Source organism: Coloeus monedula (assembly GCF_965178545.1).
Source record: "Coloeus monedula genome assembly, chromosome: 15".
Taxonomy (NCBI): Eukaryota; Metazoa; Chordata; class Aves; order Passeriformes; family Corvidae; genus Coloeus; species Coloeus monedula.
In genome coordinates, this window is record NC_138795.1 from 5549436 (window position 1) to 5693614 (window position 144179).

Here is a 144179-nt window from a genome sequence, read left to right on the forward strand (position 1 = left end):
GGAAAATCCGAGGCATTTAAGTGGCTCCCGAATCCGCCCGGGAACCGTGATTGAGAGAAGTCAAATAAAATTTGTCATCTTTAAAATGCAGGAGGACGTTAATGGTGTGTTAGCCCGGATGATTAATACAAGCGCCTGCAAACAACCCTCCAACGTTTCCACCCTCCGCTGCAAGATGAATCGCTGGAAAGCGCCGTTAATCGCTAACATACCTTGGGCCCAAAGCCCCTTCCTGCCCCGCCGCGCTGTGATCACCACTGCCGTGCCCAGCCTGTCCTCACTGGGAGTCACTGCAGCAAGAGCAGGGGTCGGCCCCAGTGCCACCAGGCAGGGCTGGGGGTGAAGCCCGAGCTCTGGGACGCATCCTCCTGGGGATCTGTCTCCCATGGGTGCAGAGAAGAGCAGGACGTGCTGTCCTCTTTAGGGCCCCACCCTGGGCTTGAGTTTGGGGCTGCAGTGAAGTACAAGATCCCGACCTCAGCGGGTCCCCCCAGCCCTTCCGTGGCCAGGCTGGGACAGGGAAACACAGGGCAGGTCCCCACCTCCTGCTGTAAATTGGTCAGTGTGCATGGACAATATCATTTTTATATATCTATGCATCTATGCAGTGTCTGTGCACGGGTGAGCAGCACACAGACGTGTGTTTATAAGCCACGTGTGTGATAGGTGTGCGTGTGCCATACGTGTGTGTGTAACATACTTATGTGTGTGTAGCACATCCGTGCTGCTGGTGTATGTAACACATATGGGTGCATGTGTGTGATGCGTTTGTGGAGTGTGTGGTGTGTGCAGCATCTTTGTGGTGCATGTGGGCAACGTGTCCAGTGTATTGGTGTGAGCAGCAGTGCGTGGTGTAACCAACACAAGTGCAGCGTGGATTTGTGCAGCGTGCATTGCACAGCGTGGCCGTGTGCTGTACGGGCATGCAGTGCATATCCCTGTGCAGTTGTGCAACGCACGGAGCAGGCGTGGGCCAGGAACCCCATGCACAGGGAGGGAGCCCCCCCAACCCCAGGGGTGCCCAGCCCGGCCTCACTTCGCCCCCTTGTCTCCCCATCCCCCGGCTCCGGGTGCGGCCCCGAGCACCCCGCGCTGCCCACCCGGCACCGCCACCTCCCCGCGCTCCGCTCCCGCGAGGTCGGGCCTGTCCCGCGTGGGGACTCGGTGCGTAGGAAGCAGACTGTCCCCGGGTCGCTGCGGCCCCGGAGCACGCACACGGTCCGCTCCGGCCCGGCCCGGCCGGGGCTCCCCCGCGCCGCTGCCGCCTCTCGTCCCCGGGCCGGGCGCGGCGGCTCTCGGGGGGCTCGGACACCCCCGCCCCGGCAGCGGGGATCGAAGCGCTCCGGGACAGGGGCTGGGGTGGCCCTCTGGTCTTCCTCACCCCCTTCTCCCTGAAAGCAAGGAGCAGGCGGGACCGAGGGCAAGCGGCGGAGGTGTGAGCCCAAACCCCCGAGCCCGGAGCGCGGCGCACGCCCCCTCCGCCGCCCCGCTCCCCCCGGGGCCCCCGCGCATCCTCCCCTGCCCATTGGCTCCACGGCGGGGGGGCCGCGGCCCTATATAAAGGCCGGGTCGGGAGGCTCCAGAAGGGGTTAAAAAAACCCCAAACAACAAATCCAAAACCCCAAACCCCGACCGCCCCACCCCAAACCCCACAGCCGCCTCCGTCACCGCAGCCCCGCGCCGGAGCCGCGCTCCCCGCAGCCCGCCGCGCCCGCCCGGCGGGGAGCGCCTCCCGCCCGGCCATGGAGCGCTGCTGAGCGGCCCCCGGGGCCAGCGGAGCGGATCATGAACCTGGTGGGGGGCTACCAGCATCACCACCACCACCACCATCACCACCACATGCTGCACGACCCTTTCCTCTTCGGGCCGGCGGCTCGGTGCCACCAGGAGCGCGCCTACTTCCCCGGCTGGGTGCTCAACCCGGCCGAGGGGACCCCCGAGCTCGCCGGGCAGAGCCCTAACTACGGCCCCGCCGAGTACGGCCCGGCCGGCCCGGGGCGGCTGGAGGCTCTCAGCGGCCGCCTGGGACGGCGAAAAGGTGTCGGGGGACCCAAGAAGGAGCGGCGGAGGACGGAGAGCATCAACAGCGCCTTCGCCGAGCTCCGCGAGTGCATCCCCAACGTGCCCGCCGACACCAAGCTCTCCAAGATCAAGACCCTGCGCCTGGCCACCAGCTACATCGCCTACCTGATGGAGGTGCTGGCCAAGGACAGCCAGCCCGGGGACACCGAGGGCTTCAAAGCAGAACTCAAGAAGACGGACGGCAGGGAGAACAAGAGGAAAAGGGAGACGGTAAGAGGCGGATCGGGACCCGCGTCCCTGCTCTCCGTGGGCCAGGAGCGGGAGGGAAAAACCGCCGGGCTTGGGGGGAAAAAAACCTCTAATCTCTCCCGGCCTCGCGGGAGCCTTTTCCCCCAGCGTAATAATAATAATAATAATAATGATAATAAATCGTTGGAGGGTAACTCGTCGGAGAATAGCCCGCCCGACGGGCCGGGTGGGCTTCCGAGCACTTTCAGCGAGGGATCAGCCCCCGGGGCCGGGACTGGCCGCGGCGCAGCCTCCCCCGGTCTGTCCTTTACCTCTCCCGGGAGCTCTCCCAGGACGAGCGGGCGCAGGAGCGATTCGGAGCAAGGGCGGCCGCTTCTCCCCGTGCTGCAGCGGGCGGGTGGCGGGGTGGGGACCCCTAAAGCCCCTCTTTGTCCTCGGGCTGGCAAAGCCGCTCGCTTGCAGCCCTGCGGCAGGCGCAAGGGGCGGGCGGGCGGCCCGGGACCCCGCTCCGTTCCTGACCGCTCCTTTCTCCCTCCTCTCCCCGTCTCCTCTCCCGCAGCAGCCCGAGGTCTATTCGCAGCCTCTGGGTCACGGCGAGAAGAAGCTGAAGGGCCGGACTGGTTGGCCCCAGCAGGTCTGGGCTCTGGAACTGAATCCCTGAGAGCTGCCCCGCCGCCCTGACGGCGCTCCCCGCCCGCCCCTCCATGTGCAATGACGGAGAGAGCCCAGCCCGGCCCCGGAGCCCATCCAGGCTCAGGACACGGGGAGCCGGCCCGGCTGCCCCCCGCCCGGACGGATGCTCCGCGGGAGAGAGGCGAGAGCGCTTTGCGGGCTCGGGTCCTGCCCGCTCCGTCGGCAGCGGGGACCAGCCGGGCCCTTTCCCCGTGTCCCCTTCCCGCATTTGCAGTAATCGTTGCTCCTTCCCGCTGCCAGCAGCGATCGGCGGCTCCTGCCGTGCCGGGCCGGACTGGAACGGTTCGATTCGTTTGCTATTGTAAATACGAGCCCCCGATCCCCTCTCCCCGTCCGCTGCCTGACCGACGTGTGGCTGCGGTGAAACTACCTAGAGGTGCATTTGGGAACACTCCTGTGCCGGGTTTTCTACCTCAGATCTGCATGACCACTTCCCGAGGGACCGAGCGCGCCACACCACGTATTTAAAACTGAATAGCTAAAAAAAAAAAAAAAACTTTTAATAAAATAAAATTTAAACTTTATGCAAACGGCCTCGGGTCCAAGCCCTCTGCTTTCCCCTGCTCCGGCAATCGCGCTGCTCTGGCCAGGTCCCCTGCGCTGCCCACAGAGATGCTGCGGGATTAAGGACATCCCTGAAGTCAGTACCCTGCTGTGGGGCCGATCCATGTGAGGGAATTCCTCCTTGGAGAGCTCGGGATCCTTTGAGACTTGTTTATGCCATGCTTGCTCACCTCAGGAGCTGGTGGAGCTCTGCAAACGTGTACCCACAGCCTCCCCCAGGGCACGAACTCTGCCCCTGCCCTACATGTAACCCCTTCCCTCCCTACCCAGGAGACCTTCTAGAGGGACTGGACTCGTATTTGGCTTGAGGAAGGATGGCAGGATCAGGCCTTTAGAGCGTCTGGATGGTACCGTAGAGCTGTGGAGCCCCGGGTTTTATTGCTGCCACGCAGAGAGCCAGGGCTCGGCTCCTGTGTCCTGCCGGGGCAGCTCGCCTGGCTCTGGCACCGGCAGCACTTTCTCACAGGGATCCTCTGTTAGGCGCTGCCTCGGCCACATTTCGAAGGAGCAGCGTCCCCTCCTCGCCATCTGAACACGATGGATGTCACCAGCCTCAGACACAGCAACGCTCATGCAGCCCAAATTCACCTCTGTCACCACTCAGGCATAAATCCTTAATAATCCTTAATAATTAAAGCCAAATCCTCATTCCTTCACACTGTGCAGACACGGTGCTCTTACCAAAGAGTTCCAAGACATGCGTGCATGGGTTCAGAGGCTTCCCAGCCTGGCCACGCTGTCGTTCCCAGCGACACCGGGATAAACCCGGACACTCGGGCGGCTGCTTGGGGCAAAGAAAAACAGCACAGGTAAATCTGGACATTATTCTAGGGCTAATCTGAGGCGCACAGCAGGAACGTTTACATTTTGTGTTTGAAACCAAGCTTTTGATTGCGACTAAAGGAATAGAAATAATGATGCTACATCTGTAAAATACCGACACATCGATCAATCTGTGCTTGTGCGGCCGCACACACCAAGAATACCCCAGCTCAGCCGTGGGGAAGCAGCTTGGGTTTTATAATCACTTTGTGCATGTGTGCAAATACAGACGGAGGGACACACAAACACTGGGGGGTACAGCCAGAGTAATTAACTTCCATGGAGAAGGATCCGGCTGCTTGAATCAGCCTTCCCTCACCCCGGAGCAACTGCACGGCTGCCTTCTCTGCCCCGATCCATTTTCTGATCTCTTTGAGGGAGGCTGAGATGAAAATGGACTGCCTGAGAAGAGCAGTGCCCGCCCGCAGTGGTACTTTTTTTGTTTTAGCTATAACAAGTTTAGCATGCTACCACTTCCATGAGTGAAGTAGAGTAGGGCATTCCCAAACCCAAACACATTCAAGGGAGAAAAAAACAAAACAAACCAAAAAACCAACAACAACAACAAAAAACCCGTACAGAAAGTCAGTTCCAAGGATCCAATTTTATGTGCAAGTTTCAGTCTCCTAAAGGGCTGAGTTCTTATGGGAAAGCTCCCAAGCTGTCACTGAAACTATAATCCAGCGCCCCATAAATGTGTCCAGCCCCCGTCCTGTTTATATGTGCCAGCCGGTATCCCTGTATCCATACAGGACAAATCGGTGCTGCCCTTCGGCAGCAGATGATGGAAAGGGTTAAACGGGGACTTGGGACTTGCTCTGCTGTGAGGCAAAGGTGACTCTGCACGGGAACCGTGTCCTCGGTGCCGTCACACCAGGCTCTATCTGGTACATCGCTCGCAGCCTGCGGACCTTTCACCGCACCTAAAACCTCCGCTGGTTTTTACCTTACGTGTTTCCAATTTTGCTTCTGGGAAGGGGCACCCTGCACAGCCAGGGCGATGTTCTGCCTGCATCCGCAGGATTTTTGCTTTTCTTACCACAAGTTTCTGGTTGTGGTACCTGCTGGCTGCAAACTTCTGGGGAAGGTGTCCTCTGTGCCAGCATCCGCTGTTCCTTCGGGATTTTGCAAGTGAAAGCGCTCTCCGTTTCCACGGCTGCAGAGGATTTCCCTGCCCAGTAAGGGGGTTTCCCTTTGAGAGAGCGGCTCAGCATTTGGGGGGAGAGTGGGGAAAAAAAAGGCACTAAACATTTCCTGTAGTCTCGGGCTTTCCCGCTCCCCACAACGCTTTGGAAGGGCTGCATTTGCAAGCAGCGAGCTCTGTCCCCAGCTCGGCACCGCTCAGGCGGCTCCGCCACTCCGGGGCCGAGAAGGGGAGTCGAGGGTCCAGCTCAGCGCCTGTGCCAGCCTAGGATGGGGTCACCCCTTTCACCCCCAAAGGAAGAGGAGCTTCAGGGGAATGGGAGCCCTGCACAGGGACAGTGTCCCCTCCTCCAGCAGCGAACCACGGCTGGGAGCGGCGTCCCGGCAGCCTCCGGCAGGCAGCGGCAGAGCTCCCGGTGCTGCCGGCACCGGAACTGTCTGCAAGAACGGTTTGGCCACCAGCTTTCAGTTTTTGGCTACCGAAGGGCCTAGCTCATCGGTCAGGGGAGAGGGCCCTGCACATACCTTCGGCTCGACCCTGCCGTGAACTTGTTGCCGTTGGGAAGCAGCTGGCTCGGGGCACGCAGGCTGCGGCCGGCAGTTGCCCGGGCAGAGGAACACGCACGCAGGGATCGCTTGGCCCCGGGGCAGCACCTTACGTGCCAGGCTCCCTGCCGCTGGAATCCAGCCACGAGGGACACTGCAGGGGACCCTGCTGCCAGCCCTGCTTGGCCCCTGGCTGCCTGTCTGACCAAGGGGGCGAGTGCTGTGGGCAAGGAGGCTGTCGGGCGCTTCCCACCCCTCGCTCTGCACCCCCGCTTTGGCGTGCAAAGGAATGGCTCTTTTTTTGCCTTTTTTTCCCCCCCTCCTTTCCTGCCAAGCCGAGACTCTGTTTCTTGTTGTTGTAGGTATTTATGGGCCTGTTTATCTGATCTCGGGGGAGCCTATTCTTATCTCAGAAGCAGCAAGGGAAGGGTTACACTGGACAGCTCGGTAGACAGGATGGAGCCAAATAAAATACCAATCTGACAAAAAAAAAAAGGGGGGGGGGGGCGTGGGGGCGCAAAGAAACACCCAGACCCGATCACCCATGAGCACTGTCCAGGCTGCAGGCTGGATTTGCCAGCTCCCAAAACAGCTGCTGGGTTCAGGCAGAGAGCACAACCCTGGGCAAGGAATGCCCAGGGACGGAGCAGAGAAGAGGGTGGTGTAATGACATGGAAAGATGGGAAGAAAAAGAAATTTTAGAAGTTTCAGGTCGGTTGTTACGGCAGTTCAGCCGTGATGCTGCTGTTCCGTGTTTCTCGGGGTGAACATGGAAATGTCCCAGTTTGGAATGAGAGGCACAGCCAGTCCCCAGCCCTGGCAGGGACTCACTCGAGGTCGTCCCGAAGGTCACGGCCAGGGCCAGGGCTGCTGCCTCCCGTCACGGGGCCCCTCTGGGTTGGCCCCAGCCGGTGACACAGGGCTGGGGGAGGCAGGGGGCAGGGCAGCCCCCAGCCCGGACACCGCGGTGGCAGCGAGCCCCACCTCAGCTTGGCCTCTGCGGAGCCCAAGGGGGCAGCAGGGCTGGGCCAGTGAGTAGGACGGGATGGAATGGGATAGGATGGGAAGGGCTGGATGGGATGTCCCCTCCTGCCATGGCAAACAGGGGAGCAAGGGCAGCCTCATGCCAGGGGTACCCCCAGTCCTTGCCCCCTCCCCATCCCACGCCCCACTAATTACCGCTCTTAAGGAAGCGCCTGGTAGTTGTGGCCATTTAAGGTAGCCCCAGCCCCTCTGAGTAAGGGTAATTGGGCCATAATTTGTTTTCAGTGTCAAGATGGCGTCAAAGATAAGACAAAAATCTCCAGGTTTGGGGGCTAAAGAGACAGGAGAAATCCTGACCCGGGGCCGACCTCGGAGGAATGGCCACAAGCCCCAGTGAGTCACATGGCAGGTAAAAGATTTACTGCCAGGGGAGCTTTTTGATCCTCTCCCAACACTTGGAGCCTCTCTGCCCAGTTGCTGGCTCCTGAGTCAGACCGTCTCCTGGGAGCACTGCTCAGGTGGGAAGGTTTTTTGCCCAACCGAGGCCCCGCCCAGGCGCAAAGTTCATGACATGCGATAGTTCTTCCTCAAATCTCCATGCTCCTGGCGTCACGTGATTCTGAGACCCATTTAAAGAGAAGATGCATTTCTAATCCATAGCTGTAGAAATGATGTCCAAGCACGGGAAGACTCTGCAGCTACAAGGTAGATGCAGACTGACTTTTTTTACTTTCTTGCTTCTATTTTATTTTCTAAACCAAATCCGAAGTCTCTGGGTTTTCACCCTTATGGCAGTCCCTGCTTAGGTCTGCTGGCACTGAGCTCTACCCAGGGTATATTCCTCCATGCAGCTGCCTGTATTGGGAATAGACCAAGAACCCTGCACCTTGGGCCAGCCTTCCCAAGACTATCCTTCAAAAAAATGGACAAACTCATCATCCATCCCACATCCTTACCTCTCCAAAGCCAACCTGCATTGCTCCTTTATTCCATGAAGGCTTTCTGCAGTGCAGAGGACTGGGAGAACCACAGCTTTCTGCAGAATGACCTGTTCTTGTCCTGCTCAGTGGTGGAGCAATGCCCATAGCAAACACCTTCGCTGGCAGTGCTAACACTTTGCTGCCAATTTCCCACTGATCTCCCACAACATCTCAGCATAGCCCTCAGCTGAGGGTGGGTGGTGTGGGGTGGCTTATCAGCCCACTTGTGTCTCATACAGCAGCTGGATTTAAGGCCCAGCATGGAAGGACTGGTGGAGGACCAGTCTGTACAGCTCAGGGCAGGGGGTGAAGCCAGCTGGGCACTTTGCTCAGCAGCACTAAGTGCCATCCCCACAGCTCTGTGATGCTGGATGAGCTCTGTCTCTCCTGGTTACTCCAAACCTGGAGATGTTGCAGCTCCAGGAGCCTGCAGATCAGAGGGGCCAAGGAGCCAGATGTGGGAAGTGCAGGCTAGGAGGAGGGTGTGCACTGGTGAGAGGGGAGTGAGAGGCAGTTACCTAAGAGCAGAGGGATTGCAGAGCAGGAGCACACACTTGGAGCCTCACCGTGACAGATCCCCAAGGCAGGGAAGGCCCTTTTTGCTGTTTCCTTTCCCCCTGCTTCTTTTGTGTGAGGAATTCAGGTCCTGACCACCCTGACTGACTTTACAGTAACCAGAGAAGTAGGGGAATTTATGGCATCACCAGCAGCTGAAAGCTGAGGAATTGAGAGGAAAAGGGTTTTTTTTTCCTCAAACTGCAGCTACCTTGACAAAATTCTCATGGCCTGTGAGTGACCTGCAGGAGCAGCAGAGGGGAAAGCAGGGGCCAGAGCAGGCTGGTTTAATTGCCTTGGCCAGGAGCTCCTGGCGTGGGAAGGAGTTACGAGTTTGAATTAGTGCACAAAGCTTGCAGGAACCCTGGAACACCCTCCTCTGCTCACCTGGGCTTCCTCTCAGGCCATGGCTGCTGGGCTGGGTGCAGGAGCTGCTGAGAACCCAGACACCAAAGTGAGGTGCAAATGAGCTGGATACAACAGGCTTTGCCCCTGCAGGTGTCAAGGACTGTGCTCTGGTCCCTGGCAGTCCATATCTGCGGTAGGAGAAGCAGCAGAGCCACCTCAGCTACCTGACAGTTCCCTCTTCCCCACAGCACCATGGTATTCCTGCTGAAGGTGCTGGGCTGATCATGGAGTACTTCCTGCAACATAGAAAGGGAAGAGATCCTGGAGAAAGCTCCAAAAGCCATTAACTAAAAGCACACTGGGGGGTTTTCAGGTTCTTAGGGAAGAACCTAGCACTACCTGCAAGGATAAAAGATGTGAAATAGACTCCAGCTCCTGGCAAAGTGAGACTGAGTGCTGGTGGAACTGTGTAGTTATCCCTTGTTGGATAGAGGAGAAATTAAAAAAAAAAAAAAGGAAAGGAAAGAAAGCAAACCCTGAGTCTCACCCCCACACTCCTCCTGCACAGCCACCTCTCTAAGACACAAAACCATTAAATCCACATTCACATTTTTCCCTGGTCCTCTGTGCTGCCCTTTCTGCTGGGGAGCGGGGAAGCAACGCCTGGTTTCCATCAAGGCTGCAAGGACGGCTCACGCAGAGGATCGGACGTGTTCAATTTCACTGTCCAACCACGAAAAAAAACCCTCAAAACCCAAACAAACCGTTTTTATGATCTCCACATCCCAGCACAGCATAATCCTGCTTCCGGTCTCTGACAAGCACAGCCAGCTCCTGCCAAGGAAGCATCTCCGGGATGGGGACACGGCCCCGGTGCCCCCGGCAGCTGCCCTGGGCTCGGAGGGGCAGCGATCCCCCCCTCCGGGTTCCCGAGCTAACACTGCCCTCGCACGGCAGCCGGGAGTGCAGAGAGGGACGTGCAGTTCTCAGCCCTCAGATCAATCTGCTGTTTCTCAGTGTAAGTTAAAAAGACTAAGCAGATTCCACCTCGGTTTCGAGTTTGAAATCTTCTGTGGGTTTCTTGGCAGGGAGCAAACATGAGATTAAGTAGCGTTATTCATTACTATAGAGTAATGAATAACAGATTAACTGGCAGGGTGTATTCTATCAGAAGTTTCCATTATACCCTCTCATACTAAAGTTAACACCTGCACAACAGGTTGCTGCTTACAGCTGTCCTCCTTTAGCCCTCCTCTCCTTCTCACTGTGCTGGCAGAAGCGGCCCCCACTCATCAATTTGGGAATGCAAATGACAAGAGTTTTCCCCTTCCACTGGGGTATGCTGCCCTTGTCCTCACCTGAAGACTTTCTCCTGACACCTCCTAAAACCCCTCGACAGCACACAGGTTGTGAGACATGATGCACTCTTGCTCCTTGTTCCACAGTGCCCACCTGTGTCACTCTGGTCTTGCCTTTCTCAGCTGAAAGCTCCCTGAGGCAGGGACCTCATGTGGCATGGCAGCAGATTCCAAAATTATCCTGGTTCATCAAGGCCTCCAGACACATCCACAAAGGCAGGCACTAGGGACACTGGGCTCTGTTTTGGGTGTAAAGCTTTCAACATCTGATCATCCTCCCCTGTGAGAATCCAAGTGTGTGAAAAGCTACACTACAACCTCTTTCCAGGCAAAAAAATCAAGGCTAAAAGCATGACTCAACCAGTGCCAGCAGAGCCTTTGGAAACACCATGACAGAGTTCAGATGAATAAGTACTCAAGTCCCAGCTTTTTTCACTTGCTTCCTCAGTGCTGCAAAAAAGCAAGACACCTTTACCTGTAAGACTGATGGTCAGGAGGAAGAGGAATATCAGGAAAAAAAAAAACTGAACTGAATTAAATTTCACTTAATGGGAAAGAATCTTAAATGTTGGGATGCTCCATGTCAGCATTGCTCTGGAGCAGCGCCCACCTCGTCAGCTGGGCATGCAGGTTTGACTCTGGACAACAGGAGCTGTAAATCATGCATGAAATGAAGCCAAGGATGTTCTCGAGAAGGGAGCAGAAGCACAGGGTTGAACTAGACATAAAGAAGATTCATTAGGAAACATAAATCAAATGAGAAGCTGCACTTGATAGACTGTTCATGATACAGGAGGGGAGGAATTCCCATCACAGACAAGCCCAATACTCCCCAAAATGCAAGGGCACGTAGCTCTTCAACAACTTCCATCGTTCTTGTGAGTTGTCTTTTTGTTGCATTCAAAAGACTCCATGAATTGCACCTGTGCAACCCACATGGGTTTGTCACAAAACATCCCATCACCTGAGATTTTACTCCAGGCTTGGCATTCCCACTCAGCAGCGCCATTCTCTGCTCCATGTCTGCAGTGTTTTCAGCCCTGGGGAGGTGGCCGGGAAAAGACAGTCAATCTCAGAAGCCTGGCACGAAACATTCACACAAAGCAGAACTCCACTGGCTCTGGAACCATCCGTGCTGAGGGCAGGAAGGCAAACAAGGGAATGTGGGCCTAGTTGCTAGATAGATCATTTATTAAAGTGAAATTCAGAATTTATCTTTGTCAGACAGTACAGAGTTAAAGTCTCATACACAGTGGAAGCAGGACATTTCCTACACCTCAGAGAAATGAGTTCTACAGTTTTTGCTATAAGTTACTAAGTTGCTTTAACAATACACAGCTATATTACACAGTTAAAAATACAAGGTGTCCAAAACATTTGGCATAAGATCAGCACAACACATGGAGGCCAGAAACAGAAGAGGGAACACAGTTTTCTCTCCCAGTAAGCCTGCCAAAAGACTCCAAACCATTCTGCAAGTTACCTGCTACCCACCTCCCCTGCAGTAGCTGTGGAGCAGAGGTGTGGGTAGGACAGGAGTAAACCCAGCCCTGGTAAGGCTCAGGTAAGCCAGAGGCTCCTGGAGCCTGCTGATGTAGAGGATGGCCTGCAGAGCTGCTTGCAAGGGAAGTTCAGGTTTAAGGCAGGAGCCTCCCCCTCTCCCCACACTTTCTTCAAGCATTTAGTTCATCCCAAACAGATGTGTTCACAAGCAAGTCCAAAACGCAAGACCAGGGATAGCTGTGAAAAGTGCAAGGAGTATCTTACATCCTAACAGTTCATTTGCACTTCAAAAGTGGAAAATGAGAACTCCCTAACTTGGTAAGCTAGAGGTGGTTAAAGGGCATCAGTGACACGAGGAGTGAGGCATCAAATAACATTCCTTCACCTTTAGGACTCTTCAGTCCTTACTCTGGGCAGCACAAGGACTCCTTTTGGAAGGGAGGCCACCTTGTATTACCCACGTTTCTAAACTGTAGAGACAAAGTGACTCTAGTGCTCCAGGGAAGTTCAGAGATCTGCGAACTTAAACAAACAGTCCCTCAGCAGACCCCTCCTCACCACTCCAAATGCAGTTCCTGCTGAAGATCTCCCATTGGTATTTACATTTGGCTCAACCAAAAGATGTAAAGTGCACAGCTTGCCCTCCTCCCCCTCTCATAAAACATCCATCACAAGAGCTGATGCAGAACAAATCTCCCTCCATGCTGCTGCTGCTGCTGTGGAAGCGAGTTTTGTTCAGTCTCTCTGTGGGCCATGTCCTGCTTCATCCTCCCTGTGCCATCATGACCCACATGAAAACTCCCATTTACTGCAGATTATTTAGGCTCTTGTGTTCAAAGCCTCTCTGAACCTAGCTTGCACTTTAGACTAACTTGAAATGCCAGGCTTGACATGTTCTGGTTAAGCCTTGCACACAGGGGTATATAGTGGTTTACAGCCACATTTCTAAGGAAAACTGGGACACCAGAATACTGGAGGAAAGTGGTACAAACCTCTGCTTTTCTCAGGCTGAGCATCTAAAGTGCCTGGCAAAAGAAACATTACTTTTAAATGCAACTGTTTACTTCAGGTTGATATATAATAATCTTTCAGATTCAGAAATTTTGAAAACTGCATTCTAACAGAGCCTCCTTGGATGTATTTGCACTTTTCAGCCATCAGGTTGCTACCGACTCGAGTCTTTGCATGCTTCCAACTCCCCTGAGTTGAGCTCAAGCCAGTAACTACCAGCAATGATTTCTTCTTCTTCCCTTGAAGTGAGCAGAGGGTCAGCATACAGGATGAAATTAACCCCAGAAGAGATGTTTCTGCATTATTTGGATTGCATACTAATGGCTTTGGATCTATTCAAAACCCTAATTAAGTTAATGGAAGTCTGCAATGAGAATTGAGCTAGGCTATGGAATTGCATTAGGCTATATAATGGCCGGAGACGTTCAGAGACGATTCCTCTGCCCCAGGGTGAATGTCACCTATGCAGGCTTGTAAGAAATAAGCTTCCACTATTATAAATAGAATATGACATCTGGTCATCCTCCATGCCCCCAAGGCTTGTGCTCCATGGTTCAAAGCTAGACAGAATTTAAGGCCCATCTGTGAAAAGCAAAATGCAAAAAAAAAAATCTCTTATCATACCAGCCAAAGCAATCTGGGTCTTACACCTTTCCAACAAGTCCCATCTAAAAGTGCTGAGAAAATGTCCCACCTCATGGCTTCACAAGTGTGAGGTTCAAACACATTTACTTTGACGTTTAAAATAAAAAGTTGGAAAGTCTTCCTTTTGTTTTTTCACTTGGCATGCAGCATAAGGAATCGAACACACAGCACGGTATCGTACACAACGACAATTGCATTGTTGCGTTTTCTGGTTATTAGACACTAAATGCTTTTCAAGAATCACAGGCACCCTGAACATGGATATTGCTACTGAATTGACGTGTGGTTTCAGTTCACAGCACGGGAGCCAGCAAGTGGCTGACCCTCCCAACAAGACCATCAGCTTTCTGTTGCTCAAGGTGTTTTGCTTTAGCTAAGTTGAGAACAAGGTAATAAGGCATTTGCAAGGGGTTTATAAGGCCATGGGGTCTGACAGCCAAAGATTCTTCCGTTTCTTTGGTGTCTTGCCTCCAAGCTTTCCACCTTATAAACAACTGCTAATGGCTGGTAAACATCTCTTCATCATCACACTTCACTAAGAATTTTTTTCAAAAAAGTGTAATTGCTTTAGAAGTGAAACCAACAAGGATCACATTTAACATCAATTGACTATTTCAGGAAAAAAAGAAAAGTTTCCTGGATACCACCTCGGCACAAAAGCATTCCAGTGAATACACCTGAACAGATGGAACCTGCCACCGTATTTCCTTGAAAAGAATAAGTTTGCTGCTGGCTACTAAAACACCCCAACAGATTTATTTACTCTTAAAAATAAAGCAAAATAAAATACAACCACAAAGAAAGTAAATCCCAAACAAACTACGTTTTTACAGTTTTGGTCTAGAATCACAGAATCACAGAATCAATTAGGTTGGAAAAGACCTCTGAGATCATCGAGTCCAACCTATGACCAAACACCACCGTGTCAATTAGACCATGGCACCAAGTGCCACATCCAGTCTTTTCTTGAACACCTCCAGGGACAGTGACTCCACCACCTCCCTGGGAAGCCCATTCCCATCTTCAATCACCCCTTCTGTGAAGAAATTCCTCCAAATGTCCAACCTAAACCTTCCTGGTGCAGCTTGAGGCCATTTCCCCTTGTCCTGTTGCTGGTTGCCTGGGAGAAGAGGCCAACCCCCACCTGGCTCCACCCTCCTCTCAAAGGAGCTACAGAGAGTGAGAAGGTGCCCCTGAACCTCCTCTTCTCTAGCCTGAACAACCCCAGCTCCCTCCGCCATTCCTCCCAGGACCTGTGCTCCAGATCCTTCACCAGCTTTGTTTCCCTCCTCTGGAGCTGCTGGTCCTTCCTGAATTGAGGGGACCAGAACTGAACACAGCACTCGAGGTGTGGCCTCACCACTGCCCAGTACAGGGGAAGAATCACTATGAGGCATAACCTTCTCAACTCAGAAACTCATTTTCCCTTGGTAACATCTTCTGACTACATGAGCACTTTGGAGATTAACATGCAGTCAGAGAACATACCCTTCTAACCATCTGTCCTGAATGAGAGAAGCCAGATCATGTTGACTGATGTGGGAGTTACTCCACCCTTTCAATAAGGAAAGGACCAGCACAATTAGGAAATTTTTAAACATTCGTGAAATACCGACACAAGACATCCTCTCCTCATTCCTTGCTCTCTCTGGTCTGATGTTCTAAAAATCCATCAAACAAGGAACAGAACAAGGAATGCTGAAACAATCACACTCCCCAGACGTCACAAATGGGACGTGTACCATAATGGAGTATTTCTGCCTATGACACAGGACTTAAGACATGTTGAAGTTTGTTGAACATGTTTTTGGAGTATTAGCAAACAATTCAGAGTGATGTGAACAACTTGCTTTAAATTGTGACTTGAATTTTAAAGAGACCCTGGGAGAGCTTCAACAAGAGCTTCACTAAGTGAACCCTTCATGCCTTACAAAACACGATGCAGTACTAAGCTGGGACCATGACCAGTGTGTTTAGCTCTTCAACAAATCTTCATCCAGTTTTGAAATAATAAAACCTGCCATTTACAAAATGCTAGCCAAAGTTTTCTACTGTTCATTTCGTTGCTTAAGGCTTGTTGAGAATATCCTCTCTATGTGGAGTCTTGGCATCTTGTAGCAGAATGGAGACACTGGTCAGGACAGTGAAGAAACAGAGCAGTGCTTTACATCATGAGATCCCCTGAAGAGAATTTGAGGTCACTGGAGAACAGTCAGTCACAACCAACACTTTTATAAGCTCCTTTTGCCAAAAAAACCACTGTATTATCTGTAAGGACACCTTGGCTTTAAATAAAATCAGGGTGATCTCCTCCTACAGTGCCCAAGTAGGGAGCAACCAGTGTGCCACCCTCACTCACACAGCTCTCATGAAAGCACATGTAATGTTCACGAAAGGCAAATGCTTTGATGCTTCTTGCCCATTGCAAAGGGAGATGAAGTGTATCATGAAATGCTCCAGTCAGATCACTGCCCTGGTTATGGTGTCTCACCCATAAATCTGCTTTATACTAAACAGAGCCCCTGAATGCACACAGCAGTTTTGTGACATCTGCTAAAGCTTCAGCGTAAAATTCGCATCACTTGTGACCGATACTGACCTGACACAGAAATTAAGAGACTGATGTCTCAAGCCATTGTTTCACCTGCCATCACTGAAATATACATAAATCTATTAAATAAGCACTTCTACCAACATGATCAGACCCAGCAAATAGGTTGTGTTGGCCTTAATACCACATTCAGAGAAATGCAGAAGTTTTTAAATGCTTACATAAAATTTAATTAGTGAGTTCTTAAATAAAAGAGATTAGAAAAAGAGACTGCAGAGAGTTGGTTGGCATCTGTGTTGGATGGGGTCAGGAGGTAAAAATGGCAAAAAAAATACATCAATTTCATATTGGTCAAGTAGCGTTCACTGGAGTAGATCTGGTGAGCTGGAGCATTTGTAGAAGTTTGGGACTTGAAGCACTGACTCAAGGCAAGACAGAGCATGTGTAGGTGAGCAGCAAGCTTCAGACAAACTTCTGACCCATGCACCTCGATAATGAATTTTATCTCTGCTGCTCTTCCGGTCCTGTACCAAGACAAACTGCATGGTGGTTTGTGATGCAGCCTGAACTCAGTGAAAAAAATTCCATCTGGGATCTGAATTGCACTGAGATGTAGATTTCCAGAAATGGTTTAAAACACCAAGTTGACAAACTCCACAGTTCTACAGGTTTATTTGGTTTCCCCATTATCCTCATTTCTTTATTCCAATATGACTTTGAAATGAGGGGAAGAAGTCTTCGGAAACATGCTGGGCACATGTTTTCAAATACTCCTCATAAGAATGTCTATATTTTTTTATGTCATCCAGACACTGCATTTAAAAAAAAAATTTACAATATACTTTAACAGTTTTTATATACCTAAAATGCACAATACCACATGTTCTTTCAAGATCCCTCTTATTCCAAGCCTTGTTAATCTTCAATCTAGTTGCTTGCTGCCTTCTGATTTCTGGTCCAGCCTGCTCTTGTTGTTCTTCACCATGTAGATGAAATATGCAAGTGTCTCCTTCTCATTCACTGGAATATTCCTGAAATGACGACTGACAGTCTAGAAGAACAAAAAGTAAAGAGACAGAAATGCTGGAATTAAAAACTATAAATAATCAGAACAGGGTTTCTCTTCACTTTCCAAAAGCAATTTTATGGCCACTGAGCGCATTATCCTTTGAGTGAAACATGCACCAATTCCAACTGTCAGTCCTCATTTACCTCCCTCTCTCTTTACAGCTGGAATGTGTGTATGAACATAGCAGAGCCTTGCTATGTCAGCAGGATTTGCAGCCAACCTACAAGAGGAATTTGGAAGCCAGAGTGTCCTCCTGCCAAAGCAGCACAGCTTCTCCTCAGCGACATTTTGTGCTGAGATTATTTGGCAAGCAAGTTTTCCCTGCACCTCTGTGTTTTAAAGGACAGTGTCAGAAACACTGCAGCACTTTGCTGTGTGAACCAGGTGTAGCCAAGTTTTATCCAGAATGATTTCCTTTAGACTCTTAAGTTTTCACTGAGAGGAACGTCAGGTAATTTGAAATGGGAGGGTTAGGGTTTGGATAGGGCTATCCCTCTCTGACAATAGCATAAGGCCTGAAACATTAGCTACTTTTTCCTCAGGAAATGAATACAGAAAACATGTTGGAGCTGGACAAGATCTGCTTCTCACATGGAAGAAGCTCTTTTTTGATACCCAACACAGATCCAGAATGGGATTTTGATGCAGGTTGAGCAATAAGTAACTCCAAGGAGATTTATGGATGCTTGAGTTTTCCTTATAGTGGGATAGTATGAGGAGTGTAAGAGCCTCAGCCAGCAGTGATCCAAGCATGGGAGCTGGATGAGGATCCAGCATAGAGTCAAAGCTGCTAAGGCTTCACAGGAAATCTGGGAAGCGTGTGACAACTTTAAATTAGGCTCCCTTTATTTTCCACCTGCACAGTAATTGATCTTTTCTTTCCTCTTGGGTACCTTCATGGTAAATTCCTTAAGCAGGCAGTCCTTCATGGCAGGAGGCAGCTGACAGACTACGAACTGATTAGTTAGAATATGACAAATCACGACTGCTAATGAGGAACAACCCCATCCTGCTTTGTTTAACTTATTCCTACATGCCCTACACTGCACACTCTCTATATTCTGTACATTCATTCCTTGGTTGACTTTGAAAGAAAGACAGACAGTGTCTTGCTGACTTTTTTGGTCTGTTAGGTTTTTGTTCTTTAAAGCAAAAGTAAAAGCAAACCAGGCAGTTTTAGGCAGACAGTTGTGAAAGCCACAACTTAAAAACTCAACCTCACTACTAATCAGTAACTACTACAGTTTTTTCAAGTTTAGAGAAGATTTTTCCCACAGTATGCCTTTCAGATCAAGTCAGGAAAGAGAGCAGAGCAAAAGCACAGCAAGCACAACTCGCCCAAATAACAGAGAGATACGGAGAATTCTTTCTGAACAAGGAGCCCATATGGTCAGAAAGCAGCAGAGGCCCTTACGAAAAAATCCTTTTAAAATACAGAATCATCAGGACAAGGGAGGGAAATAAAGAATCTGAATCGATGGACAGTGATGCTGCCTTTAATAATAAGCAATTCCAATGAGTTCAAGTGCCTGTTAGAAAGAAGAACTAACAGGAGCACTTAAAGAGACTATTTGTGGGTTAAGTCTGAGTTTCAGCTGAGCAGCCACCCCCAGATAACCTCCAGGCCACAGAAAACTGGGTCCTGTTTCTGCTCCCTAAAGGGCACCGATTTTGACTACGAAAAGGGTGGGAAAGGAAGGAGAGACAAACAAGTTACTAAAACAGGCTTTCAAGAGCCAGTGTCCATGCCTTCCAAGCCTGTCCCAGGTGAAAGCAAGCAGGCAGCTTTCTGCTGGCATCATTCCCTGAAACCTTTCAGAGAGCACTTGGTCTGTACCAGTGAGTCACACAGGTGTGAGTATCCACAAAACGTGCACTTGAACAGGGGAGATAAGAAGTTTTCTCGTAACAGAGGTAACACCCACCGCTGTCGTCACTTACTTCTGCAAGCTGAGCCTTGTTGAGTCCAGGCCTAGTCTGCAACTTATAATGTCTCTTGTAACGTCGCAGGGTGTTCACCTGGAGCTGGAACAAGTCAACCTGGAAGTGAGCAAGAGAAGAGGGCATGAGCACTACCTTTAGCTTCTATGAGTAGTTATTTTATCTAAAAATATCTAAAAATAACTACTTCTTCCTCAACAGGACTTCTCCTTGCTTGCATTCAGAACCACACCGGCTTGTCTTACTGACAAACCTAAGTATATTTTGTATTTGTTAATGCTAAAGGACCAAAATAGCCTCAGGGAAATAGAAAATTTTGTTCTGGTTCACATGCTGTCAACAGAATTGCTGGCCAATTTCTGTTCTCAATTACACCTCTGCAACCGCCAAGCAAAGGGGAACCTTTTGTTCCCACAAGGTTTAAAAAGCTCACACATGAAATAACAATTTAGCAGGCACTGAACAAATGGCTTGTGACATAAAACAGAGTAGAGAGATGAAATGAAATTCAAATACTTAAATAGGAAGTGCACAGTTTAAAAGCAAAGGGGGTGGTGGCAAGGTTACAGCAGGGAAGATGAAGATCACGTGGGAAATGCCAAGTTTCAAAGACAAAAGGAATCTCTGCTGAAAAGAGAGAGGAAAGTGACATTAAAACTGACACCGTGCAGAGTTCCCTGTTCAGCTGGGTGACGTGCATCCCTCAGATTTCAGCCACCAAATATTCTGTGTGCTCTACAGCACCAACATTTTTAGATGCCAACTGGGTCTTCAGCAATCACCCTGGCAACTACTGCAAAGCTTCAACAGGAAAGTTTTGAGGAAGAGCCTTGTAGAAGGGAAACATGAACAGTGATAACAAAAGGTCAGGTTATCTTAAAAAAAACTCAATACCAAAAACTTGCTACTCTTTCAACACCTCCACACAGGAGGTGTGTGCACAAGCTTTGCACCAAGGCACAGCTTTGCTGGCAAATGACTCGTGGTGGCTTTTTTTTTTTTCCTTTCAGAAATTAAAGGCTTTTTGCCAATAGGGTTGGCATTTCCAGCAGAGGGCTCTGCTGACGTGGCCATGCTCTGCTTCTCCCAACACCACCTCTGCACAACTTTTGCCATGTCAACACTACCAGAAACATCACTAAAGCAAGTGCAGCCCGCAACCGCACAGAGAAAGGATTATTCTAGAGTTCTCTATCACAGAAAACTTCCCCCAGGCCTATCTCCTGAAAATAAAAATGTGTTACAAACTATTTAAAGGTAGTTTTAAATAGTGCTAAAAAATACCATATATGCAAATATCTGGAGCAGCTCAATATCCCTGGATATCAAACACCCAATCAAAGAGAGTGACCTATTGAATTCTGTAGTGTATCTGCAAAATGATGCATGTTAGGTAACAAAGAATTATGATGGGGCATCAGACACCACCAAAAATAACTTATTTTTGTCCTTAAAAAAATTAGTATCAAACACAGTTTTAACTGTACATACACAAAGCTGTGCAGTTACCTTATCACACCTCTTTTTATAGAAAACTTTACAGGGGCAAACAACTCATACAGGAATGAGGAGGAAAATCAGGACACCACACGTTAGAAAAAACTCTTCCTGGAAAGTGAAAGTAACTCCACAGCAGCTTCGGTGGCCTTGCAATTTAAGATATAAATATTTTCTGATATATGAGAGCATCCAAGTAAAACTTCAACATGCTAAGAACTGGCAAAGCAGCCCACAAACCTCCGGAACATCCGTGTCGTGCTCGGGAGAGTCACCTCCATCATCGCTCGTCTTCCTCTTCCTTTTGTTCCGAACACTTTGAATGAAGTTCTTGTGAAAATCACAAATATACAGATGTCTCACCTAAGAACCAGAAGTGGTGAAAAAAGCAATCAAAAAAAGATACTGTGAGACAGCAACCACTTAGACACCAGTGTCAAGTGCATCCCTCAAGACTGGTGTGACTGACTGACATCGAGGAATTTCTAATCTTAAACCCCAGGTCTGGTATCACTCTCTTTATTTAGAAATAACTTATCTTACAAAGACTAAAGGCAAAGAAAACAATGAACTCAAGCTCCAGCTGAACTTGAACCTCTGCAGATAATATATTTCTTTTTTATGGCTGTAATCATATGTCAGGAAAAAAATGTGTGCTTGTCTGGAGGAAATGCATTTATTTCAGGACTTACTAGCAGGTAACTACCAAAAAAAAAATTATTCTATTCCACTATTGTGAATTTTCTGGCTTGAATAGCACGGAGGATTACTAATGCAAGTGTTTCAAAACCTTGACCAAATAAAAGTTGGGCTGCTCACCTCAATTAAAACAAATAAACCAAACGCAGAATAGCCTCTTTCCTATTTGCTTGCTCAGCCACGGAACCTCCCTTTTAACAAATATTATCTCACTAGAATTAGCAAAACAAAGGACCTCAAAAGATCAAAATTATTTGGTATCTGTAAGGCAAAAATATCTTCAGAGAACACAGGCACCCTACATCCAAAATCACTCCATGCAGCCGGCTTTACACTTTCCCTTTGTTCTGACTTCATTAGTCTGATCTCCCCTTTTTGTTTCTAAAGCCTGGCATCTGTCAACAAAGACTCATTTCTAAAATGCAAGAAATTACTACGCCACTAGACAAATCTGCTGAGGACTACAACCGGGAGAAATACTCTATTTTTTAAGAATATGTTTCAAATTGAGTCACTCTCTTCCCGTGACACGATGCATTTCGGCTGTGCAAAAGGGACCCAACCAACTGGGGGAGCTGCCAAACAGACTGACTCAAAACTTCACCTTTTTTTTTTTTTTTTTTGCTTTGTTTTTAGTGATTCTGATCTTTAAAGATCAGGTAAGAAAAGCGTGCAGAGCTGAATTCCGTTAACTGAATCACTTCTGAGAAATTCCTTCTGTGATCTTGACGGTCTGCTCTGCTCTGCCTATTTCTCTGCTGGGCAAATAACCCGTTTCTATCTCGAGCTGACAGCTGTCACTTAATGTCATTAAGCAGCAAACCGGGCTGTTCTGTGTGCGAATAAGCCCCGCTGAAGATGCAGCACATCTCACTACCAGTTCGGCTTTTAACCTGCTTCACTACAACACCAATTCCTACCAATTAAAGAAGTAACGTCAGAGCCGCCTGACTGAAGCAGCAACCACAGCGCTGTTTTCACCTGACAGCACCAGCCTTTCCAACCCGAAACCGCAATGGGAACAGCACTCCTGCCTCGGAAGCACTGACAGCTCGCTCCTTTGCTTCCCTGCACACCACCTGCCTCCCAAACACGGGGTTTAGTGCTTTAGCTTCGTTACGCCCCAGCACACGGTCAGTGCCATAGGGAAAAGCCGGCTACGCACCCGGGGAACAGCCGCGTCCACCCAGGCACGTCCTTCCCTTGCCGAGAGCTGTAACGCTGGGGCTGGGGAAAGGCGGTCCGGAGGCACCGTGTGTGCCGCACACAGCCCCGCAGCCCGCACGGCCAACGCCAACCCCCCCGGCCGCCCGGGAGCTCAACTCGCCGGGCGGATCCGCGTCTCCCCGGAGGCACCGCAGTGCGGTGGCGGCTGGGGCCGGCCCGGCCGCCCCTCCGGAGGGCTCGGCAGCGCCCGGCAGCCCAGGCCGAGGCCGCACTCACACTTTTGTCGATGTCCAGCTTCAGCTTCTTCTGCGAGATGCTCTTCTGGATCCTCTTGCTGAAGGACGCGTTGCCGGCGGGGCGCACGCAACGGTCCCCGTCGTCGATGAGGCAGCAGCTCTGGCCGTAAAAGGGGGCGGCGGGAGGCCCATCCCGGCTGTCCTCCTCGGTGCTGAACCCATTCATCGCCCACCTGCCCGCCCCTCACCCCGCGCGGGGAGCCGACAACCGGGGGACCAACCGGGGGACGAGCCGCCGTCACTACCGCGCCCTCGGGGGGACCCCGCCGCCCCCGCGGGGGCCCCCCACTACGGCAGGAGAGGGGACCCCCCCTCCGCCGCCGCCGCTCAGCGCTGCCCGCGGGGTCGGGCCGGGCCGGGCCCCCCAAGCGCCGCCGCCCGCGGGGAGCCGGGACCGCGCAGCGCTCGCACACACAAAACCGCCTCCCCGGCCGCGGAAGTCCCGCCCCCCGGCCCGAATACGCGGCTCTGATTGGGCCGCGCGGCTGAAGGGGCGGGGCGCCCCACGCCGCTCCGAGCGCCGATTGGCCGGAGGAGCTGCCCGTCCGCCGCCGCCGCCCGGCCCCCGCAGCCGGAAGGTCGCCGTGAGGGGCGCGCGGAGGGAGCGGCGGCTCGGCCCCCCCGTCCGCCCGGACCCTGAGGGCACCCGGCCTCTCCCTGCGCTGCTCTGCTGGTGCTGGGCTGGTATCTCCCGGAGGAAGCGAGTCCCTGCCCCGCCGGCCTTCGGGCTACCTCTGCTCCCGAGACGCGCACGGGACACCCGCATGCAGCCGCGGGACCGCGGGTTCCTCCAGCCGCCCGCAGCCGCACCGGCACCGCTCCTGTGACAGACCTGAACCCGTAACAGACCTGAAGCTGCGGCTCCCACCCGGCCCTCGTACAAAACTCGGGTCGGCACAGCCACAAATGCCTGTTCTTGGGTCGTCACCTAGGCAGGAGTTCTGGCTGAAATGTAATTGTTTTTATGGTCTAAGAAATAACAAGATTTCCTTTTGATTATTTTTTTCCTCCCCCTCTAATCACAAGGCACGGATAGTGAAAAGATGGGACCTGGAGAACTGTTTCTCAAAGCAATGAGAGTTTAAGCTTCGCATTTCTTTCATCTTCAGGGAAAAAATAAAACTCCAAAGGAACCCCCCAAAACAACAAAAAAACCCCAACCCCAACCCCCAAACCTCCCCAAAAAATAAAAAAGGGGGAGAAAAAAGGAGGAGGCAAAGTAGGGGGTGGGGTAAGAATGAAATTCCTACTGATCTGTGAAGAAAAGATGTAACTTCTGGAAATGCTGTGACTTCTGTACTACCAGATAGCAAATGCTGTTGTGAGAGGTCCCTGAGCAGCTCTAAAAGGAAAAGGATTTCATCTTCCTGAAAAAAAGACTTTCTGCACAGAGAAGAAAGGTTCTATAGACTAAAATGACTTCAAAGCCTGAAATCCTGCACATGGAACAATGTGCGTGAGCAATGGGTGAACTGTGCTGAATCACACGAAATACCTTCGCAAGAAAGAGACTCCTTAAAGCCCTTGGTCATCAGCTCAGGCTGCTCCACAGTAACACTGACAACCAATTCTGCCTGGTCTGCACAAGACGACTGAGAAAAGCAAAAATCTGTATTTTCCAAGCATTCCTTACAATACCAAACAAGCCTCAGAATAAATCTGCAGGGCAGAGACTTAATACTCCTCAACAGTTCTGCCTCTTGTCTTGGCTTTTACTGCGGGTGCCCTCAGGCAATTAGTAATTTCTGTTTGTGCATGTGACCGGCGGAGAGCCACAGTGCACCCTCCTGGGGACACGCTCCCTGGAGCCGGCCGTTCTCACGGGAAGCTGGTGGAAACAAACGACTTTACCCACAGACCAAACAAGCAGTGAGCAAAGAGCAAAGAGATTTAAAAAAAGCAAAACACTACGAGTTATAAAAGCCCCAGGCCAAACTGATTGGGATCTGCCTGCCTGAAGTAATACCCTCCTGGCAAAGCCATACAGATATTCCCTTGTTTTGGGGAAAGGGAAAACACCAAGAGGCTGACAGAGATCTCAAAGCTGCTGATAGCAAGCTTTCTGGCTTTATCTTAACATTACCAATAAAAATCAAATGGCTGGCTGAGGAAATCTTGCAGAAGGATTATCTTGACACTCAGGAAGCCAAAACCACAGACTGTAGGGACAAATGATAATAACAGCAAGCAAGGAGATAAAAGGGAACATGACCCTAACAAGCAGAACTTCTTCCTGTCCCCTTGAGGAGGTGATTGTGCAGGTGCTCCCTGACTATATTTTGGGAAGAAACAGGCACCGTAAGTGCCCAAACAGGTTGGTACTGACCATCAGACTGTATTTCATCTTGGGCTGCGACCTCTCATCCCTGCAGATAAAAACGTTTTAAGTCCTTCTGCAAAGCTCACTAGAAGGAAAAACCCAGCTTTTGTCACTGTCTATTTGCTAATTCAATGTTAATTACCTCCTGCTCAGGCTAACATGATGACACCTTTTTTTCAGTCTTTCTAAGTAAAAAAAAAAGTGCATGGAGGTGTTTTTATAATTGCAGTTTATTTCAGCATATTTATCCTCATGGGAACCTCCAGATTTCACAGTCTGCTAGCCGGGAACAAGCTTGCTGCAAAATAAACTGCCTCATAGAGACATTCTTTATTAGGTATCTATCACTAACGTGATCCAATAATTCTTTGTGGGAGCTGCAATGAAGTGAGAAACAATGTTTCATAAACCCATCAGTAGCCAGGCAGCTTTAGTGCCTCTGAAGCAGTAATAGCCTGGCCATCCCAGTCAGCCTCTAATCAAATTAGGGGAACCTGTGCAGGCCTGTAAATCTCACCCACAACAACTACCCTCTAAAGGTAAGTCTGTGGTGTAGCTGTCATCTGGAACTTACTGTTTTAATGGAGCCATTCGGGGGGCTTGGGCCAGAAATACTTCTCTCCCAATGGTCTGTGCTGCTGGAGATGTCCTGGGAAGAAGGTTTTTTTACACTTTTCATAATCAGAAATCAGACCATTTCTTTTCTCAGTACCTTTGGGGGGGCCAATGAAAACACAGCTCTGGCACCTTCCCCCAGACTCCCACTCTCCTCAGCACTTTTCTAGGGTGGCACACATTGAACCTGCTAAAATGCTTAAACTGTCACAACTTTTGGCACATACTTACCCTGGGCAATGTTCCTGTGGCCAAGAATCACAGCACAGTCTTCCCTGGGGATCATGCCTTGCTTGTCCCCCAGAAAGGCTTGTTTTCCCACACACAGGTTTTCACACATTTCATTGTTTGTCTCCCATCCATTTTTTTTCCCCACTGCTTTTCACCCAGTGGAGCTAAGTAAAAAGGAGTATTGAGAAGGCCACTGAAGAAATGAAGTGGTGACAGCAGGAAGCACTGAGGGTCCTAGTGGGAACATGAGCAATGCTGATACACTTCTGTTGTCTTGGGCTGAGCCTGCTCTCCCCACATGGAGATCAGAACACAAACAAGGCCATGAGCTGTTGAAGCCCTCCCATGCAAACCAAGGTGTGGGATGCATCTCCCAGCAGCTGCTTCCAAGGCAAGTAGAGAAAGAAGAATCACAGCTGGGTTTTCTCTGTTCCTCTGTGCTTCCCAGTGTGGCCTACCAAGGACAGTCCATGGCTGCTGTCCCCCAGGGATGTCCTACCTGGGCACAAATCGTCCACTACAGCTGTGGTTCTTTCAGGATTGCACCACTGGGCATGGAGTGACAGGAAACCTGTGCTGGGGAAACACTACACCAGGGCAGGGGAGCTTATTCTCATAAGTAGAAGAGAAATCAATCACGGGAGCAAAACAGGTAGGGACAGTCATGTCTGCGTACACAGTTTTCAGAAAACACATTAAAAATTTATTTTAAATATATTATAAAAGGAAGTCCATTCAACTTTAAAAACACTAGGCATTCTATCAATGATTCCCAATTTATGAAAGCTACTACATTAAAGTGCTACAAGTCCTTTACCACCCCCAGATATTAGGCTGTTGGTCCTAATACGCACAAAATAAATACACACTGATTCAAGAGGCACCATCCAGTTTTACAGAGAAAATGCATGCAGTACAAGGTACAGACAAACTTAGACCTAATCACCGAGATCCTAGAGAATGCATTTTGAAACCAATTCCCTTCTCCACCCTAGAGGCTAAAGCTATTTGTTGCTGTTATCATAAGGGCTAAGGTTTCACACTGTTAGCTCGATCAGTTTTTATCTTGTTTTGTGGTTGAAGTTCACATTTGTTTGCTCACTACCTGGGATTAAGACTTTTTTCCTCGAGTTGAACTAGTATATTTAAGACCACATAGATCCAGTGGCTTTATATAAAGCTCCCAAATCACTCACAACTGCTGGAACCACTGAAGCCTTTTGGGTCATACAGAAGCATCAAGAAAGCTCAAATGCACTCAATTAAGCAGTATACTCAGCTAGCAGAGGCAGAGTCAAAAACGGACACAGGCTTTTTATTAGGGTTTCCATGACCTATCATTGCCTAGTTCCATACAGATTCTCCAAGGTAAAGCATGGCACTACAAAGTAGCAATCAGAGCAGGAGGTGAGCCTATTTTGGTTACACTTCAAATTTATAATGTGAATAAATCAATCTGACTGGTTAATGAGGAATATGAAATGAATTGACAAGTCTGTGTTGAATGCTGATGGCAATTTCAGATCTCATTTCCCATTCTCCACCCACTGCATCTCTCTCCACTCGAACCAGGTGAGGATTTGCAGCTTGTTTTAAAATCTGGACTCAACACTCACCAGGTCAGAAAATAAAGCACTTAAAGGTAAATCCTACACAAGCTGGGAAATTGCAGCACACAGACTTTCCTTGCTTAAGGTCAAGTAACAGGCCATGGTAGCCTGGGAGCAGGACCCAGAGCTCCTGACTCACAAGCCAGCTGCCCTTTGCTGTGTATCCATGAGCCCCAGCTGCTGGGAGTGGATGTGGGATGCAAGGTACTCGTGCATCACTTGGGCTGTTTCACACGTGGCTTTACCAGGGCTCTTTCGACTGCAAGTGTGACAGGCTGACTGCCAGAGGCTGGCTGTTCTCTCCAATCAATTCAACTCCCTGTCTGTATCTTGAAAGACAATTTAAAATAAAAACCTTCTCCCTTTTCACCTGGCAGTTCCATGACTGCCCAATATGACTATTAGGAGATCTCTCCCATGGGTGATGCGAGGAAGCAGAGCTGCTGTCACAGCCCTGCAGCAGCCCCAGAGCACTGTGCTCCTGAAATGCTGGTGGTGCCTGTTTGACTCTCAGGTCACTGATCTCAGTGCAGCAGGGAAAAGGAAAGTTTGCTGAGTGGAACACTCCAGTAAAGGAAAGCAAAGCCTTGTGCACAGCCTGCTGTAAAACCAACCACGAGGAAAGTTAGGCTGAGAAATTGCTTTCTTGCTACTTCTGTATTAGAGATATTAACACACTCTTGAAAAGTCCCAGTGATGGAAGGCATCACCTTCTTCTGAAAGACACTTCTGCTAGAGTTTATATGCTTTTGGGACTAATTGTGATTTGCATACTTAGAAAATAAAATGCAGGATCCCGCATGCCAGTGAAATCATGAGCCTTCCCATTAGGTGAAACATCCAGCAGCTAACCAAGACATCCTCCAGCACAGCTTCAGCTGTTACAGTGCACCAGGAGGAAGCTGCCAACCTTTCCAAGTCGTCCTATTAGGAGTGACAAACCTCCGCAGAGTCATTAACGATATCGATTTAACAGAGGTGGAACCCAAGAGCTTCTGAATTACTGTCGTTCACACATATTTTTAAATCAGACATTTAAAAAAAACCCCACACACAAACATTGCAGGAGCCAAGCTTTCTCTTATATCCTTATCCCCCAACCCCAACCCCTTCCCCTCTCCTCTCTTGCCCAGCAAGGCACTAGGAAATGGTTCAAGTTTAAGCATTTGCTGTACATTTACATTTAAAAAGGCACATCTTTATTTTAATGATGCTGTATTCCCCTTTCAGGAAGGCTCATACGTTCTGTTGTGGTTTGAAAAAGAAAGTTAATTTCCTAGGTATGAGAAAAGACACCTTGCACACGAGAGCCCCAAACCTATTTACTGTCTGTAGGCCTTAAAGATTAGCACCAGTATAGATCAACAACAGCTTCAAGAGCAAATCAAAGTATTGTCAGGCAACATAAAACACACCCTGCTGTCTGGGATTCTGATACTTAAAAGCAGCAAAACTTACGCAGCCATGAAGAGAGGGGTGTTTCAATACTTCTGGGGGAAAAATATGAAAACATGTATTTGGCATTAGATAATCACCGGTATTTAATCTGCAGTCTTGACTTGCATGCAGATGTGAAGATTTGATTATGTATTTATGCTTTAGCAATTTTGCTTACAAATAACCAAAAGTAATTGGAATAATTAACCAGATTGCCCAGCAAAGGCTCAGTTAAAGATGCAGATGATGAAATACAGCTTATATTTCTCAATCAGTGGATGGTTTGCTATATTAAGTCTTTGCCTTAGTCAACAAAGCCTCTATACTGAAAAGTATAACTGATGCAAATAATTAATAGCTCAAAGCCCAGTGAGCTACTTGGAAGTGTGCAGAATTTGTGAGGCTCTTAACCACACTCAGATGCCAAACTTTCAGAAAACAGATCAACCACACTGAGATGGATGGACCCGCTACAACCACTTACACTAAAGCTCCAGTTTCTGTGTACTGGTGGTGGGTTGTCAAACAGGAATTGCCTCAACTATTGCCTAATCTTTTGGTGCAAGCTGGTAAGAGCTGACCTTTCTCTCCAAATTAAGATCACCAAGTGGTAAAAGACCTGTTCATTACTGCAGCTCTCTCTGAAGCAAGAATCCAGCCAGCCAAGCAAGGGCTCCCTTCACAAGGTGAGCCCAAGTACAAAGCAAGCCATGCATTTTAGAAACAGAAGCTAATCCTCTCATTAGAAAACTAAGACACACAAAGCTGCAACCTGCAAGCAGAACAACCTACAGTCCATTTATAGAATATGCTGATTGTGTCCCAGTTATAAAAAACTAGCATTGTTCATGAACAAACAGCTTCTTGTTCCACAGGCATTAAAACATTCATAAAGACATCTAGTCAGGCCATCTAGTGGCTCCACAGTCAGCACTACTCGGCTAATGAGAGCATTAATAACTTAAGGAAAGCAGCAGTCACACACAAAGCACTGGAAGGTGACTCTGTCTCCCACAGAAATGAGGAGGGATCCTAATGACAGACTATTGTAGTAACTGAGAACATAAGATGTCAACTCTGCTTGATGCTGGTCTCATTCCATTCAATACTGCTGCAGAACTGTCACAAGGGAAGTTTAGGGCTTTTTTTTCTTTCTTCACTCCCAAAATATTAGACACCAACATATTTTGGAAACCTGGTCCCAGCTGCAATGCAGTGTCCATGTTTCCTGTTCTCCATGACTGCATGGACCAGCTAAGTTGGCAGAAAAGGTAAGACATGGACTCAGCTGTGTGGACGAGAGAGGTGGATTCTGAGCCTCCTACTCAATACATCAGACTGGAGAGTTTGAGGGGCAGACAGCTGTGTTCTTGTTTGCTCCCAGCTACAGCTCTGCATGGCCTTGAACACATCTGAAACATGGGACACGACCCTACAACTGGCAACAAAAGGGGTTCTTGCTTCTGGAGGTCTGCAGAGGGAGCCATCCTGCTTGTTTTGGGACACCAGGGAAGCATCTCCTTGCCTTCACGTGAAAGACATCCCAGAGCAGAGCTTCCCTGCCCCTCTGAGGTGGGGCAGTCTACTAACCATGCTCATCAAGCATCCCAGAGGGGTCCTATCCCCTTCACCCCAGAGCTGGCTGCATGCTACTCTTGCAACACCCCTCCACAGGCAGTCAGACAAACCAAGGAGCTGGGCAATTCCTGGCAAAGGAATCCTGTTTACTCATGTACACAGCATCTGTGCACGAGATTTCACTGCATCATCATTCACAGCTTTTACCAGAAAATGCCACTGCTCCCGTCAGTACAAGACTAAGTCAGGGGAACTAGTAAATCTGTTTTTGCAATAACTTCGTTTTAAACCAGATTTTAAAAAAAATACTTGCTTCAGACAGACTTGAAACAATGGTCCTCCATTCATTCTTTAGTGTTAGTACATTCCAGCTCCTGGGATGAGACAAGCCCGGTTCACTGTCTGGCAGATCTGACTGCCAAACCAGAAGGGTAACACCTTGCACTGCTTACTGACTGCACAAGGGAGAGGGTACCAGTAAAATGGGTCCATCAGTCCCACATCTCTGCTAAAGCAAACAGATTTCCAGTCACAGTAAACTGTACAGTGCTGTGGGTGCTGGGAAATGAGGAGAGATTAACAGCACATTTCCACAAGGCTAGAACACTACTGACCACAGGACTCAAGAAACTACAGACTGATGAACAAATGGATAAAGACCAGTCGCTAATCTCAGCCCTGACTTAATTATCCTGAATTAATCTGCTCACACCAACTGTAAATTAACTTAGCCATCAAACCTCTAAAGAAAGAATGGAAATTGTCTTCACGCAGTAGATTTAACAGGAGAAATCCTGGAGGTGTCTGTGCTAAAAAGGTTATAAGAGGCAAATTTGGAAACTGATATCCAAAGGCTCTTAGCATAAAGTCTTCACCAGTAAGAACTGTGATAATTTAACAAACCCTCTGCTAATCTTTCACCTTGAAGATTCAACAGTGAGTGACAAAGTGACTGCAAAGTGAACGGACCAGAAACTCAGATTCCTCATGGCTAATAACAACAGCCATATTCCCAACACTTGGCTGCACTTCCACTAGAGCTCATTCCTTCATCAGAGCTATGATTTGGAAAGTAATAATATTCAACCTGTTTGAAATATATTTGATTCAGGGCAAAAAAAATACGCATTTCATTTTACAATAATGGGCTTTTTTTTTTTTTTTTTGATTGGAAGCTTAAATCTTGCCTTCAAGATTTTACTTATATGGAGTTTGGAAGATAAAGCACCTATGGGGGAATGCTTCTATGCATGGTATAGCAGCTACAAAAAGTCCTGAAGGGTCCTGGATAACAAAATCATTTAACACCAGACCCCAGTGGGAAATAAAACAAAAAAGGCAGAAAAAAAAGCCATTTGAAACACATTCAGACTCCTCTAAAAACAGAGTTTCTGTTCAGTCTCAGCACAGAAGTGGCTCTGGCAAAGTCTTTAAAATTCCACCATCCCCAGAAGAGAAGGATGCAGCATCTTCACAATAAAGATTGGCCTGCTAGTTAACCTTCTCCTGAGATTCTCCCTTTTACCTTCATTAAGTGTTTAAAAAAAAGTATTAAAAAAATTTTTTTTGTAACCCTCCCCAGTAAAAACTATAATTGTAAAATATATATATATATTTTCTCAGTCTTTTAAAGATCAAGATTTCTGTTAAATTTTTCCAAGATGGTTGAGTTTGTGTGTTCAAATATCCACTGCTGTGTTGAAGATGAAGGATTGCAGCTATTCATAAAGATCTTTCGATCACTCTCACTGCAGTCCATACAGCTGCTGCTGACTGGGTGGTAGAGGGTCTTGTCCTGGAGGAGAGAAATTTGGTGTGAGGTTGCTTAAGTGGAGAAGAAAAGTTGTTTTAAAACCATCAGAAAGAAGCCTTAAAAACCAAGGCAAGCTATTGTGTCACTTGGGTGTATCTGTTCCACACTTAACTGACTGACAGGTGTCTGGGTCTATTCCCACCCCTTTCGACAGAATCCAGCCCAATCCTCACACCTGCACCAGGAAGCTCTGAAGACACCCAGAAGCCATGGGCTCTCCAGGCTGGAATTCTGCTGCATCCCTCCGGGGCACTGTGCCAGCAGATTGGAAGGACTAGGACAGGGCACTTAGACAAGAATGTACTTACCTGTGGCTCAGAACAGCATTGCTTAGTGGATGAATAAATCCTTATCTACCTTTGGCAGGACATGGCAGTGCTCAGAACAAACCAACTCTCACAATACCTCTTTGCACATCACCTCTCTGCCAGCTGTGGGGACACTGCACAGAGAGCGTCCTGCTCAGGAGCCCTGGGGTCATCACCTTATTCTAACCAGTGGAACAGGGGAGTCACCTCTTTTTAATCAATGGTACAGTAACAAGCAGCTGTCTGCAGATTCTCTTATTGCAGCTACATGAAAAGAAGGAATAAAACACAAGTGGTGACACTTTCAGGAAACATAAGTGCCTCAGGCAATTTGACACCTTAGATGAGAATACGCCCACACACACAGACTCACTTTTCGGTATCTCCAAAGCTGGTTCCCCTTCATTCCATGACAGTCATAGAGGGTCACAGGGCTGCTGTGGGAAATGGCATCAAAACAAAACTTCTTGGTATGCTGAGGATCGCCGGGACGGATGTCCTCTCTCCAGCTGAAGGTGAATACCTGTCAGGACAAACAGCACCCTCAGGATGGCTGGTACCCAGGCATGATACTTTCACCAACAGAATGCTGTTCCCTGTGCCCACAGGGTGGGGATAGCTTCAGGGAAAGGACAGTATCTTCTAGAGGAAAAACTCCTCTCACCCCTAAGGACAGGGACTGCTGACCAGGGGACTCTGTACCAGCTGTCACACAGCATGTGAAATGAGACTGTGCTGCTGCAGCCAGCCATGCTGGTCAGCCTGGGTACTAGAACAGCCCTGGATGTCTCTGCAATGCAGACATACATCAAGGATTAAGTGAACAGCTGACCAATTACAGCCCTTCCCAGCCAGCAAAAAAGCCAGAGAGCTCCAGGAGCTCTGAGTTAACGCTGGCAGTGGACACCCGAGAATGCACAGGCAGCCTGCAGTCACCTTGAGAAATTGTCCCACACTTCTGGGACAAGAGACCAGGAGCCACAGCTTCCTACCCTGGCCACAGGAGTGCTGGGAGTGCAAACACTTGGGCATTGCTTCGTGATGCTCCCTTCTACTGATCCTGCAATGAACTCAGCACTCTCAGGTGAAATGAAGGAGGGACTCTACAGAGCAGAGGAAGAGTTTCAGCTTCAGTAACTGGGCACAGCCCATGCCTGGCAACGCAGTGCCTCAATGAAAGTGTCCTCCGTGGCCAGCACTAGCCCATGTGGTTCTGCAGGACTGCCAGCCAGCACACCTCCCTTTCAGTCCCTGAGGAAAAGGCTGTTCTGGAGGCTCCTTTGGAGTCAGCTGGAGGAATGGTTCTCCTCAGAGATCTCTCATGGGGCAGTGAGAAAGGCAAGTAATGATCAGGGTGCTGCTCTTTGAAGCAGTGTGGCCAAAACCTTTTGCACAAAGAAACTATTTTGTTCTTGGCTGTCTTTAAATCCCTCTTGAGAGAGAAATTACCACAATAATTTAGGCTCAACGCTACTCAGAAGTTCAGACCGCATTCTCTTCCTAAACATAAGCCAAAACTAATTTTCAAGATCCTCCTGACACAACAGAGGCTTAGTTTTGGACTGTGCCTGAGTAAATTGGTTTTGTTTCTATTTTTCACGCATCAAATTGATATGCAACAACCCTCTGTCTCCTACTACTGAAGCCATTCCCTGAAGAGTTATGCATGGCTCTGTAATAGAGGCATTGTTTTCTTGATCCTTTCTCAGCTCAGCTGCTACAGTTTAGACAAACTAATATTTTCCTCCCTTCTGTTACAATAAAGCTGTCGTTTCTGGCACCTCATATGTTGAGAGGGTGAATCTATAACCTGGCTGGTTTCATCACTCCAGCAATGGTGGGGTGTTTATAATGCATTTGCCTCCTGTCAGGAGGATGATAGTGAACAGTTATTGAATGCTCCTGCAGGTTCATTAATATGCATGATGCTCTTCTATCACTTCTTTCAGCACAACCTTTGAAGTTAATATTCACTTTGTTACATATTACAGCTGCCTTGTTACTGGTTTATTGTTTTGGCACACTGTTTCCTTGTCATTTCTTTTGTTCTCTCTGAGAACTTCAAAGCAGAGGTAAAAGCTCTGCACAGTCTGCCAGGCTCCAGACCCCCCTGTGGCACAAGCACAAGCCACATCCTGTACCTAAGTACAATGAGCACGTGAGCCTTGGGGTGGACATGACAGCTCTAAATGGCCTTCCTTAAACATTGGTCCTTGGAACCTCTCCCTCCCCAGATTTAGGGGCCGATGATTTATCAGACTGTTACCTGCACGTTGTTCCATGCTGCCTCTCCTCTGTCCTTCACACAGTTTTCCAGCCTCAGTGGGGATCCCAGGGCTCCATGCTTAGTATCCACACACAGGCCAGTTCCCACATTGCGTATCTGAAATAGTAAATTAGTCACTGAATCTCCTGCTCCTAGCAGCAAGAAGGCTCAAATTGTCTCAAATTGCAGCAGTGTTTGTATGAAGTTAGTTTTAAGATTCCTCACTTAACTGTGAGTCTGAGCTGGCTGGTTAGAGCTGGAAGAAAGTACAGAACTCAAAATGGGGCCCACTGCCAGCTGTACCTCCAGCACATAGCAAAACCCACCAGTGACAGGTCTGTGCCAGTGTGAATATGCTACAGCAAATGTACAATGAATGTTAGTCTCCTCGATTCTTAAGTACTTTAGATTTCTGAGTTACTGTTGTGCTATAGTAAATCCTACATGAATCTTTTGCTAAATTGTTAAGTTATCCATTAAGTGCTGTTAAGTTGAAGCGCTGTTAAACCATTAGGCTTAAACTATTTGGGTTCAGAGCTAAGTTTAGTAAGGAGGTTCACTCTGAACCTTGTAACTCCATGAGAGGTTCTCCCTTATTCTCTTTTGTCCTTAGCCTTTTCCATCCCCAGTCTTCACACAGGTAATTTTTGGTTGGTTTCAATTTTAGATTGATTGATTTTAGATTTTAGCTTGCTTTTTCTCCGTGTGCTTTAACCGTCTAGAAAGTAGTAGAGTGAACCTTACCAATAAACTTTGTCATGCTTTCACTTTTATATTACACCTGCTTTTGCTGACGCCTTTGCCAGTGATTCTTTAAGTGACCCAAAACACTCAGCCACGAGAGACGTGTGTAACAATTCACAGCCTCACTCCTGGGGTGATTCTATTCCCAGAACACAGCTGACTTTCAAAAATACGGATGGTTTTCCTGCCTTTCACATGGGAAAGATAAGGACAAGAGTAGCTCAACACAGTTGTGAAGCCCTTTGGAAATACAAGATTTCACTATTGCTCAGCTGCTGCCTCTCCCTAGTCCTCCCTCTGGCACATTCTGCTTTCTGCTAAATACACAACATGCAGAACAAGCCAAGTCTCTATTCTCGTTGGAGCTGTGTACTAATAGAAGCAGCTGCCTGCCCAACTGCCTGCTTTGATCAGGCCAGTGCAATGGTAGAGGAGTTCTGGGTTTTGAAACATCAACAGATCTTTAAACACTTGCTCGCACCTTACCCACAGCAACTGAGGCACGTGGGCAACCTTAAAAAACCAAACTGCAGCCTGTCTGCCCACTGCAGATGTCACAGCACAAACTTGCCTCTCCCCAGGCAGCTGCTGGAGGCTCCACTGGTGGGTAGAACTTTGGCAAGTCCCAGGCAACCTCATTCATGAACCACTTGAAGCTTTTGCAGTTGAGGTTGTTGCGAAGCTCCTTCTGAGCGGCGACGTCGCCCGCGGAGAGGTGCCGGTACTCGGGTCTGCGCTGGTAAATGAACTCTGCATATTCATCCATCCACACCTCAGCCACCCGCTTCAGGTTCTGGGGGGAGAACGAGAGGGGAAACCACCTGAGAGTGCTGCACAAACCACCATTAGCATTCAGAGCAGCTCGCATGTTTTTGCTCAGAAAGGATTTTCATTCACATCCACTCTTTCTCTCCAGCTTCAGGACACAGATTATTTTTATTACTCTCTAGTTCCAAGGGACTTTTAGAAAGATATTTTCAGTTGAGGTCAAAACAGAATCCTGGCACTTGGCCATTATATCTAGTTCCTTGTGGCTAAGAAAAACAATATTAATCAAAAGTTGTTTTTCTTCCCTTTTTTTCTGTAAGGAAACTAGTCAGAACATGATGTTGGTAAATACCACTGGACATTCAAAGGTCTCTGACAAAAAGCTGCTTTCTTAAATCCTTCTTATTGCCTCTTTTATATCCATCTAGAAATGGGATTTGCAGTACTCCCTTCTGAAAAGCTTCAGTTCACAATACTCTTTCTTAGCACTTTTTTTCCATTTTCTTGGGTAAAACTCTGAGATACCTCAGGAATAGGGAGCTTTCAGATGATGACCCTTTGGAACAGAAGCAAAGGGTTTTACCTCGTGGCAGCAGCACATTTCATGTATTACTGTAAAGCTTAATCCCCTGTGCAACTCCAAGACAGCAACAAACACCACCCTCCCAAGACGACCTGCTTGTCACAGCACCCTTGAGAGTGCTGAACCTTGGGTTATTCTCTGGCAACATCAGGCACATTCTTGGTGACCGTCAGTAATGTGCCATGTGCAGCTGTGACTCCTTGCATGAAGCTGCTCAGTCCAGCAGTGATCATTTACTACCAAAAAAATGAGGAAGCTAAGAGTAAGCAGTTGGCTGATCCTGCCCCAAATGCAGCCTCCACACAACAGGAGCAGGTGTTTACCTCAAAGTGTCTGTTAGATGCCAAGAAACAGCCTTTCCTACCTCTCTGTTGTTTCCTTCCAGCACTGGGGAGTACACAAGAGCCAAATACTGAATCAACAGAAATACAGCTCCCTCCTGAGGAGATGGCACAGACAGGAGAGTGCTCTGTCGCTCTGACAGGTCATTGCTGGGCTGAGGAATAAATCCAAATCTATAACTGGGGCGATGCTATTAAAAACTGGGAAGCACTGTAACACTGAGCAAGCTGTAAGACTTCAGAAAAGCAGGGCATCTCTCTGAGGTTTTTACTTTTGCAGCCTTCCTGCTACTACGATTTTTTTCTCCCACCAGAGGGCAATGCAATCCCTCCTCAATTTGAAAATTAGCTGGAGAAACCCAGCGCAGGATAGGTGAAAGCTCTTTCTTTTTTGGGCTACACTAGATTAAGAAATAAGATGGCACCGAACATTCCATTGTGGAAAATTACAGCTTGCCCATTCAGTGGTCTGTAATGCTTGAAGTTGAGAGGTCTTTCAATCACCAAAACCAATCACCATGCTGAAGCCTGCTGTTCTTGGAGAGCACAGCTATAAAATGACTGAAGTATTACACAAATAAAGCCATATCTTGTTTTTATAGCCAGTGCCTGATCACAAAGTCCGTGTCCAGCACCCAGCAGTGGCTGATATCGGGAGCATGGCAGCTGTTCACACACTCATCTGCAGCTCCCCAGGCTCTCTTCCCTTTGTGCTATGCATCCACCACTGTAAAACTGTGCAAGTGCAAATTACAGACAAAACCCCCTACATCTGCCTCTCATTGTGGGGTGAGAGTAGACAACAGCATGGTCACGTTGCAGTCAGACTACTGTTGTGGGGAATGCCATTGCCACTTACTCTTGCCAGGCTGACTCCTGTGGGAACCTTGTATGGAACGTATTTCCTGTAGATATGACCAACTCTAGAGCAAGGGATGTCCTCCATGCGACCTCCACACATCCATACCTGTGGAACAGCAGAGAAACACATTCAGTCTTGGCTTTATGAAGGAAAATGAAAAGGAAAAGACTTTCAAGTAATAAAAAAATGTAACCCAGATTTTTACATTAAAGTACACTCTTCCCAAATCCCCTCCCCTCCTTGCCTTAGTCCCAAATCCTGTAACTACCTGCTTAGAGCCATGCAGCAAGCCTTGATTTAGCACAAGTGCTCTGAAGCCTTCTATACAGAAAAGAACAGGGAAAAAAATCTGAGCACTGAGAAAACAGCACACACCTTGCTTTAAACTGATATATGTTATTACAGCAGTAGTAACCACAATAGTTAAACTGGGCTGCCATAAAAAACCCGGGGTGTAGGTTGTGTAACGAGGCTGTAAAAGGGAGGCCATCTCCCTAGTACAGGTGGTCATGTGTTATGCACAAGGCTCCAGGGAATTCATGAGCCTGTTCAAGTGCCAGAAATCAGAAGAAACTGCTACTTTTCCCTGTGGTTATCACTGCTCTTTTATGGTTTCATTGCTGACATTCATTCATTGCTTTTGCAGCCTTACAATTAAGTGGAAATCTCTGCCTGGTGAACACATAAATAGCTTTAAAAAGCCCTCAGGAAGTCACTAGAACACATTCCTAGTTGGAGAGGACTACCTTGATGCTTGGTTAATGTCTAGATTGGGCCCAAAAGCTTCCTTCCCCATCTGGGAAGATTTCACTTTGTGCCAGCGCTCTGCAACAACTTTCTTTTATTCTTTATTTATAGCATGGATGTAGTAATTTTGTCAAAGTGAAACAAAAGGAGACATTTTCTAAACCAGCCAATCTACTTCATTAAGTTTAAGAAATATTTGTGTGCTTCACAGAAATATTCAATCAATACTTAAAGAAAAAGCACCCTTTAGAATGCCAAACAAATGACTTTCTGAATTCCTGAAGCGAGGCACTGCCTTTGCCTTTCTGTTTGTCCCCAGATCCCACAGGAGTGCCCTGAAGGCCATGGATTTCAGGCAGGCTGGTGCAGAGCTCTTGATCTCCCCGTTCACTGGGGCTAATTTGAGCCACCACAGTTCACTGTACAATGAGCTTAGTCAACAGCTTCACACATAGCAGGCAATTCCATTAATATTCTACAGCGACAATATTAAATACTTAGCTCGGAAGAGAAATATTTGGCCAAGGCTGCTGCATAATTATTAGCTCTGACACTAAAGTCCTCTGGAGTTTCAGCTGTCTGCTGGCCCTAATAATTACAGTCATTTGCTGACTGCGTATAACTTAATGGAGGTTGGTTGCTCTCAGTTAGAGAAATATTTTTCGCAGGCAACTTCTAAAGTTCAAGGTACTTAATTACATGTCGTTATGATGAGAGAGACAAGAAGAAAGCTGACAAACTCTCCTTCTACAGAATTTCAATCCTTTTGTCCCTGCTGTGTCCTGAGAGGCTGGTGCAGAAGAGATGAAAAAGAAACTAGCACTCAGCTTCTATGAAGTTTCTTATGGAATTAGAAATGCTTCTTGCTCTGCAGCGATTGTGCTTTTGGCTGCAGAGGGCCAGAGCATGATTTCATTGCTAGGAAATGAACAGATACGCGGAGAAAACAAGGATCTGGCCATGGTTTGTGTTTCTACGACAGAAAAGGTTTGTGTAAGGCTCCAAGAGCCGCAACAGTTCTGGGAACCATAAAAACCTGCAGGAGCAGCAGCAGAAGCCCAGAGCCCCGTTGCACAGACACACACTCCTCAACAACCTTCACAACCCTGCACTGCACCCTGCAGCAAGAAGCCTGAGGGGTTCACACCAGCTGCATTTTAGTGTAACACAAGCCTGGCTGCAAACACCAGCCTGTTTTCTTTGCTGCCTGCCCCCAGGATGCCTCACCTGCCCCATCTCTAAGGAAAGGCTTTCAGGCAGACCACCATGAATACACTTCTCTGGAACATGATGTCCATGATGTAAGCTGAGCAGCAGAGCCCTGCAGTCAGTACAGCTGGAGAGGAGAGAGCTGGCCTTGTGCTGCAGAGCTGGTGAAGTGGTACCAGACAGCAATGATCCATAGAGCCCTACGCTGGAGAGGCAGCAGGAGGGGGAGGCTGGACCCAACTGATGGGCCAGGAGCTCCAGCCTGGTACAAGACTCCAGGCATAAAAGACAACATTACATGAACACATGCAACGATGTGATCAAAAAAGCTACTTAACTCAGTTGCTTAATGAGTAAAACCTAACATCAGTTTGACTTGCTCTTTTCCTGATCGTGCTTTAAAATATTTATTTCCAAACGATGCTGCAATGGAGGCAATGGAAAGCTTCCTAATCCCTACTAGCAGAACTCAGTGACCCTTTCAAGGTACTTTGCCACCTCTGTGCCTTTTTAATGTTGCCTCACGCTGCAAGTGACAGTGTGGCACCCACAGTACAAATCTAATTTTAAAGGCATGCTTTCCATTCATTCGTTGCTGCTTTGATTTATTTTATTAGTGAGCTGCTTTGTGTGGTGACAGAACTCATTACCACCTCCATAAAGACAATTACCAGTCCTTATCTATACAACTGGAAGAAGGGGGAGAGGGAAAGAGCGTGATATGCATTGGTAAAACACAGCTAACAAAAGCATTCGAAAGCCAGAGCTAAAGGTCAGGGAATTGCATCCAAGGGTCTGTCAAGGAGTAACTGCAAGGGAAGCAAACCCAAAATAGCTGTGTGCTAGCTGAGGGAACACTTCCACTCAGTTACTGATATTTGGTTGTTTTTAAAGCAGAGTACAGTTCCCAGGCATGACACACCAGAACGTACACTGCTAAAAATACCGCGCTGTCAGACAGCTGAAACGGTGCTGGGCTGTGGGGCAGCCACAACCTTGTGCCTTCCCCACAACAATGACTGCACTTACTGCCTTCTCCTTAGGCCACAGGAGCCAGTTTCTTCTGGGTGTTTTACAGATCATGCCTCACTCCCTGGCTGACATGACAGAAAACGTCAGAGCCTGAACTTGCACCTGATTTCAAACGGCCATTTATGCCGTAAGAACAAGAATTAAAGCTGGTCAGGCAGACAGTGCTTCTTACAATAATCTAATCAGATCTCATCAAGAGAGAACAGGAAATTTCTCTTCCTCCTCAGGCACAATTTCGCCAATCTTCATTTTGGGCTTGGAATCCAGCAGCTGACAGATCTGCTAGAATTAAGAGAAAACCTGGCTATGCTGAGGTCAATGGGCACACTGAGCAGATTTAGCTAAGGCCACAATCTCACCCTAATAATAAAAACTACACAAGGGAAATAAAATAACACTGGTGATATTGCTTCCCTCTTCCCAGAGGCCTGGAGAGCTGTAACTCCATATTCATAAAGCAACTCTAGAGCCTTTGATTCAGTCAGTATGCTATGAAAGCAGCAGATAATATGCCACCTATTCTCTACATGGGAATGTTATGCTGATCCAATTCCCTTTCTGCAATTTCAGAAAACAATGTCAGGTAAGACAGCTGAACCTCTCCTCTCAAACACACAATACAATGCTGCAGTTGGTGTGTGAACACAAATTACCTGAGTGTACAAGGTTTATGGTTTCCAGTGACTGCACCATAGTGAGCCAATGCTTCCCAAGAGAGGGAAAAAACACAAAGGATAGTTAAGCCTTGAAAATAAAGCTGCTTCTGCAAGACACAACAGAATTGAAGACCATGGGATGGACCAACAGAGAGCAGCTGGCTGGTTGTGTGAGCACACACTGAAAGGTGGGAAGAAAAGGACACAGAGGATAAGTCAAGGGGGTTCTCTGCATAACAAAGTAGCTGAGAGGATGAAAGCAAGGGCAATAATTCAGGAAAATTGTAATCCTCTATACTGAAAGTATCAGCTGCTCCTACTGCTGGGACTTGGTGCTCTCTGAGAGATTAAGGTAGCTCGTGAGGCACTGGGATCCGTGTGTTTGCACAGCACCTCTCGCACACCACACACCAGTACAGCCCCTCCTCGCCGTCTGGAGCATTTGAGAGTAATGACAGCACTTTCTAATAATCACATTTCAGGGACTGGAGGGGAGCACTTCCCTGCTGCTGCTTGGTGGGAGGCTGCTCAGGAACCTGAACCAAGCAGAGGGTGAACAAAGGCAAAAAATTCAAGTCAATGGCCTGAAACTGATCTGTGCATCACCACATAGGGAGAGAGAAGCCACCCTGTACTGCAGCTGAGAGCCTTAGAATTAAGCAGCATGTGCTGGCTAAAAAAAAAAAAGCCCACAAAAAAAGCAGCAGAATGCCCGGCCTGTTCCAGTGTGGGCAAACGTGAGCTGCTGGAAAGTGGCGTGAGTATGTGCCCGGAATAAGCAGTGCAGGCTCACAATCAGCACTAACTTCAGCAACACAAGTACAAATGCTGTCAGAGGGGATCCCTTGGCAGCTGCACCCGAACTATGCACCTGCCAGAGCCCAGTGGCAAAATGGGAATCAGAAATGTGCTGCTGGCGTGGGGCAAAGGAGATGCAGCCATTAGACATGTGAAGAGGAGCTATGCAGCACTTGGATTTGTTGGAAAACATGTAACATGTTTTGTGCTGTGGAAATCAGAAGCAATCCACGCTGATGGTATGGGAAAAGGATACGGAAAAATGCAATGACCTACAATCACCAAAGTGCAATGGCTCTTTTCCTATTGCTGAAGCAAGAAGTGAAGATCACAAATACTGACCAGCTCTTTTGTCTCCCCTTTAAGTGCTCTTTCCAGGGCAACTGCCAATCTGGCTTGTTTGCACCGAGTCCTTCACATTTTATGAAGGCTTTCCAATCTTCAAATTACAAGACAAATGTTTCTAAAACTGAAATGATTTATCACCTAGCGAGGGACATTCTGGATTCTCATTCTTTGCTCTTCAAGTACAGTGTGGACTGGGAACCACACCACTCAGATCTGAGATACAAAGTACATCTATAATTATGCCTATACAAGTCAAGAGACATCCCTTTTTACTCTTCTGTTTCCCCATAACCAAAAAAATCAGAGACTATGTATTTATGGAAGAGAGGTGTGAAGCAGTTTAGTGACGATTACGTAAGCCAAAGAGAATAGAAACCACAAAAATACTGGAAAAGAGGCAACAGCATCTCAAATAAAACTGAGCGTAGATAAGTGCTGTACAAAGTAGCACTTGCAGGAAGGAACAGTTTAAATGCTTCACACATACTGCTCGAAATTAAATGCATTTATGTAAAAAAAAGAGAAGTGGTTACGTAGGCAGCTATTAAATTGTGTTTAGAAGAGGAAAGGCCCACTGTAACTTTGGGTAAAGCATTCAGTTTTGTTCACACAATCAGAAAGATAAGGAAGACCAGGAAAAACTGTAAGAGAGGAGAGATAAGGAAGTAACTCCAAAAGAGCAAAAAACCCCACCTCAATGAAGTCTGCTGAGCAGAGGAACCACGAGGCAGAAAGGAAAGGTGACAAACGCCCCACAGAGACAGCTACGAATGCTTGTTCACTCTTTTCCCAAAATACAAGAACACACTTCAAGGTCAGCAGCTGGGAATTCACCTGCAACTACCACTGGAGATTGTGACCGGCCTGCTGTGTCTGGAGTGACCTGAAACAGGCACACCCTGACCTGCAGCAGTGCTGCCTTAGAGGCACTGAGCTGCTCTGGATATACACAGGTCAAGAGAAGGAAGCAGCGCCTCTTTTCTGCTTGAATACGGAATGGATAGATCAACTCCTTCATTTCTGAACTAGAAATTTCTGTTTTAAGGGATTGGTAAGACCCAGAAAACTACAAACCAGCAGTTAAGGTTAAAAAGTTCACCTAAATTTTTTTGTTCCTCCTACATGCAGTGTTTCCTAGTGATGTTTGATGTACACGTTTCATACAAGGTGCAAGGCTTCTAGAGTTTGATCCACCCTCTAGTTAAATGTTTTTCTGAGGTGTTAAACACTGATGCTTTCTCTGTTGGCTTGCTTGAAAATTTGTGCTCAGAAGGAAGCAGAGACAGCTGATAACAGAAATATGTATGATTTCCAAAAAGAAAGGGAAGAGGCTCCTAAATAAACTTGTTTATTTCCAGTCTCTCAGCAACAGAGCCCTGGATTTTAAAATAAAGGCAAAACCAGCAAAGTACAGTCCATGAATGGCCAAAAAAAGAATATGCTTAAGGAAAAAAAAAAAACCCAAACACAAAATAACCCTCCAAAAATCCCTGTACTCCTGGTAAGTCTCAAGAAGGCAAGATCCAATGCAATGGATCACAGACCAGCAGTACAGAAGAGCACCTGCACCCACAACACCCAGGGACAGGAATGGATTCTTTGTTAAAGCTGGGCTGTAAATCTGGCATGCTTAGAATCTGAATTCCCATGAGATAATAAATAATATGAAAGCGGGTACCCCATGCCTAAAGCCAGAGCTTTAAATTATTTGACAGTGCACCTTTTACTACAAAATCTCAGTCTGCTTCTAAAGGTAAAAACGTAGCTCCAAGCTCGCCAGGAAATGTCATAGCTTCATAAATTCTATGAACAAACCTTCTATTCTTGCAATTCCAGCAGAATTATTAAATCTATCAGCCACAGATGAATGTATCAATTTATCTTAATTTCTGAAAATACACTGAGTCTCTTTCAGTGAAAACTTCATTTTTCTGTTGCACAATGAAAGGAAAAAGGTGGTCTTTGCAGAGATTAATTAAAGCAAATTTATCCCTCCATAAATTACCATCTCTGGACTGAAATAAAACACAGCGTGTTTCAGAGGGGATAAGCAAACAGATGAATGAAGCAGTCTTATTTCCTGCAGATCAAGCAGTGTGACTGTCTGCTGTGGCACTGGAGACAAAGGGCTTGCCCAGCCACTGTCATCACTCTTGGAAATCAGCATTTTCAGAGAGGAAGAGGCTGAATGCTGCCCCTGCCCTTCCCACAGAGAATGAGCGCCTTACACAATTTCACTACATGCAACACCAAGATGAAATGGCTCTAACCACAGTGACACCCCCAAAGAGGGTGCCCTCACCCCTCCCTTCCTGCCACCATTACAGAGGACAAGGGACATCCAAGGTGACTTAGAGACTCTTGTGAGCAAATGATGGAAGAAAAGAATGTCTCAAAATCAAAGTCTTTTCTCCCTCTGTTTGCTGCCCAGTAGCACACGGGGTGTGTGTATGGCAACAGGGCTTGCTGAGGATTGATATCCTTTGAATTGCACAGAGGCGTGGAGATTCAGGAATCTGTTTTGTAAGAGATCAGCCACGACTTGTCAGGGGAGATGTGCAGAGTTTTAGCTGCTGAAACCAAACTGTGCACTACAGTAGCACCCCTGCCATCTTTTAGCCCCGTGCTGAGGTCAGCGGCATCCAGACACCTGTAAAATTAAATATTCAACCTCTGAAAGAAACCTCAAACAGAGTTTAAAATAGAAATCTTCACTCAGTTTGGTCCAGGCTATGGGAAGGATTCCCCCTACTGAAGAGAAGGCCACTTGCCTTCAGGGGTTTGGGACATTCTGCTGGGTTTCCCAAGTTGGATTTCAGAGTGCCATATTCCAACAGAACACAGGTACCAGCAGTCTTGGTGGGTTACAGTAGCATGTTACTCTTAGTATGCATTTTTGGTCAGCTGGCTAACTCTTAAAGCCCTCGACTGACCAGCTCAGCCAATCAGTCAGTAGCAGAACTGTTCCCAAGCCAGGCAGATAATGATCCGAAGTCATTGCCAGCAACAGTTATGACTCCAGTTGTTGAAGATTTCTTCCCAGGTAAGTATTAGCCTGGGTTCCTCACAACCAGGAGTCAGCTGGATTGATTACAGACAAAGTTGTTCTCCTCTCTGGGCACTCAAACTGAACTCCTGGAACTGGAATCCTTCCCTCAAGGAGGAGAGTATTTCACCATCTTTCCAGGGTGAGCCTAAGAGTCCAAGAGCTCCACACAAGCTGACTTCCCCTTGCTGCCAAGGGCGCATGCATCAGGAGCTGTGGCCACAGGACAGGGACACCCCAGCTAGCCCTGCTCCAAAACTGACCCTCAGAGCTGACTGCTCACATCAGCACTGTTTCTTCTGTGCACTACCTTACTACTCCCAGCTCTTTCACCTTTAGTCACACGCAAAAGCAAGGACAAGATAGATCATTCACATTCTGTGCCTCAGAACAAATTCTTACTTTTCAAAACAAAAGTAATTTCCAGAGAACATGGCTCACCTTAAAGGATATTTCATACTGCTCTCCTCCCCATATCTCCAGACCTGCATCATACCCTCCCAGCTCCCAGAACCACTTTCTATCGACTGCAAACAGTCCTCCAGCCATTACAGGAGACCTTAAGGAAAAACCAGACTCCATATTACAAAACATTCAAAGACACAGATCTCTAGCTAAACATTTAAAAAACAAAGCAAGATTTGACAAATATTCTTTTCACCACCCAGTGTTCCTGGTGCCTTTACAGCCCTGTCAAAGTTCGTTTTGGTTGTTTTGGTGTTATCTACTGATTTCCCACTTGCAAACGAGGAGGACCAGACCTGGCTCCCTTCAGAACCAGCCAATGCCTCTCCTCCAAACAGGCAGGAGTTGACCATTAAGTGACAGGACACAGGACACCACCTCTCCCCATGGGACCTGTATGCTGCACACATGATGCTCTGCCTCAGTTGTAGGATTAAGTCTTTGAGTTTGACCTCAAAAAGGGGTTTGTTTGGGTTATTTTTGTTTTGTTGGTTTTTTTAAAACACTGCAGAAGTATAAAAGCAGAACTGTCTCAGTGTTGACAAGCACAGCAACAGCAGAGGACAACTTGATCACAGATTTACTTCTGCAGTGCACTGCAATCATCAAAATTGCTGTAATTATTCTGCTAGGTTTTCTTCTTCCCCCACCTGGAAATGACACATAACCCACCTTTGGTTTGTTGTTTTTGGCAGAGCATTAGGGATACTAAGTTATGTTTGAAAGATCTCAGTAATAAATGACCACGTTAATTGTTACACATTAGAGTTTTCAATGAAATGAAATGTTAACTTCTGCAGGATTAACGTGGCAAAAAACAGCAATGAAAAGGAGAGTGTTCACAGCTACTATACAATGCATTTCTTTTAAACCAACAAAGCAAACAGCTGCCAAAAAAAGCAAGTAGCTTAACACCAGCTTCTGGCTTTTGCTATGCTGAGGTGTAAACCAAGTCTGCAGCGGGTGTTATTTCATTAGCTGGCTCTTAGCACGCTGTGTTTCAGTAACTTACTCAAAGGGATCACTGGGATCAGGTTTCTGCAACTCAGGAGGAATAGGGATCCTCTTGTAATACATCTCCCAGTCAAATGCCCCTCGCATTGCGTCTCCAGCCTGAGTCTCATATCCAAAGTGGTCATGATCAATAACATCAATCATAGGACAAACGATAGTCTTGCGGTTTCGGGCAATGCGATCTGAAGATTGGAGAAACACGTTAGAAAATCTGCACCAGTTGGTTCTCTTGACCATGAAATTACAAAAAAAGAGCATCAAAATGTGAAGTTGTCCAAGAATGACATAGCTTTCTTCCTCGTTGCTTCTCTCCTGAGCAGATGCTCCAATTTATATCAATTTATCTGCTACTTCTGCAATCATTGAGAGAAAAACATCAGGCACCCATCACCCAGAAGCAGAATGGGAAGACACAGCCACACTACCACAGAGAGCTGACTGCCAGGCTGAAACCAGACTTCTTGTACTCAGTCAGCAATCCCCATTTCCACAACTGACCAGGATGTGAACCTTTCTGTGCAGATCCAAATCCAGGGAATAACCCACTGCACCACCCAGCCCTAAGTGTCATGCCAGAATCTGGCAGGAAACGTTTCAGACTAATGGCATAAGTACTCTCAGCAGGCTGAAGAAATGCAAGTGCTACCTCCTCCCCTCCAACCTTTTCTTCCAACCAAATAATACAACACAGGATTAATTCCTGCATAAACATCTGGAATTTTAAAAATATTTTATTACTGAGACGGTCTCTTGTTGGAAGTTAGCTCTCAGAGCAAAGGCGATAAAATGATGTTTCAGCTTCCAAAACACATCTCACAGAAATCCTTTCTGTGCTTTAAAAATCAAAGCATCCTCTTTGTGTTCTCATTTAAATGGTGTTGGAGCTAGTTCTGTCCTCCCTCCCTGGGGCTCATAAAGCTGCAAATGTTTCAAACTATTGCCAGATATAAACTGTAGTGAAAGCAACAGGATAACAATCCATCAATCCTGAGGGAAAATCTGACTCTTTCTTAAATGTCCACTTGATGATTGTTGCCACAGCCTATTTGAGGAAGTCACACCTCAGAGAGCTCTGACAGTAGGGCTCTCACAGTAGGGCTGTGAAGGAGTTTGGTACCGGCCAGAGGCAGACAAGGTACCAGAAACAGACGGCACTGTCCCTTCTATTAGGCATCCTTAAAAAGAACTGACACCTCCTCAAAGATGAAGTGCTGCCTTGGAAGAGTGCTCATGTTCTGCAAATACACACCAGCAGCTCTCATTCACAAGAAGTGTTTTTCACAGGCTCACAGGCTATGAAGTTAAATATAGTTATAAAGCTACTCAAAAACTGTATGCAAAGATCTTTTCTGTATCATAAAGCCATTCCTCTCTGCAAGCTGTTGAATGACCATGTGATAGTTTACTCTTCTACCAAGCTGTAAATTATTTAAGATTTCATTTAACGAGGAAACAGAAGAATATGATTTCTGCTCTTTAATTAACAAAAGCATATGGCAGGGTTACTGCACAGTGCAGGACTCCAGAACAGAAAAAATCTTCCGTTAAACACTACAAGTTGCCAACAATTCACTTGAGTCTTGTGGTTGGTTTGTTCTCCCTTTTATGACATCCCATGTCTCTTTTATCCACTTACAGCATGAGGGGAAAACAACAGGTGGGAATAATTTCAACAACTCCCCACTCACCTAAGAGAGGTGGCAGCCAGTTGACATTGGCCTCGCAGTGGGAATCCAGGAAGGTGATGACGTCCCCGATGGCCACGGAGGCCCCCAGCATGCGAGTCCTGATCAGCCCTTCCCTCTTCTTGGTCCGCAGGATCCGCACGTTCGGGAACTGGGCCATGTAATCTTCCAGGCGTTTCTTCAGGTGTTCTGTATGAAAAAGAGACATTGGGACACTGTAACAACCCATTTCTTAAAAATGCAGTTCTGTCTTTAGCAGAAGGAGATGTCTTTGGAAGTATGGCCTCAACAGGTAACAGATGCAGTAACAGGAAAAAAGAAGTAAAAATGACTTCCTTTTAAAGGTCTAAAAATAACTGCCTAAGCAAGACTTTGAAGATGTTACAAAATCTCAGAAGCAATTAAACAGAGGAGAAAAAAAAAAGGAACAAAGAGTATAGGATGAGAAAGAAAGCAGCAGAGGAAGAGGAAAAGGAATAACAAGACAGCTAGCAGACCCTGAGCCAGGATTCTTGGACATTTGTGGAAAACCACTGTAACTTAGAAGAGACACAGGGGAATTTATTTTCAGAAGTAAACCACACTCAGAGCATTTAAGTTATGTTTGGTTTCTTCAAAACACACAACATAACCATCCACTCATGCATAAATAAAAACCAGGAAAAAGCCTAGTCAGACACCCCTCCAAGCTGCAAGACAGGCACAGCCACAATGTGTAGGGGGATGGCTTTGTTAAATGCTTATCAGAGGAGATTAGCATTTAAATACGGAAATATTTACACTACTGAACATGGACTGGAGCCACATCTGAATTAACACAGGCACTGGCAGTCACCATGATTAACAAGAATTCAAACAAGAGAGCTGCAGAGAAAGATCACTGAGTGATCAAAACAATGGACAGCTTGTTCCAAAGTGGAGATAAAAAGTTTGGTCTGCATCAAGAGAGAGGGGAACACAGCTGTCTTTACATCAAAGAGTGAAGCAGCAAAGAAAAACCTAAAAATAGGCTGAGCTGATGCTGGCCTCATCACTAATGGGTTGATCTTCTAGGCATCTGAAGTTTTGACAGCAAACCCCATTCAGAGGGTGCCAGGAATTGTTCATTAATGCCCCACACCACCCACTGCCATCAGCAACCCATGCAGGAAAGAAGCCTCACTAGCCAAAACTTAGTATGTTACATCCAAGCAAGTAACTTCTTAAAGTCTCACACAACAAAACTTGACTAGAGGCAATCACTGAAATACAAATAACCTCACAGGGTTATTTGCCTTCTGTAGAGAACATATCCTCTCCACTCTGTACAGCACATCTTCCTCAGCTTCCAAAAGAGGCATGAAAGGCAGGGGCTGGAAAGGCCAACAGCAGGAAAGTGTCCCTGAACAGGGCACCAGGGAGGCTGGGCATTGGAACAGCTCACTGAAAAGAGCAAAGGAGCAAATAAACTTAAGCTAGTTATGAGCTCTCCCCCTTGTGCTGACCTGGCAACTGTGAAAATGGTCAGAAGCCCTGTCATTACACATTCTGTGCCTGCTCTTTGAAGCAGCCATCATGTGCTTTCCTTCAGATATCAGCCAAATACACCTCCTTGCTTTTGAGGTATTCCCAGCAAGCTCTTTGCCCTGTTCAAAGCTTTGTTTAACATTCCCTAGGAATTTTTTTTCACAGATCCTTTTTCATGTTTTGCCTGACAAGTGTAATTGTCCCACAATATCTACATAGGTTTCCCTGCTCAATAGAGCCCTTAGGACTTCTTGATGTCTAGTGTGCTTTTCCCTCATCCTTTTCAGGTCTCCTCTGAATAGATCCTCTCAAGCAACCAGAAATTTTGTCCACTCAATTACAGATTTTTCAAATAAGGGCCTTCCACAGAGACTAGACATATTATTAGTGCAGCTGCCTTCCTCCTGAGGCAGTGGGTAGACTTAAAACGAGAAGAGAAGGAAAAAAAAAAAGGAAGGAAAGAAAAGCTACCACTGTTTAACATCAGAGCTCATCCCTTGCCATTGTTAGTCTGTCACAAAAGATTGTTTTATTGCAGAGAACAAACAATCCTCACTTCAAGCATAAATCAGCTAAACCCAAACCAGGATGCAGACCTCACTTAGTGTGCCCAAGACAAGATAAACACGGGAGTGGTTGCTGGTGCTCGTTATAATAAAGGAGGGAACCATCACACAGACACTCTCAGTCTGATTTCCCTAACAATAGCCAGAGATTGGTAATAGCAGAAGACACTTTGAAGATCAGACCCCACAATACTTACATTATCCAAGCCAAACCTAAAAAGCAGTGGGAAGTCTTAAAAAATCCAAAGCTCCAAACCAATGGAAAATATAGTGAGACTTTCTTCAGCTCTTTGATTAAAATGAGAAAATGAGACTCTGAAAGATCCCAGAGGTTTGTCTTCCACGTGTGCGCTCATTATTTCCATTTTAGCATCATCTGCCTTTCTGAACCGTTCTGGTTTGTGGTGCCATTTCATCTGTTCTGAGACCTGAAGGCAGCTGAAGTGACTCCTCCAGGGGTAAGAGCATGGCACACTCAGCCTGCTACCAAACATGAGATTGTCCTGGGATCTGCTGTCACACACACCCCAGAAGGTGAACACAGAGTCACTGAACTTGACCATATCAGTTGTGATGATGATGGCTGCTCTGCTACACTGACTGAGGACAGGGTGATTTGGATGTATGGATGAACAAGCAGCTAAAACCTGAGATTTCCCCATTTTTATTGTGCAACAGGGGAAAGGATGGCATTGGAGCCATGAAGTTTTCTCAGGCAAGTACTCTGCAAAGAGACAGCAGAGAGCCCAATTCACTGACTTCTCACTGCATTCCCTAAAGCTGGGTTTGGTTCTTCAGCACTTCTTTACTACACTTCCATAGTAGGAAAATACCAAAGCATTCCATGCTTGCAGTCAGGAGCCTGCTGCTCACTGCACTGGTAAGAAGTGCCTCACACATCAGGAATCATGTCCCTGATGGCTGGGAGAACAAGGAAAAGCTGCAAGTGCTCCCTCAGCACTGCTGCAGGGGACACACCTGCTGAGGGCTGTCCTGCAGCCAGAGTGATGATGCTCAGGTAAGCTGCTCCTCCCAACTGCTGCAGAAAAATCCATGTTTGATCTCTGCATTTTGTAAGATTAAGACTTCCCTATTGTGAACTGTAAGTGGGCAGAGTTTATTGCATCTGCTTTCCCTAACTGAAGAATCTCAGATTTCTGAGCAACCTCACAAGACACAAAAGTCAGTAAAATGTGCTTTTCAAGGAGATTTCTTATTTCCTTATCCTTGTGCTATTCCTGCCACACAGCCTGGCTTCTATGCACCCAGACAGAAAATAGTTATTTAATTCTATTTCAAATATTGTCCCAATTAAGACAATTTTTTTTCTTTTAAAAGAAAATTAAAAAAACCCCAAACAAGTGGCATTAACCGCTACAAAATTTTATGAAGCTTTAAAAAAATACATTATAGAATCTTGTCACACTGAGTAATTTTTATTACAAGGGCTATTTTCTTTAATGAAAGTTGTTAGGTGAACTGGATGGATTCCAATGGCTGTGCCTATGCTGGGCAAAGAAAGTAACACAGCCCAAAAATATAAATGAGAGTAAGATTATCTGCAGGTTAAAAACTAGGCTGGTAGTTTGCTAACACACTTTGCAATAAACGTGATGTACAGTGTATACATTAACAGTCCCAGTCAAGAACTGCCACTTTTTTTTACTTTGAGCTGTAAATAAAGCTGTGTGAAGAGAGCAGAAAAGCTTCAACAGGCAGCCTGCTTTACAGAAACAGCCCAAAACTTTCCAAAATAAGGCATTTTTTTCCCCTAGGTTAAATTTCCGTGGTGGTCTTACTGAATTTCTTCCTACCGGCCTCATCCAAGCAGAGCTGCCCTCAGATGCCACTAGTCTGGTGGCAGCGTGGCAAGGACTTTCCAAGACTGCAATTCCTCATATCCAGCTGACTTTTCATTCCAACATTGCACTCTGCCACCTGAACAGGCATCTAAGAAATTCAAAACCAAGCATATACAGAACCCAGAGGAAGACAGAAGAGTCCAAGGACCTCTTTTTTTTTTTTTTTTCTTTTAATGGCTTATAATCCCTGTAACAGCTCTGCAGTATTTGGCAGGGAAGAGAGTACCAATATTTGCCATATAAAAAAAAAAAACCAACTAATTTTAAGTACCAGCCATGACTTGAAACTATTATTATAGAGATTTATGTCCTGAGAAAGAACTATGAGTGAAATACTTCCCCTGTCCCGCCAGTGCAACATTTCATGGTTCATATGATACCATCAGCTTTGGTTTCTGAATTTTACCCTGTACAGCACATCTGCAGCTCCAGTGCCCCTGCCATATGTGTATCATCAACCCAAGCCAGAAGGAACAGCGCAGCAGAAATCAGAAACATTCCCAGACACCTTCCAAAGGTCCCTCTGCCCTACAGGATTGTGGCACTTGCTGAGGTGCTTTGCTTTAGTTTACACTCAGAAGCTTAGAGATATGAAGATGGGAGAGCCACTGCACTCTGAAAATCCAGGGAACTTCCCCCTCCCGCTGAAGGGCATGGGAGGACAGGACTGGAGGATCTGCAGAATTCCATTTTAGGCAGAAAAGGACCGTTTCCCTTCTCTGCAGGTTATTTTGGCTACTTTCCAACACCAAAGCCTGAAGTGCTACTGTGCATCTGGCATTTGTTTACAGGTTACCCCAGCCTGCCATCCCTACCCTCCCACACGCAGACACGCTTGTTTAAGACACGCTTGTTTAGGATTACAAATGAATCCATTCATTTTTACTTGGATACTCGGCCCTAACGTGCTGTTTAACAATTTAAGAACGAATTATACTTCTTCCTGAATCCATCACAATGTGCAAGCCAGGCCTCCCTGAAATAGAAGATTCTAAATCATTGAAATTAACTTTGGTGCAGATGAGTAATCCTTTGAAACAGCAAAATGTGCTGTTATCCAAACAGGCAGCACTTCCACTAGTTTTAATTTTCTTTCAATGTTTTCACGCTCTGATCACTGAAGTTGGTTGGGAGGATAATAAATTGATTTAACAAATGGTACTATGAGCACCAGTCTCAGTAATAGAAAATTGATTAGGCTGATCATAGCTTTCCAAGCTGAATCTATCTTACAAAGAGGAAAAGGTCTAGGAAGGGAGAGAATTCATATTTGTTGCTTCACTGATTACAGTTCTGGGGTGGACTCCAAAAGGGAAGGGGGCCCAGTTTCCACTGCCCATTCTGCATCAGTGCTGGGTCTCAGCACAACTTTACAAACAAAATCTCGGGGAGGAAAGGGTTTCTGTGCATGGGATAATAGCTGAATGTGTACCCAACTTGATAATACAGCATTGTTTGGACTTCAACAAAGATTAAAAGGGTTTGCTGAAAACCTTACTGGTTTTGTTCTCTTTCTAAATGGTTTAAACCCAAGCTTCTGTTTTAAGTACAATAAAGTGCACAGAAGTGGAAGTGTGGAGCCCAAGAAATAAGCCAGATTGTGAGTCAGTGGGGCAAAGACCACTGGTGTGAGCCTGTGCTGTGATAAACACAGGTGCATAAACTGCTGTCCTGCTTGTACCATCCTACTTCTTCAGCTTGCAAAGGGAACTTTCTCATCCCAACCCTGCTCAGGTATCCTTCAGGAGATACTAGTACTGAATGCAGAGACAAAGGTCTAATTTTAAAATGGAAACATTCACACTTAATGGCATTAGCATCTAAATACACCCAGACTCCAAGGAAAGTTTAGTAGGTTGCATTTCCAAGCAGGGAAATACACTGGGAGTAATCATCTCAGTTACAGCACAACCTCTCAATCTCTCAGGAAGGTTTGATTTGTAAAGGAGTCTATTCCAACTGCTTCTTTCTGAGGGAATCCAGAAAAATCCATTTACTTATCTTTCCTTCATGCTGTAAAGGTTTAAACACTTTTTGTTCCTCAGGAGCAGTGCAGCCAACCTGTGGAGTACAGATCACCCTGCACACTGATCTCCTGGCCAACCCACAAGATCAGTTTTTCCCCCTCTGCCAGAACCCATCTCTCCCAGGGGAAACAGTCAAGTCATTCTCATTAGCTTACTCTTCTCCCTTTCCATTTCATTAAATATGTATCAAGATTAAAGCACCCACTTAGGTTTTTCCCTCTTCTGTTGACTACATCTCATCTAAAGAGGGTATTTTGTGACTCTCAGTCATTTCCTGTTGATTGCTTTTAACCTCAGAGCTGCTGTGCTGGCACACACACACTGGAGAGCTGCAGGTTTTGGCCTACGCAGCCTCTGTAGCTGCAAAACAGGGGTGAATTCCTTGCAGTACACTTAATATTCAGCTCAAGTTTGATGTAGCCATGGTGACTGGCAAGGAAGGGCATTACTGTCCCAAATACTGCCTTCAGCCCAAGGAATCTCTGCGCTCATCTTAAGGCCACACCAGTAGCTTTGACTATCCAGCTATTTAACCAAGGGAATACCCACACTCCAAAAATCTTTAATTGCCTTGAACCTACACCATCAACTGCTTTCTGGGCACTGGAGAGACAAGCAGGGGTGCAAAAGCATCTCAGAAGTTTGTTCCAAAGCCTCCTCGGTGCCCAGGGATCTCTGTGCCAGGATACAGCCACTGCTGCCAGCGACGCTCTGCACGGTGTATCATGACATGAACCTAAAGCCTACAACCAACAGCAAGGCAGAACTTGCCATCATTTGAAGAGATGTGGGCAAATGAAGTGTTAAGGCAGTTCTTACTGAAACATTTTGGATCATATCAAAGCTGCAAGATTAAAGCCTTAAAAGTCACTGAGTTTTGCTGGGGAAAAAAAGAAAAGAAGATGCCAAAACAAACCAGTCCTCAGAGAGTTATCTTTGTACATGAATAGTGCTGATAGAGGGAAAGAACTTCTTGGCCTAAAAGTATTTGCTCTGTACAAACCATCAAAAAATGAAATACTCCAGAAAGAGCACAAGGATTGACAGAGAAATCTGCTCCAGACTTTTGTCTTGTTAGAGAACAGTCTGTTAGGCCCAAGATGCAACCCACTTGAAAATGGCTTTGATTTGGTAGGAATGCACCCCTTCAGATCCCACAGGCTCTGATCTCAAGTGTCTAAGTGTGGAAGAACAACTATGAAGCCTAAAATTAATAACAGGGAACTACAAAGTTTTTGCTTTGGCATTGCAGCCAAATTGGAATATTGGAAAATTAACTGATAATCCTTCAATCCTACAGTGATGCTCAAACATTAATATCCATGAATGACAAAGCAGAAGGAGTTTTGTCTTGTAGTCTGTGTCAGAGAACAGAAAACAATGTATCTGGCAAATGAAAAAATTATCAATACAGCTGCAGGGAGAACACACACGATTGACTTGCAGTAACAAAATCTGCTACACCAGAAGTATATTTTATAAACTCACACTTTACTCTTCTTCTAGACCTCTTCACCATCAGTTCCCAACACTGGTTTACTTTACTCATGAGAAATGCAGCTATCACAGTAAGTCAGTGACATCTGCTAGAAAGGTCAAAAAAATCTATTAAATCCTGAAGCACAAATCCAGGCCTGTTCACAGCTGTACTGATACCAAAACTAAGCCATCTTGTGGGCAATACCATTCTCAAGTAACACATTCATTTTATCTGGATGACAGGGCAGGACTGACAGCTGAAGGTACCTGCATTTAAATCTGGAGCTTTGGCTTCCCCATGCTCAGCACAGTTAATCTACTGTGTTCATGAGTGCATCCCTGTTGTGGGTAACAGGCAACAGAGGTCCTCAGGAACTGATGCTACACTGAGAGAATGGTGTGCATCTCTCTACTAAGAAAATATCACTACAATTAAAACTAGAAAAGGAATGTGGTTTGGTTTATCCACTTTTATTTTTCAGTTGACGCAGCATTTAGCTTCCAATTTTCTCAAAATGAAGAAGTTTCCACCTTTATCAAAGTCCCTGTGTGGAACAGCTCCTTTGTTAACACCACCCCAAATGCAGGTTTAAATAGCAGAAACTATGATTACCAGTAATAGATATCATATATGGGCAGAGGGTGCTTGAATCACATTTCAAATTAACTTCTACAGAGAAGCAGCTGAAAGCATTAAAATGCTGATTTGCACTGCAGCTGGCAGATATCTAGATTTTTGACTCCTAGCAGATGAGGACATGTACTTCAAGGTGAGTAGAATAAAATTAAAGCTGTTTTCCTGCAAAGTTCCTCTAACAGAAGCTGCATGTGTAGGGTTTCTTAGTAGCAAGCAATGCACTGAGATTTACTTAATGAGCTGTAATGGAAACTCTGCTTCTGAATTATTTATTTATTTTTAAACTTTAGACTGCCAGACATCCTTCACTACACAATAATTAGCTGAGAAAGAGGTCACAGTAAACTCGACCTTTTAAAGCCACCTCCTCTCCCTTCTAGAAGAATCTTTTAGCCGCAGCAACCAATCTTAGATAAATAAATACAAGATGATGAAAAGTAAACTAGTTAGTTAATTTAGGCTGTCACAAACAAACCTGTAGTAAACAACTACAACAGGCGCTCATGCCTCTTAAAACACCAGAGAATAAGCTTTTAATGCTCCCCAGCCATTGCCTAATGAACAGTGCAGGTTTTAGACATCCTTTTAGGAAGGCAATACATGAGTACAGACATTAAAGACACATTAAAAATGAATACTCAAAAAAGGGAAAACATAAAACTGAATCTCATCCACAACTCACTCTGATCCAAAGCAGACTCTGTCACTGTTATCTAAAGTATCCCACACCCACAAGACACTGCCAGAAAGGGAGAATAACAAATTACTCTCTTCTCATAAACTAAAATGGGACATCTGCACCAGATTTTATTTTATTGCTCCCCTTGGTGCCCACTATGGACAAGACTGTTGGTGAGTTCACAAATTCACTCCTACACCCACATCCCTGCTCTGCTGGGCTACCTGGGAGTCACGCTGCAGTCTGGAGAAGAAACTTCACATCTCTCCACCTAGAAGAACCAACCTTCTCCCACTTATCCAAAGGGAGATCTGTCTCACTGACTATTACTTCAAAGAAATTATTTATGAGTCTCAACAGACCTGAGATGGTCTCCAATGAATTCTGAAGACAAGGAAATACCCTCTTTATTCTGACTTAATTTACAAAAATAATCTTTTTATTAGTTGTTTGGAACAACAGTTACCACAACTTCTACAAGAGAGCTTGAAAGCAACACTTACAAAAAGGTTGTGGAAAAGCAGTTGGCCTAAAAGAAGCTTTTTCTTCTTTTCTCCATACTTTACTGTAAAAAGGTTTAAGATAAATGTATTGATAATTCAGCAAGAAAGGCTGTCATCACTTTGTCCTAAGCACAGTCACTCCATATTCTGAGATGTACTAACCAGATGCACTTTAGTGCATTTAAGAGGGAAAAAAAATTACTTTTACAGTGCATGTGCCTAAAGATGAAAAGATAATCTCTTTAGCTGCATAAATCCATTACTGTTCCATTTAAAGATCAAAAAGAATTCCAGTAGTAAACCTTTTTCTATTTCAGATACTAAGAACATGATTTCTTTAAACTAAGGCCTGGCAGATGTGGTTAATGGAACAGAGCTGGTTTTGTTGTATACCTGCTGCTGCACCAAATGACCATGAATCACCCCTTGCCTTCTCCCTCACTACACTACTTAGTGACTTCTGCCCTCCAGACCAAATTATGCTGCTCATGGTTCAGCCAAGTTGCCTCACTCACATTTGGTTTTCCATTCAGATTATCCTGTAACTCCAGAATTACTTGTACTGCAATATAAAGAGAGGTTTAAAATGTCACAGGGATTTATCTGTCAAGGGAAAAAGCAGGATTTGATTGTCTCCTCTCGGATTTGGGAAAGGATGGGCTCCAAGAATGTGTAAATATCCAGGGCAACTCCAGGGCAGTGCGATGGCACAACGGCGCGTGAGGGGAGAGGGCAAATGATGCTGGTCAAAACCCAGGGCTGAGATGACACTGCCTGGGGAAAACACTCCTTGGACTCCTCTACTGCAAGGCCTGAAAGCCCCTTGCTGCCTTTCAAAGATGAGCAGTGGCCACACACCACACTCCAGGCTCACGGTGCTTCGCTGCCTCCCAAACACCAAAGAGCAGCTCCAAGTCTGAGTGCACAAATCCTGCTGAGCACACACAGCTATGGAAAAAGGGAGTGAAAACGGGGAAGGAGTAAGAAAAATTTTTAAATGGTTGAACAAATAAATAGAACAGAATCCTAAAAAAAGTTTTCACAAATTAAGATGAGGTTCAAGGCAACTGGGTAGTCTTGGAAGATGAAACTGAAATCCATAACCTCCATAACAACCACCCATGGGAAAATGAGTTCCCATGCACATTCCTCAGAACAAAATTGTCTCCTTGAAATGCACTGCAGCCAAGGATGCATTTACACAGCCTTCTGGATAACCACTCCCTAAACCAGACCGTGCTTAATGTAAAAGCCAGAAGGTTCACTTTGCAAATGTTATTGTCATATTGGGTTAAATATATTCAAGTACCTGGGCTGAAAGCTGTTGTTGCCTCCCAGTGACAGGTGCAGATTTTGACTGGTTACTCTGACAAGGATGCTCAGTTTTTGCATCTTGCCACCATACAAACATGCAACACTGTAAGGCAGAGGGCCCAGGTGGGTTAAGACTTCCAGAACAACCCTGATGTTTGGAGACTGCAGCATTTTCAGTGCTGCCACATCCAGCTTTATCATTGTACCAACACAGTGCTTTGCATGTAACTCATGCTTTGGAGATGACTGATGCTGCAGTTCTCTTCTTCAACAAGGGACAACATTTGTTCTAAAACACTGTCATTTATACCAAAGTAATCTTAAAAACAAGTAAGAACAGGCTGTCACTCAATATGCAAATAATTGAATGCTGAAACGTGAGTTTTATGTGAAATCTAAGCACTTAGCCACAATCACTGATTTCTGTCAAGCTCAGACATAAAATAAGATAAACCCCTTGTGGTGTGTACCCTTTCCTGTGTGCACACAGCCAGCCCCAAGTACACCACAAGATGTTTCTTTTAAATGACATTCAGCAGTTTCAAATGTCTTGAAGAATTTTTAAATTTCCATTGCTGCAAAGGGTGAAAAGGTAAAAATCCTACCATGTCTGACATTAAGGCTGAAAAATCCATGATATCAGTTTGTTCCAGAAGCACATAAATGCAAACAATTAGTTTGTTTTAGAGGTATTCTTTTACAGGTGTTTCCTAGATAAGTTACAGGAGCTCTGCAGAAAAGGACCTGGGAGTCCTTGAGCACAAACTGAAGCACGGGAAATGCTGTTTAAGCGTAAGGTAATTTTTTAATTACTTTTTTTTTAAACTAGGTCACTGACAGTGTGACTGAACAGCAGAACAGGTTCCCCAGAGACATTATGGAGTCTCCATCCTTGGAGATTTTCAAATTTTGAGTGAATAAATAAGATCTGGAGAAAGCTGCTGTAGCTGAGCAGAGGGGTTGAGTTAGATGATCTCCAGATGTACTTTCCAAACTCAACTATTTGTAATTCTGCACCTGTAAGAGACCTCTCCTCCAAAACAAAGAGTTAGCCTTCTGCCTTTCACCAGGAGTACTTGATGTTACACTGCTGGGCTACCAAGTATGTACCAGGTGAAAAGCAAAGAACATTCTGACAAGCATCCTGCAAAGGGATGTGCCATCCTCTGTTCCTCCAGCTTAAGGCTGATCATTTATTAGTGAGAGACAGAGGACAGCTTTACATCTGTTCATGTGGACACAGAGACAGCTTTTACAGCAGAGGTGCCCACAAGCTACAAGAATTAGGTGGAGACCAACAATTCATTTCGTACAAGACAGACACTAGAGCTGAACAGCTCCATTTCTCATCACAGCAATTCAGGCTGCAGGCCCAGGGACTGAAGCAGACCCTGAAGAACCATGAACTGCCTGCCTGTTACTCGTTGCCTGCTATCAATAATAAAAGGCCATCAGAGCTGACAGAAGAACCTGCAGTGTTACAAACTGGCCTGCAATTCCACTTCTCTTCTCCTCCTCCCATTTCTAAGATAGAGTAGAACCAAACTCCCACTCAGCAGCATGGTAATTAGATATTCAAAAAGCAAACAAATTTCACATGACAGTACCCAGGAGAAAACTGATAAACATGGAAAACCATTTTAGTTTACTTGGGGCCATTCTGGTAACACAAGCTCAGAGGGATGTAATTAGTACCCTGCAAGCCAGCATATGAAAAGGCTTAATTTAACTGAGATCAGACCTAAAGAATAGCTATAGAAATTAAAAGTGAAGCCACTAATCCACACAGGACTGCCACAGCTAGGAGCTTTTATGGTCAGGAATTCTAGAGTGGTAATTCACATGGGTTGCATTCCAATTTCTGCTTATCCAGAAGGGCAGGCATTATTTTGGAGCACCCTGCAATAGCTGAGGTTCATCAAACCCGTGGAGGTCAGTCTGTGGCTCTCTAGCAGTTCTCTGTACCATGCAGGAAGAAGCAGCCAGTGCTAGGCAGGTTAATTCTTATTCTCCAACAACAGTTTGCTGAATTGGTGTCTCCCTCTCCAATATAACCTATATTCTTCTGTACAGAAAATCTCTGCAAGTGTTTTGAACTGGGAAGAAAGTTCTTACATCAGATATCTCAACCAAGTTTGTGGGGAAAAAAGCATTATAGCAGTCTTAATGCAATGCTACACTGATAACAGAGACTATTGATAGAGAAAGTAAAAAATAGCCCTGCAGTATTTACTCCTGTGACTAATGGCACGTGATGGAAAGGAGCTCCTTTTAAGCCAACCCAACCTACCAAGGGAATCCCCACAGAGGAAGATTCAGGAAGGTGACAACATGGTCTGCACCTCAAGGCAAGGGGGATGGAACCACCACACCGACTGAGCCCTCTGACAGGCAGCCTTTCCCACAGCAATCTGGCTGACATGGCATCCAGCACACAATCTGGGTGAGGTAAGGCTCTAGCCTTTTTTTAGATTTGGACCATTTGCATTCTACTGCAGGCATACAAAAAAACCCCCCAAATCCAGACAGCGAGTTGTTCCAGCACATTTTGACTTTCCAAGTACGAAGCAAAGGAAACATTTAAAAAACATGACTCGTAAAGCTTTTGCTGCTCCCTGTTAAGATTTGCTGTCATCAGGACAGCATTTTTTGGATGAAAAATGTTTATTGCTAAAGGTCACAGAGTTGTCTCTTTCAAACAAATTAAGCAATAAATGGCTGCTGACACTTCCAGATGATGATTCATCTGTCCAGGAGCTCCAGTAACACACAGCCACAGCTGCCCCTCAGGTTTGCTGCAGACCACAGCAGCCACCAGCTAACCCAGAAATCTGTCTTCACTCTCCTGTCACTCTGTTAGCCAACTTCTCAGCCCTCTTCGTAGACACACCAAAAATTCCTTACTCTCAAGCTTAAAACCAGATGAAAAACATATGAAAATAACATCTGTCAGGAAAAACACTGTTTGCAGTAGCCAGGTTTCCACACTTACTATTTCTATTATTACCAAAGTCCTCTTTACTTCATGTGCAGCAAAGATTCTCCATGTGTGAGACACAGGGATGAAAGAGACTGATGGATCAGCACCAATATCACCATTGTCAGAAACCAGTGAAACAGCAGAACAAGAAAGAAACCCTAGCAGCACCTCAAGGGCAGCTGGCAAACCCCAGCACATTTAACCCCAGCACAGGTCAGCACACAAGAAATACTGGCAAGAGAGACAGTCTCCTTGCCAGGGAAGGTCAAGGTACTGAAGATTATGCTTTAAAGAGTTATTAAAATTCTACAGGTCTGTTTAGACAACCCTCGAGTGAAAGGCCAGCATGAGGTACAGCAGAGATATCCTATGTTTTATCCTGTCAGAGTAACCTCTCGATAAAAAAAATGAATAATAGATTTTTTATTGAGTGATTATCCTTTCCATCTTTGGCTTTTCACTGGAAAAGGTTTATGGCAACTATTTACTGATCTCTTCAGGGAAGGAGATGACATTTACTGTTCATACAATGCCCCTCTGATCTCAAACGTGGCCTCTACTGTCACTATATCCAATAGTGATTCTATAACTTTAAAAGAAAGATGCTGCTACAAATTTGGGGAACTATTATTTCAAACAGAAGCACAGAATTCTTGCAGACAATACAGAATACTTTGCAGACAATGCAGAGGACCAATCATTTATGATTTGCAGAAAAAAATCAAGACATTTCTTCTCATTCTTTTTACTGCTCTCCAGTTCTGTGGCACAGCTGTGATGATCATCAGCTTGGACACAGAGTCCTTCTTCACTTGCCTTTTCTTATTACCTGCCCAATTTAATCATAAGAAACAGAAAATAATGCAGCAGTTGCCCTAACAGTCCAAACCCAAGAATGTGCCCTTTTCAAACGTATAACACGTCAAGTACAAGTTTTCCTGGAACTTCCACTCCTTCCTGCATTTCAATTTGATGCATTAAACTATCAATTCTCAGTTACTGGGTTGAAGTGTTTGTTGTTTAGGTTTTAGGCTTTTTGGTTTGTTTGTTTTTGTTTTGTTTTTTGTTTTTTTAAGCAATGGATAAGTTACAACCAGAAATTTGTAACCATCAGCCTTTCAAATCAAGATCATGTGATTAGCACTTAAGAGCCCTCTAAGAGTAAGGATCTATTTAAGCCCATTGAGGGATGTGGAAGCCAACCCCAGTGTGGTTAAGGAAGAAAAGTGCAGACACAGAACTGACAACACTGAAGGAAAGATGTTTCATCCTAACCAGTAATTGTCCCAGTGTGCAGAAATCAGCTGTGCTGGCAGGAAAATTCTGGTTTAAAAAAACCCAACCAAGAAAAATCCCCCCCTCCAAATAAAGAGAACCCCCACACCAGTTTTTATTAACACACTCTCTTTGCATGAGCGCTATTCTCTTCCCTTGACAATTCGGCTCACTGTCCAGCATCTGGAGTCTTTTATATCTATTTATAAATAGATGCTGCACACAAATGAATCTCAGCTACATCTTGCAACCTTTTTATGGAAGATGGATGACCAAGGGAGAAGAGTTTGTGTCTTATCAGAGGCAGGTGGAACAGAGAAGAGCAAGCTGGACAAACAGCACAGGTACAGACTGAGGAGCAGGGGAGGAGCCAGGAGGGCTCTCTTTCACTTGGTCAGGGCACATCTAAAGAACAAGGAAAACAGATCCACAGGAAACCAGAATTCATGACTTTACTTCTCTGAAAAGGAACCCATTCGCACAATTCACTTGTGCTTGCAGCATGAGCTTGTCTAATTTGCTTCTAGACTTCTAGAGTAGCAATAAAAAGACCTTGTCAGGAGGGTGGGTTTTCCTTCTCCTCACCTTAGCCTGAAAATCCTCTAAAGAAATACTTATTTCATGTAACATTGATTTCTCCAAAGTAGCATGCCTTGCTTGCAAACTAATGAGAGAAGAACTTTAGAGCAAATACTACAGCTGTTGGTAGCGTCTATTTGGAAGCCAGTATAGGTCAGAACACTAAATATTCACAAGCTTGTTTCCAAGCTCATTTAGGGGCTTCCTATATGTCAGGTTTCTGGAGATGTATCCTTTAGTATCTGTATAGAAACTTTTGCCTCACTTAAGTAGTATCAGTGGCTTGAACTCCACAGCTCATAAAGCTAAATAGTCTTAATAACTTTAAAGGAGAAAATACAGTTGCTACATCTGACCATAACCCCTCAAAGTCACTGTGCCCTCTTCAACCCCAGTCAGAGGATTTTCCATGGGATCTCTCCAGCTATGCAAGGTCTACACGATGGGGCATTCATTCCTCCTTCACTTGCCTTTTCTACCACAGCAAGGGTGCAAAACACAAGACAAAGCACAACTAAATTTGCATCAGGCACCATTTAAACGGTTCAGAGAAAAAGATCTCAGCAACTACGTGCACACATTGCTGCTGCAATGACAAGTGGTTGTTCCATTAATGGTGATGTGAGGTGCCAGTGACTCCACACCTCTGCATAGAGCACTTCAGCCCAGCCCAAAGGGACTACTCTGGGCAGTGCAGTACAAAATAAGGAGGGAAGTTCCCAGCAAGAGAGAGCAAGGGTTTGTATGCTGCACATTTACTTTCCAGGAGCAAAAAAATTCATGAGAAAGGCAAGCCAAATCATAGACAGTCCCAGGTGGAAACCTTTTATCAAGGATTCTCTTGTATGTTCTGTGTCCAGGGGAAAAAAAAAAAAAAGCAAGCAGAATGTAAGGAGTGAGCTATTCCTCTCTCTTGGCTTTTTTTGGTTATTTCAAGAATCAACATTTAACATTTTATGTTAAGGGCTACTCAGCCCCTTATCTGAATATTAAAACCAGCTTCCCTGGCTTTTCACATTGCCCAGAAGGCAGGACAGTCCATGTCAGCAGCAGCTAAACCAGCACACCCTGAATATGGAACACGAGGTTTTTTGCTTTCCGATGTACTAAAACAAGATTCCCCTGAGCTCTGCTGCTGGCAAGCAAAAAACCTCATGCAAATACATGTATTTGCAAGTGTATTGATCCCTTAGGTAGGGAGATACGGTGGGGATGTCACACACAAACCATCCTACCTCTGTCACTGAAGTCATCCACCAGCACGATCTCTGCCACCAGCTCGGGAGGGGAGCGGTTCAGGACGCTGTGCACTGTCCGGAGCAGGGAGGACCATCCTTCGTTGTGGAAGGGAATTATCACACTGGTGTTTGGGAGCTTCTCCAGGTACAGCTTGTTCTTGCAGCTGGACACAGACAGAGCAAGTCAAAAGGTGCTGCCAGAACACACCAGCGCTTCAATATTAATTACCAGCAAGCAACTTAGTTCATTCTTTACTCCTCAAAATGATGCAAAGTGCATTCATTTTCTTAATTTTGAAATAGGGGTAACGACTTCTTGCCTTGTAGGGTTGGTTTCAAAGTAGTTTAAAAAAGAAAATTCTGCAGTATGAAGTGCAGTGTTTACTTTCCTGCAGGTGCGGCCGTAAGTGGATTTCAAAGCTTGTTAAACAGGTAACCTCTAAGACCACACAGAGACCCAATGCAGTTAAAAAACACCCAGCGGCTCTTCGGAAGGGCCATTCCTGGAATCTCTTCCATTCCTGGAGGCCCCTGTGTCCAGAGCAAACCAGTGGTGGCTGTGTGAATGGAGGTGTGTGGAGGGTACAATGACAGTGCCAGCGGGACAAGCTGCCCTGTGCCCAGGAGCAGGGGAGGGAGGTCCCACGCTGCTCCCTGCCCCTTGCACAGCCCCCAGGCTGCTGTGCAGGCTGTGCTCTGCCAGCCCCCAGGAGGCAGTCACTCCGTGCACAGCTCCATGCACACAGGCAGTAATTCCTTCCCCTGGCTCCCGAAAGGGCAGATGGGAATGAAAGCGGCTCCGGCAGCGGCAGCTTTGTTCTGGACCTTTCCCAGGGCATGGAGAAGGACACACCTATGTTACACAAGCTCAATACATCTGTGCCTACAGGAAGTTACTCTGGTGCCTGTGTGAGAGGACAGTAACTCATTCTGGGTGTAATGAATTGTCCTGGGGTGCTGCCAAGAGCCTGCAGGCTGTGGCTGCAATGCACAGATGCAAGATGCAAACTGAAGCTGCAGGGACTGCTTTCATCCGGCCCTTGGCATTGCCATCCTAACCTTCTTCCAACAGCTACTAGCTACAGTCCTGTTCCAGTATGAACCAAGAGCTCTTGAATCTTTTCTAACTCTTCTTGAACTGGAATTCTCATTTTCTGACTAACTTTAACAAGTGGGAAACTTTAGCTATTAAGTTTAACCATTAAGTGTGGAGAGAAATTGCTTCCCTCCAGCTACTGTATCTACAATTGCTTTACAAGACCTGCAAAATTAGTGTTTAATATTAAAAGCCCTAGAGGCACTTAAAGAAAAATGTTACCGGGGAAGACATGACTGTTGAAACAAACAATTGTATGTGTGCACCAGGCAGATCCAGTACATGCTGTGCCCCAGCTCCTCGAGTCCCACAATTAACAGAAAGCAGAGGTGACACACTATTTGTATATTAAAGTCCACACATCAGCTCACACATCAGCTGCTTCTTTGTCCTTCTCCACCCAGGGCAGCTGTTGGGGAGAAGCCCAGCTGTGGCTCCAAAGCTTAGGGCAAGGCAGATGATGCATTTTTGCCCAGTACACCTTCTCCTCACACTCCCTGCTGTCTGCGGGCACTTCTCCAAAGCCTCTATTACCTCACTGGATGTAAGAGGCTCTAAACCACTGCTCCCTTCCTTCTGGAATACTCTTTATGGACTTGTGACTTTATGACTAGGTCTCAGCCTAACGTTGTTATAAACTGCCCTCATCAACCTCTCAAGTAACACAAACCATACCATTTCATGTATAGCTTTTTTACTGGGCCCAGCGAATGCACAGCAGACCTTTCCAGTGGTGAATTCCTTTAGTGCACACCCCCACTATGGGTAACCCTGCTCCCTGCCCAGCTAATCCCAGCACCCATGAGGCACAAGCAGTTTATCCTCTCCTCGAGGCCCCCACAATTACAGCTTGCTATGCTGGGGGAAAGGATGTGTCAAGCAACAAGCAAACCACTGCAGCAGCACCATTAATCACAGCTTAAGTTGTTGGTGTCCCAGACACTTCACTTACTAGTTTTAACTGGGGCTGGAGTTAGAAGTTTCACTTTTTAAAGAAGTTTAAATAGCAGAATTAACACTGAGTTGGCAATTTCAGGAAACACTGAGGCATGTGAGGTAACACATTAAATCCTCAGATAATGAAATACTGGCATTGTCTGATGTTTAAGTTCTCAGAGCCCAAGACAGCCCCTGTAAATGGAGGACAGGTGGAATTTAGATTAGTAAACTCAAACTGTATTTCCTAGAACTTGAGCATGGGCTGATCCACAAACATCTTCGGTTACCTGATTTATCTCTATGTTTAAACATTTCAGCTGCATGCCTAAAATATTTATGGAGCTACACTCACTACTTTGTTTTATGTGTATATATTGAGAAAGGGTGTCAAGCCAGTGTATTTGATTAGTTTGCTGTGACAGCTGAAGAGGTAATATCTCAATTGTGCAGTTAACAAATTATAAAACCTGACTTCTGGAACTTGTATCTCATGAATAAAGCAGATGTTGAATTCAGATTTGCTAAATTGTGATAAACACAGCTTTACACAAAAGAAGCTTGGATTCAAATGTCTAACAATGCTTTCAGATTAAGAACCACACAAACAGTATTTAAAAACCTCCCAGTTTTGTATAAACAAGGGTTAAGTCCTAACTGAAGCACTTTTGCTAGTGAAAAACTTCTGGCTTTACCAAAATCCAGTTCAATGCCATCCTACATCATAATGTCCAAAACCAGATGAACTCTAAAATCAGCATTCAGTTGGAACTCATTTCTACTTGTAAGCCCTGATGAGGCTGTTTTTATGAGGAAGATGTCCACAAAAATAATCCATAAACCTGATAAAGCTCTTCATACATAGCTGAGTGAAAACTACTCGCATCTTCTGCTCCTGAGCATTCCATTGTCATTTCCAGCTAGTGGCCAACATAAGAACTGGAACCTCTGGGTTACTTTCAAGGTCTTTTCTAAGCAGGGTTGCAAGTCTGTGGTAATTTTAAGTCTTTTGAAATCAAAAAATGATTTTTTTCCCCAGATTCGATCTCTTCTATTTCCCACTGAATTTACTAGACACCATCCTTTATTAAGGAAATACCAGGACCCAGCTGTGCAAGGATTGTATTTGATACAAAGGTACAAGAGTCCGGAATAAAAAAGAACACATTCCTGTTGATGTGGTAATTTAGGGCTTGCAAACCTTCACTCGTAGAAATGCAAACTGTATACTCACTTTGGATGCCTGATGTCTGGAAGGGAACGATTCAGAGAAATTTTATCACTCACAAAGATATTAAAGCCATTTTCCCTGTATGCCTGGTCCACTCGCTCTGCATCAGTCATTGGGTAAGGTTTTCCCTGTTCTCCATTTCCTGTGGATAGACAGAAAGTAAATACAGATCATTACTGCTAATTAGTGCTTAACGGCCAGAAACTAATCCATATAGCAAAAAAAGAGCATCTTATAGTCCTTTGAACATTACTTTATTAGTTTTGTGCTCTGTGTCATATTTAGCACCGAGTCAACCACGCCAATTTAACAATTTTATCTGATAAGCAGTTTTGCTACAAACCACTCAGCTGTGCAAATCAAAGGTAAAAGTCTTCCTTCTAACATCAGAAACAGATGAAGGGGTTTTGGCAATGCTATGGAGGATCTACAGAATGCCTTTTGTTTCACAGCGGGAAGAATCCATACGGTTTGAATATCTGAGCACTGTTGGAATTCTCAGCACAGATGGATTTGTGCATTTACAACCTCAGCTCTTGCACTGAAGGGCAGAGCCCTTGCAAACATGCCAGTGTAAAGCTGTGATATTCAAAATGGGCCCTTATTTGCAATGCAAGACAAACCCCAGAACTACAGAATGGACTTTCATGAATGTTATAGTCCAGAATGGTTTTCTTATTCTTCCTTTCTGGATCTCCCATTTTTGGGAGAGGTACACACGCACTTTTTGGGGGGATTTTTTGAAAAAAATCAATTATCCACCTGTCATGAAAGCACTGAGATTTAACTGATACATTTTCACCTCCAAGTAGTTATTGTGCAGTTCGGGAAAAAGGAATTAAATTGGGATTAACACAGGTAAAAGATTAACAGATAAATTGGCGTTAATGCTGCATCATGCCAAGAACATCACCTTGACTCTGAAGCTGAACACGCTGTTCTACATTCAGCCTACCAAATAAAATCAAACTAAGTTACAATCTGTATTAAAACATTTTTATAGCAATCTCACATACCCACACGCTCAGAGTCCCTCCTTATGGCTTCTTTGTTATGCCAGTCCTTTTTCCTTTGTCCATCAGCAAAGTAATGGTCTTTCTTTTGCCTCACGTATGATGCCTTTTAAACAAAAAATTGGATATATAATAAATACACAACAAATGAAACCTTTCCTAAGCAGCCTCCCCTTCCTGTAAGAGGAAATTAAACATCTCCCTTAAGGCAAAATCATCACAAGCAAGTGGCTTTTAGCCTGAAAGCGGTGAGGGAGGAAGTGAGTTTTGCTTGTCTCAGAACAGTACTTTATCTATGGCTGTTAAGTGATATTTTTCCAGGGCACCATCATGTATGCAGAACAGTATTTCTTGATCAGGGAATCTATTAAAAACTCCCATTTTCATCTTGAAAACATCCAATACATCTTAGAGCCTTTTTGTTAATTAAATAGGATGTAATGGGAGACCTATTGCAGGATCATTATTAATGAGACGCTACCACACCTGAATAAAATCAAAACAAGATTTAAAAGGTCATTTATTAAGACTCTTGCTGCTGAAGCCAATTAGAGCTTCTATTTCATTATGTTGTTCCTGAAATTCAAAAGCCAGGGGTGCTTTGAAAACAAGTCAGCAAATGAAGATCCCCAGTAATCCAACTTCTCCAGCTCACCTCTGACTGCACAGGATGGAGACTCAGACTTGCTGAAGGGAAGAGGATTAATGAGAGGCACTGCAAAAGCCTTATTGATTCACATCATGCAGGAGAAGGCAAGTGCAGCCCCAGAGCAGCAGAGCTGGTGAAAAACCACACACTCCTGTCATGGAAGGGCTCACCTGAACTCACCAAACATAGATATCAAATTAATTTGCTTAACCTGCCCTGTGGTTTTCCAGCTGTCCCATTAAACACCACTCTTCTCCTGTGAATTCCTAGCTGCTGCTAATGCCACCCTTCTAATCATTCCCACTAAATAACCCACGCTAGAGCACACAACTGTCCTGTGAAATTGCTGCCTCTGTTCTGCAAGAACAATTATTTGCCAGGCCAGCTCACTGACCAGTCTCCTCTGCCAGGAAAAGTCCTGGAAAGCTCTCGCAGACCAGAGCACATCCTTGCCAGGAGAGTTTTGCCAACTTTCTGAGCACTAGGCTTGTGCACAAGTATCATACTGGGCACAGGAACAACTGGCAAGTCTGAAATCTCAATATTTTAGGTCTCTTTTGTCTCTTTGTTTATAGCACTCTGGACGGAATGCACACACCAGGAGAATCGCTGGCAATGCCACTGTCCCTCCTGCCACTTGCTGTGAGTCAGCGCGTGAAAATCCCTTAAAAGCAGCTGCTCTGGAAACCCCACCCACCACTGCAGAGGAGAGCATGGCCAGTGTGTCCAGGAATTAGATCCAAAAGGGGGAATACACAGCACAACTCTGAACCTCCCAACACCAACTGCGCACGTGGGAACCAGCACCCCGTGTCAAACCTGTGCAAAGAGAGCAGGGAATTCAGGCACCCTGAAGAAAAAGAGGAAAACTGACACCCACCAGCAAAAAGACATCCAAGTCTGTGTAACGGGGCACTGTTAAGAGTGCTTTAAATCCCACCCCTTTTTGGGACTCGGGCAACCTAAACTAGAATTGCAGAGGCACCTCCCTTCCCTCTGAACTCTGAAAACATCCCTTGGAAATTTTCCACTGCTGCAGGTACCCATGGGGATTGCCCTCTGTGCAGGTTTTGGCTGGGGTAGAGTTAATTCTCTTCACAGGAGGTGGTGTGGGGCTGTGTCTTGGGGTGACTTTATGATGTGTATCCCATATCGCTGTTCTATGCCTTTAAAATGAGCCTGAGAGGGGGGAGAGAAAAACCCAACAAAACTCTTTAAAACATTTTGTTTTCAAGGACACAGAGATAGAGATGCCCTCTGTGTTCAGCAGAGGCAGGAGCAGGAGGAAGCACCCGGCTTGCTTTCTTTCCAGCCAGCTTTCAGCCAGGTTTTTCAGCTCCTTTTCCTCCAGAGAGTTGAACTTTGTTTTCCTGGGACTCCGATTTTTCCCTTCTTCTCTGCTGGACGATTTCAACATCAGAATACATTGGGAGGACTTTCCACCAAGGCCTTGGCCCTGGAGGTGGGCCCACCACCCCGTCCCAGCTCCAAGGAGGGGGAGAGAGAGATCTACGGAAGGACTCTGAAATTTTCCCAGGATTCTCTCAGCAGAGCAAGAGGTTTTATTATTATTTAGCATTATTATCCTTTTCCTGTGTATTTGTTAAATAAATAAATAGTTTTTATCTCTTTCACTTCGAGGAAAATTCAATTTTTCCCGAACCTGGTGGGGGAGGGAAGGGTTGTAACCTGCCTTCTCTCAGAGGATGTATTTCCAAATTTGCCCAAACTGGCACAGGCTGTTATTTGGTTTTGTACTGGAAAGTGTTGGTAAAACAGGGATGTTTTCATTACTGCTGAACAGGCCTTACCCAGAGCCAAGGCCTTTTTGCTTTGCCCTAGAGAGGAAGCTGGCAGTGCTTGGGAAGTTGGGAGGGGACACAGCCAGGACAGCTGACCCCAAGGACATCCCAGAGCATGTGGTGTCACGCTCAGTACAGGAAGCTGGGGGAAGGAGGAGGAAAGCAGGGGTTGCTTGGAGTGATGGCATTTATCTTCCCTGCATTCCTGGAGAAGGCTGAACACCTGTCTGCCCGTGGTAAGCGGGGAGTAGATTCCCTGGTTTGTTTTGCTTTGCGTGGTTTTTGCTTTACTTTTTAAACTCTTTATCTCAACCCGTGAGTTTTCTCACTTCTACTCTTCCAGTTCTCACCCCCACCCCACGGTGGGGGCGAGCGAGCGGCTGCGTGGGGCTGAGCTAGCAGCTGGGATACAACCACGACTCACTCCTTCTGAAATACACTAATGGGATGGATCTCAAGCTGTCCTCCACAACAGCTCCCAGGAGACGGGAGAGAAGTTTGAAATACACCTCAAAGGATTCACACCAACATCTCCAGAACCCTCTGATGGAAGCCACACTGGGCTGGCTCGGGAGGGGCATCTCTCACCATTACACAGCTGTCCCACCCAAGCAGCAGCCTAAAAGCCATTAAAAAGCAGGTGCAGCCATCCCTGCTCAGCATGAGCACCCCCAGGCTCTGGGCTGAAGGGATCCTTGTGTTTGTGCACTCAGTGTAGGATAATGTGTACAGGGAAGTAAATTTTGTGCACAGCTTCAAGCCATTCTTCAGAGGGGTCAGCAATGTGCATGTAAACATCCTCAGAGCAAGCAACAACCTAATGCAAGCAATTTAAACCCTGAGATACAGCAGAAGCAGGCAGCAGCACACCATCCTCCAGGGCTATTAAAATAAAGAAAAACAAAAAAGAAAAAAAAAAAAAAAAATCACAGACTGCCTCTGTGTTACACACAGTACCAATCAGGCAGATGGACAGTAGAAAGTCAAGCACACAGATCTATTAGTTCTCTCAGTCTCAGATAAATTTACACACAAAAGCATCTGTGAGCTGGGTTAAGCTAACCCTGTCAATGCCACACATGTCAGTAATTTGTAAACTTTAAATTTAAGCAAGAGGGAAAACTATCAAGCACGTGCATCAGTTATTCAGACCTCTCTGCAGTGTGGGAGTTCAGAGGTGCAGAGAATAAGAGTTATTGATCCTGAAGTCCTGGGGAACAGACTCTGTACAGCGCTCAGTCTTGGAGACTCACAAGGATCAACACTTCTTCATGTTGGCATCAACAAAATGAAATGAGGACTGTGCAGGGTGAGTCATTATCAGCTCCTCTGCCTGCAGTGCTCATGGTGTTTCTTCCCTGTACAACTAACACCAAAAGAGATTCACACAGGACAAGCAAAACATGAACCTCTGTTGGATCAACATAAACCTCCAAGTGGCTTTTAGAATCCTGAAGGGTAGACTCAGTTCCAGGTCATGGCAGACATGCTGCATTCTTGAGCTTTTCTTGGTCTTGGGCAGAGAAGTTACCATAGTTCATTCAACACTGGAGTCCTCCATCACATTTAATTCAGCTTGGGTAAATGTTAAAAGGTTAGAATATTTCTTACTGTATGTACCCCTTGCAAGCAAACATACAGGGCTCTGGTTTTGCAGGTCGCTATTAAAACACCATAACTGAAAAGTCTGCTGTGAGTCACTGACAAGTTCTGTCAACAGTGTCTAAACATTAATTTTGAAGTGACTTTCAGTGCTAGAAAAGGAATATCAGTGTCTTTGCCTCGGAGACCTTGCCAGCCCTCACCATCCACACAGCCCTGCAGGGAAGGTGTAGCTGCAGCAGCCTGATCAGCGTCGTATTTCTGGTTAAGAACCACACTTTTGAGACCAACCTCATTTCAGCAGACTACCAGAAAAAGGCAGTGTGAACCATAAAACATTTGCCTTCCCCATCCTCAACTGCAGCTTTTATCTCATGCCATCACTACCAGCAGAGCTGTGTGTAAGGTTGTGGGCATGATGCCACCACGGGCAGAGGGAGGATGTGCACATATGTCCTCAAAGTCCCTCTCACTGGGAAAACGGGCAGGTTGCTGACATCAATGTGATTCTGGAAGCTCTTCTTCTTTCTTGCTTTTTTTTTCCTCCCCTCCCCTCTTTGTAGAAGATGTCTGAGCTCTAGAAATCCAGACACAGCATACAGGGACCAGAATGTTGCTTTTTTTAGTGGTTTCCTTCAGGGATGCTGCATGGGATTTGACTCAATTATGCAAATTACATAACTTGATGATACTCCTTCAACAAATGCTCTAGACTGTGCTATCAGAGCAATCTGCAAAACACAGCAAGCTTCCTAGGACTTTAACTCTTAAAGAAGCATCTCATTTATAGGGAGCTATGTCATATGTGTAATGCTGTATTTCACCTCAATTTTCACTCTTATCCTAATTTCTCATTGATTATAACTGCATAGCAGGAGGTAGAATATTTTTGTCCAAACCATCCCCCCCTTATGTGCATTTTATCTGTGAAATGCAGTGACCATTGTTTGAACACTGCAGCTGTCAATTCTACATGGTTAGGGTAAATTGACATTATGGATCTGGATTTCTATCCCTATAAAAAATTAGGTCAGTAATTTTCACTTTTGTTCTGTGTTAGCTTCCCATTTCGTAAAAATATCACTGGTTTTTTAAATGGTCAATTGTAAACAACATGCAAAAAGCACATTTTAAAGCGTGAAGGCTTCGTTATGATCATCTATGATCATAGACTTTCTAGTCAGGCTATGTAAGTGCACCAGCCATTGAATTCCATCCATTAACTCCTACAACAAGCCCATAAGTTCTATTTCAGCTCAAGCACATTTTCTTTTCCTTAAGAACTGGAAGTTGTTTACCACTAAGGAGTGATTACTTCTCCAGCAATATCTTAAACTGTTCTCCTGCCTGTTTCCAGCCTTCATTTTTTAAAAACTGAAAATGAACTAAAGTAGAAAGGCATATTAAGCAATACATTGAGAATGGATTTAGACAGATTGCTGTAAATAAGCCCCTTCTGTTGTCTACCACGCTGTTACTTAATGCGCTGCCAAAGCAATTGATCAGTGTTCAAACACCAAATGCACAAAAATGGAATTTTAATTTTTTGTTTAATCACTATTTAGTGTGCCTGGCTGCAGCCAAAAAAAAAAAAGTGCGGATAGAGACATAAGCCAAGAGTTTTCTGCACACGAGGAAAAAAGATTTGCTGAAGCATGTATGTTAACCATAATGCTGTACAGATCTCAAACCCTCTTCAAACATTTGTTTTACTGATTTATTATTTTCTTTCAAACCAAGGAGCTATGATCAGACCCATGATCTTTGCAGACAGTGTCAAACGGGGCATCTGTTCCACCCCAGACCTCTTCATTTATCCCAGCACCTCAGCAAGTCTATCCTGCACTCATGTCCTACAACAAGATGTTGAAGATGCCAAAACAATTAAAAAAAAAAACCAACAGGCAAAGGGAAAGCAGCAAATAGGAACCATTCCTCTATTTATTAAAGGAGCTTGCAACCTGAGGTGAACTCAGTGGAATACTCGAGAGTACACACTTGGGTACAACCCAGTTGTCACATTCTGTGACACGATAAAGCAGAAATAGAAAACATCTATAGGCGGATTCTTTCCAGTCTTCCAAAACCTACAGTACCTGAGGTGTTTCAGGAAGCAAAATGTGAGGGAAGCCAGGTCTAGCAGAAACCAGGAGCAATCCTCCCTCTCACTGCAGCAAGCTCAGGTTTTAAGGATTGTGAGACCATCCATGCTAAATGTAAGTAACCCTTTCATAAATAAACAGATAGAAAGTGTTATTGCACCATGAAGAAATGCAGTTCTTTTTTTGGTTTGTCAGAGCTCTATTAGCATGCGTTGAGCAACAAACTGGTACAGCACTCACACAGCACAAACAGCCTCCATCCTTTTCACTGGCAGGAAAACAGCTGAGACTTTCAGATGAGCTAATGAAAAATAAAAATATCACCAATATCAGCTGGAGGCTGCTCCTGGGTCAGGAAGCTGAGCATAACCTCAGTTAATCAAAGCTCCTCATTTACTGGAACAGGAGGCAGCATACTACTGGAAGAAAAAGCTGCTAAAAGCCTGTTGTGTGATCTACCCAAGTGTTTTCAAAAGGTTAATTTTTGAAGCTATTTCAGTCCATAAAAAATTTAAAAGGTACATTAACATAATCCATACCTTCAACATTTCAGGAACTATTAAAAGGCAACGCAGGACTAAATGGTACCACATCATGCAGAATTTTTAAGTGCTTTCAAAGACAAAAAAGCCAAGTTCATCTTCACAGCTTGTTGAGACTCACACCCAAGCAACAGGTTTGAACCAGACCTGAACTTTTCCTGCAGAATGCTATCCCCTGGCCATCATTTTCTTTCCCACCTGTAACACCAGTAATACTGAATTCAGATTTCTTCTTTGTTTTTGAGGAGGCCAGGCTTCGGAGTATGGAAATATCCTGCCTAATTCCTTGAGAAACAGAGCCCCAGATAACTGTGGGCACTCCTGGATCAGTCCTTACCCTGTGTCAGAGAATGAAATCACAGCTGGACCAGAACCAGCTGAATGGATCAGTGCAGACAGGCACAAAGCAGAGCCTTTTGTGCAGGGTGCCCAGGGACATTTGGGAGCTGTAGAGCTGTTAGAGAAATATGTTCCTTGCAGAATGCAAGCTCCTTGGTGGATGGGGCAGCCTGCTGCTTTTAGCTGACTGCTTTTTTTAATGCAGAAAGCTTTTCATATCAAGTGCTAGAACAGCACTTGCTTGAACTGAAACTCCCCCCATCCCTTTAAATTCTTTCAGTTAACAAGTTTTATTCAACATCAATTGCTGAAAACCCCTTAGCACAAAGAAAAATTTCATCTTGCAAGAAGTCCTGGATCATCGGTGGATTAAAGTCTGCAGACATCAGCTGAGGACAGTGATATGACATCCAGCTTAGTCATCTATCTCTACCAAATACCTCACACTTTGTTCTTGCCTTACCTTTAGATATAATATTACAGTTTTGTGATGTCTGCTGCTCTGAACTCACTGTTTGACTAATTCAGCCCAGGCCTGCAGAGGCACAGCACCTTCCAAGGTCAGCACAGAGCACCAAGCAGCAAGTTCCTCCCTGAATTCAAGCACATGTGGTGACAGCACAGCAGTTTCAGTCTCAGACTTTCCTTTCAGCTGTTAAAACCCCAGCTGGCCTAGTTTTAGAATGCATTTGCCCACAACAGCTTTCTCATCTTTTCTGTTCACTAAAACGTTTACAGCCCTTTCCATCTACAGAACTGCTCCTCCTCCCACACTGAGCCTGTCACAGGCATCTGCTGAACACCCTGGAATCAGCTCCTGCAGGCATTTAGCTGGGGTGAACCACCTTGCTTTCCCCTCAAGCAACAAGAACATTTCTTTGACCTTGCTCTAAGACACAGCAACACTATAAAATTTCAAGGAACACACCACACCGTGGGCTAGCCTCTGGTTGAGATGGAGACAACCTGCTACTCACCTTGCCTGAGGGACAACAGCCAGGAGGGCTCAGACAACAAACACACAGAATGAAGATGTAGACAAAAGGAATCTCTGAACCACCACTCCAAATAAGATTACAGACTTCCCATCCCTCCCACCTTCCCTTTCTGCTTTACAGCTTGCTGGAAACTTAAAACTAGATGAGCTCTCCCAAGGAACTGGGGTACATTTAGTGTTTTATCACATCCTTGAGCTGGTTTTGGACTGCAACTCCTGGCAGAAGCTACAAGCATGAAATCCAGAGAGATGCACTTTGTTTTCCACAGAATCTAGTGCTAGCTGAAGCTGTCTTAAATATGGCCTTACAGTCACAGAAGGAGGGAGCAAGCTGGTTTGGAGATCAGTTTGAGAAGTGACCATTTGAGGCAGAACCTGGCACGTGTCTGCAGATACCCACACTCCATTTAACACAACTGAACAGCCCACAAGATGTAGTGGCTTCCTCTAAGGACACACTTTGGAGCACTGTTTTTGAAATCTGACTTTCCAGTAAGATTTACAGATTATGTTGCATATGCAGAAGTAGTTGAATAATCTGCATTAAGATTTAATAAAAATGCAGGATACAAAGCCTATTAATTCCATCACTTTGGTGAATTCCCTGTACTCGAGCCATAAACTCCAGATCAGATTATAGGAATGTTAAGCCAATCAAGGACTGTTCAGATGAACACAACTTCCAAATATTTTATACACAAGCAGAGAAGCAAAGCCTGTATCGTATTAGCAGAAATCTCATTAAATACATCACAATGAGCATCCTGAATATCCTCAACACAGAAATACTACAGAGGTGAAATTCCCAGCACCCAACTAATACAAGATGACAACTCAGGTGGTGCTGCGTGTAGGTGGACCTGGCAAACGTGTGACTGCAAATATGATTTTGTTCAGTTTACAGGAAAAATACACAACATTTACAACTATTTGAATGAAGAAATGATGGCAATTTGTGCCTTTCATACAATGGAATCCACCTGACTGGGTACCAGGTCCTTGGGAAACCCTGGCATAAATCCTGGTATAAACTGGCATAACTGGAAAATCAAATAAAAACATAAGGCTGCTAATGCTCCAATAATCTTTGAAGCAAGGGCAGGACAAAATCTACCTGCTAGACATGCAAAGGAAGAATTCTAAGTACTTTCCTTAGAGACAGACATTTCAAGAGAAAAACACTTAATTTTGGGACTTACCAATGTGCAAAGTATACTACCAGGATGCCCTGCACTTTGTGATAAAGGCACAAGCACGACTGCACTAGAACAAGTTTTCTGAGGTAAGATGAGCGAGGCAGTTTGAAAGCTTGCCAACAGTTATAGTTCATAATAGTAAACAGAAATGCTCAGGATTTTGCCCAAAAAAGCAGGCAGAGCACCATAAGGCATCCATAAGCCTGACAGAGCTGCTGCAGTCTGCAACAGCTGACAGTGTAGATCAGATATTTACCTTTCCTCATGGAAATTGGGCTGCTGCCAAACTTACACAAACAAAATTCAAGGGCACATTATGGAAGGTTTGATGCCTGGTGAGGGGCAAAGATTTGTCAGCATGCAGAGTACCCTGGTTTCAGAAAGGTTAATACTGCTCTTCTGAAATCTCCAAAAAGGTAAAAAAAGACCCAACATTTAATGCTATGGAAAAATATATTCAATCCATACAAAACCTACGTGACAGATATGACTCAAAAACTGGAATAAGAACTGTAGCTGCCACTTTGTTGTGTGCCAGGTACTGAGAATGTGTTTTATGTCAGCACAGTGCTACCCGCAGCAAGTTGCATACCATGCTTAGAAACTGTTTCCTCCCTGATGAATTTTGAAAGCTACTAGGAAAAAAAAAAAAAAAAATCCGCACTTTAGGGGTTTTTTTTCTTGAGCCTTCACCCATCATTAGGAGCTACACATAAAATTAATGAAGTATCTCCAACCAGATTATTTGAGAGGAGGCACAATCTGACTGTCATCTGTGGAAAAGTCAGACCCAAAACCAGAGGATGTCACAGCACCCATGAGCAGCACCCACCTGTGCAGGGAACGATCCCCAGACAGGCTGTGCCAGCTCACCTTGCTCAGCAGACCCTGACTGCAGCTTAACCCTAAACTGTCCGTGGAAATGCAGACAGGTGACAATAAATACCTGGCCAAAAGGATTTTAGGGAGAACCTAAGCCATCAAGAGGCCTACAGATATTTTCAGAGTGTATCTCTGCTAGCAGGAGCAATTATCCTGCCTACATAATACTTACACACATTTTGAACCAAATAGTTCCCGCTAACTCCAATAAAGCAAAAAGAATCACAAGCATTTTTCTACTTTATTTTCCACACTCTTCAGGCAGTACTTTCAGTGCTGACACTGCTCACTTACCTTGCAGACACTGGAAAAATCAACAACCACGCTGGCAGCTTTACTTCAGGGAAAAAAAAATTAAAATCATTGTTTTCAATAAACTTTTACTATTACTTCAGGTGGTGCTCCAAAGCAGGTTTGCTGCCTGATTCCCACCAACAGCATCAATCTCAGCACAACTTTTTCTTAACAGCAATGCACTAAAACAACAATTTCCTGGTTTTCACCAACAGACTATCCCTATTTCCCTTTTAGCTGTTTAAAGATTTTAAAGTGAATTTCCTACCAACTTCCTGACAAGCTTGATGCTTCTTGACAGTGTTATATTAAACTGAAAACATCAGCACTAACAAGCAACATTTAACAGGGCTCTTCTTCCCAAGGAGTTAGTTAACTGTTGCTCAGACTAAGTATGTTGCACAAAAATCCCAAAATCTCAAAAATCAGTTACTGCACAAAAATCCCAAATTCAGTCACCAACCTCTTCTAGGACACCACATTACCACTGATGGGTGGCAAAAGTGACTCGGAGAACACACACATCCCACAATTATGGATTAAAAACCCACCAGGAACCACGAAGGGAAGGTGATCCCATGGACAAGTTCTGGGCACCTTAAAAATAACTTTCATTTACAGTAATGTTTAGAGGCTTCCCAGCAGTTAAAAGCTGAGGTGCCAAGTACATGTACCCAGTGCAAGGGAGAGCGTCTGCCACCCTTTCCCCACTCCTCCCTCCACAGGGAAAGCACTGGCAGAGCTCCCTGCAGCACTCCCGTTCCTGGGCACCGTATGTGCATCATCTCATCACACTTCCCAAGTTTAATACTCCTCTCCCAAGCAAGCTGCTCACGAGGCTTCACTCTACTCCTTTCAAACACAGCATGAAATTGGGAATATCACACATCTTGATGCCACCAAGACTTTTAACTGTCCACGCCTCTACTCTGGGGTGAGGTGGGGCTGACCCAAGGCCAGGAAAGGATCAAGTAATCCACACTGGAATGCTGAATCTAGAGGTTAGACCCTGTGTGGGTACACTGGTCCCTTCTAGAGATGCCCTCTAGTAGTGACCACTGAGCCTGGTTTGGGTGCAATAGGGGAAGATAGAGGCTGGAAAAATAAATTGGTTAGGTCTAAGAACAAGCTGGTTGAGTGTTGGGCTGCCTGTGGAAGGCAGATAATATTTCCAATAACTGAAAGATGCTGAACACTTCTGGGGAATTGAGGAAGAGCAGGGCTGGGGATGCAGATACCAAAACACTGTATACGTCTAAAAGGTGACAAATCACTTTTGGATGTCATCTTAAAAGTGACAAACAGCTGCTAACTACAGCAGTGTCAGGATTAAAAAGGAAGAAACAAGAAGCTTCTTTGTGGGACAGGTAACAACCAAGCAGACAAGAGACAAAAGACAAGTGTCACTCAGTGATGTAAAACTAAGCATACTGAATCTTGTTATTGTTAATATCCAAATTGGATTCACTCAAATCTAATCAAAACTTACAGATTCTGATGCAAAAATTCAGGTCATGTGTCAAAACAATCTTTGCCAGAATCTTTCTAGACTCTGTAAAATTATCTATTGATTTCAATACTGGAATGGAAAACAGGCTTGTTAAATCTGCTGATGTTGCTAATGGGAGAATGGGATTAAAATTCAAAAGCAGTCCCAACCACAGAAAAAAGCATCAAAAATTTAGGATACAATTCAAAGGGTAAAGAAGGCATTAACTGTACAAATGTGAGACTTCAATGATTTTTTTATGCAGCTGTTCAGCAGCTGTTCTATCATCATGACTGTATGGAACTCTGTCCTGCTGTTTGAAAAAGCTAATTTCATCCTGAGATATTTACAAAAACATCACACAGAAAAATGCAATATAATGGATGCTGATGAGGGCAGAGATGACTGTGCAGAAAATAAAGGACATGCATTACAAATAGCCCTCACACTTTTCCACACTGCTGCAAAGAAAAGGCCAAGACACGAAATTAAAAGTACCACACATGAAACTATGGAAGAGGCTTTGTAACTACGTGAGAAATTAATATATTCCATCTTGGGCCAAGAGGCAATTAGACTTTGAGGAGTCCCATTTCACCACAAGGATCTTAAGGGAGGTCTTTCCCTCGAGAATACACTGAAAACACTGAATTCCTGAAATTTTCAGTGTCCACTCCCTGGATAGAGTTATGGCAGCCAAACATCCTCATGAGCGTCCTTCAATCATCACATTAAAATATACCACAATATTTTCTATTTTCCTAGATCTATTCTAAATTCCAAAGAAGCTGAATTATTTAGAGCATTTACTGTCCTTCAGGGTCATTACAAGAGCATAGAAGTTAGCCCTATGATAAAATATAAATTCTCTTCTCTACGGCATAGTCTGACCTCGCTATAATGAAGCTCCATGGGACTGAGAAAAATTGCTGTACAGCAGGACATTCTCTGAAATACAGTTTTTGTAGCTTCTCGTACCAGAATACAGAAGTACCCAATTTGACTCGAATGTGTTATATCTGGTATTTTTATGAGTCTTGCTTCATATTGAAAGAATACTGCTTAAGCATCGACAAAGAAAAAAAAAAAAATCAATAAAGAAATAAAACGCATGGTTATACATGAGATGCAGCAGAGAACGACAGCTACAAACTCCTCCGATTTGCTTAGGTGTTTGCTCTACCAAGTCTCATTAAACAGGAAAAAAGAATTAAGCTCCCACTGCTGGGACTGTTTCGGAGAGGGCAGGCTATTAGCAGGTCATGTTAGAGAGCGCCTGACTAATTCATTGTGTGTTCATCTCTCTCGAGTCCTCTGAAAATTTATGGTGTAACACCTCATGGCAAAAACAGTGCTGGCAAAACAGTGCTGCTCAGCTCGCACAGGGAGCTCCATTTCACCTCTTTGGAGGAACTCTGAAGGTGAAACTCTGCTCAGCCTTGTACAGAGTAGCATAAACTGTTTTAAAGCTGCCTTTTCATGGGAACAGGGAATGAGACACAACTTGTATCCTAGAGTTTGTGTGTTCCCTGAACTCAAGGACAGTTGTTCTGGGAGTATTCAGGCAGTGCTCTAATGTTCCAGTTAAGAGCTATGTTCACTGGCTTTCAGCACAGACAAGGATAACTCTGCTGAAAGGGGTTATGGTTAAGGCTGTTCTGCACAATGTGCATGAAGGAAGAAGGGCCACCGCCTCTGGAGAGAGTGATGTCCTACAGGAAAGCAATGGGAAGATCATGAGTGTAACACACAGCATTTTAAAGAGCTTTTCAGAACAGCCTTTGTGACATTGGCAATTTTTTCCCTCCCTGAAGCAGCACAGATGTTTCGAAAATGGAGCACTCCGAGCCTCAAGCAGCATTTCCAACTGTGGTGTGCAGAGAGGAGAGGCTCCCTCTGCTCTGATGTTTGTCTGCACTCACAATTAACATCAGTCAGACTTCCTGAGTTCTGTAACATGGTTAATTGCAACCAAACAAAACTGCTTTAACAAAACCTTCATCTACTTCAAGCCCTGTGCTTTTAAACGCTCTGTCAGACTTGCACATCTGTGGAGTGAGGAAGTGACCTTGGAGGAGAGTAAGGAGGCTGAAGAAACTGCCGGGAACAAAGAGATGCAATTAGTGATGATGAACTGGTCTTATTACCATGGAAGACTGAAGTTCAAGTCTTGATCTGTGTCATAAGTGAAGAATCAATCTGATTAATTTTGCCAATAGCAATTCTTCGGAAACCATTTTTCATTACTGCCCAAGAAAGAGCTCTGACCTGAGGAGTGAGAGCATTAACCAGAGCATTTTGGGGCAGCCAACATTCCCTGAGAGCTGTTGCCCTTCAGACCCATCTCCTGACCACAGAAAGCTTTCACAGAGATCCCTTTTGCTCATGACAACAGCCTGTTCCCCACACACTACATGCTCTCTGCATCTTAAAAGCCCTGCCAACGCTGGAGTACTACTAGATAATAATTCAAGACTCGGATAATGGGCATGGGGGCTCCTACCTCTCTTCCTTCAAGTCAAAAATTAATTTGCCATTCAAGAACAATTTTTGAAAGAACTATACCACATATACAGATGTAGCAACACAGCCTATCACAAGCTTTTATCAAAAGTGACAAGCTCAAGGCGTGAACATTACAACATCTTAAAACCTTTCAGCACAAAAGAACAGCTAAAAAGTCCTGAATGACTTTGCTCAGGAGATGGACATCGTGTATGCTCCAGCTGACCTTACTAATGATCATTCAAGCTTCAAATCTGCTACTAAAGTCTCCATTGTAAGCAATTATTTGCCTCTGTGCAAAAATGTTCATTTCATGCTCTGTAAACACATCTTGTGAAAGACCAGCCTGCCCATAAAGATTGCTTCTGACAGCCTGCTGACCATCTCCTGCAGCAAGTGCCTGGAGCATCTTTTGGAGGCAGATACATCTGTTCTCCCCTCCCAGAGAAGGGAACAAGTTTACAGGTGAGCCATGTACAACGACCTCGACAAAAGGCAGCTGGAGAGTGTTGGCACTTAAGTACGACAGAGTAACTTGACACTGTAAAATTAAAGACAGCAGCAACTGCTTTCAAGTAGCTGTAATAATTTGTCATAGCATTTAATCAACTAACCTCTTGTGGAAAACATCCCCTCTGCAGTGCTGCTCTCAGGGTAAGGATTCATGGATGAGACAGGCTGTGGTAAGAAAGATGGCTTTTTAAGGAGAGGTGGAACTGAAACAGGAATGATGATTGCGAAGCTTCAGGGAAAAACAGCACCACACAGTAATAAGTAGGCAGATTATTTAGCCCAAACCACAGTCAGCCACACCTCATCCTGTGAGCAGTCTCTCCCCATGAGATCATGAAACACGATGCTACATGGCAAGTGTTTCTTGCCCAAGAACATTACCCTGAATCCCAAAGCCTTTACATACAGTGCTAGTTTTGGGTGTCAGCACATGAAAGACCACTAGGAGATAAGCTACATATCTTAAGGTAATATGAAAAAAAAAAAAAAAAAAAAGCAACTGCCTTCCCAAAATGCAATCAAAATGTTAGATGTGGAAGTTACCACCTTTGCTAGAAAGGCAAGGGAATCATAAATATGCCAGACATTTAATGCATGGAAACAAGTCAACTTTGAATAATTTTATGCTATTAAGAGATGCACACTGAATATGGACCCAGATCACTTCATAATTCATATCTAACACATACTAAAAGTCAGCCTTGGTATTTCACAGCAAGTTGCCAACCAGAGTGGTCTTTCAGATGCATCTAAATTCACTTCAGCATGCAGACAGAGCAAGGAAACACTTTTACCCTTCCCCAGTATCTACCTCAGAGAGAAGTGCCACTTCTCTCTCAGTACCTCTTCACAGATGACTTCAACCAGATCTATTTTCCCATGCCTCATGTTACAAAACACTCTAGAGTCCACACATAAAGTGAATTAGTCTTTTACTTCTACGAACATCTCCTGAAGCTTGAAGCAAGCAAAGAGACTTCAAGATTTAAGTGTCCACATGATGCTACCAGATTAGGAAATATTTATGTATTTCCATAAATTTACCACTGTGCAAAGAGGCAAGACAAGTTCACCGTCCCAAAAAGCATAAGCCAGAGCACTTGGCTATTATGAATTATAAAAGAAAAAGCTCAGATAAATGTCAATGTTTCAGTAATCCTGTTTAAGACAGCTGCTCAGAAGAGCCTACATAGGACTGGATTTTCACAAATTACATTAAGAGGAGGAAGGACCATGACACTTACTGTAATGACGAGAAGTCAATCTTACCAAAAAGTAAAAAGTAAGATTCTTAATGCATGCAATTTAGTGGAATTAGTTTCCAATTCACATAACAAAACAAAAACCAAGGCTGCTCTGTACTTTCAAGTAAAGCTAATCTTAAGATTGATAAATCCTGACACTTTTGTCCATGGTCTGAAGTAAATCCTTGCAAATTCTTTGAAGAGGTGAGACCGACAGTCTTTTTGCTCTACACAGCTGAGCAAAAACAGTTGGCCAAATTACAGTGCTGTTCCACACTCATCATCTTCGGAAGCAGAGCTCAGTTTAAAGGCTTTTTTCTTGTCTCAAGTCCAGCTTCTCTCATCGATCTGGTTGCAGTTAAGTCCCCCATCCGGGGCTGTACAAGCGCAATGGAGAGGAAAGTAAGCTGGAAAATGGGGGTAAGATCATCCAGTTGCCTCTATTACTGAGACAACCCCTGTCAAAGCCCTCCTTAACATGCCCTGGTTACTGGATCGTTCCTTTTCAGGCAGCAGAGCACACTCAGGCAATTAATTTACTATTCTTCCTGCATCTCTACCATTCTGAAAGTCAAATTCACACTTTCATATTTCCTCATACAAGAGCATGTATCTCTCCACCTCCCCCTAACTTTCAGGCTTATCAACCCAAAGAGGTTTCAAAACCTTTTAAAGCAGGAAGTTGCTTCTGTAAAAACAGAAGAGAAACCTCAGTGCCAGCATTAAAGGAATCAATAAATAATTATTAGTAGGTGAGAAATTCCACACATTTTTGTCTGCTTAGTACACCTATTTTAACATCTCCAAACAGTTGAATCTAATTAGTTGCTGCAATTTAAGGCATCTTCCCTATATAAAACTTTAAACAGGCTCTTGCTTTAGTCTCCAGAACTGTATCAAGCCTGTGCTAGCATTTTAATCTCAGTGACAGCCAAAGAAGAGCCCGATTAAACAACTCCACAGTAGCACCGTTCTATTTAATCTTCTTTGCAAGCTTCAGAAAGATCATTGCATGGAAAAAAACCCAAAACCCAAAAAAACAAAAATAACCCAATGCTCATGTAGTTATAAAAGCCCTCATCACTTAATCCTCCATCCTCTGTAAGAACTCTCCTGACCCTCTGGAACACTTCCTGCAGCAAGCTCAACATTTCCACCAAGAAGGGGAAAGTATGAAGAAACTACAGTACATGGTGGGTGACACAGGAAAATCAAATACTTTAACCTCTGAAATTCCTTTAAATGCATTTTAATAAAGAAGCACTTGTTTTGAACAAGCCAAGATATTCCACTTAGACCACAGAGATGAGAAACCATCCCAAACTCCGAGTTAAATAAAAGCCAACTTTCTGCTAGTTTCCATCAAAGGTAGGATCATTTTCTTTTCCTTAAGAAGATGCAAGCCAAAGTTCAGAGCTTCTATAGATTTCAGAGTATTCAGATCAATCTTCTGAGAGCTGCATAAAAATACTGTGTGTTTTTGATTGATGTTTCAGAAAATGAACTGTGGCTTGTCTTTTATTCAGAAATATGAGGGCTCCATACACAGTAGAGAAAAAGGACCTCTGAGCATAAGTACATTCAGACAGCTGCAGCTGAGGGGCACATACTATCTTTCAGATTTTTTTCTGATGAAGTTACAGCAAGAAACCAGAGCAAGCTCTAGAGATAGTGGAAATATCCTGGGTGACTGGGGCAAAAAAACTTTGTGGCTCAGGTGAGCAACCACTAAGAAAAGATTCACATTAAGAACATCAACCTTCAATGTATAAACTTTCCTAGTAATAACTGTAAGCCAAGAAAACATGTCCAACTCAACACATTCAACCAGTAGCTCTGGACTCTGAACTCAGCAGAAGTTCTTCTCCTTGCCAAGGATTTTATACATACATTCTATGACTTTCCAGAGTCACCACACAACTGGCAAGCATCAAACCAAACCTCTGCCTGAATGTTTCATTTGTTACAGCACGTCGATACAAAGACCCATTTTATGCTCCTGTACAAACAGAATCAGACATGAAAACTTCTCCTCTTTGCCAGGCACCAGTGAGAGCCTTTGTTCAGCTGCACAAGAATTCAGTGTAACCAGTTCATACTTAAAAATGAGTGTGCAGCAGCGAATGTTCACCATCCCTGAGCATGGAGAGATTTGCTGGGGGGATTATATCTAAGCAGTTTTAAACACTAATGTGAAATAGCAAAATCCAAATCATTAGACCTGCATTTGCTGGGCTCGGCTCCCGCCCAGGGCACTGTGCCACATCCCTCCCAGCAAAGCATGCAGGACCCTGCTCAAGCACTTACCCATTGATGCTTCCAGCCCTAATCTGCTCTTGGAATTGCTCCCCAGTGCCAGGCAGACTCCAGGGATTCCAGTGAGCACAAGATGGCTTATATTTAAACCAGACCAAAGCTGGAGCAAGGTTCTTTAGGGGTAACACAGACAGGCAAGGAGACTCCTTTTGGTCACCCTGTGTGGTGCAAACTGGATGCATCATTAACCTTTTGTATACATAATAAGTGCATACCATGTTCTGAAATATCTTTTTACCAAAACAGCTCTCTCACACACACAAAAAAGTTATTGATAACACTTCAGCAATCCCCATTTTCCTTTAAAACTCTATAACGATTTTTGGAAAGACTCCCAACAAAATTTCAAGCGATCAGGACCACCGTTACTTGGTGAACTGCTAACATATGAACAAGCCCTATCATATATAGTGCCTGTTTGGCACATCCCTGCCTGAAGAGGTATTTCTACTAGCCAGTTTTCAGCCTGCAGCCTTTAGTCACTCAGCCTGTCCCCTCAGGACACCTCCTTCCTCTCCTGTGTTGACCTGAGAACTCACAGAACTGCATATGGAATCACATGTTAATGAGGTGTCTACAGCAAAGCACAGATCTTTTCCCACTCTCAGGGTATGGAAAAATGAATGTGAATGGTTTATGCAGTGATGAATCAATCTGTCTGAATTTTGCAAATCAAGGACATCAGATGCAATTCCCATGTCAATATTCATATGGTCCCTCTCCCCCCACAAAGCCACACATCTGATATGCAAGCAACATTTTACAGCCTATATACATGTGAAAATGTCCTTCTGGGTAATTCAAAGGATTCAAAGGTATGCAGAAAAGACAAGAAGCACAAAAAAAACCCCAACAAAACAAAAAACCAACCTTAAAACTATTTACTTTAATCTTGAACAGAGTAACTGAAATATCACAAGTTTCTGTAGCAGAGGGCCATGCCCTGCTCACTGATGCACAAAACACAACGTTTCCATATGTTTTGATAAATACTTCAAATTCTTTTTTGCCTTAATGCTGAATAGTAGTGCACCTGTTAAAAATTCCAGGTCAGCATTTAGTTGTATGTCAAAGTACCTTTTCGAGTGTCCACCTTCCAGTATTAGCAATAGAGGGCCAGTAAATTACACCATGCAAGACCATCTGTGGCAATATTTCAGTCTCCACATGTGTCTTGACTAACATCTGTGCCTGTCTCACAAAAGAATGTTTTCAGCTAGCAAATCCCCCTGAGAAAGGCAGAAAGTAAATTTTCTTCATTCAGACACTGAACATTTAATTCCTAAAACTTTATTTTCAACATTTCCTCGGAATACAGTGCATATAATATTTAGAGCTGCTGGCTTCCAGGAGACATTTGTCAGAGCCCATTTAGAAGCGATAACATCTAAAACATCTGCAGCTGGTTATAATGCATCAGGAAAATAAAGTTGTCTGGCCTTAGTACCGTGCCAGTGTTTAAAGGAAAAAAAAAAGAAATCAAAACCATATGTCTGCTCTTAGTTTAGTCTCAAGTGATCAATATTTCATAAGGTAAGTTACCATTAATTTTTAAACTCCTATGAATTGAATTCTACTAATTGGACTTCTTGGGTTTTTATAAAAATGCTTTAAAAAACAACCCCTTAAAATTCCCCAAATCCAGCTGGTTTTGATTGTACCAGTCAAACATCCATAATCTTTCTTGTAAGAGGAGTAAGCTCCAGAAGTTATCATAAAAGTGCCATGGCTAAAATACCTCCCTTGGCTTCTCCCCCAGAAATAAGAGTTTCCTGCAATTGTTTATTAAGCTTATCACCATTATGGGTGCATGAAAAGACATCCCTTCCCAAGTAATTTACCTTGCAGGTTTTAAATTTAAACTTCATCTCAAATAAACAGTGGCTTACTGCTTCAAATGAAGTACATGAAAGCCGGGATTTTAAATCAGTCAGGAACTCAATTTTGATCCAGGTCTTCCATTCCCTCTGAATGAAAGCCATTCAAACAAGGTGAGAGGATTTTCCTGCTGCAAAGGTTCTTGAGCTGCTGTTCCTATGGCCCAAACAGGCATTCCTGAATGGAAAGGCTGAAGCCAGCTCAAACAACTTGTGCTACAGGCAGGCAAAAATGTTCAATTTCAATAGCAAATGTTCAGCACAACTTTGTGACCAGAGTTTCTCATCCCTAAGGACACTCCACCAGCCAGATCCAGAGCAAGAGCACTGGGAGAGTGATGAACTACAAATGGAAATCCTCTAAACAAACACACAACTGGTGCTTCAGATTGCAGTGAAGTGGTCCAAAAACTGTGTAAACCTTCCCCAAAAACTGCATCTTCCCAATAACTGGAATTGCTTTGTGGGTCAGAGAGCAGCAACTGTTCACACAGCTGTGATGCTGCTTTGTCTTAAATGCAAGCAGCTCTAAACTCCATTTTACCTCTGCTGCCCTGGAGAGAGCAGCTCTCACAAACCAGGCACATCTGCAAAACACTCAAAACCAGAGCAGGAACAGAGGAGCAAGGCTTGTGCTAAAAACCTGACCTCTCTGGGTAAGATGTTTTACAAAGAAATTATCTAGCACAGTGATAGGAGAGGCTGAGCACAACATATTTTGCGTTCATACCTCCTGGGAAACTTAAGGGAGATAAACAGCCCTGTCAGAGTTTGTTATCTTAGGAAAAGAAACATTTTTCTCAGCCTCATGGATTAATGCACTCACTGCCTTCACTGCTTAGACTATGATCTCAGTGCAAAGTTTGTAAGAGCTGCCTCCCATCCTTCTTTCAGAACACAAAGGACACTTAAATATTTCTCTTCTCCTTCCAAGTGCTCCATAGTTGCGTAGTTTCCCAGTAATGCTTTTGCTGACTGACCCCTCAGCAGGCTTTCCCATTACTTAACAGTAATTGCACAGCAAATATGGACACAGTCATCCATTCCCACTGCTGAACCTTTAATAAGGAAAGATAATTACACAGCTTTTGATACACCAGAAGATTGCAGAGCAATCGGAAAACAATTAACATTTCGCTCACTGTAAAAGATTTTGGGATGATGTACATGACAACAGGGCTCTCTATACCCACACATTTGTTTTCAGGCCAAGTTCTAACGTGACATGCTCTTCCAAATTCCAGTCAGAATTGGAACATCAACTTTATCAGCTCTTTCACAGCTGCTCATGGGCCACAGCAGAAGCAACATAAACTGACAAGGTATTGATTTAACTTTTTTTTAAAAACCTTTTGCAACTTCATAGAGCTGAGCAGCAAAATGCCAAAGCCAACTGCAAGCTCAGAAAGACACCTGTGCACTGACTTTATCTTGGAACCAGCAGTCAAGCTTTCCTAACACTGGCTGAGTGAAGGGGACAGTGATTATCATCATCTTGCAGAAGTTAACTGCACTCAACAGGAAAAGGTGACAACTCCACTGAAGCTCCTCTAAACTACCAGCAAAATGCAAGGAAGAACATAATCTAAGCAGAACTTGGATATGCAAAGGAAGCAGAACAAGAGCTCTCTTACAAACAGGTATTTTAAGCTAAGAACTCCACTTTACTGCTACAGAAATCCACTTCCCTCCAACAAACAGCCTTTTCAATTTGATACACAGAATACTTCTAGTCGCAGTGCGCCTTTAAAACACTAAAAGCCTAATTAAAACCCAGAACAGCAGCACTCAATCCATGTCAGTACATGGATCTGAAGTCAGGACAGGGTTTGGCTTTGAGGCTCTAACCACTATTTTGATGGCAGAGAACCACCCCTTCTCACAGAGCTTGGCAGGGACGGAGCCAGGACAGCACAACTTCTTTCTTTGGCACTTGTCACCTTCAGATCACCTCAGCAGCACATTGAAGACTTGCAGCACCACAGCTGGGTGAGAAAACTTGCCACACAGTGCAATTTTTCTATATAATACAAAATCTATCATCTATGATCATCGAGTCTTTTAGAACGGGGTTCTGCAAAACAAAACAAAAGCATTTTAGATGGATGTTAGTTTATTGTCTTATCCAGCACTACCTGCTCTGACATACCCAGGGATTTTGGAAGTGCCCTCCCAGAAACATGAAGCTAAAGAACCACAACTACACAATTGCAAAATCCTGAAGAGTGACTTAATAGCAGTGTCAGTTCACAAAAAGGCAAACTGCTGCAAAAAACCCTAATCATCTGTTTATTTGACCTTATCTGTAACCCACAAGCAGCACAATATTACTTTGTAACTCAAAACAGGCAGTAGATCAACTTTGAAAGGAATGTACAGCCAGCTTTCAAAAGACTTCTAGAAAATGCCTGGAACATTTTAATACCTTAATTCTGACTTAGAGAAAGTTTAATTAAGAGAGCATTTAGAAAGCATTTTCAGAACAATCTGGAATCCTGTGGAATGTGTTAAGGCCTCCAAGGAAGCCTGTTCTGGCTGAGCTGAGATCAGTCATGACTTAGAAAGGGAAAGCAGCAGTCAAAAGTAGCCAGCATCATCCAAACCTGAACACACAACTTGCCTGCTGTGTCAGTATTCGCCTCCAGGATCACCCCTGCCATTCTTTTACCATTTCATCTGAGGAGTTTGCCCTGTTTTTCCCACAAAGATGGCATCACCCAAATCAGTCATACAGGACTTGACTTACAAGAATTAACTGCTGCTTACTTTTGCACCAGCAAGCCACTGCTAATCCACGCTCCAGCAAAAAGCAAGTGAATTAGGTCAAGGGAGCTTAAGGTGCATAGCACCTTATATGCCCAGCTCAGACAGCACTTCCTCACCCATGAGCAAGAGCAGATGACAGAAGTCAAGTCCAGATGGCCAAAGGGTCTTTGTCTGGGTACCAATGAACTTTCCTTTACTCTTTAGAGAAGGCTTATGTCTTGAAATGCCTTATCAAGTACGTACGTTCCCAAGAGATTACTTGGAGGGGATTATACCCCGCTGGGGTGCTGGTTTGTAACTTCTTTCAACTATAACCTTTCCAAAGTACAGCCCGTCCCCTTCTAGCAATAGAAATGATCACAGAAATGGATGGAGCAGCAAAAGTTACAGCAGAGACACCTTTCTCTTTCTGAAAGCTGCCCATCCAACCAGTGCCACTGTTTAGAGATGGTGCCTCACACTGTACGACACCGAAACACCTCAGTGTTTACAGTTTGTTACATACACACAAAAATGTTTACATGACAGACATTTCCTTTCAAGCTGTAGACCAGGAGAGAAACCAGAGCTATTCTGATGCATGAAAGCAAGAGAGAGGACACACAATCATCACCTCAGAGTGCTGCTTTAGTGCAACCACCTCCTGCATCAACTTCACATTAAGCTGCTGAGCTAGAACACCGTCCCACGCTGGAACTGGGTGGGAGCCTTGGGAACAAATATTCAACACCACAGACTTGAAACATCCATCTTGCTGACTCCACAATGAAACAACTAAGGCCGCTCAGGCAATTCCATTAACACACATTAAGAGTTATGTCAAGCACTGTGTCAGATCCAGGATGCCAGCTTCTAGTACTAGTGCCCATAAGCTTTCCTAGGGTTAGTGCCAAGTGTTTGCCCATTGCAGCCCACTCTGCCCGCTGCATTTGGGATTAGGATGCTGCCTGAGGAGAAGATGGAGGAATGGACACGTCTAAACCCCTCTGGAAAGCTGTTCTGCAGTATGTTTGCTAAAGAGCCTGTTTGATGCTTCCACTGTTCTGGCTGCAGATCACAGAAATCTCTTACACACTCGCCATAGATCGCCTAAGCCATTCTGCAGACCAGGAAGGAGGAAACTTTCATAACAAACTAAAGCCAAGATTACTTTGAACCACAAAGGACGCTCAAAACTTAAGGAGCTTCAAGAAACCAGGTGGTATCTTTGCAACTGCTGCCTCTCCCTTCCTGCTTTTTCAAGTGTTTCTTAATCTTAAGATCTTTTGGAGGAGGTTCACTGTTACACAAAGAGTTCAGCCCCATTAGGTACTAAGCAGAATTGCTAAGGTCAACATTAAATGCATAAGCCCAGACATGCAATTAAAACCTCGGATTACATTTCATTAAATTTTAAGAGTACTCTATAACCAATCCAATTTCAGGCTCTCCTCTGCCAACCAGTTTCCTCTTTTGAGGAGCCACTGAGAGGTTTTAGAGGCTTTAGGAGCTTTTCACCCTGTGATTTCAAACAAGATCCAGGTGCACAAACTGATCTCGTTATTTAAATCCTGACCCTTCTTGCTGACTGCAGACAGCACAGAACCAGGGCAGGTTGCACACGCCCTGAACAGTGATGTGTTACACGCTGCTCTTGTTTAGGAAGCCAGAGCAGAATCATAACTGCAGAATCCAGCAGCACTGAGCACCAAACTCATTCATGTTAAGCTGACAAAGTTCCTGAGTAGGATGGAAGGAAACTTCCTTTGGTATTCTCTTCCACCTCCTGAGCAGAGATCGCTGCAGTTGATGAAGAAGTTCACAGTAACATCACAACACTTCACCAAGAGCCACAGCTTTCAACAGCCCTCCAGCAGAAGAGGAAAAAACCCCAGAGTGCATCTGCAGACACAGAGACCACGTGAATCCATTACAAATGGATCCAACTTCCAGGAGCTTGAAAACATTTTGCAGGAGACACCCTGTCACTGTGAAGCTCTGACACACAAATGAGGTAAGCTGGTGCTCCTCTAAAATGTTTAGATCTTTAACAGTTGTAAGGAAACAAAAAGATTAACTACGATCAAGGTTTCAAAGTCAGTTCCTTTCACAGCTCTGACAAACTAACAAAGAGGAAACTGGATCCATAAATCTCATGCCTGAGCCAGCAGATTCAAGTATGAAGCAATTAAAGAACTGAGAGACACCACACATCAGACTGAAAACACCAAGACCTTTAAACACTGGGTTCAGTCACCAGTGAAAACCCAGATGTCCCTTTCAGAAATCCGTGCAGTACTGGTGACACAGGACAAAATCTAATTATTGCACTGCTGAGAAGCTCCCTTTTTTGGTACAAGTACCACCAACAATCTATTTTTTAAGACACTTTCTACAGAGCAACTTCAGGAAAGAAAAATAAATATATAGTTCCAGTTTGGGTTACTTTATGGGAAGCAGTCTGCCTTTGGGTGTTTTACTTCTTCCTTGAAGACTTCTGACTAGGCCTCCTGTGTGCTATAGAAATACAAATCAAACCTCATGAAGCTTTCACTTTTTCCTAAAGGGCCCAAATAATTTAATTCTGTTTTTCCAATTATCTCAAAAGTTACTCAAAAGCAAGAACTTTACAGGGTAGCAAAAACCAGACCTGAAATAGCTTTAAAAACTCTTTAATATGAGGGAAAACTCTGCAAAAAAAAAAGTCTAAGTCAGGTAAGTCACAGGTGTAGTGAGCTCAGAACAGTTATTTTATAACCTGCATTTAACTGAATATTGCTTGGCTTCTTGCATTATTTCTTTAATTATTAATAGCCAAATGTCTACTTTGCAGTAGCAGTCTAATTTTGATACCAGCTGGGTAATTCTATGTAGGAGTCTAATCTATCCATTTTCTAGTTTTCAGAGATTCTCTTCCGACTTCCCCTAATCCAAGTTGTATTGAGCTGCTCTGACAAAAACATTTCAGAGAGGAAAACAAGCAGTTTTCATAAACAATACTGGCAAAGTTCAAGTACAGGCATCAGTTATGATAAAGGGAAGAGGGCATTTTAATTTCTCTCCCATTTATGTTGAACAGCAAAAATTTTGGAGCACTCCAACGTAAGTGACGCGATACGAAAAACGGGGTGAGGCAGCAGAACATTTTTACAGCACTTGACTGATGACTAACCTGTGATGTCAAGGGCTAAATATACAAGAAATTTAAAAACCACAAGGCTGTGCATCTTGCAGCTCAACTTCCAGCTTTGTGCTTCCCACAGCGGGGTCTGTGTCCTTGAGTGAGGTCTGTGGGCACTTTCAGGATCGCATTTAGAATAAGCAGGTATGACAGGTTTTTGACCTGATTTCTCCAGGTCCTTGTACATGGCTTAAGTACAATGGTGCTCCATACTGCACATGAATCACTCGTACCTGTTTGCAGCTTTGGTGCCTGCAGACAACACAGGTATCTGTTATTTTGCATGGTCAAAGCAGGGAGGCAGAGTCAACTGAGGGCTGTAGCTGCTGCACTGCAGCTCTCGAGTAAAAGCTGTCAGTGATCCTTGAGGAGGGTAGCAGGGCTCCATCCTCCTCCTCCTCTTCCCTCCACTCCAGGACTTTGAACACAAGTACCCCGAGTCCCACATGGCTTGTGCAGAACTTGGGGCCAAGAGCTGTGCTCTGACCTCAGCATCCTTCATAAGGTGGCCGATGCCAAGGATGGCTCTGGGGGGAGAAGGAAATGGCAAATGCTACCGCGAACAAAAATGTGAGCACACACCTCCTGGGCTTGACTGGTAAGAATTCTGGACCCAGGAAGTCAGGTCTGGAGAGACTTAGCTGGTTTCTGAGGATGATTCTCTGCCTCAGCCCTTAAACTCACAAATTCATAAAAAGAGTTGGGTACCAAAGTCTCTCACTTCCTGAGGTCTTCAGGTGACCCTGAGCATACAAATACCTGCATTAGGTAACACCTGCATAATACAAACAGTGATCGGTTCAAAGTGAAAACAGCTTTCTACATGAAGAAGAAATTAAGGGGAACACACAGAGAAAGGCACCAGTCATCCTCGCAGTTAAACCCCAATGATTTGGAACACAGCATGTCAGCTACATACAGATATCCCTAAAAATAACTATTTTCCATTCCTACCCTAAACCCAACCCATAAACCGCTACATTTCTCACGTTCTGTCCATTCAGCTTTTTCTTCACACAACCATATTTCTTCCACTTCATCCTGCAGCACTGGTCCACTAATCACTGACATATGCTGCAGCACAGAGTATTTCCTCTGGCATTCTCTAAAAAGAAGCACTGTCACCAAAGCAATATAAGTGCTGGCAAATATGGTCTGTCAGGTTTTGTTTTCAAGGACTGTAAAAATAGACTTCACCGCATTAGGCTTGAAAACTCATACCCTCTAGAAATAATTTCTAACACGAGTTTTCACATGACTTGTTATTGTTTTCAAGTATCCAGAGAGAAAATCTGTTCTTTTCTATTTAATTTCACATTTTCAGGTTAAGCCAATATTTGAGTTTTTACACAACTGACAATTCCCAGCTAATTTATCAGCAATGCCAGTGCTCTCTGCTCACATATGTCAATTCACAGCTTCTCAGATGCATTTCTATCAGGAGCAGCCTCTTATTATAAAAATATCAGCACTTGAAAAGCCACAAACCAGCAGTTGTTTCCACAGCTTAGGCTTTTCACCCATGGTGACCAGTATTAGTTTATGCTGGTAACAGCTTTGGCCAAGATGCACAGAAAGGGCTGTTGGCACAGACTGAGGTTCAAGACACTTTCTTGTTAGTTTGTAATTGCCTTGCCAAGGACTCTTTTCCTGTAATCAGGAGGCCCAAGTTCCTATTTGCAGAAAATATGACAGTACAATGAATGAACACTTGTTATCTTTTATACACAGATTCTCTGAAGCAATCAAAATCAAGGACAACACAAGTAGGACCTTCACGCGTCACAGATAAGGCTTTTCCAATCTTCCACATCCCCATTAGCAGAGCACACAATTCACATCTGAAGATCAGAAACAACCTGGGGCACAATTGGTCAAGAATCACATTTCCAAAAATCAGCTGCAACAGCAACAATGATAACCTAGATAGTTCTCTGGTCTCCATACACATAGCCAGATATACATCTGCCAGTTTCTACATCAAAATCCCAGGTCTTCCAGTACTTTGCAGAAATTTTTGCAGTTTACATCCATGCCCTCAGTACCAAGCAAGCAAAGTTATTTTGAGAAATCTCACTCCAAACACATTAACTGTACCAATATAACTTCTTCACTGCTGCAAATAAGACCTGTGAGCAGATGCTGGTTTTCTAAAGGGAGACTTTTTTTTCTTCCAGGCTAAATTAGTACCTTGGATCAGTTTCCAAAACAGCCACACACATACAAAAAAAAAAAAAAATAGGCAACATGCAGCAGCAAGATATCCATAGGAGTTTTAAATATTTCTGACACAGTAAGGCACAGCCTGAGAATCAAAGGGAAGTGGCAGCCCAGAGTGTATTTGGTGGATCAGCAAAATCAACACGCACAGGAGTGGAAAACAAAGAATTATTCCTTCTTGGCTATCACACACAAAACACTGCCAACAGGCCACCTGGGAGATAAATGAGAAGACAGAAGATAATCACAGGGTTCACTTCTTTTTGAGATCCTGAATAAGCCCATTACATAGTGGCTAACGTGGACCGACAGGCTAAATTTAAGTGACCTTCTGTAATGTTACAGAAAATTACTTACAGAAAATTACTTACTTGCCCAATGAAAGCCTTTTACAACATCATTATGTCTGTATTTATCTAGGTTCTGATTTTCTTCAGTGATGGAATATATTTTGCTTGCATTTATACGAGTAGAAAGTACAGTCTCTTTATCTGAGTTGAAAGCACAGTCTCTAAAGAGAGCCACTTCCAAGCAAGCATAGTTAAGATTAAAGTCAGTCTGAGCAGAAGTGAAGGAGCTGCTTACTCTTTTAAAAATGTTATAAAAAGCCCCAGAAAACAAACAAACAAAAAAAATCTTATGGGATACCAGTCCTGGTTGTGGTTATTTTTATATCATACCCTAGATCAAAGTCACCAAGATTCTTGTTTTTCAAAGGAACATCATACCCTAAGACATCTTTGAAAACTTTAGTCTAAGTGTTAAGAACACTCAAACTCTGCTTCACCTGTTTTATTTATTTATTAAGAAACAGCTCATACTTACTAGTCCCTGTGAACATTTCTTCTTTGGACCTCATGTGAAGACTGAGAAATGTTAGGGAAGCTCAATAAAGAAAAAAACAAACTACCTCTTTGCCATCATTGAGAAAGATTGTTTCCTTGCTAGTGTGATCAACTAGGTAAAAGTAACCTCCCAAATGAATCTGAACACAATAAAGGTAACTTACAGAAAAACAAGCCAATGTGATCTTCCACTGACAAAACAGGACTGGCTACGAGGGGTTTTAAATACTAGATCTTGCGAATAATCATAAGCAGACAGAGAACAAAATGACTTTCCCCTGAAAAGTCACCTTAGCTTGCACACATAGCTGCAAGCAAAGGATTTCAGGCTTTAGGGATCAAGCAGAGCAGAACTTTTCATAGTAACTTAAGCTTGTAAAAAAAAAACCAACCAAACAGTTGTTCAGGAGGGCTGAAGCAAGGCAGCTCTGTGTGGAGGAGGGACAGCTGACAAGTGTTTCCAGATAAGATCTGGTAAAGCCCCAAAACATCACAAGACCTTGACTAACAAAGACAAAACGCAATCTAATCAGATTTTTTGAAAGGGACAGTATTCAAACAAGAACATTTCATGCATCCAAAAAATTAAAATTCTTTCAGGAGACAGACTGATCTACTGTTATTCTGTGAATTCGTTATTTTTATGACCAAATAGCTCTACAGCAGGAAGACAGGCTTCATTTACAGGCATCCCAGTTAAAGATGTGAGTTCTTTTTGTTTGAAATTTAACCCCTTTGCTGGTCATTATTTCAGTAAACAGCTGCATTTTCTGTGTATTTTAAAAAATGGTCTGACATGACTTTTGGAAGTTTCACTTCAGCAGTCACCTTGTGATCTGCAACCACGAAGAACAGGACAAGTTCTCTCTTTGAAAGCTACATCAGGGACAGGTGTCAGGTCACTGCTAGATCAGCTACACATGGCATACACACGAGAAATACACATTAGTGGTGAGGGGAGATGCTTTGATCAGAAATTAGTTACCTCTGGGCAGAAGCAATTCGCAGCCTAACAGGGAAGGATGTCAGCATTCACTGTTTTGAAAGACAGCTTTTAGAAGTTGCTTTCTGCTACTTGCGCTAATTGTGAAGGAAAAAAGTATTCAAGCTGAAAAATTAATATGAAGTCGAGACTGGAAGACACAGTCACCTTGCTTGGTGACATTAAGAGTGAACTTCACCACCAAGCTGGGCAGCACAACACAGTCAAGCCTTCGTAGACTCCATCCTCCTTCCCTTCCTTTGCTTTCTATTTCTGGCCAAGGAAAGAATCAAAATATCCACATGAGTTACACGAGTTTGCTCAAAACAGGGTTTCCATTTTAAATCCTCAAGTTCTCTGAATGTACTTGTGAGGGACATGATTTGCAGTAGCTGGCAGCCTGTGTTTCCACAAAATGACAGGCGGACTAAATAAAACCTTTTTATTCTTGTGAGCTACAGAAGACACGCCATTAATGGTCATCAGCCTTAGAAAGGTAACTTAGCGAAGTGGGAAGGCTTGAAGCAACATCAGAGGAAACTCTGTGAGTGGGATAGGAGAGACTTTGGTTGTAATAACATCAACAGCTTTCCTACTGAAGCAAGTTTCTCCCTTGGGTATTGGCCACACCAGAGCACTGCTGACGCTCCATTGTAACTGTGGTTAAAAAGCCTTAATTAGAGATCTATGCTCTAGGGAGCTCCCTTATTACCTAGAGCTAAGATTAGAGAAAATGGAGGAACTGCAAAAGGGCAGAGAAGAGAGGTCATTATTTAGAAAGAAAAGCAAGTTTAAGGACCAAAAACTGGTAGACCTCCCTTCTTTGAAGCTGCAAGTTAAAGCTTTATCAAGTTTATACAAGGAACAATAAGGAGACATGTCAAACAACCCATTTCTTGTATTTTAGGGGGTGCAGAGCTGCCAGCAGATCTCAGACACAGTAGAAGTTACTCTTCTACCCAGGCATTTGAAAAGGAGGGCTGCCTGGCAACTCTTTGTGTTTGTATTGATTTACTGATCTGTAGCTTTCCCCAATCGTTTGCCAGACCCTGTAAATCTAACAAAAGAGGCAGAGTCTGACAAGTCAGCCATAATTTGATATCCACTACTACTTATATTCTTAACAAAGCTGTGTAGATAAACACTCCATTCCTTGTTGCCTATCCGTCACCCATCCAGGATAACAGAAATGCAGGAAATACCACCACGGGTGTTGGTTACACTGATAGAAAAGATACCATTGCCACTGAGAGGCCAGGCTTCATGTTGAATAAAACAAGACCAGTAGCACTTACTGGATCCCTGAGCTGTAAGAAGTCATGACCTGAAGGGAAAACCACAAGCAGACTCTTCAAGAGATAACAGAGAATATGAAAGTTTTTTCACCACCACCAAGACAAAAGGCAGCCTGAAAGCAGAACATGAAGTTTTAAAATTAGAAAGTGGGGGCTATTATCCCTGGATTTGGAAATTAAGCATCACACTGCTACACTCTTGAAAGTGACTCAGGCACCAGAATTTGTTCAGGAGTCTGTGAAACATGATAAACAGATTCACACTATCCCTGAACTGCTAAAAATCCCCACCGACAGCTTTTGGTTCTGCAAACAATCTGGGCCCTGAAGGCAAGATAGAATGTCTTTTATACAACTCTCTAGAAGCAGAAGAATCCCAGGCCAAGCTGTATCTAGAAGGAATATGCAAGTGGCCAAACTGAACTAGGACTGACCAAAACCCTTCTGTCCAGGGACAAGAGATCAGGTTAAGATGAAGTGCAAATGTCAGGCAGAAAGGCTATTCCTGATTTGATTCCAGAACAGGAACAGAGAGCAAACTAAATTAACAGAAGGTAACTATTCCCAATCTAGCTCAGTCTGATTGAAGCAACATTTAAATAATATTTAAATGAATGACTATTAAAATAATCATTAATGTCTGCTTGCCATCACAGTGTATCCTATCACAGCAGACAGTTCTTACTCCATTCAGCCTTTCCAGCTTTCTAGATTAGGTGATCCAGAAAAAAAAAAATCTACAAATACACTCAGGTCACTTGACTTGGGGGACCTATTACTTTTAAAAAATTTCATATGCACAAAGTCACCGCAGCCACCTCTCTCTCTGGGTGTACACAGAATTGTGCATTATTCATGCTACTATTGAATAAAAGCACTGTTAACTCAGGTTACTCCACAGTTAACAGGATGGAGGCATGAAGCATGATGGACACTAGAGAAAGAGAGTGTCCTCTGATGGCAAATACCACAGCAGCTTTGTTTACACGAGCATTTACTCCATGCTGAAGTGCCAGGGAACTCAGCACACTGCACTCCGGTTGAGGTGCACTCCATAAAAACCTACCACCGACAGCTCCACTAAAACCCACAGGAAAACAAGCTCACAGGTTGAAATGGCTGCTTTCATAGGGAATCAAAACAAATTCCTGCAGCACAATTTTTCTCCTACTGATATTTCCAGCACGCAGCAGAATCCCTCCTACCAACTCCGAATGCACCCCAGCAGCTCCGTACTTCCCAGAAGGAAGCTGAAGGCTGCCTGCCTGTGTCACCTGGCACAGGAAAAGGCTGCAAAAAAACAGGAGCAGCATGCAGATTTGTTTTAACACCTGGATACAATTTCCTCAAAGTTAGACAGGGTCTGTTCCTACACAGTGTACGCCAGGTTACAGCTGGCTCCACAAGGAAGCAAATACAGAGTGACAGTAAGGTAAACTGCAGGTCTTCATCTTTCTCGAGTGACGCCTGTACTGTATTCAAACAGGGAGTGGAAAGTGACACTGTATAACAAAGTCCGGTTGATAACATTCTTCTGCCTAATTTTACCAACCCTCCTCACTGGTAATAAGTAACTTCCTGTTAGTTTTTCAGTCCTCTTAAAGTCAAATACCTGGCAGTTATCTGCCAGGAAATTTGTAATTGTGGTTGCTCTTAAATCAGTTTGATTCATACTCTTACAGGAAAAAAACCGCTCTGGAGATCACCACATGATTATGGTTTTCACCAGTAACCTAAAGTGTAGTCCAGATGCCAGGAGCCAAAAAGCTTTGCAATAGAAATCTTCCTTCCATGAAGAAAGGTCACCACTGCAGCATGTGGAGCACATTTGAACAGTGAAACAGAACAACTCTTCCAGTAACAGAAGGACCTGCTTGACGATGAAGAACAGAAAATATAATAAACCTTTTACTTTCACACAGCACAGGAGACCTACAATACAGCCCATTTGTTCATTCAGCTCTGTGTTGCCATTACAGTGAAGACAACCACAATGAGACCTTGAGTAAAGGCCACTGAAAACTCCAGTTTCTTTAAGAACGTATTTTCAGATTTTACTTTGCACTTTACAGCTGTGAGATGGTTTAGACACTTCACTTCAACTCACCTTGCCAATCAAGAGTGCAGGACACACTTACCTAGCTCTGGAAACCCTGCATGTTTCACAAGTGCACTGAAGTGATAAACTTCAGAGTAGCCCACATTGGGAATCAGTCACTCTTAAATTAAAACAGGCTTGTTCAGCTGTAGCACTTGCACGTCAGTACTTAGATGCCAATTGTTTTACACTACACTTACAAAAATAAGCTTTTCAAAGTTTCCCTTTACATCAGCTGATGAGTGCCTGGCAAACACAGCTGCCAACACAGCAGTGTCCAAGAGGTCTGTGAGGAGCCAGGCCCCAGACAGGAGCAGCGGCAAGGTCTAGGACACAACCAGTCTACCTGCCAGAGGAATCTGCCTGTCAAGTACAGCAAGCTGGTTGTCCTACTTCCCCCTGGCTGGCAGAGAGCAGAAAAGCTTTTCCTCTAACTTTTCCCAAGCCCTTCTCCTCCCTCCCCAGCCCTGGCAGCAGTGAGTCTGTCACCTGACAAACACCCTCTTCCTTACTAGCTTCTGCCAACCACATCATGACACTGACAAACCTTGACAATGTCCCAGCTTCCTCCAGGTCAGACCAGCAAAGCCCATCCCCTTCCCGAGCTGAGAAAGACACCAGCAGCAGCAGCCTGGAAGGCAGAGCAGCATCGCTCCCCACTCAGATCATCACCAGGGCTGCATTTTCAGCAATGCTGGCTGGACGCCTTAGGCTCAAAGCTAAAGTTTATCATCCCAAACTTTCCAACAGCAGCATCCTCCCAAGCCATTTTTCAATCCCAAGTTTGCAGTTGGTCTCTCATTGCCAAGAAAGCAGCAGGAGGGTGTACCCCACATCACTCCAGCCGGCCGGCAGCAGAGGGCACCACACAATCACCAATGTGATTTATACACTTCCATCATGCTCCCGAGTTAATTTATAGAGCACAAATTACTGCTACAACAAGCTACAGGGCGACTCCATAAAGCATTCATCATATCAGATAAAAACGCACTGCCACAAAAGGCAGCTAATTTGCTACAGTGCTTTTAGCCAGCAATTCAAAGAAAAACCTTCAAGCTTAGTATCTCTCCGAGCTCAAATGACACATTCCCAGAACAGCAGGTTTCACACAGAGTGCGGATCTCCAGCCTGACCACAGAGGTGCAGAGCAGCAGCTCTGCAGAGCACTGGAAGCCACGTAAATACTTGCATTAGCCCAAGCATAAATACTTAGCCCAAGCATAAACCACCAGCCTAAGCCATCCTCGGTTTACACACTGCACAGCTACATCCACATCAATTAAACATTTTGGCTGAGGATGCTCGGCAGCCTCTGAGGCAGACAGCAGAGATCCAAGAGACAAAAGGAATAGCATTCCTTTTGCTTCTTCCTACCCCCACACCCACAGATTGTATGTTTTTACTTATTGAATAGTTGTTAAAAAAAGAAAAAGATGAATCTACAGAAAAGCCAATCTGCATTCTGCGAGCACACCGAGATTCACATAGTGGTGAGCAAATAGAACAGTCATGAAGTCAAAGCAGCTTCTAAGCCGTCAGCAGAAACACTTCAGTACCACGATGTCACCATCCCCATTTAAAGCCAGACCTGTTACACGCCCCACGAGAAAAGGACTTCCCAGACCATCTCGTCTGCTGAGCCACTGTACACAGTGACAGAGGCCACTTCTGAGCACAGAGCAGTTAAGTGAGGACTAACTCAAAGCTTCAGCTTTTCTAAGGAGATCTGCCGCACGACCTTGAGGCCAAGACCTTGATGACTTCTCTCCCTCTCTCCTCTGTGAGGCAAGAAGCACCCACAGAGCTGCAAAAGAACAAACCTAAAGGCAGAAGGAAAGAGCAGAGACCTCACCCTTCTTATTAAAGCAATACACTATTTTCAGCCACCATGATGTTTCCCCTGAACATGTAAATACAGAAGCAATTAGCTGCCTAGGCACTTCCGCAGAAACCGTTTAGAATAATCTTTCCTAGAATATATTTACATGGTTTCTGATTGCTTAATTTTCTGACACATTTGTTTCAGGCACTAGAAAGATTGATTAAAGCCAAATCACCTATATTGCCATGTTACTGAAGGTAATATGCAGCACAGATAGACAACAAAAACTCCTAGGTGGTTTCAAACGTCAAAATTTTAGCATCACAACTCAGTGTTCTAGGAATTGCTTTACAGCTTTAATTCAGCTGTGTCTTAAAACCTTTTTCCCCCTTTTGCTGTTCTCTGAGGGATAAAACTACTGACTGAAACAGCAGACACCATTTAAAGAGAAAGAATGAGCCTGGACAGAGATTTCATTGAAAAGCTCAATTCTGTAGGACATAGGAAACGTCCTCAATTCAAAGATTAGCCTGCACAAAAAGGCAAATTAAAGCCAGAAACAGAAGAAAATCTTTTCTGACTGCTCTGAATGTATTTTTTCATTATATTCTTTCCTATCATCTGGAGTTTTTGTATTAAGAAGTCAGCTCTTTCAAATGGCTTCAGGAACAAGCAGACAAACAGCATATTCATTTACAAGCTGGAAGTTGATTATTAAGTACAAAACCCATGAATGCTTGTCGGGACCAAGGAAGGAAGGCTGGAACCATTGATTGTGAGGATGCCCAAAAAACTCTGCAGTCAGCTGGCAGATACCTCTATGACAACAGTAAAACAAACCCACACAACTAAACAGAAAAACAAAATCACATTTGAGTTGTTTTTATTCTACTTCATCTGAAATTATTTTTACCAAGACAGCCTGTTGTCCTTTAGGCTATGTTTTCCCTTGCTCAATGTAACTAGAGCTATCATTGCAGGGCCAAATCTTTCAAAAAATAAGCACATGACACAAATATATCTTCACTCACAGACCCCCTGCAGCCCATAACTCCACATTAATTAGACTGGAAGATGAAGCCTTCAACCTAAAACCCAGCAACTCTGATTTACACAAGTGCAGAGAGGTTTTATTGCAAATTTTTCTGCGAGCTGCACAGGCGTTTCCTGCCCAGCTCCACACACCATCAAAACAAAAGCAGATCTCAATTCACTGACAGCTGCCGTACTTTACAGAGACATAAAGAAAAATGGAGTAGGCATTGTGTACAACACGGGCAGCTCGGGATATCTGGACACCGAGAACACTGCAAGGACACAGAAACCAGCAGAGAGGTACTGCCTGGCTTACACCTACCCAAACCCCACGGTACAAGGACAGTTTTTGTAGACCAAAACCATAAAAGTCAACTTGTCACTTTGAAGCTTCCTAAGAATAATTACCAACTTTCTCCTCTTTACCTCTGGAGCATACATGATTTTACAAAGGTCTTCATTTCGCCCTAACGCCACGTCACATGAAGCTATGGAGCAGGGCTTGATTTTTACCAGTCATGCAAAACAGATTCCCTGCATCCCACAGAAATACAACCATAAGGCAGTAACATCAGGAACTCCAGGCATGTAATGATCACTGTGTGATCACGTCAAAAGGACTTCTGTGCAGATTTGAGGATGTGCTACAAATGTATGTTTTATGACAGGCAACAGCTGATCCCTTTCCCCAAAAGCATGGGACACGAGCATGGTTATATCCAGACTTACACTAAAAAGCTTGAATTCGGAAAAGCATTTCTTGGGGGAAAGAAGAGCTCAGTCCCAGTCTGACTATAGCTCTTTGAGAGCCTTCTCTCCCTCAGAGCAGAAATTGTCACAGCAGGTTTCTCCACCTTTACGGTGCAGTTACAGCAGGAAGTCTCCAAGGAGGGAAAGATTCAGGCAATTAAGAGTTTTAAGTGGTTTTGAACAAGCAGAGCCTTTTAGAGTGGCAGCTGAACTGATAGTTTCACAATGACATTTCAAGCTTTCAAGTCCCCATCATTCTTAATGGTACAAAGCTAAACCCAGAAGGGGACAAAGCAATTACAGAGCCAAAAGTAAGTGCAGCTAAACTGTGCTTCCAAACGACTGATTTGGGTGATCCTGCCTTCCTGACTCACACACTATACAGACAGGTTTGGCTGTTAAATTTACTACTATACCAGTGGGACAAGAAAGGAACGCAGTCATGTGTTGCAACATCCTCAGGCCACGTATCCAGCGGGCATCCTCTGCCTCTCAGTAAGAGTTATCCGCTTCTCTTTTCCCAAAGGAGCATCACTCCACTGACATAATCCTCCAGCTCCACCCGATACTCTCTCGCCCTCAGCTCTGCGGGGACGCAGAGTAACAGGTGATGCTTGCTTCCCACACCCCTCCAAGACAGGTAAAGGGAAATGGCACGGAAGCACGCCCTTGGAAAACGGAATTGCCGTTCTTTTCTGTGCACAGATGGGACAAGCTCCCCTTCCTCACTCCTTGGCGAAAGAAGCAAAGACCTTGCTTTATACCCTTACCAAGCTCAGCCAAAAAAAGGCAAGCAGACCCTCCCGTCCCCGCACCCGTGAATTGCCAAGAAAGTACTCGCGCTCCCCCTCCAACGCAGGCACAGGACACATAAAACAGCTCCTTCCTGGGGACCACAGGAGCCCTCCCAGGCTTCCCTCCCTTGCCCCCTCCTCTTATGGGGGCTCCCGCCGCTTCTCGCCCCGCTCCCGTGCCGAGCTCCCCTCTGTGATGGGGAGCGGTCGCGCCCAGCCCCGCACACGCCCCGTGCGACAGCGGCTCCCACGGGAGCGCCCCCGACACTCACCCAGCGGCTCCCACCGCCCCCAACCCGCCGCACACCCGGGGCCGCTCAGCGCCCCCAGCCCCGCCACTCACCGGCGCCTCTCCGGCCGCTGCCCCCACGGCGGCCGCCCCGTCCCCGCCGGCCGCGCCGCCGCCCTCCAGCTGCCGCTCGCGGTACAGGGACCAGAGCCCCACGTTGGGCAAGAAGACGAGGGCGGCCAGCGCCAGCCCCACCGCCTGCAGCAGCCGCTTCTGCTTCCGCCGCATCGGAGCGGCTGCCGGGAGCGGGATGAGGAGCGGGATGGGGATGAGGAGCCGGGGGTGAGGGTCCGGCCGCCCCCGCCGCGCTCCCGGAGCGCAACTTTCGCCCGCGCTCGGCGGCGGCGGCGCCGGGCGGCAACTCCGGCACTTCCGCTCCGCTCCTCGGGGGCGTGGCCTCGGCGGCCCCGCCCACCGCCCGGGGAGGCCCCGCCCCCGAGCCCGGCCCCGCCCCCGCTCCCGCTAATGACCCTCTGCTAATGACCCTCCGCTAATGACTCCCTGAGAACAGCGCTCCGGGGAGGCCGCGGCACCGCGGGGTGTCTGGGCGGGCGCCGCGGGAGCGGGATTCGAACCGGCCGTCGGTGGGGGGGAATCAAAGTGGTTCATTGGCTTCAAACGCCTTCGAAGGGAGGGGGCCCTCAGATGGGACCTGGGCCTTGGGTTGGGGGAAGCAGAGCAGCCTGGAGGGCTGTGAGTGCTCCTCAAAGGGTCCAGGTGGTCCCCAAAGGGCTGCAACTCGCCTGACGGACACACGGCAACCGGGGGACGAGGCAGTCGCCAGCAGCGCTCCGTGGATGGAGGAGCCATCGGCGGCCGCACCAACGCTCAGGATCGCTCCAAATCCATCCCAGCCCGTGGTTCGCATTAAAAAACAATGCTGTTTAGTCCGATACCAATTAAGTGGTTTCAACTATACTGTAAACTACATAATTTAGAGGCACAGGATAGTGTTTGAGGGGTCTTTTTAGGAAAAAAATACAATGGCGGCGCAGCTTTCCCCAAAATGGGGAGCGGATCCGTTTCCTCAGTGAAGAGCGCGCAGCCCCGGCGCTCAGGAAGATGCTCTGCCAGCACAACAGCCGTGAGGCTCGGCTGTGTCAACAGCAAAGCTGTGACAATCCGGTGCCCTGCTGGGCACTGGTAAAATAAACATTAGTTCTCTTCCAATGCAGCCCCCCCCCCCCCGCAGGGAAATATCTAATTTCCTAGAGCGACAACAAAAAGTCTGCGGAAACCATTATGCACCCCAACATTTGCAGCTCTTGCCACCCTCGCCCCACACCAGCAAGTGTGGATTTAAACTTAAATAAACTTCCATAACCCACTAGATGGCATCTTCCAGCAGATTTCAGTGCCTGCTGCGAGAGCCAAATTATCAAGGAAAGCATTTAATTTAGAGAGCAGGTTAGAGTTCCTAAGTCTAACTACATGTTAAGGCAGCTTGTACTTTCATTTTAATTATCGATGAGAATTTGTCGCCAGCTGATTTCTTTACCAGAAGTGTTAATGCTTCCATTGTTTCTCCGTGGGTGGAGAAGATACCGACCCGTGAAATCCCTTCACTCCTGCCTTTAAAGCAAAGCGTATTCCCTTTATCATCACTGAATCACCTCCGGCAGTGCTGAGACTTAGGCTGCTCTTGAATAATGCATAGCCACTAAAATTGTACAACAATAAAGCTACATATACATTACCTGGTACTGTGAGAATCCAGGCTGGAAAGCTACAATACCTCTGATTTAATACTGCAGTGCCAGTGTACTGCCATATGGACCCTTATAATAACATCCACATCCCCTTGCCTCTGCGAGAGCTCTTTGAAAAGTGGCTGTGAAATAGCAGGAGGTTTCGTAGGGATGCACACAGGCTTACAGGCTGCCCTTGGCAGAACATCCTCATTTATATAAAGAAATGACAGCCACAAAGTTTGAGAGTTAATTAAAACAAAGCCACTAGCTGGCTTGACATATGTTTAAATTTAGGATTGTGAGCCTGCTCGCTAAATTAAATGTTTGCTTCATAAATTGTTTTCAGCAGTGTTGCACAAGTTTTAACAGGGACCAGATTATGGCTGGTGCTGCAGGTAGATTAGCATTTTGTATATGTGAGAGCATCCTGAATGATCAAACCCTCTGAAGAGCCTCATAGGAGCTGAAGTCTGGCTGCTCCTTAGTGATCGCTCTGGATGTTCCAGGTCTTTCCTTTCTGCTTCAAGAGGGAGTGAGTCCTGTTGGGCTTACCAATTAAAGTAATTTATACTCCACGCAGCTGCCTCGATCCCAAATAAATAGATGTTTCTTCTAGTAAAGGTAGAGCATGTCTCCCTCTCCTCTTTCTCCTGAAGTGTTTTGGTGGAGACAGAGCTCTGATTTTGGCCTCTTGGATGCAGTGCCTTGGGGATTAATTGGGTACATGCAAAATAAACATGGATTTACATTTCTGAGAAAGGAGAAAGCCTGTGGCTGTTAAGCCTCTAACTGGAAAGGGAAATGGTGTACCTTCCCCCGGCATCTTTTCAAAATAAATATAGGATAAATTAATAGCAGCTCAATCCCCATCTGGAAACTCTCTTTGTTGGTGAGCTGGGTTGCCTGGTTTGCAGCTCATGTGCTGAGCTGCTGCAGGGCAGAGCACAGCAAAAGTGGGTAACAGCATCATGAAAAATAAAAGCCTTGATGAAGGATGAGGAGCAGGGTTGACCAGAGGGACTTGGTCAGCAGATGCTGGGAAAGGGCAGGAGAGCATTGAAAAATGCTAATGGGAGTGGATGTGACAGGAGTTCCTGGGATAAAGCCCACAGATGGCATGACAGCACGGAGACGAGATGGCACAGACTTAGGGAATCAGCGTTCTCCTGCCTTCTGGTCTGCTCCGACTGCAGCTCCTCAGGGCAGGGACTGACTCATGTGAAGGGCTGCATTTCGACCTTGGAACTTCTGCAGGGGTGGCTGATGGAAAGCAGGGAGTCCTTTGGATCCCTGCAAGTGAGCTGAACGGTTATGGTATCCCCCCTCTCCTGCTAAATGGTCATAAGTGAGACAAGAGCTGTCTTTCCATGCTCCTGGTGGCTGTGCCAGCCTCACAGCATGGGTTAGGGGGGAGAAAACACTGCCAGAGAGATGGCATATCTGCAAGGGGGAAATTGGGAAAAATACCACCCGAGAGCCTGTTAGGTTCTTTCCTTGGGTTCCCAGATGCTGCAGATACACATTACCACTATGGGGGATGGAGTTAGGGAGCTCCCATCCAGGTCTCTGTGTCCACACTGTCCTGTGTCAGATGGCTGCACCCACAGGGAAAGACAGCTCCTTTTTTGGTTTGTGTTTGTATGCTGATGATGCTTCCTCTTTTCTGAAAATCTCATTTTTAGCCAGGAGGAAAAAAGGAAAAACAATCTCTAAAAAATGAATGAACCTCAGCCGTGGCTGTTGTCACAACAGGACTTCTGTTGCCGTGGCATTTCTTTATCCTTCAGTGTTTATTAGTTGAAGTTCAGCTCAAATTTCATGTGAACAGAATTGATTTGTTGGGTTTTTTTTCCCCTTTTTTCTTTCCTGATAAAGGACGATGCCCAGGAATCTGCTCACCTGTGGGCAGGAGCACAGCCCTCCTCTGCTCAGTGTGGGGGTGCCTGTCAGCACAGCCCCCCACAGCGAGCCTGCTGCACTCCCCCAAACCCTGGAGCTGCTTCCAGCCAGCACTCAAGATGCTGCAAAACAATGTGAATGCCTGAATAGCTCATAGAAGTGAGATGATTACAGGCTTTTAAAAAGAAATTGCAAACCTTGTCACTGCGGGGGAGCATCTTCCCATCCCTCCCAAGAAATGAACAGACAGCACCAACATCCATGAATCCTTGTGCCCTGGTTGGGAGTTATCTGTGGCATGACTGACCTGGGGTTTTATCTGCATGGAACAGACTTTTAGCAGAAAAATAAATAAAATAAAAATGGTGATCCACCTGAGCAAGCAAAATCCCCATGGTCAACAGGGAAATCTGCCTGCATTTACTTTGGACAAACAGAGCCCAGCAGTGCAGGGCAGGAGAGGATGGCTGAAGCTGGATGCTGGTGGAGGATGCTCAGGGTCCTGCTCGGAAAGCAGTGCCATTGCCAGTGGTCGCTCCTCCAGCCTGGTGCAAAATGGATGAAGTGACTGGGTCCATCTGCAGCTTGCAGAGGTGCAAAAGCAATGAAGCTGTGGAAAGAGTTTTCCAAAGTGTAACATTTTTGACTCCTCTGGCCTCAAATCAGGTAATTTCACTGATTGCCTGTGGCAGGGGAATTTGCTGATGTCTAAGTTGAAGCACAGTCCTGGAAGATGAGGCAGTGATGGCTTGCTGGGAGGATAAATACTGGAGCAGAGCATGAAGCAAGGAGGGAACCTCATGCATTCCACGATGCAAACAGATGCACCAACATATGCAGAGATTTCCTTTGCACAGGAATATATTTTTCCTCAGGAGTAAAATGAATCCATGCCCCTCTTGGCCAGGCTGCCCAACCTTCAGGAACATTAGTGGCTGAGAGAAAAAGTTCTTGGTGCACTGTGCAGGGTCTGAATGGTCCCAGCTCTCCCCTGTGGACTTTGGTGGTCATCGAGGACACCACTTCTCCAGGCAAAGCATTGTACAAAGCCACGTCAGGCTGCTTTAGTTCCAGAACTGCTTTTCCAAAGCAGCCCTGACAGTTTGTGCATAATTATCAGTGGGGCTCAGTTTAGAGATGAGGAGACAGAGGGTCTATTCCTGGCTGTCTACCCAAGTAACCTTATTTTAAAGAAAAAACGAAAACCACAAATGTTGTTGCAGTGTCTCTGGCTGGAATAAGCAGTGAGCCTTGTCTGCTCCCTCTGCTCTGAATTCAGAGCTGCTGCAATGAATCGGACTCATTCCAAGTCCGGTGGAGCCAGGCAGACAGACTGCAGTCAAGATGTCCCCAAAACTCCCTGGCTCCCTGGCTTCTCTGAGCACGCTGTGAATTTTGAGGCCAACACACTCTGTGCTTCTCAAGGGATTTGGAAGCTCACGCTCTAATAATTAAGGCAGCTTGGAACATTGTAGCCTTCAGCCTCGTTTTTCTGTTCCCCATAGCAGCCCTGTAGTGGCTTGGAACAGGTACCAGCTCTTAAAATGGGCTTGCCATGGGCTTGCATGGTTTTGACAAGGAGGAATTTAAAGAGACTGTCCAATGCATATGTGAGAGCAACAAAGATTTCAGTGGAGGTTTGCAGCTTTCTTGTGAACAGGATTCATTTCTGCATCACTGAGCTGAACCTGGAGGATAGATCTGCTCTTCTTCCAGCTTGTTGGATGCATTCTAGGATGAGAGGAACATCACTTGGGTCCAAAGTCTTCTTTAGGGTGGATCTACAGTGGATCAGAACACTTATATGCTCAAACTCTCTTTCAACAGATTATTTGCTATGTGTGATAAACTCTGTTTACACCCCTAAAAAATAACCATGTGGAAAGGGGAAATCAGGATAAAGATGCTTAACCCAGCACTAAAATAATATAGAAAGGGAAAAATAAAGCTGGTTATAAGAAAATTTAGGTGAAGTGATTAAAAGCTTAAGCGATATGGATAATATCATCAGAATTACCAAGGGGAGAGGAACAAGGGCTATAAAACCCAAACAGAGGAGATTCAAATTCAGAACAGATGTCAAGAAGCGCCTTCCCAAGTGGAGAATCAAAAAAGCAGGGAATGACCTGCTGGGCAAGGCTGGAGTGGACACACTGGGGCTTTCCAAGATGAGATGTGACCCTGGAGCCCAAGCCTGGGGCTGCTTTAGTGGTGGATTAACAGTTGGACTCCATCATCCTAAAGGTCTTCTCCAACCTCTACAATTCTAAGCACAGAACAAAATGTGCCAAGTGGCCTCTGTGGGATCTTGCCCTGCCTTCTGCATCTGACATGAACTCAGCTTCAGGATTTTTCATACTGGGCAAAAAATGATTGCCATCAGTGAGGGGAGCCTGGGCAGCTCTTCCCATGGGAGCCTTCTGCTTCTTCAGCCCTCTGGATTGAGAGCATGACATGTTCAGCCTTGGAGAGGGCCCGAACCACCCAGCAGGTGCTTTTGCCCACTCCAGGGAAAAGGTGGCATTGCTGCCACCCATGCCATGAGTCAGTGCAGAAGGTCTGCAATGGGGGCTTCACCTTCCCCGCTCTTCCCCATGGATGCTGCCAGAGCTTGGCTTGCAGGCAGTGATTTCTGCCACTGCTGGAGGAGCATTTGGCAGCCTGAGTGGCTGTTAGCAGGTGTCTCAAGTGCCCGACTGGAGGGCACGGCACTGAGCCTGCCCTTGCTGAGCTGCTTTTCCAGCAGTGGGAAGACTCTCCTCTCTTAAAATAGGCCCTCTCCAAGAGCTGTTGTGTTCAAGAGCTAGAAGGAAATCAGGACCTCTGTCCTTTATATTCTGTCTCTAAAAAGAGAGGCAGAAAAAGCTGTGTTTGAGAAGCAGAGAAGGAAGACAGATGTGGTGTGGGATAGGATGAGGAGACTGGGAGGGCTGGTGCTTGCTGGAGTTGTGGTGCTGATCCATGGCGATGAACAGGGAGAGCCAAGAGCTCTGTGGCACCAGGAGCTCGATGTTCAGGCCTGTGGGATCAGTTCTGCTGGGTCAGGTCAGACCTTCAGCTGTCTCAAAGTCATTGCCCTCCACATCTTCAAGGAGCCTCACTCCTCCCTGTGGCTGCAGGTAGCCATCAGCCAGGGATGGAGCTGCTCAGCTGCTCAGTGTATTTTACCAATTTTTTATCTTTTAGAGATGAATTCATGTGTTAACATCAGAGGTTTGGATACCTCATGGTTTCTTTTTCACATCCCCAGGGTTGCTCTTGTTCTTTCTATTTCTTCAGAGCCTGATAAAGCTTCTGGCCTCTGAGACACACAAAGACATGGTGGAAGGAATTGTACAGCTCCCATCAGCTGAATCTTGTAATTCAACCGAAATTCCATTATGTTTTAACTCTGTTGTACAGAAGTACACAGAGACTATCTGGAGGTCAATGAAGAGGCAGTTGTCTCCCTGGAAGGCCCAACAGGCATTTCAAACAGGCAGCCTCTCCTCTGGAGGAATTTTTCCCTTCTTTGACAGAGAAGATGCTACAGTAACTTGGTCAGACCGGATGTTTGCACTTGGAGAGGTGAAGTTCAGTGCTGCTTTCATCCTGAAGATCCCAAACGTCCTTCCTTCTCCTCTCCCTGTAGTCTGCTGTTCATCCCTCCCATCCTCCTCCTTCCTCTCCTCCTGCCCTGTGAGGCAGCCAGTAATGAGTCTCCTGGGGCAGCAAACAGCAGCCTTAAGTGGCTGTGTGCGTGAGAGGCAGTCATTAACCTGGGACCATCAGGAAAACTCACTGTGACAGGCTCTCAGTGCTCCCTGGGCTCCTTCTGCAGGGATGATGACATGAGAGGACCAGTGTTGGGCTGGGGTGGGAGTAGGAACAGAGGAGGGATGATGCTGCCTTTGGAGGAAGCCTGGGAAGCAAAATCCTGCATGTCCCATATCCATGTTGCTTAGAAGGTGAGTCTGCAGGGCTGACATGAGGCACCAGAGACATCCCAGGCTGTGGCTGTCACATCCCATTGCTGTTACTGTTGCTGAGGACTGTTGATTCAGCAGCCCTGTGTTAAAGACTTGAGCCTACTGAGCAAAGCCCTGTGCAGAGCTTTCTGCCTTGTTCCCAGAGGATACAGCAGGATGAAAGATAACTGACAGCTGCTTTGAGTGTGCTAATAACCATCATCTTGCAGTACACAGCACTGTAAGACAAAGCACTTCCCGTGGGATTCCCCCAGACTTGCCTTCCTGGGAAACACATCAAAAAGTTTCAGAGGAGACAGGAGAATTCATCCACCCAGGAAGACCTCAGGCTGAACCCTGTCCATATCACAGGGAGGCTACAGAGGGGAAATAGCAGGCAGAGAAGTGCCTTGGCCTGAGCTGTGTGGTCACTGTCATGGTCAGGGTCAGAGGGGTGGTATCAGAGGTCCCCCTATTACCAGGACAGAGACAAAGGGAAGGGGTTCAAGTTCTTCTGTGCCCCAGAACACTCCTATGCAGTTCTGGTGTTGCTTGCTTAATTTGTTGGAAACTGAGCAAGAAAGTCAGTTCTGGGACTCTCGGATTTCTGCCTAAAGCTGACACATAGGTTTGCCCAGGAGAGCAAGCAAGGGAGGAACTGGGTGAACCAGAGTTGAGAGAGCAACATCTTGCTTTGCTGCTGGGCTGTCTGAGAAGGGAGAAGGGAAGGAAAACACAGTAAATGTGTCCAGTGCTGGAGAAGAAATGCTCTCATCTGGAAAATCACATTTCCCTGCTCCTTGCACAGGGACTGCAATAGTGTGGACTCTCCTCTGGGAATAGTTCCACAGGGACTGTTTCTCCAGCCACCATCATGCCTAGCTCCCCGTTTCCTCCCTAAAATAAATACAGACAGACCAAGAAAGAGCACTGTGACTGCAAATCTTCTAGAGAGCTGTGTCAGAGCCACAGAGAGTCTCATAACTGTGTAATGGGGTATGCAATAAGCCTAATCAATCTCCATCACCAACCCACGGGCGTGCCCTGGCTGTGTGCATTTTCCTCTGGCACCCCGAAGGCAGCCAACAAATAATCAAATTAGGACAATCCCAGATTGGTTGGCGATGGCTCTGCCAGCTCCTGGCACAGTGGCTGTCAGTGCAAGCAAGCCCTCCTCCCCACACCATCCTGTTTCCCACAGGAACCCACCCCTCCCTGGGCTTGGACAGGACCAGTGCCTGCCATGGGCATCAGGGACTGCATGGGAAAGGCTGTGCACTTGCACATTCCTGGAAATGCTGTGTGGCAGAGTAAGTAACAGTGGTGATGGACAGCAGTGGGGAATTGTGCTGGAAGTGAGCTGGAGATGCAAGGCAGGGAGAGGCCACCCTGAGGGACTGCGCATGGGTTGTGCATCTCTGCCAGCACATCAGTTCTTGAAAGGAAAATACAGTGACCACAGAGCTGGTTGGAAATGCTTCAACAGAACAGGTTTTTTTCTCCTCGGAGATTGCCAATTTGTTAAATCCCAGTTGTTTTGCACAAGCAGACTTCAAGGACGCTGTGACAAACCTCAGGCAGGTCTCGGTCCCCAGCTCTCTGGCTGACAGATGTAAGACCTCACATAAGGGCCCAGTCCTGATGCTGTTCCTATGGGAAGGAGGGGACAGCACAGAAAATGTGACACACTGAAGCTGCAAACCCCACCACTGCTGTTGAGAGCTGAGCACAGAGGCAGGGAGGCATTCCTGGTGTCTGTCACCCTGCTGACCTGCTCAAGATGTACTGACACCCTGGTGCACCCCAGACCCACAACCACCTCTGCCTTCCAAGCTGTTTTGCGGGAAGCACTCAGTTACTTCACTGTTGCCATTCCGTGGTGACTTTCCAGAATTGTCTGTGAGCTCTGCTGAGATGCAGACTGGGCAGGGTGCAGGGGACATCAGCTGTCTGGTTACAACAGGCTGTGCCTGACATCTAGCTGGGGACCACAGGTACTCTCAGCACAGAAAGCCGCTCCTGCCTGTGGTGTTTTCCCTGGCCAGCATGTATTTCAGGTTGGGCCAACATGGTAAACCTGGATTTTGAGCTTGCTAAAAACAGGCACCTTCCCATCCCTCCTGTTTGCTGGAGAAATCACCCACCCTGACACGAAGTTCCACGCTGGGGAGAACAGAACACTCCAATCTGCAGACAGGCAGCATGGAGAACAGCTCTTCTGCTGATGTAGAGCCTCTGGGAACATTTCTAGAAGCATTTCTGTCATTCCAGGCACAGGGATGCAAATGATCGCTGGAGGGTTTCTCAGCTCTGGGCTGACATGTGCCACAGCTGGGACAACCAGTGAACTTAGTACCCTGCTGAGACAGCCTGGCTATGGGCTGGGAGGGCTGGGGAGTTGTTTCCCCAAATCAAATTCCCTGCAGCAGTTTAGCTTTGCTAGAGGTGGCATTTCTCACCTTATCATAGGACTGATACCTTACTTCCCAAATTTGTGCCTCTTAGTGCCTGGCTTTAAGTAAGCACAGACACACTTGACTGAGCTGGGCCCATTTCCTCAGAGGGAAAAGCAGCCAGAGGAGAAAAGAACACAGGGGAGAACCTGAGGGGGAACCCAAAGGGCTCTGCTGGGCTTGGAGAGTGTGGGTGGTACCATATCTGGGTGAGATGTGAGACTGGAGACCCTCTGAGTTTTTACAAGCTGAAGAGAGCACAGGCTACCTCTGAGAAGAAATTAATACATTTACAGAGCTCCACTGGGAAGACACAGCTTGTGGGACTCTCAAGAGCTTTCTCAGGAGCGAGCAAGGGGGCCTGGACTTGGCCAGGTATAAATAGTCCCAACCATTCAAAGCAAATAGTCCTGAGATGTAAGAGGCAGGTGCCATTGTCTAAGGTTTGTGAAAAAATGTTCAAAAGAGCAGATTCCTCTTTTAGGCTCCAGACAACCCTTCCACTCAGCATTTAGGTAGAGTCTCATTGGTGTGGGGTCAGCCAAAAGAAATCTGTGTGCTGGTGGATGGGTGGTGTGGCCCTCCAGCCACTTACAGTCAGGCTGCAGGGACATCTGCTGCTTTATGTTTAACACATGCATCCTAAATGGGCTTGTTTTCCCACAGACCTGAGATGTGTGCTAACAGCTTTCTCCTGTCCTGTGGGGACTCTCAAGGCACTTTATGGAAGGGAAATTCCAGTGTTTCCTTTTCAATGTGGTGCCAGAGGACTCACTAATCCCTGTGGAGCTGTTCAGTGGCACACAGGCTGAGAAGGAGCCTCAATGCCCATTCCCTGGGCTCCTGCACCCAGAGCCCGAGGGGAATGGCCCCTGCTGCATCTTCTGGCAGGTGCTGTGCTCTGGCTCAGGGCTGCCAGGCTGCCACTGCCTCCTGTGAGCTTTGGGGACTCTCAAAGTCCCTGAAATGCAGGGCAGTGACTTAAGGGGGGGTGCTGTGAGGAGGTAGATAATGCTGGACAAGAGGAAAGAAATTAAAACAATAAAAATTCAGCTGACATCATTCCTTTGAGCTGCCACAGGCATAAACCCTCTGCTCTACAGGCACTTGGGTGTATCTCATCAGCTTGAATTGGTTTGTTCCTCCACATATTTTAGTTGTGTGGATGAAGACAAAAGAAATGTTGTGGCAGAGAAAGACTGGAGAAGACTACAAAAAGATGTGAGCTGCCAGTGTGTTTTGAGTTGCTTTATTCTGAATCAATATTGAACTGAAGAGGAATTATAAATCTAACAGATTACAGCTGAAGCAATGCCAGGGCATCTGTTTCCAGATATTCTTCTTTTTTTTTCTTTTACTGGCTGGAGCAGCTGTTTTTACAAGAATCCACAGTAAAAGAGTTATTAAAACAAAGGGGGGAAAGAAATAACAATAAACGGAAGATATATAGCAGACAAGGAGCAGCAGAGATGAGGGGCTGGGAAATAAATGGAAGAGGAAGAATTTGACAACCAACAGTTTGTAACCAGCATCAGGTGCTACAAAATCTGGAAGATGTTTGTTTTACAAGACAGTGATCCCCAGCTCCAGGACTGTGCTGGGTGATTTATGGCTCCTGGCAGCTGTTGCAGAGGTTGAACTAAGAGCAACAGAGAGAGAAAAGTGTAAACCACCTTTGGTGCTTGCCTGTTGTTCCCTAATGGAAGGGGATTTATTAGTAGGAAGCCTGTGGGGGTGGCTGGGGGCACCTGTGGGCATGTTCCCAGCTCCATTTCTCCCCATGTCTAGGATCAAACTGACTTTTGATGAAATTCAGGTTGTAATTAAGGCAAGGGGCACAGAACTGAGGGCATTCCTGTGGCTTAAAGCCTTACTGTGCTTCAGCCAAGATGATGTAGTCAGCAAAAGCACGCTGGTAGCCTGGCTGAGGATGGAATAACATGTCAGAATGAAGCCCTGTGAGGTCGTGGAGCCCCTTGTCACAGTCCTGGCTGGCCACCACAGCTTGCTGGGAAGGTGTGAACCCGCTCAGCCTGGGGTACACTGGCCTCCAGTGAGTTACACAGTCTTTACTTCCCTAAATCTTTATGTAATGTAGCAGATTTCTCCAGAAACTAATCTAAAACAGGTTAAATTAACCAAAATCTGGTGTCCCTCCTGTAGTTTGACCTTTCCTTGCACACCACCTTTTCACAGTCTCCAGCTCTCCAAAGGGTGGCTCACAACCCTTGAAAAGCTTTTTACAGTGGCATTTTGCAGGATTTACTGTTACATGGTCCCCAATTTTTGGGAGCTCTGCCATATTGAGGTGCTGTATCACAGCATCTCCTTGATATGTGCTTGAAATCCCCAAATCAAGCAAAGACCCCTTTTCCAAGCACAGCTTATCTCCACAAGCAAGGGCTCATATTCATCTCATTCCTTTACCAGCACCAATCACTGTGGCTGCCAAAACTAAAAAGAGGATTTTGGCTTGTATCTGAAATTGCTCAGAAGCCAGAAAGAAAAATCATCTGTCAATAACCCATGTGCTTAACTTTCTGTCCCAGGAATGACCCCTGTGCTTGCAAACAGCACTCACCTGAGAGGCTCGGGGGGATGTGGGAGGCAGCCCCTGCTGCAGCTGACACAAAACCATTCAGGTTGTCGAGGATTTGGCCTTGTGCTTGCTTCAGGTTTATCGATTCATTTTGCAACAATGCACCTTAAATAGATTGATTCTTGCAGTTATAATTGAGCCGATGAGAGCTTGGGAAGTGGGGACTGAAAGTAAGCAGAGCAGAAATCAAGCCTGAGAGAAGACACTGGTGGAATGAGCACATCTCCCAGATGATGGAAAGAGGAATTAATGTTTCTCTCTCTGGACACTGGGCTGGAATGGCCCTGCATGCCCAGATCCAGCACTGTTCTTCTTTGGGGCCAGCTCCACTTGCCCATGGGGGACACTTGTGCCCACAGCCTGTGCTATGCTGCCACCAAGAACCCACACCCGGTGCTCTGCTGTGTCCTTGGAGGGTTCCATAAGCCCCATCCCTCCCTCCCTCCCTCCTTCTGGCAGTGCTCTGTCTGCAAACCTAATTTTTAATGCTTTTCTAACCTCAGCCCTCTCCATTAAATGAGGAGAAGCAGAATTCTCTTCTTTCCCTTTCTTTTCCTGGCTTGTGTTTTTAATTGCTGAATCTTTCATCTCCTCTAAAGCATCTGAGGAGCACAGAGAGCAGTGGCCCTCCAGCCACTGCTGTAGCTCCAGGATGTGACCCAAAGAGAAATTATTCAAATAAATTTGCAGTCACCTCACAAACAGCTGCTGAGCAGGAAGGCAGGAATCTTCCCCTAGTCCACAGTGTGATGCAGATTATTCACATGGTGCTGCTGAGGAGTTAATATACTTGGCTGGGACAGGACAGAAATGATGCCTGCTTAATATGACAGAAAATAAATAGAATCTGCTTTTGAAGGATGCATTGACCGAGCTGTCGTGCCTGATGCTGGGGAGACAAGTGTCTACAAGCTTCAGCTTAATGTGGCATGGAAATGTATTGGGTTGTATTTATGGCCATATACAATACTTAACTGGCTATTGTGCTGATTAAATATTTAATTGACTGTCTGTGAGGAGAAATGCACCATTAGTCTATAGGGAATTACACTGTTCCTTGTGCCTGCTCTTAAATGAAATGTGTAATTCGTTGTCACTTAAGCATAATGTTAACTGCCCGTTAAGGACATATTTTCAAGGGAAATAAATACAAAACTTGTCTGCTGGCATTGCCCCAGGTGAACTCTCACGTGCCTCAGTGTGGACACAGCCCTCAGGGGCATCCCAGGGCTTGGGAGACCATGGGGAGGGACAGCCAGGGAAGGGACTTCGGGGTTCCTGCACTGCCAAGTGGTTTTTGGAGGTGCTGGTTGAGGCTGATTTCAACTCCTTTTCCACTGGTCTTTTGTGCTATGGCTGTCTGGGTCCTGTAAGGGGAGAGACAAAGCCCGGCAAGGTGCTCCTAAAAGACCTCTCCTTGCTGCAGCGAGCTCAGTCAGAGACCACCAGGGGAGTTTCTTTGCCTAGTTTTGTTTGGGAGTCCAAATTCAATGGGGGAAATAGAAGGAGGACAGGGGCAGGGAGGGAGGCTTGTGAAAGCAATTGTTTCTTCCCTTCTTCAGGACTACCCCGGGGTACAGCAAAAGCAAAGTACATGGAGCAGAGGTCTCTTGCCTTGCAGACTGCACTGTGCTGAGCACCTGCGAGAGAAAAACTGGGAATGTGCTGAGTTTTATGCCTCATCATTACCATGATCATTTAATGTAAACCCTGCAGCTCGTGATGCAAAAACTGGTGGTATTTTATTGGAAACCCACTCTGCTCTTGGTGCTCAGCATCGTGCTGAGAGCTTCCAGCAGCACGGACCCCAATGGCTGCACAGCTTCTGCCGGGCAGAGTTCCCCCACCAAGGCTGCCACGGCTCTGATTCATCCCAGCAATGAAACTGCCATCTCTGTTGAATAACTGATCCTTCAGCAGTGTAACTCTTTTTCCATTGACAGTTTGGCAGGCTTCGACAACTGGCTCCTTCTCTTCAGCAGATTTTTGTGTCCCTGCCCGCGTGCCGGCTGCAGAAGCAGCTCCAGGGCAGCATCCTGACTTGCAGCGAGATGCTTGCTGTGTTTGATGCTTAAAAGCACTGGCCAGCTATTGACAATCAATAGCTAAACCTCACATTCTGAATACTGCAGCTTTATCTGCATCCTTAGAGCCAGCATTGATTGGGCTGAACTGTCTGATAAGTGCAGCTCTGTGCTTCTCTCCCACGCTCCCTGAGCTCAGGGGGTTTTAACTTCATGGTGAATGGTCCTGAGCTTCTCTTAACAGGATTGACCTGAACACACCTGAACTATCCTAGGGCACATAACAAGGAAAGCCCAGCCAGGACCGGTGCAGTGAAAGCACAGTGTTAATTTTAGCCAGGATCCATATCCTCATTAGATGCAGGCAAAGTGTGGCATTCCCCTGGCTGGCATGGACAGCTCAGCTGGCCTGGCACCAAGGCTTCATGCCCATGATATGCTGCAATGTCCCCAGGCAGGATCATCTCCTACAAGAACCCCAATTCAACTCTACCACTGTGTCTGTTCATCTTTCTCCCCTCAGCCTGCGCTGGAGCTGGGAGCTCTTCAGGGCATCCAGCCTTGAAAGGAGCTGGCTCAGAACTGGGGAATTCCCTGGGGATGACAAGGTGGTGGCACCAGTCATGCAGGACCAAGAGCAGAGCTGCATGCAGCAACATCCATCCTCCCAGTGCTGGCTGGGAAAGCAGCTTTGCCTCGAGGGAAGTGGAATATACGAGTGTCAGCAGCCAGGGCTGCCTCTCTCCTCTGCTCTGCTCTGCTCTGATGGTAGGGGACACACATGTGGCTGGGACAAGCTCTGCTTGTGCTGCCCCAGGGACATTGTGGCGATGGTCTGTAGGGAGCTTCATTCAACACCAGTCAGCAAAATCCAGAAAATCCAACCTGGCTTCACTGTGAACAGCTCTGGGACAAGGGACACTGCTGGGAATGAAGGATGCACCTCCTGGTGGTTTTGAATGTCTGAGTCCCTGACAGCTGTGCTGGGAAGTGAAGAGCAGAGAGAGGGTTCTGTCCTCCAACACCAGTGGTGTCACCTGCTGCCAGCACCCCCACACCCCTCTCCCGGATCCCTCGCTCTGTGCTGTGAGGTGTGACAAGTCAGAGCTGCTACCATCCCCAAGGGGACCAGTGCTGCCACGCCTGGGAGCACCAGGGAGATGTCACTGTGGCTCCCTGGAGGTATCTCAGCTCTGAAATACCCCAAGTGCCAGGCCCCCACCTCCCAGCTCCTGGACCTTCGGGGAGGGGAATGCAGATTGTCTTGGGTTGATTGGCTTTTCTTCATTTTTCTCCTGTTTTCCTTTTTTTCCCATGGCTTTCACACCTCCCCTCACTCTCTATTTTTAATCAACTGAGTCAACCCTGGCTTCAGTGCTTGAGGAGTGGAAAGGTGATCCCACTCCATCAGCAGGGCACAGCCCACACATCTCCCCTCTGTGCTGCTCCCCAGCCCACACAGTTCTGCACTGTCACGTGTGTATCCCTGCCAAGATACCACTCTAATACATTTTTGCCTCTATGAAGGTGGGCTTAAGAGGCTGAGGACCTGAGAGCCCTGGTTTGGAGCTGCATCAGCCCTTGGGAGATGCAGGAGAGCACCCTACCAGCTCTGCAGACCACAGCCTTAAACCGGGACACCAGTGGGACATCAGCTGCCCTGAGTGGTGGACAAGGTCTAATGAAAGTGAGAGGCTGGTGGAGATTTGAGGAAAGCTGATAGGGGGTCAAAAGCCCCTTCCCAGTCCAGGGATACATCTGGGTGAGCAGCTCCTGGGAACTGCATGCCTGTGTCAGCCCTTCCCCATGCCAGAAGCACATCTGGCTGTCCTATCCTTGCTCCAAGCCTGGTGGTTTGAGCCATGCAGGATGTGTTTAGGTCCAGTTCAAGACTTTACTTGGCCACCAGCAGAGATTTTGGTAGGACCCCATTGTCCCTGTCATGGGATGAGCCCATCCCCTGCTCAGCCTGGGGAGAGGGGGCGAGATGAGGCATGGGGGTTTAGCTTTTCTTTAGAACATTAATCACACTTTAATTATATTGAAACCTGGAGACATGGCAAAGGATTAAGTGGATTATCTTCAAAGTAATTTGTTATCAAATATTTGTTCTTCTGGGAAGGGAGATGCAGCCTGAGAAATTCTGCGTTATCCGTGCTGCCAGCCAACGACGTGTCATGTCCTTCATGCCTCCCCCTGTCCTTACCCCACCTTGACCCCTTGGTGCAGGCTTGAAACGCAGAGCACGATCCCTTGTCCCCCGCAGCCCCTTGTCCCCCGAGGCTGGTGGCTTTGAAGCCAGCGCTGTGTCAGGGATTTGCCGCTGCGGGAGGGGGGATTCCAGTGCCTCACTGGTGGTCTCTGCTCCGCGCCGTGACCCAGCGGGAGCAGCCAGCACCACTCACCAGCTCTGGCAGCGGGATGGATGCTCCCGGCCCCGCTCCCTGCCGGCTCCTGCCTGCTGCCTGCATCCAGAGTGGGAAGGGGCCGGGGGCTGCAGCAGGCGGCAGCTCCATCGCTGCCAGAGGAGCCAGCGAGATGCGTGGTAAATCGGATTCAGCCTGAGCTCTTTATCCGTCCGGCAGACTGTGGGTTTAGTGCTTGGATGCTTCATTAACTTATAATAATGAGTCATTGTATTTGCCTCCTGGGCATTGTAAATGATCCAGTGTCAGGAGACGCCGCGAGGACACGGAATCGCAATGAGGCTGAAACGGGCTGAGCCCCGGAGCTCAGACAGAACTGCTGCAGACAGAACTGAGCTCCCCACTGGGGACACAGTGCCCGGGGAGGGGACAGCGGCCTCGCTGCGGCTCATGGCCAGCCCGGCTCACGGCACCAGAGTGCACCAGGATGCCGGGATGTCCTCGGTGTTTCCTTCTTCCCTCTGCTCACGTGCCTGGCACAGAAGCTGTTCTCTCCCTTCCCGTTGATGAAGAGATTTCTCAAGCTTACGCCGCCCTGCGCGCTGCTCTCGCAGTCCCCCTCTGGTGCTGCACCTCAAGGTGACGTGGCAGGTGCTTGGGGACCAGCCTTAGTAGAGTATCTTTGTTTTTCTTGTAAGGACGATTCCTCCTCAGGAGTGAAAGCAGAGTGATGTGCAGAATGAGAGAATGAATGACAACCCCCCTGCCCCTGGCACGTGAGGGATGCTTGCCCAGTGCCTGTCAGAGCCCCACGTGCCCTCGCACTGTGCTGGGGGTGAAGGCCAATTACCAGATGTGCAGGGCACTACTGGGCAGGACACAGAAGCTTGTCCCCTTCCCTTTGCCTTGTTTGTGGGTCTAATTTGGGTGTGTGTGTGCTGGCAGGCAGGGAGAGCAGGGGGATTGACTGCTCCTCATGGACAGACCTCTCCTGCCTCCTCTATCAGAGCCTTCATCCCTGCAGACAGCATCCATTTTCACTTCAGTCCCACATCCAGAGAAGAGGAGCACCCCTCCAGCACCCAAAATGCTCCTGTGCACCCCACAAGTGCAGGGAAGCATCCTCCTGGCCTTGATAAACACATTCCCTTTCCCTTGGGACAGGCAACTGCAATATGTAGCTTGACTCCAAATCTTATCCCTGATTAAAACAAAGGGGGAAAAAGTAATCAAGGTGAAAGCAACAGGAGAATAATGGGGGAAAAAAAATAAAAAGAGAGAAACCATCTGGTGGCTGACTGTCCAATGAGCAGGAGTTGAGGTGAGGTGGTTTCACCTCACACATCATCAAGTGGGACAGCCAGAGTACCTCCTGCAGGAGAGGAGGCCACCAAGGGTCTTCTTCTGCCTCAGTTAACATGGGAAACTCCAACCATGAGGAGCTGAGCGGGGGGCAGCAGGGTCCCTGTGCGTGCCACCACAGCCCCAGGAGCTGGGGTGAGCCTGTGCAGGAGAACCTGCAATGCTGTGAGCTGCTCGTACCCCACATTTCACCCCAGCTGCACACCCTTTGCTGACAGTCTGCTAAGCTCAGTTTTGGGGACCAGGCACCCTCCAGTTGAGAGCCAGACCCCAGGAGCTGTGGGTTGGTGCAGCGTTGCAGTCACCTCTGTTCACCCAATGTCACCCCCCCACGGAATGAGCCAGCTTTGTTTGACAAGACATTGTTTTCCATAAACCATGTGGAATGGCATTAATTAGATTTCTATCCTTTAATTCTTTATTAATTGAATCTTGCATCAGCTTGTCTTTTACTTTGCGTAGGATTAAAGCCAGGCTGAGCAGGCAGCACCGATTTGGGTCATCCCCTGTTTCCTCTCCAGGAGCCAACTCCCCTTTACCTCCTGCAGCATCCCTGGCTCTGGGCTTCACTCCAGGATCTGGCTCAGGCAGGGCATGGAGCTGAGGCACCCTGGCTTACCACTTCTCCAGTGTTTATTCCTGACAGATGATATTTAATAAGGCCACATAATTAATGAACTAGAAAGCGCTTCAGCAGCTTGATGTGACACAAATATAGCTGCCTGCTCATTTCCAAATACCAAACAGAAATATTTGCTGCCTGTTTCTGCCTGTTCTGTATCATTAGCAATTTTGCCATCTCTATTAAGCATTTGTCTGTAATAGTACAAATAGAGTTTAAAAAATTCCATTCTTATTGCCCTTAGCCCTTCTGGGTATGCTTTTCCCCTGGTACTTTCATTGGTTTTTTTGAATTCTTAACATCTCATTTCTTCCACAACATAAGAACCACTCTTAGGTTCTCCTTGGCCATATATACATATGTACATTTTCCCACTGTGATCGCTGCTTTCATTTCACCACTGACCCACAAGCTTCCTTCTCTGACTCTGTAACCAGTCTTTTTGTACCTTTGTTGGCTCTAAAAGATCCCTCCTAATTCCCAGCCGTGTATTTTTCCATCAGATTTTTTTCCCTCGCAGCCAGCCAGAGCACAGAAGCCTTCCCAGGGTTGTGATGGCTGTTTACAGATCCTCCTGTCTCGCCCTGGGCAGGTTTATTCCCTGGCATGGCAATGACTTCTACTGCAGGGAGGCTCCTGCTGTGCCTGAGCCCCCATTCCAGGCGGGCTCCTCTGGCCACGGAGCCCCAGATGAGCTGGAGTCACTCACTGCCCTCCCTTGTTCCCCTCCAAGTGACCCCAACCCACCCTGCTGTGACTCAGTTTCCCTTCCCGAGGACTCCTGTTACACAATATCCCACCTTCACTTGGCTGTGGGAGGCGAAGCCGCAAGAAAACTCCCACTGCTGGAGGTGGGAAGATGGGGAAGAGGGAAAATGTGTCAGCACGGTTTCTCCAGGCAGCAGCATGAAGACACTCGTGTGACTCTGGCTGTGTTGCCTCCTGTGTGAGGTGCATCACAGCCCACAACCCAGGGCAGGAAGGGATGCTGCCAGTGCTGCTGGGAGTCAAAGGCAGGCAGAGAGCTGGAGGAAGCACCCTGTGGGACTCTGTGTCTGCTCCAGCTGCACTTGGGAGGTGTCATCTGGGAAAGGGGATGGTGCTGCTCTGCTGGGGCTGGGGCAGACGTGTCAGGGTGTGGGACAGTAATGGATATGCTGATGTCCCACCTGGTCCCCATGGTGGCAGCCATGATTCTGTGGGACTGACCCAGAGAGCTGGAAGCAGCTCCTGGCATTGCCGTGGGACCAGTTTCAGGGTTCACTGCTGGACTCTACATCTTTGAAACAGTTGTTTCCACCCATCTGCCAAGCAGAGGCTTGTGTCTGCCTTCCCCTGCTGATGGGAGGCGAAGAAAATTCAGGAACAGGTCCCAGCTAAGCTGGTCCTGCCTCCAGGACATTTCTTTGTGTATGGATTAAAAGAGAAACAAAGTGGATTAAGGTCTCTGCAGCACAGTTCTTCCCTGAACCTCCAGGCATTTCCACCCATGCAGATGCTTGGACTGGTGCTCAAGCAGCCCTTTGGCTGGAGGCAGAAGAGGGAAAAACCATGTGGGATGAAGTTTTGGGAACAGAGGAGCCGATGAGGCTGGGCTCTCAGAAAGCAGCTTCCACAATCCTCAGGGCGGAGATGGCTCAGCACTGCCCTGACGAAGCAAGGCAAAGATCTGTTCTCCTCTCTCAAATTGAACACACCATGGCTTTCTACATTTTATTCACATTTTCTGTGGTCTCAGTATTCTCCTTTGGGTTTCTGAGCTTTTGTGCCTGTTCGCATCATTATTTCCAGGCCTCCTCCTGGAGTATGAAATCTCCAAAGGTGCTCCCGGTACAAAGGAAAGCCGCAAGGCAGGGAATAACCAGCGCTGGGGAACAAGGCAGCAGACACCACGAGGCTGGTGGGAATTAGCAATTTCACAAACTAGGACTTGTGAGCAAATTCCCTGCTGGAAGCTGGCTGTAGCTCTCCCCAAGCCAGCTCCCTGCCCAGCCTGGGCAAGCACACACACAAATGTATGGGCTCGCTTGGGCCAGACTTGGCTCTGGAGCCCCATCTGGGCACTGCAGGAGCTGGCTGCTGAAATGCTGCCCTGAGCCCAGTGAAAAACCCCTCCCCAGCACTGCCTTCCTTGATGCTGTGGGGTTTTTTACCAGCAAAGCCCCATCATTACGCTCCTGCCCCGTCCAGAGTGCAGCAGGTTTGGGTTGATGGTCCCATGGCAATCAGGAGGAGCTCTGGAAGCACACAGTCTGTCCCGAGGGACCATGTTACTTTGCTTGCTCACAGCCAAATAGGTGGATCAAAAGGAAAATATCAAGTTGTGAGGGCTGGGAGCTGAAGTTGTGTCACTGCACCTGTTTGCAGTGTGCAAGACTTCCTGAACTGGGGAAAAGCTACAGCAGGATGGGATATTCCAGAACAGGGGGGGACCCTACTTTGTGCCTGGGGTGAAGGTGGGAGAGCTGTGCCCTGGGCACACAGATGCTGTTGCTGTGCTGGGAATAGGGTCCATATCTCCGTGCAGGACAGACCACACTTCCTTGGGTGGCAAAATATCATCCAGGCTCCAAACAGGCAGCCCCAGGTCACTCATGGGGCAGGCAGGTGCACGGGGCTCAGCAGCTTGGGGCAGGCCAGGGGAAAGGGCAGGAGAGGGAATCAAGACCCTAAAGTGAAGCAGAAACACAAAGGAAATTTTCTCTTCTGTCATTCAGCTGGCAGAAGGTGACACTGGGCTTGTCACCCGCTTTCATTACGTCTCCAGGGCTTTTCATGCAAATTCAGGCAAACAATTTCTCGGTTCCCTTTTAGCACTCTGGGAGGGCCAATTTCATTTCAGGAGCAGTGGGGAACAATAATCATCTTGAAGTGTCTTCCATCCTGAGAGACGCAGATAAGAGCTGCACAGTGGACTAACAGCACTAATTTGACGTTTTCAGCTGATAGCTTTGCAGATGACAAAAATCAGACACCATAAAAAGCTGGTGAACTCCATAGCAGCAGGGTTACCCCCTCCTGCACACCCCTCCCTCTCCCCTCCTCTACCCTGAGAGTGAGATGAAGCCCTGTCCCTGGGGTCATTGCTGCTCACTGCCATGGGGAGGGGGCTTGGCTGTGGCTGGGGCAGGTTTGGCTGGTGGCTGAGCCCTGGGAAAGGAGCAGGACATGGCTGTGGCAGGCAGGGAGATCCAGGTCAGTCTGGTAGATGCAGTCTCGCCCATTTGTGCTGCACTTCTTCTTGGCAAAAAGAATATTACCTCTCTTCTACCTTTTTGGAGAAGTCTCTGATCATGTATCCAAAAGGAAAGAGATCTGAGACACCTCTGGTGCCCTGAGACACCAGTTGGGATTCCTGATCTGGTTCATGTGGAGCCAAGCAAGAAAAATCCCACTTCAGCAAACCTTTCCAAAGTATTTTCCCAATCCCCTCTGCTGTCTGAGCCCATGAAAAAATTTTAGGCAGTTGTCCTTGTCCCCCTGCCATGCACACTTCCCTTGGCTCACCCAGGGATGCACAGGTTTGTCTTGCAGCTCAGTAAATCCAGCTCCTTTCATGGGATCCCAGCTGGGCGCCCAAGCCGTGGGTGGGTGCTGCTGCTATTTGGGAAATCGAGTGGCAAAATGACAAAAAGTGGCTGCAAATGTATCCCCCAGGGAGTCAGGCAGGGGCTGGCCCTGGGCTGGCCCAGTGGAGAATGGAGCCATTGAAACCTCAGCAATTTGTCTGGCCCAGAGCCGTGCTCCAGCCAGGATCAGCTCCCTGTGCTGTGCCCAGAGACAGAGAGTGCAGCTGGGCTGTTCCCCACAATGACAGTGTCTGCCTTCTCCCCCAGCCAGCCTGCCCCAGGTTTGATGGCTGTCCTGGAAGGGTTTCCCTGATGTCCAGCCCCAAATGTTCTTGCTGCTGCTTCATTCCATCCCGCTGTGTCCCAACCAGCAGAGGATGAAGAACGGGCACCTCCCTTTCTTGACGTCACTTTTCCCATTATCTCCTTGTTACAACCTGCTCTTTTTGAGCCTGAAGCCCAGTTTTACCAGCCAGTCTTCATGGTTTTTGCCCCATGTGGCCCTCCTGGTCCCTCTCTGTCCCCTTCTGCATCTGGTGAGGGTGCTCTTCCCTCCATGAGTCCCTGTGTTGGGTATTAATCCCACTCCCAGGCAGACACCAGCAGCCTGGAAAGCTGCACATCAAGGCTCAGTGGAGGATGCATTTCCCTCGGGTCCCTTTTCTTTCTATTTTCCTCCTTAGATAAAACACAAGATTGAATGACCAAGGCATATATGAATCCAACTGGGCCCAGTTTCCGAGTTTTAATTTCTGCCAGACATGAGGTCTAGGGAAAAAAACAGAGACAAAGGCGCTGATTTCTCCCTGGTGCCAGCAGGAGTCCAGCTTGTGGAGCACAGCAGGGTCTGTTCACATGAAGTTAAGCTGAGCCACAGGCACTGGGAACAGCAGCTAATTAAACTGGTGACACTGGGGCAGGCTGGGCAGGGCATGCTGCAGAGAGCAGAGGTCTTGCTGACAGAAGGCATCTGCTGCCAGCTGGGAAATGAAACCCCAGCCCATGCTCGAGAATGTGATTTCAAAGCCATTTTTGTACCTGAATTGGGGTGAAATGCAGTATCAGATTTTTTTTTCCATGTGAGGAGATATTCAGCACAACTTTAGGAGAGCTCAGCGGGGTTTTTCAGCTCAACATGTGACTGCTCAACCAGCGCCCATTAATTTTGTTTTCTCCCTGAAGGCAGAAATGGGACTAGGCGAATGTCTCTGGCTCTCACACCCTTTTTCCCATAGGAAACTCATATTTTTTCATCAGTCTTGAAACATTCCCAAGGAAAAAAAGTTCATTTTTATGAGAGTGGCATTAGAGCCAGCAAACTGTAACCATGGGAAATTCCTACCTGATATGAAATTCACCTCACTCACCTGAGCTTCGATTGCTTTCCGCCTCCTTTTTTAATTATTATTTTGATGACAAGCTGCTGAGGACAGGCACTGTTCCTCCTGGAGCTGCTAGGACTCTCCTGTGGGATGAAGGACAGAGATGCCCAGACCAGACTGAGTCCTCCAGCAGCTTGGGAAAGATGAATACCAAGTGGAAGTTTCTTTTACCAGCACCTGCATCTCTGCTTCTATCCGACATCCTTGCCCCCTTTTTTTTGATTGCTGATAGCAAGCACCCCTTTGAGATTTCCCTTCAAGTCTCTGCTAAAGCTGGAAGTGTCATTTTCCTTATATAATTTTTGAGTTGCACTGCACCAGCCCGGCTTGGCTTTGGTCCTGCAGCAGCTGTGCCCTGCAGACACCTGGCATGGAGAGGAGATGGCCTCGGCCATGGTCCATCAGCATCCCTTGCTCCCGCCTCACATTGCCCAGTGCCTGCAAAGGCTGGCTCCCTCCTCCTCCGGCATTCATTGTGGCTCTGCCAGGAAAAAAACCCAGCCCTGCTTGCTTTGTCCCTTGCAGGGAAACCATACAAGATTTCTCATCTTGCTCCCAAATGTAATGGAATAATGTCTTGCTGGCCTGGCTGGTCGCAGTTCTGGGAGGGAGGCTTTGTAATGTGGTGGTAACGCCTTGCTGGTGTAGGTTATGTGTTGCCCATGAATCTCAGGTGGGTATCACTATTTTTGTTTTCCACAGGCAGATTTCATAGGAAGGGACTTCTAGAGATCACCCCTCTCAGCTCTGGCGCAGGACCAGCTCTCAGTGCCATTGCTGATCAATATTTCCTGCCCGGTTCTTGACCCCTCCCATTTAGCCTGCTCTTGGAGCTGGGATTAACATCCCAGCATCTCCCCTCAACCTTCTGTGTTCCAAACTGAGCCTTTTTACATTTTCCTGTCTTAGGGGCTCTGGAAATGTGTGTCCAGCCCACTGAGACTGTGTGTGTCCCTGCAGTGGCTTCTAGCAGCCTGCTTCTGCGCAGGACCCCTGGGAATTAGCCGGGAATGGCCAGGGCACTTAAACACGGGAGATAACACTGCTGAGATATTTACACTGCCCACTGAACAATTTCTCATCTTGCCAGAGGGCAGACTCCACCCTGCCATGCCCTGGCTGCTGTGAGGGGGAGAGCTCTTGCTATGGAAAGGCTTTCCCTGCCTCTGTAATCGGATCGTCTAAAAATTTCCTCCTTTCTTTATGTTTTGGTTTTTTCTTCTTGTGGTAAGGAGGGGCGTGTTGGTGAGAGAAGTGGCACTGGAGGCAGCAGAGCTTGGGGAAGCCCAGGAGGAAGTTGAGCAAGGCTGCCCCATACCATACAGGGTCAGTCCTGCCTGCAGGCTACCTGCCAAGTGGTTGTGCCACTCCTGGAAAACCCCCAGGCACTCCTCCCTGGTCTTTTCCAGAGAGGGACTTGCGAGACAACGATCTTGTATTTGCTAAGCTAAAAAATAGCTCTGGGAAATGTAAGGGACACCCCCAGACTCTGTACCTGCCTTAGCACCGTCACAGACCACATTGCAACTGGGACTTTTCCCTTGAGGGGAAAAAATCCAGTATTTGGCCAAACATGTGGAGAAATATTTGCAAAGTGTAAGCAAAAGCATCGAAATGTCCTCATCTCTGCAAGCTGTCAGAGCTGAGGATGTGAAAAGGAAGCTGTGGCCCTTGTCCTTCCTTGAGAGATGCTGAAGGAGCAAGGCTGCAGTACCAGCCTCCCTTTGTCCTTTGGTGCCCAGTCTGGGACTGAAGCTAAGTAAAACCACAAAGCTCAAGTGTTAACTCCACAAAATCAAGGGGGTAAAGATTTTTGATGGGTCTTGTTCCTCACGCTGTGGCTGGGTGGGTGGGCTGGCGGGTGAATCTCATTAGCCCAATTACAGTCAAATGCAGACGAGGCTGTGTTTTGAGACTCCTGCTCCTGAGATGGGACTGGATCCAGACTCAGCCTGCCGAGGCTGCTGGCTGTCTGGTAGGGACCTCCCAAATTCTCACCATGATCGCAGCTGAAGGATGCTCTTTCCTGCCCTTCATCAGAAAACTGCAGGAAGGTTCATCCCCTATGGCTTCTGGGGATCCCTCAGCCTTCATGGCTGCTGTCCCCAAAATCACAGATCCAAATTCACATCTGGGTGGAGCCTTTGCTTCCTCTGCCATGAGGCAGCTCCTCCTGGAGCAGCTCGGGCACACAGTGGTGCTGGCTCACACCTTCCCCGCCTGAATCCTGGGTTTGTCATCATTAAGAAATAATACCCTGGTTCTTCTTATTTCCCCCCCCCCCCCCACATTTATAGCTCCTGGCTTTGTGCAGCTCTTGGCTGCTTTCTCAGTCCCCAGCTGGTCATTCAGGACTGCAGCATTAGTCCTTAGCTCTCCAGCCAAGAATACTTTTTGCCATTGTCCCCAGTAAGCAGGGCTTTGCTCAAACTGGTGTTAACAGGTGACAGCAGAAATAGATCAGAAGACTTTTAAAACCCTGCTGCTCTTGAAACTTTTATTTAGCTACAATAGCTCCTGTGTGATCCCTTGCTTGGGTTGCTTGAACAACAGCTGGAGACTAATGTGGGCTGTGACTCCTGGGGACGACCAAAGCCAGAGAAAAAGGCCAGCAAGGATAGTAGCAAAAGTGATGATCTTGCTAAGGAAAGCTGTAACAGAAAACCCAGAGCTGCCCATAAATCCCATCACCTTGTTATGCTACTGAGCAAAAACCAAAGCTAAAACATCACAGAAAGTACCCTGCTGTAAAGCCTGTGTATTGTAAAACTCAAGACATAAAAATAATAATAAAGCTGCAGGAAAATCTGGAGGCACAAGCTCTGACCCAGCAATAACAGAGCGTCCCAGGCACATTGTGGGCAGGAGAAGGCGGCCACTGAGGTCTCAGCATCAGTCTGTGGGGTCTGACCTGCAAAACTTGGTCTTCCATGTGTTCAGCTAATTAAAATTCCTCGGACTAAGGAATAATCATGTGCATTATGAAATGTTTCCCCCCTGCTAATATTTTAATTGCCAGCTACTCCTTGCTCAGGGTGGGGAAAGGGGAATAGGAAGTTGAGAAGTCGCAGTGAATCATCTGAAGGAACAGATGGAGTGAGGAGGGGACGAGGGGACCGGGCAGGGATTAGCACTCCACACACGCCTCCCCACACAACCCCCTCACCGCAGGGCTTCTCTCTCGGCACAGCCAGGAGAAACCTGTTCAAACAACAGGTCTTGCATTAATATCTCATTCTCTATAAATAAATCAATAAAGGAAGCTCTGTTTGGCTGCTCCTCCTCTGAGTCACTGAGGAGCCCTATGATGCTTTAGGTCCTGCTTCATCCCTGCGCTTGCCCTCCTTCGTTGGATGTTAGTGGGAAGGGGACACCACCATCCCCTCTCTCGTGTGGGCTGAGAGAGGCTATGTAACCCCTTCTGAGCCCTGCCAGAGGTCTGCAGGTGCCCCTGCAGCACCTGAGCCCTGGGGAGGAGCCCGGCTGCAGAGGGGATCACTCCAAAGGAGGAACCTCCGCCCAGAGGTTTGAGGTTTTGCTGTTTGTTTATAGCATCAGTGCTTTGGAGTTACGGAGTCAAAAAGGAAAGTTTTAAGCCTGCTGCTAAGTCCCTTACAAATAAATGACTTGGAAAACATATTTGGGGGGATGGAGGGATGTGCTGCTGTGTATTTCTATAGGGTTATGGAGGGAACTGGAATGGTCCTGTGGGAATGGGGCTGCTGGGATTCTGCAGCCAGGGTGGCCCCATCCCAACATGCAGGCTGCAAAACCAAAGAGGGCTTGGCAAGAGATGAAGTGGCTAATTAAGAGCCTCTAAAAATGAAAATATTGTGATGGAAGCACGGGGACAAGAACAATTCCCACTGCATGGCTGCAAAACATCTGGGCTTTGCCTGGAGTCGGTTTGGGAATTTAACACGACACTCAAGAGAGCAGGGGTGGGAAGCCCAGAACTTGCTTTGCCTTTTCTCCATATGTGCTGGCAGGCTCCCTGTCATTTTTGTGGTGTGTTTACTGGCTTTTTTCCAACTGCTTGTGTCTTATTGAGGAATTATGATCTAAACCACCAAGGCCCTGAGGGACCAGGGCTCTGAGCAGAGAGATGCCGTGTTACGCCTCCCAGGGTGGATGGATGCTGGCAGATACTGCACTAGAACAAGAAGTTCAGGTAGTTTAAGATAAACTGCGTGTGCTGGGTTTTAATGCATATGCAGAGCTGCTCTGGTTTCTGACGAAGCCAAGAGACTGGCATTTCTGAGTCTGCAGCTCATGAAAATTACTTACAAGAGAAATCATGCATATTACCTACAGGAAGCTGGTGTGTGCAGCCATTGCTCAGCACAGTGTCCCACAATGGAGATTTCTGCTTTCTTGGAGTGTTTGTTCAGGTGTCCAGAGCTGAGCAGCTGCTCGAGGCAGAAGCAGTTTTGCCTGGTGATGGAACAGTCACGGAGGTGGGTGTGAGCTCTGCCAGGAGCAGCATTGCAGGGGATGCTTGTCCCAAAGAGAGCAGAGCCAGCCCCTCTTGTTCTCTCTCATGTCTCAGGCAGGTCATCTGAAGGCACATGAGCTCTTCTGACAGAAGGAAACCCGTCACTCTTTTTCAAGCAGTGAGTCTGTGCAGTCGACATTGCAACTCACAATATTTTCTGGGCAGCTCACCTCGAGCCCATTGTTGTCCTTGTCTGTGCTTGGCATCCCTTTGCTCCCTGGTGCATGCGAAACTGCTTGCCACCCCTCCCAAAACCCAGGCTTATCTTGCCACTAGCAGCAGGTGGCAGGGAGGCGATGTCTTGAAACATCGGAAGAGCCCCCTGCTTTGTGCAGAAAGTCCTTCAGGGTGGGAAAAGTGGTAAGAGGAAAGACAGAGCCAAATGAGAGGGAATTCATTGGGGGAAATGCTGCTGCTCACAGCCTGCTTGAGCAACTGGATCTTGTCCTGATGTGACCTCGACTCTGCTCCCGCCTATCCCGAGGAGGCCACCGGCTCTGCGTCCTTCCCCCCAGCGCAGGGACCCCATCAGTGCCTTGGGGACACCCCGGTGTGCTCTCCTCGGGGTGAGGAGCCTTCGTGGTGCCGCGGGACACGAGCGAGAGCCCCGGGTTCAGTGCACGCTGCTCCCGGCGCAGCTCAGAGCCCGGTGCGAGGCTCAGAGGGCTCAGCACCCCCGGCACGACCCAGAGCGAGTCCTCTCCTCTGGCCGCTGTCCTTAGCGCTGCGAGTCGGCTCTGCGTCCTTCTGAGGGATGCTCAAGCCGCTGCCACCAGCCCCAGACACCGTCAGACGGGCAGAGAGAGGCTGCTCCCTCCCTCCCTCCGTCCTTGCCAGCGTCTCCAGAGCAGATGATGCCGCAGCTGCTCTGTCCTTTGATGCACTTAAACCGCTCAAAGCGCTGCAGAGGGGACACGGCTCCTGCTCCCCCATTTCTCACCCTGGACGTGAGGAGCAAACCCTCGGATGTTTCTCCTCCCTGCAGTGTCCACAGCAGCTGCCGATGGTGTGTTCCCCAGCCGCAGAGATCCACTCTTGCAGCATGTGCGTGGCTCTTGCACCCGAGTCCCGAGTGGGAGCTGAGGCCTTGAGCATCTAATTTTTAAGAAATCAAAGTTCTGTTTCTCCAACACTGAGCCTCCCCCCTGTCCCCTCGCTGCCTGCATGTTCCACGAGGCTGCACAGGCTGCTGAGAGTATCGAGGAGACCCCACAGGGCACCTGTGACTCAGTATAAATCCTGGTTGCTAACCCTAAAATCTTTAAAAATGTCAGCTGATGTGCCCTGGTCTTCTTCTCCTCTCTGGTTCCCAAATAACTCGGGAGTGCATGAACAAAGGGCTGTGTTCTACCCATAGCTGAATCCACTGTAGTGATCAGCTGTGTGGTGAGCATGTTATGCTCTGTTAGGAGCAGGTAAGTACTGTCAATGGGCATGTTAGGATTGCAACCTGATGAGCCTCTCCTCTCCTCTCCTCTCCTCTCCTCTCCTCTCCTCTCCTCTCCTCTCCTCTCCTCTCCTCTCCTCTCCTCTCCTCTCCTCTCCTCTCCTCTCCTCTCCTCTCCTCTCCTCTCCTCTCCTCTCCTCTCCTCTCCTCTCCTCTCCTCTCCTCTCCTCTCCTCTCCTCTCCTCTCCTCTCCTCTCCTCTCCTCTCCTCTCCTCTCCTCTCCTCTCCTCTCCTCTCCTCTCCTCTCCTCTCCTCTCCTCTCCTCTCCTCTCTCCCTATGACAGGAGGGTGGCTCCTGAGGGCAGTTCCTTTACTGCAGCCAGACGTTGATGGGTCCATAACTCAGGGCCGGTGGAGCACGGCACAGTCCCAGCGTGTTACAAGGTGATCAATAATGAGTAGGAATTAATGCACTGGAAATGATAGCTTCAGAGTCAGTTTGGAGTGTTGCTGTGGGCTGTCACTGTTGCTTGGCCTCGTGGGGACAGCAGAGCAGGTCGTGTCACGGGCAGCTCCCAGGGCATTCCCTGCATCTGTCTGGGCTCCGAGATGTGTGCATCATCTTGGCTGAGCTGGCTGAAGTTAAACAGCTCACATAGACCTTCCCAGGAGCCTGGGGATGTCTGTCCAGGATGATAAAGGTGAAATAAATCCTAACCTCAAGGCACCTCATGCCCAGGCTTCCAGACAGAAAAGCAAAGCTCCTTATGGACTGGAGATAAAACTGAGACCCTCTTGAAGCTCTTTAAAGAGTGGTTGGCTGCAGCTCAGTGTGGGCAGAGCAGCCTTGATCTGGCAGCAGGACCTTTCCTAACTTTTCCCTGGATGATGCACAGTCTCAGCTGTGGTGGCTGCACTCCACCAGGTCAGCTGGAGGAGTCCTGGCTCTGTGTTGAGCAGGGGGAAAAGCAGCAGCATTTCCTCTCCTGCAGTCACAGGCACTAAATATTGTCCTTATAATAAAAAAGCTTTTCATCCCTGTAAACCATGTCCTGCTAATTCTTCCTGCAGACACAACCCAGAACCCGTCCTCTCCCACCTCACTCATTTTCCACTTTCTCTGACCCTTATTGCCTAATAAATGGTGTCTGACTCAGTTCTGGCATCCACTGCTGTGGTGGTGGTCCTGCCCAAGACAGGCACAATCCCTGGCTTGCCTGGGCTCCTGTCCCCAGGTCCTGCAGGAGCAGCACTGCTGAGGGGATGGGGCCAAGTGGAGGGGCTGGAGCAGCAGCAGCAAGCTCCCGTGTCCCTCCATTGAGGAGGTGGAAGAGCCCTTTGACAGCCAGGTCCTTGCTCCAGAGGAGGAGATGCTTTGGAGTGAGCCATGATCAGGAAATGCCCTCTCTCAGTGCAGAATTTCTTCGTCTCTTTGGCCGAGCATGCAAAATGGAACCACATTTTGGCCCTTCACCCACAAGCAGTGATTGATGGCACTGAGGGGACAGGGGCCATGGGAACTGTGTGACAATCCAGAAGACCTCAGCTCCAGATCAGGCCAGGGGCTCTCTGGGGTGATTAGTGGCCTCAGAGCTCCAGGAAGGGTGGAGGATGGCACTGTGTGGGCTGTGGTACTGGCACACACCAGATGTGGTCCCTGCCTTTGGGCTCCCCCTTGGGAGGCACTGGGGGAGGCAGCACTCACAGCAGACACATCTGCGCCTCTCCATGCCCGGGGTTTGCCAGGGTTGCTGTCATCTAAACAACAGATCTGGTCTCTTTCCCATCAAAGAGAGATCTCTCCAGCAATACTTGCAGCAAGCACAGCCAGAGGGTCACGTATTTTCAGCAGCTGCTGAGATGAGGAGTCTGCAGGAAGCTTCCTGCATCATCTGCCGTGGTGAACCCACCCGCTCCAAATGTCTTCTGTGAGCTGGAGACAGCAAGTGGCTCCTCTGGCAGGCTGAGCCCATCCTCACACCCTGAACTGTGATGTTATAAACATGAAATCTCATCAGGGCTGCCAAGGAAAAAGCTCCAAATCACAAATACCTGCCATTACAGCAAGATGGCCAAGCAAACAGCTTCGTGCTCCGGCGCTGCCTTTTAAGTGTTCTCAGCTGGGGTCTGATGCAGCTCCTTTGGGTTTGTTGTTCAAGAGAGAAAACAAATCCATTTTCATTTTAAACAGCAAAATCTTGGTCACTGCCCACTGACTCAAACCCCTTTGTAAGAGAAGTGCTTGTTTTCTGTGGGGAGGGTGGGTGGGTGCCTGGTTCCATCCCTTCCCAGCAGGAGCTCTGTGCACGTCGCTCCCAGCAGCTCTCCAGGCACAGTGGCGAGCTTCCCCAAACGCTTTAGTGCATAATAGGACTGGTTCAATAATCCCATTACAGCCTGTCTTCAGGATGCCAGGACTAATTGGCAGGCGCTGGGACCTTCATCCCCAGCTGGAATTTTATTGCTCATCACAATTAACCACGATGCTATAGTCCCTTGGCCACACATGTGCCATTAGCTCAGTCTGGAGCTGTGTCCTCGCCGGGCACTTTGGGGGCCCCACTGCACCCTGTCCCCAGCCTCCAGCAGGGGAAGTTCACGGTTATTGCTGCAGCTGATTTGCCTTTACTTGATGCAGTTTGCAGCTTAATGGGATTTATTTTGCGCATGTCCAGTTGGAGCTGCTGCTGGAAGCCACTGTGCCAGCAGCACTGGGGATGCCAAGGACAGCCCCAGCCTGGTGCTTGGCTGGGGCAATGGGATGGGGAAGAATGGCCTGAGCTGGCACTGCCAGTCTGAGGGGCCATAGGAGGGGCTGCATTAGGCTTTGCTGAGCTGGTTGCATTTCTCTGTCAGAGCTCTTGGCCTCACCAAACTGCCCTTCTCAGCAGAGCACTTGACATGTGCTTCACTTTGAAGGCAGGCAGAGGCTCAGCTCACCCCAGTGCAACGGGCACATTTGTTAATGTCTGGGTTTGGGGTTTTTTCCTGATCTAAAGCAGTTAAACAGCAATTGTGGCTCATCCTGATGGCTTGTTTTCATCTGGGATGTGCCACTTCTAGGGAATGCCACATCTTTTAGGGAGAGAGCAGAGAGCTGAGGACAAACTCTGACAATGCAGCTGTGATGGTTTTATTTCCTCTTAAGCAATTCAGACTTCGGAGACTCTGTTCCCACTGTGGCACTCTGTAGTGATGAGGAGTAAACTCCTGGCCCCTGTGTTTGCATTTCCCACCCTCAGATGTGACTCAGACCCCAGTGTCACAGACTGAGGCCGTGAAAGCACATGAACCTCCACCCACAGCGTGTCCTTCAGCTGGAGACTAATTACAAGATGATACTGGCAATGCCAAAACTTTACAAGGCTTCAGAAAGTGATTAGACAAATTCGAGGGAGAAAAAAAAAAACCATCAAGAGCTATTAAGCATTGAGACAAGCTCTGGGACCCAGATGGGAGGATGCCAATGAAATGTCCCTCCAGACTGTCTGTTCTCTCCATTACATCCACTCTTCCAGAACCAGCACTGGGATATTGGGCTGAAGAGGCCCTTGATCTGGCCCACACATACTGATTTGGGGCTTCACCTCCTCTCCTCTCCTCTCCTCTCCTCTCCTCTCCTCTCCTCTCCTCTCCTCTCCTCTCCTCTCCTCTCCTCTCCTCTCCTCTCCTCTCCTCTCCTCTCCTCTCCTCTCCTCTCCTCTCCTCTCCTCTCCTCTCCTCTCCTCTCCTCTCCTCTCCTCTCCTCTCCTCTCCTCTCCTCTCCTCTCCTCTCCTCTCCTCTCCTCTCCTCTCCTCTCCTCTCCTCTCCTCTCCTCTCCTCTCCTCTCCTCTCCTCTCCTCTCCTCTCCTCTCTCCTCTCTCCTCTCTCCTCTCTCTCCTCTCTCCTCTCCCTTCTCTCCTCTCTCCTCTTTCACCAGGGATTATTGCAGGGTCTCTGTGCTTCACTCTTTTTGCCATCAGCTTCTGGAGTTTTTTTAAGCAAGAGCTGGTATCTCTTGGTGCTGGAGCAGAATGTCAGGCACATCTGGAGTGCTGCAAAGAAGCCTTTGGGATGAGGATCTGTCATGGAGAAAGCAAAGGGTGGCTCTTCAGAAAAAACTTGTTGAAATGAGGAGAAAAAGGAGGCTGGAAGAGATTTCTCTTGGTTTTCACAGCTGAGGCTGGCACGCCGGAGTGACAAAGCCTGAAAGCCCACAGGATGCAGCCAGGGAGGGCTGTGCCATCAAGCTGCACCAGCAGCTGGCTGGGGCTGGGCTTCAGCTGCTGCTGGAGAAACCACACCACAGGAATGATGGCTTTTATGTTACATGTGAGCTACAGAATCAGGTATCCAGTGAGCAGCAACCTCAAGTACATTTTAGTACTCTCTTCACTGCTTTTATGTTGGATAAATCCCTGGTTCAGTCCGTTTCTCCCAGCTAGAGCTGTTAGTGTAAATAAAACCCTGCCCTAAGCCACTCTTTCTGGCTCCAGGCCATGTTGTCTTGGTTTCAAGCCCACCACCCTGCCCTGCCAGCACCTGGCAGCACAGTGGGATCTGTGCCCAAAGCCACACCTGGAGCCTGCCATGCCCCCAGGAGAGGCAACGTGCCTGATCCCTTTGGTACCAGCTCCTGTAGATCCCCCCAGCTTGTGCTTGCCCAGGGCTACCTAGCAGTGCACTCACCAGTGTTGCCTTTTTCCAAATAACTGAGCCACTCCTGTGTCCATCATCTCTTGGAGGATGAGATCTTGCTCACACAGATCTGCTTCACTGCCTGCTCCTTGCCCAGCTGGGAGATGCTGCTGGCTCTGGGCTGCCTGCCCCTGCCTGTGTCCCAGCAGGGGACCTGGGGATGGGGAGAGGTGAGTGCTCAGCTTCTGCCTTCCCATCTGGTTCTGAGCTGTGATTCCAGCATGGAGCTGTGTGTTGGGGCAGTATTTCATGCTTGCCGGTGTCGGCTGATAAACCTTTGATTTTCACTTCTGGGAATAATAGCACAGTAATGAATTATATTCACAAGAATAACTGTAATAGTCATAAAACCACAAATAGAAGAAAATTGTAAATCAGTCACCCCCTTGTAATGTGCTTACTTCATCTGAATCACCCTCCCTGGGCAGATTATCAATTTTATTTGGCTTTTCCATCCTAAACTTTTATTAAGTGGGGTGCCTCATGCGTAAAGATACCGAGCACAGGCCATATGTTCCAGGGATTTATCTGTTTACTTTGCCTTCCTTCTCTCCCTCTCCCCTCCCTCTCATGGCTCTCAGGACCTGCAGGCAGCTGACCTCGGTCCATAAAAGACACATGTCCCCAGTGCCACTTTACCTTTATTATGCAAAAAAAAAAAAGGCCGTCAGTGATGCACAGGCCTTCCTCTGTGCCATGAAGCATTAACCAGCCCCTGCAGCACGGTAAGACTTCCATGTAATTAAAACAGAAAGCCATTAGCATAGCTCCAGGGTAATCAAGGGGATGCATCCTCAACCCCAGTGTGTCCTGGGCTGTGACATGAAGATGCTGCTGCTCCCAGTCCATGGGCCAATGCTTATCCTGAGCCCTGTGGGTAAATGGGACAGCTCCTGGGCTTGGAGAGGGGAGAGAGGCAGCAGGGAAGCATCCGAGGCAGGACGGTGACAATTTTACCACTGTGCTGGTGACAATTTGCCCCTGTGCTGCTGGGACTGAGCAGATGGAGAGCGTGGTTCTGAAGGCAGAGCCATGGCACCAAGTGCTGTCTGCTGTGGCACTCCCTGTGCTTTCTCCTGGCCAAGGAGGGAGGCAGCAGCAGAGAAGAACGTCTGGGCCCAAGTATCTTCTCTTGCTCGGTGCTGCGTGGTAATTTTTAGCAAAGTCTTCATCTTCTCCCTTTTTATTGCAGAATCATATAAAAAATCCCTTTCTTTCTCTCAAAGCCACCTGTTCATGCCTTTTTCCTTGTCTTCT

At 46.5% G+C, this 144179-nt stretch overlaps 3 protein-coding genes across 3 annotated transcripts; 1 reads left to right on the forward strand and 2 right to left on the reverse strand.

The window, feature by feature from the left end:
* Nucleotides 1-1785: 1785 nt before the first annotated feature.
* On the forward strand, nucleotides 1786-2932 carry HAND1 (heart and neural crest derivatives expressed 1; the record flags this gene model as incomplete). Its single annotated transcript, XM_082291148.1, has 2 exons — nucleotides 1786-2292; nucleotides 2831-2932. 2 exons carry the CDS (start codon nucleotides 1786-1788, stop codon nucleotides 2930-2932), a joined length of 609 nt encoding a protein of 202 aa, XP_082147274.1.
* A 13697-nt stretch (nucleotides 2933-16629) lies between these two features.
* On the reverse strand, nucleotides 16630-23061 carry SAP30L (SAP30 like). The gene is made up of 4 exons (XM_082291525.1): nucleotides 22624-23061; nucleotides 20722-20844; nucleotides 18985-19083; nucleotides 16630-17025 (listed from the first exon to the last, which is right to left on the reverse strand). The coding sequence occupies exons 1-4, from the start codon at nucleotides 22807-22809 to the stop codon at nucleotides 16897-16899; spliced, it is 537 nt and encodes a 178-aa protein (XP_082147651.1). The 5' UTR covers nucleotides 22810-23061; the 3' UTR covers nucleotides 16630-16896.
* Nucleotides 23062-28577: 5516 nt separating this feature from the next.
* On the reverse strand, nucleotides 28578-108719 carry GALNT10 (polypeptide N-acetylgalactosaminyltransferase 10). Its single transcript, XM_082291275.1, has 12 exons — nucleotides 108503-108719; nucleotides 70044-70146; nucleotides 69031-69169; nucleotides 65762-65928; nucleotides 49123-49308; nucleotides 47433-47616; nucleotides 46397-46514; nucleotides 38117-38224; nucleotides 36137-36358; nucleotides 34822-34938; nucleotides 32929-33078; nucleotides 28578-32229 (listed from the first exon to the last, which is right to left on the reverse strand). The coding sequence occupies exons 1-12, from the start codon at nucleotides 108674-108676 to the stop codon at nucleotides 32062-32064; spliced, it is 1836 nt and encodes a 611-aa protein (XP_082147401.1). The 5' UTR covers nucleotides 108677-108719; the 3' UTR covers nucleotides 28578-32061.
* Nucleotides 108720-144179: the final 35460 nt, after the last annotated feature.

Coding starts and splice junctions, on each gene's coding strand:
- SAP30L (XM_082291525.1), bottom strand. CDS start 22,809: ATGAATGGGTTCAGCACCGAGGAGGACAGCCGGGATGGGCCTCCCGCC. Junction 19,084..20,721: donor ACGACACGGATGTTCCGGAG/GTTTGTGGGCTG, acceptor GCTCACTTCCAG/GTTGACTTGTTCCAGCTCCA. Junction 17,026..18,984: donor ACAAGGCTCAGCTTGCAGAA/GTAAGTGACGAC, acceptor TTGTTCTTCTAG/ACTGTCAGTCGTCATTTCAG.
- GALNT10 (XM_082291275.1), bottom strand. CDS start 108,676: ATGCGGCGGAAGCAGAAGCGGCTGCTGCAGGCGGTGGGGCTGGCGCTG. Junction 46,515..47,432: donor GATCCCAGTGATCCCTTTGA/GTAAGTTACTGA, acceptor TTTTTCCTTAAG/GTCTCCTGTAATGGCTGGAG. Junction 32,230..32,928: donor AGCTTTGGAGATACCGAAAA/GTGAGTCTGTGT, acceptor TCTCTCCTCCAG/GACAAGACCCTCTACCACCC.